The sequence below is a fragment of the Phalangium opilio genome, unplaced genomic scaffold (genome assembly GCF_054372755.1).
Source record: "Phalangium opilio isolate 3A_F unplaced genomic scaffold, DU_Popi_V2 ptg000217l_1, whole genome shotgun sequence".
Classification (NCBI taxonomy): domain Eukaryota; kingdom Metazoa; phylum Arthropoda; class Arachnida; order Opiliones; family Phalangiidae; genus Phalangium; species Phalangium opilio.
The window spans coordinates 438,607-561,888 of NW_028324218.1; the positions used below are offsets into that span (position 1 = coordinate 438,607).

Consider the following 123,282-nt stretch of genomic DNA (forward strand, 5'->3'; position numbering starts at 1 on the left):
GATCTCTGGGATGCCGTGTCTTGAAAAATTTCTTTCGTGATATTAATTACCGTCTTCGTGGTTTGATCCTTCATTTGGGCAACTTCGATATATTTCGAATAACCGTCGATTATGACCAAGTAGTATTTTCCCGAATGATGCAACATGTCCATAGCGATGATCTGCCATGGACGGTCTGGCAGACTTGATGGCATTAATGGTTCGTGCCGGTTGATGGATTCTTTGAGACAAGTCTCACAGCTTTTGATCTTGTCTTCAATCTTGCGGGCTATCCCTGGCCACCAAACAGACTGCTTTGCTCTTTCGCGGCATTTGGCTATTCCCATATGTCCGTCATGGATTCGATTCACCATTTCTTCACGCATAGCTGCTGGAATGATCAATCTGCTTCCTTTCATGAGCAAACCGTCCTGAATCGTGATTTCATTCCGGAAGGGGAAATAGTCCCTGATATTGTCCGGAACTCGCTTCTTGTCTGGCCATTCGTGATCAAGATATCTCCGCAACATCTGACAGGACTCGTCTTCATTTTGTGCCCGAAGAATTTCTGCTAGCTTTGCATCCGTGATTGGAAGGTTGCTCATTACCAATTGTATGTGAGCGAAAATCTCTTCTTGAAGTTCATTTTCGTCTATCTCATTCAATGGCGCTCTTGAGAGTGTGTCCGCTGGGATTAAGGATTTTCCTGGCGTGTAGATGACTTTGTAGGAATACCGCATCATTCGTAGGCGTAATCTCTGGAGTCTTGGCGACAGATCGTCTAGTTGTTTTGTCTGTAATATGGCTAACAGCGGCTGATGATCAGTCTCCAACGTGAAAGTTATGCCGGTGATAAAATCTTCGAAACGTTTACACGCCCAGGTTAGCGCGTAAGCTTCTTTTTCGATTTGCGCGTATCTCATTTCAGTTGGTGATAAGGTCTTAGACGCAAAGGCAATGACTTTCTGAGTTCCATCTGGTAATTCTTGTCTCAATAACGCTCCAATTCCGTAGCTTGATGCGTCAGCAGACACTGTTGTCGGTCTCTTGGGGTCGTAGATACCCAGAACTGGTTTGTTGGTTAACGTAGTTTTGATGAATTCAAACGCTTTATCTTGGCTAGGTCCCCAGACCCACGCGTTCTTCGTGCTTAAGAGGCTGTTAAGCGGTTGTAGTTTCTCGGCCATTCGTGGAACGAACTTTCCCAGGAAGTTAATCATCCCAAGTAGACGTCGTAGTTCTGAAACATCCTTTGGCGGTTTCATCTCCGTGATTGCTCGAACTTTGTCCTCATCTGGTCTAATGCCCGTATCTTCTATGATATGGCCTAGAAATTTTATACTGCTTACTCCAAATTGGCACTTCCTTTTGTTGAGTGTAATTCCGTTTTTGGCAAGTCTTTCAAGTACGGTCTTTAGATGTTTGTCATGCTCGAGGGGGAAACCACTAAGAAAATTTTGTACACCTGATTTCAGATTTCAAATGACTTCAATTGAACTATCAAAGACTTCATTCGACTTCAAAGACTTCACTAACTGTATTTGATTTCAGATGACTTCAATAAAATTTATAAAGACTTCAAGGGACTTCAATATAATTTATAAAGAATTCAAGTGACTTCAATACAATTTATGAAGACTTCAAGTGACTTCAATATAATTTAGAGACTTCAAGTGACTTCATTACATTTTATAGACTTCAAGTGACTTCATTACATTTTATAGACTTCAAGTGACTTCAATAGAATTTGTAAAGACTTCAAGTGACTTCAACATAATTTAAAGACTTCTAGTGACTTCAACATAATTTAAAGACTTCAAGTGACTTCAATAGAATTTATAGACTAAAGCCGATTTCTATTTTTTTCTCAAGACTTCATTAAATTGTAATAATTAAAAAATATCTATGTACTTCGCTATTAAGTACTAAGGTTCAGAGCAACCGAAAGCAATTATCTATGCAGAATTATGTCAAGAATTAATTTACTATAAGAATGCCTAAGTCACTAGATTTTACGCTTCTACTCTTACGCCGGTGTTAGTGGACAAGTAAGCCCCACCCCTTTCATGTCCCTCATTGCTCTGCGCTTTCCTATTGGATCCCGCGGGGATAGGTCATACAGACGCGATTGACGTATTCCGAATAGAGAAAGAAAACGTCTAGCAAAGTAAGCAGAAAATGGAGGCTGCCAGCGGTGCTGAAACGGTTAGGGAATGGTTTTTAATTGCCATTAACAAGTTAGTTAAAGGTTTTGAACCTAACTTAATGGATTTTGAATACTTGTCTCTACGTGAAAATCGTTCGTTCTATAATTGTTTCTAAATCGAATCAAGTGTACTATACTTATGATTTCGTGAGTTCCAAAAACCAAACCAAGGCTTAACGAGAAGGTAAAAGAGATAGATGGTGGAAAACATAGAGTAAGATAAAATATTAAGTCCCGCCTTCTTTTCCAGCCTCCCCCCACCCATGAGGGGGGATTGTCGACTATCACGCGCTTACCGGACGCCTTTTTAGGCCTTCTTATAGTAAATTCCTTCTTGATTATATGGCGCAGATACAATGAGGGACATGAAAGGGGTGGGGCTTACTTGTCCACTAACACCGGCGTAAGAGTAGAAGCGTAAAATCTAGTGACTTAGGCATTCTTATAGTAAATTAATTCTTGCCCGGATAGTATACTGATCCATTTGATCGTCGCTTATGTCTCAAGAATTCTGCGACGTTTCACGCGGGAAAATATGATCACGTGATCGGCCGCTATTTACGGAAAGAAGTTTTTGTCGTGGCATAGCTAACTCAATCACGCCAGTGAGCGCTTGGGCAGTAGTTTTTGCAAGGGGTCGGTCATTCATGAAATCCCGTACGCTACCCGCGAAATCCAACTTAAAAAATCTCAAAAAAAAAATCCGAAATCAATAAAGAAATAACAAAACAGTAAAGAAATCACAAAATCAGTAGAGAAATCACAAAATCAGTAAAGATACCACAAAATCAACAAAGAAATCACAAAATCAGTAACGAAATCGCGAAATCCATTACAAAATTCACGAAATCCAAACTCAAAAGAAATCACAAAATCCAACGAAATCAATTGAAATATCCCAAAATCTGCCGAAATCATGGAAAAAATCCGAGGAAATCACGGGAAAAATTGCAAAATCCGTTGGATTTTATCGAATTTTGAAATCAAAAAAATCCGACGAAATCAAACGAAATCCGAAGAAATCAAATTGGATTTCGAAATCCCGTACACTTTTTCCAAAACGTCCGACCCCTCGGGTTTTTGAAACTGATTATCGTCTGATTCATTCTCGAATTCATAGTTCAGAGAACTAGAAGACACAATTTTTAAATTGGCTGCTTGTATGCTTTATTTCGAAGGTTCCCAATTTAGTTAAATAGTAGTTTAAATTAAGCCAATTAAACTTCGCCACAAACAAAAATATATCGTTTTTACGAATATTCTTTGAAAACGGAATGATTAGCAGCCGACATTAAGTCCAAAAAGGAAAAAATTCTGGGGAAGAGTGTCTGGCACAAGAGTCTGGTAGCATTGCACCTACGAAAACGGCCGAAAATTGAGGGATCAAGACCAACCCCCCCCCCCCTGTTTGACTGGAAAATTTATAGGACATTGTCCACTGTAAAGTGCAGAAATAGTATCACATCTCCAAGGTCAGGCTATCAAAACTTCCAAAATTTTATTGGTCAAACTGTCCAGTGACTTCAAGAGATTTCCAAGAGACTTCAAGAGATTTCCAAGAGACTTCAAGAGATTTCCAAGAGACTTCAAGAGATTTCCAAGAGACTTCAAGAGATTTCCAAGAGACTTCAAGAGATTTCCAAGAGACTTCAAGAGATTTCCAAGAGACTTCAAGAGATTTCCAAGAGACTTCAAGAGATTTCCAAGAGACTTCAAGAGATTTCCAAGAGACTTCAAGAGATTTCCAAGAGACTTCAAGAGATTTCCAAGAGACTTCAAGAGATTTCCAAGAGACTTCAAGAGATTTCCAAGAGACTTCAAGAGATTTCCAAGAGACTTCAAGAGATTTCCAAGAGACTTCAAGAGATTTCCAAGAGACTTCAAGAGATTTCCAAGAGACTTCAAGAGATTTCCAAGAGACTTCAAGAGATTTCCAAGAGACTTCAAGAGATTTCCAAGAGACTTCAAGAGATTTCCAAGAGACTTCAAGAGATTTCCAAGAGACTTCAAGAGATTTCCAAGAGACTTCAAGAGATTTCCAAGAGACTTCAAGAGATTTCCAAGAGACTTCAAGAGATTTCCAAGAGACTTCAAGAGATTTCCAAGAGACTTCAAGAGATTTCCAAGAGACTTCAAGAGATTTCCAAGAGACTTCAAGAGATTTCCAAGAGACTTCAAGAGATTTCCAAGAGACTTCAAGAGATTTCCAAGAGACTTCAAGAGATTTCCAAGAGACTTCAAGAGATTTCCAAGAGACTTCAAGAGATTTCCAAGAGACTTCAAGAGATTTCCAAGAGACTTCAAGAGATTTCCAAGAGACTTCAAGAGATTTCCAAGAGACTTCAAGAGATTTCCAAGAGACTTCAAGAGATTTCCAAGAGACTTCAAGAGATTTCCAAGAGACTTCAAGAGATTTCCAAGAGACTTCAAGAGATTTCCAAGAGACTTCAAGAGATTTCCAAGAGACTTCAAGAGATTTCCAAGAGACTTCAAGAGATTTCCAAGAGACTTCAAGAGATTTCCAAGAGACTTCAAGAGATTTCCAAGAGACTTCAAGAGATTTCCAAGAGACTTCAAGAGATTTCCAAGAGACTTCAAGAGATTTCCAAGAGACTTCAAGAGATTTCCAAGAGACTTCAAGAGATTTCCAAGAGACTTCAAGAGATTTCCAAGAGACTTCAAGAGATTTCCAAGAGACTTCAAGAGATTTCCAAGAGACTTCAAGAGATTTCCAAGAGACTTCAAGAGATTTCCAAGAGACTTCAAGAGATTTCCAAGAGACTTCAAGAGATTTCCAAGAGACTTCAAGAGATTTCCAAGAGACTTCAAGAGATTTCCAAGAGACTTCAAGAGATTTCCAAGAGACTTCAAGAGATTTCCAAGAGACTTCAAGAGATTTCCAAGAGACTTCAAGAGATTTCCAAGAGACTTCAAGAGATTTCCAAGAGACTTCAAGAGATTTCCAAGAGACTTCAAGAGATTTCCAAGAGACTTCAAGAGATTTCCAAGAGACTTCAAGAGATTTCCAAGAGACTTCAAGAGATTTCCAAGAGACTTCAAGAGATTTCCAAGAGACTTCAAGAGATTTCCAAGAGACTTCAAGAGATTTCCAAGAGACTTCAAGAGATTTCCAAGAGACTTCAAGAGATTTCCAAGAGACTTCAAGAGATTTCCAAGAGACTTCAAGAGATTTCCAAGAGACTTCAAGAGATTTCCAAGAGACTTCAAGAGATTTCCAAGAGACTTCAAGAGATTTCCAAGAGACTTCAAGAGATTTCCAAGAGACTTCAAGAGATTTCCAAGAGACTTCAAGAGATTTCCAAGAGACTTCAAGAGATTTCCAAGAGACTTCAAGAGATTTCCAAGAGACTTCAAGAGATTTCCAAGAGACTTCAAGAGATTTCCAAGAGACTTCAAGAGATTTCCAAGAGACTTCAAGAGATTTCCAAGAGACTTCAAGAGATTTCCAAGAGACTTCAAGAGATTTCCAAGAGACTTCAAGAGATTTCCAAGAGACTTCAAGAGATTTCCAAGAGACTTCAAGAGATTTCCAAGAGACTTCAAGAGATTTCCAAGAGACTTCAAGAGATTTCCAAGAGACTTCCAAGAGATTTCCAAGAGACTTCCAAGAGATTTCCAAGAGACTTCCAAGAGATTTCCAAGAGACTTCCAAGAGACTTCAAGAGATTTCCAAGAGACTTCAAGAGATTTCCAAGAGACTTCAAGAGATTTCCAAGAGACTTCAAGAGATTTCCAAGAGACTTCAAGAGATTTCCAAGAGACTTCAAGAGATTTCCAAGAGACTTCAAGAGATTTCCAAGAGACTTCAAGAGATTTCCAAGAGACTTCAAGAGATTTCCAAGAGACTTCAAGAGATTTCCAAGAGACTTCAAGAGATTTCCAAGAGACTTCAAGAGATTTCCAAGAGACTTCAAGAGATTTCCAAGAGACTTCAAGAGATTTCCAAGAGACTTCCAAGAGATTTCCAAGAGACTTCCAAGAGACTTCAAGAGACTTCCAAGAGACTTCCAAGAGACTTCAAGAGACTTCCAAGAGACTTCAAGAGATTTCCAAGAGACTTCAAGAGATTTCCAAGAGACTTCAAGAGATTTCCAAGAGACTTCAAGAGATTTCCAAGAGACTTCAAGAGATTTCCAAGAGACTTCAAGAGATTTCCAAGAGACTTCAAGAGATTTCCAAGAGACTTCAAGAGATTTCCAAGAGACTTCAAGAGATTTCCAAGAGACTTCAAGAGATTTCCAAGAGACTTCAAGAGATTTCCAAGAGACTTCAAGAGATTTCCAAGAGACTTCAAGAGATTTCCAAGAGACTTCAAGAGATTTCCAAGAGACTTCAAGAGATTTCCAAGAGACTTCAAGAGATTTCCAAGAGACTTCAAGAGATTTCCAAGAGACTTCAAGAGATTTCCAAGAGACTTCAAGAGATTTCCAAGAGACTTCAAGAGATTTCCAAGAGACTTCAAGAGATTTCCAAGAGACTTCAAGAGATTTCCAAGAGACTTCAAGAGATTTCCAAGAGACTTCAAGAGATTTCCAAGAGACTTCAAGAGATTTCCAAGAGACTTCAAGAGATTTCCAAGAGACTTCAAGAGATTTCCAAGAGACTTCAAGAGATTTCCAAGAGACTTCAAGAGATTTCCAAGAGACTTCAAGAGATTTCCAAGAGACTTCAAGAGATTTCCAAGAGACTTCAAGAGATTTCCAAGAGACTTCAAGAGATTTCCAAGAGACTTCAAGAGATTTCCAAGAGACTTCAAGAGATTTCCAAGAGACTTCAAGAGATTTCCAAGAGACTTCAAGAGATTTCCAAGAGACTTCAAGAGATTTCCAAGAGACTTCAAGAGATTTCCAAGAGACTTCAAGAGATTTCCAAGAGACTTCAAGAGATTTCCAAGAGACTTCAAGAGATTTCCAAGAGACTTCAAGAGATTTCCAAGAGACTTCAAGAGATTTCCAAGAGACTTCAAGAGATTTCCAAGAGACTTCAAGAGATTTCCAAGAGACTTCAAGAGATTTCCAAGAGACTTCAAGAGATTTCCAAGAGACTTCAAGAGATTTCCAAGAGACTTCAAGAGATTTCCAAGAGACTTCAAGAGATTTCCAAGAGACTTCAAGAGATTTCCAAGAGACTTCAAGAGATTTCCAAGAGACTTCAAGAGATTTCCAAGAGACTTCAAGAGATTTCCAAGAGACTTCAAGAGATTTCCAAGAGACTTCAAGAGATTTCCAAGAGACTTCAAGAGATTTCCAAGAGACTTCAAGAGATTTCCAAGAGACTTCAAGAGATTTCCAAGAGACTTCAAGAGATTTCCAAGAGACTTCAAGAGATTTCCAAGAGACTTCAAGAGATTTCCAAGAGACTTCAAGAGATTTCCAAGAGACTTCAAGAGATTTCCAAGAGACTTCAAGAGATTTCCAAGAGACTTCAAGAGATTTCCAAGAGACTTCAAGAGATTTCCAAGAGACTTCAAGAGATTTCCAAGAGACTTCAAGAGATTTCCAAGAGACTTCAAGAGATTTCCAAGAGACTTCAAGAGATTTCCAAGAGACTTCAAGAGATTTCCAAGAGACTTCAAGAGATTTCCAAGAGACTTCAAGAGATTTCCAAGAGACTTCAAGAGATTTCCAAGAGACTTCAAGAGATTTCCAAGAGACTTCAAGAGATTTCCAAGAGACTTCAAGAGATTTCCAAGAGACTTCAAGAGATTTCCAAGAGACTTCAAGAGATTTCCAAGAGACTTCAAGAGATTTCCAAGAGACTTCAAGAGATTTCCAAGAGACTTCAAGAGATTTCCAAGAGACTTCCAAGAGACTTCAAGAGATTTCCAAGAGACTTCAAGAGATTTCCAAGAGACTTCAAGAGATTTCCAAGAGACTTCAAGAGATTTCCAAGAGACTTCAAGAGATTTCCAAGAGACTTCAAGAGATTTCCAAGAGACTTCCAAGAGACTTCAAGAGATTTCCAAGAGACTTCAAGAGATTTCCAAGAGACTTCAAGAGATTTCCAAGAGACTTCAAGAGATTTCCAAGAGACTTCAAGAGATTTCCAAGAGACTTCAAGAGATTTCCAAGAGACTTCCAAGAGATTTCCAAGAGACTTCCAAGAGATTTCCAAGAGACTTCAAGAGATTTCCAAGAGACTTCAAGAGATTTCCAAGAGACTTCAAGAGATTTCCAAGAGACTTCAAGAGATTTCCAAGAGACTTCAAGAGATTTCCAAGAGACTTCAAGAGATTTCCAAGAGACTTCAAGAGATTTCCAAGAGACTTCAAGAGATTTCCAAGAGACTTCAAGAGATTTCCAAGAGACTTCAAGAGATTTCCAAGAGACTTCAAGAGATTTCCAAGAGACTTCAAGAGATTTCCAAGAGACTTCAAGAGATTTCCAAGAGACTTCAAGAGATTTCCAAGAGACTTCAAGAGATTTCCAAGAGACTTCAAGAGATTTCCAAGAGACTTCAAGAGATTTCCAAGAGACTTCAAGAGATTTCCAAGAGACTTCAAGAGATTTCCAAGAGACTTCAAGAGATTTCCAAGAGACTTCAAGAGATTTCCAAGAGACTTCAAGAGATTTCCAAGAGACTTCAAGAGATTTCCAAGAGACTTCAAGAGATTTCCAAGAGACTTCAAGAGATTTCCAAGAGACTTCAAGAGATTTCCAAGAGACTTCAAGAGATTTCCAAGAGACTTCAAGAGATTTCCAAGAGACTTCAAGAGATTTCCAAGAGACTTCAAGAGATTTCCAAGAGACTTCAAGAGATTTCCAAGAGACTTCAAGAGATTTCCAAGAGACTTCAAGAGATTTCCAAGAGACTTCAAGAGATTTCCAAGAGACTTCAAGAGATTTCCAAGAGACTTCAAGAGATTTCCAAGAGACTTCAAGAGATTTCCAAGAGACTTCAAGAGATTTCCAAGAGACTTCAAGAGATTTCCAAGAGACTTCAAGAGATTTCCAAGAGACTTCAAGAGATTTCCAAGAGACTTCAAGAGATTTCCAAGAGACTTCAAGAGATTTCCAAGAGACTTCAAGAGATTTCCAAGAGACTTCAAGAGATTTCCAAGAGACTTCAAGAGATTTCCAAGAGACTTCAAGAGATTTCCAAGAGACTTCAAGAGATTTCCAAGAGACTTCAAGAGATTTCCAAGAGACTTCAAGAGATTTCCAAGAGACTTCCAAGAGATTTCCAAGAGACTTCAAGAGATTTCCAAGAGACTTCAAGAGATTTCCAAGAGACTTCAAGAGATTTCCAAGAGACTTCAAGAGATTTCCAAGAGACTTCAAGAAGTGAAAAATTTCGCATTTCAGGCAAATATTATTTTATAATAGATTAATACAAATAAAGACCAGGGTGAGAAATAAAGAAATTTTTTAAGCTGGTCATTTGACCAGTAGAGCCCAAGGGTTTCAATTAAAAAACTGGTCAATGACCACTTAATATTTCTACATACTGTATGAGCTGCACTGAAATGGATTAATTTCTATAACCCACTACTGGGAATTTATTTTTTTTCCTAAAGAAGGGGAATTTAAAAAGTGGTCACGGTGACCACTAGACCCCCAGGCATTTAATAAATAAACTGGTCAAAGCAATTTTTAAACTGGTCATTTGCCCAGTGCCACCGCCTTATTTCTCACCCTGATAAAGACTGAAGGAACAGATATTATATAAAAATGGACAACAACAATTCCATTTTCGTAAAATTTTATCATGAAAAATCTGAGATAAGTAATATTTAATTTCAATTAATTTATAGGAAAAAAATCCATTACCAGTAAAATCAGGGGATTGAATTAAATTCTAAAGAGTAGTAAAATACAGATTGTCTTTAAGATTATATAGAAAAATAAAATATCCGCGCTTCAGTCAACTGGAAAAAACTCTTATCGTTTTGTTTTTTAGGCTTGGGCACACCGAGTCCATTTTTATATAATTAATTAAAAGAATTTTTATATATATAATTAATTAAAAGAATTTTTATATATATAATTAATTAAAAGAATTGACGTGTTTTTATTTAAAGAAAAAGTTCAGGTAACATAACATTATAGCTTGAAAGAAAAAATAAATAAATAAATAAAAGATAATGTTGTGGTACCTGAATTTTACCTTTAGTTCAAATTGAACTCTTTTTGATATAGAAGGAACAAGAAGCGGCCCAAATGCAATTGGAGCAGATGAAAAAGCGTCAAGAAAGGATTTTAGAGGAACAGTATAATAATGCGGCTCAACAGGATTTTGTTCGGTATAATGGCGACTCAAACTTTGATTATGGCAGTGATGTTCCAAGAGGTAATATTGTTTTAACTTTTTCTTTATTTTAACGTGTGTTTTACATTGATAAGGTGGTAGTAGTACTCTTGTAATGTATTTTGGTACAGTTTTAGTGGTAGTTAGCTTTTAATACACATTTTTGGATAAGGCAATAGTTATAATATATTGATTAAACTATTAATAAATGGAGGGGGTTTGGTTAAACATTTTTATATAGTGATAGTTATATATTGGTGGTTACGTGTATTCATTTTGATACTGTCATAGTTAAAAATATTGGTTAAATGTATTGGGAGAAATAGTTAATTATAAATGGTTAAATGTATTAATTTTTATACAGTAGTAGTTAAAAATATTGGTTAAATGTATTGGGATAAATAGTTAATTATAAATGGTTAAATGTATTAATTTTTATACAGTAGTAGTTAAAAATATTGGTTAAATGTATTGGGAGAAATAGTTAATTATAAATGGTTAAATGTATTAATTTTTATACAGTAGTAGTTAAAAATATTGGTTAAATGTATTGGGATAAATAGTTAATTATAAATGGTTAAATGTATTAATTTTTATACAGTAGTAGTTAAAAATATTGGTTAAATGTATTGGGAGAAATAGTTAATTATAAATGGTTAAATGTATTAATTTTTATACAGTAGTAGTTAAAAATAGTGGTTAAATGTATTCATCTTGATACAAAAATAGGTGAAAGAAATGTTTACATTTTGGTACAGAAATAGTTAAAAATAATAGATAAATGTATTAATTTTGATACAGGAATATTTAGAAAAAATGGTTATATATCGACTTAAAGATTAAGTCGAATTCTTGTTAACTTTAAACGGCAGTGTAAAGCGATCTGAAATTAGAAGAAAAAATCCTTTAAATGGGCGTAAAAATATTTAATAATTAAAATTAAACCGGGAAAAGTGTTTTAATTTTAAAGTTCGAAAAGTTTAAAAAAAACCAAAGATATTTTCTAATTAGGGGTGTGCGGGTAGTGATTTTTCAATTTCGAATCAGGTTCGGGTAATCAAAAATACTGTTATCGGGCACCGGGGCGGGTACCCGAATTTTTGTGGTTGTAGGGTAGTAGTCAGGTATTAAAAGTTAGACGAATAGTTAGTTATCGGTGTGGGTACCCAAAATTATTTGCCTGGTATTCGGGTAATTACTAATTAGGCTTAAATAAATTGATATTTCCTTCAAAAATTCCCTTAGTACACTATTCTATACTGGGTGGTCTATGAGTCGGACTGAGGTAAAAACTAACCGCCGTTCTCCATTCCTACTTCTAAAGTTAAATCTATTCCTGCATGAACACTTTAACTTAAACACGTCGAGTTAGGGAAGAAATTTTGGATAAGGACGAGAATTTTCTGAGGAGTTGGGTTGAAATGGGGTTTGAAAAACACTGCCGGAACCTCCGCCTTTAATAGATACGTACTTAATTTAATTAAAATTAAATCTAAATTAGATAAACCCCAAAACCTTTAAGTGGACTACCTCTTTGAGTTTGGGAGGAATTTCGACCAAATTGTACTCTATTTTGTGGGCTTCTTTGGGGTGGTTCCGGTGTTGTGGTTATTATTACTCGAAGATGTACGAATAAGACGCATTGGTCCAACGAATGGTGGAGTTTCTAAGGTGAGTCGCACTAAACAGCCATTGCTTCCCGGAGTTAATCTAAATTTAAAATTTAAGTTTAATCTATTAAGTTAAACACGTTAATTAATTTGGGGGAAAACATAATTGCCTAAAGTTGTTGTCAAAGTTGTTAGGAGTTTCGGCGATTGAGCCGCTAGGTGATGGACGATCCATACTAGTTTGAGAACCGTTTCCGTTGCAGTTGCTCAGAATGGCAATTCTCTGTTGCTTTATTTGATTTTTCAGGAGCTCGTTTTGTTTGCGAGTTTGCTCATATTCCTGACAAATTGTTTCGTAGTTGCGTTTAAGTTGGTTGTCCTCTTGTCTTTGACGCTCCAATGTACTTTAAATTACGTTAAAATTAGTTTTAATAACGCAATGTTGTTGCTGTTGTTCAAGGCAACTGTATAATTACCGTTTTAGATCCCTATTTTCATTGTAGATTTTTTTGTATTCATCCAAGAGGTGCATAGTTTTATCTGTCATTCGTTGTTTGTGGGATAGTAGTCTAGCCATTTGGCTATTTTGAAAGTCTACAACCTAGCGTTTTAAGATGATTTAATTAACCTAATTTTAGCCTAATTATTATATAAGGGAGTTCAGTACGTTTTTCATGTCTTTCACCATCTTATTGGCTAGATCCATCGGATTGCTAAGGTACATTGCTACCTCTGGTTTTAACTGGGGGAGAATTAATTATATTTAGTTAGAAATGATTAAATTAAAGTGTTAGATAAAATCAAATTTAACCTCCGATGCTATGGGAATGGCAACGCAGTCTGTCTCGCAAATGAAACATTTTCTGTTGTCTAATTAAAGAAAATTATATCGTTTATAACCAAGGTTCGTTTAAATTTGGTTTAGTTCAATTCTCTAACTTTTGTTTAAACAAGTTTCGCAGTATAAATGCCTACAGTTGGTCAAATTAAAGCTTTTGTCAACGCTAGGTTTGCAATAGCAATTGTTACAATGAATCCACTCGGTCATTTTAGAAAGTTGAAATCACTGAAATCAGATTTAAAAAGAATTTGGGCCTCGTTTGAAAATTAGGCTTAGCGATCCAGGTTCAATTTCGTTGAATTAGGGCTAGTGATATAGAGCTATTTCAGTGGGGGAAAAATTTCGTCTGCTACGAAAATTGGGCCTGCCTTTGAAAGTGTAGGGCGGCCATTTTGTGAGGGTTTTCTCTATGGGCAAATAGCATTGTTGACGTAGCCATTACCCCCTCTGAAATAGCTCTATAGGCTAGATTCAATTTCAAACTTTAAATAACAATGGTGCTTTTTGGGTTTTAAACTATTAAAAACTTGAGATAAATTAAAATCTACTTTAATTACCGTTAAATTACCGATAAAATCTGTTTCGAAACTCGAGACTAATTGGTTTTCAAAAATTTCGGTGCTTACGTAAAGCGAATTTGAAGTTACCCCTAAATGCAACTATTTCGAATCGGGAGATATTTTGGCGGGCGGCGCGCAGAGAGAGGACTCAGGACCAGGCTAGGAAATAAGACAGGTTTACAGGTCAAAAACCAGTTGGACCACTTTTTTTATTCACAACGTGAGGGTCACTGGTCCCAATGACTAGTTTATTAATTCCTAGTTTTATTAAAAATTGATATGGGGACCTATTTAATTATTTTCATTTTAACATTTTTTTTTTTTTTTTTTTTTTTTGCTCTGGGTCCGGGTCAAGGCTAGGGCTTGGTGCCATATAGCCAGTTTTTTTGTAGTTAGATCAGGTGGAGTCGGAGCTTCCGTTTAAAGATCGCCAGCGATGGAGCGGAAGCGATCTCTTGGGGCAGTTTGTTCCAGGGAGTGATGACACGACGAAAGAATGAGAATTTGACAGAGTTACGTTTTGAGTGGGGGAGATGTAGTTTCAGGGTATTCCCACGCGTGATGGTTGATTTCATTGAGGCGAAATAAGATTGGTCTGGTTGTTGCAATATTTTGTATAAGACCACAAGGTCGAGGTATAATCTGCGAGTTTGTAAATTGGGCCACTGTAAAGCCGATAGGCGGTCAGACCGTTGTAAATCGCGAAGTTGAAACGGGAGTTTGGACGCTCTCGCTTGAACATTGTCAAGGAGAGTGATATCTTGGATGAGGTACGGGTTCCATATATTGGAGGCGGACTCCAGTATGGGGCGGATGAATTTCGACTCCAGGAGTCCAGTTGTGTATAAGCCGAGAGAGATTTTTTTAGAAGAGAGAACGATCACAAGTCCTGGGACCAGTAGAAAAATAAATTGGGGAAGGGTCACTGGTCCCGGGACCAGTTTCATATTTAAGACATCAGGGGTCACTGGTCCGGAGGACTAGTTCAGAAATAAACCTTATTTCCAAGCCTGCTGTAGACTCGAAAATCAGCCCTGGAACAGGGTGAGAAATAAAGAAATTTTTTAAGCTGGTCATTTGACCAGTAGAGCCCAAGGGTTTCAATTAAAAAACTGGTCAATGACCACTTAATATTTCTACATACTGTATGAGCTGCACTGAAATGGATTAATTTCTATAACCCACTACTGGGAATTTATTTTTTTTCCTAAAGAAGGGGAATTTAAAAAGTGGTCACGGTGACCACTAGACCCCCAGGCATTTAATAAATAAACTGGTCAAAGCAATTTTTAAACTGGTCATTTGCCCAGTGCCACCGCCTTATTTCTCACCCTGCCCTGGAAATAAACCATAATCGTCTGCTTACTAAGTTACTACCTAACGCACAGTCAGTGAATTAGGCTTAGCATTTTTAGCGTAAACACAAGGTTATTTTGTAATTTGACGTTAATTTCCGGTTAGAAATGATTAAATACGTAACAATTAATGCATTTTAAACAATAATTTTACAAATTTTAGATCGGAAAGATGTCAGATTCGAACGAGGTATCCGAAATCGCCCTAAATGAAAATGACCCATCACAACAAGAAACTGCCTATCTTTTCTCCAAAAAGGTTAAAACCGTCAAAATTATGTCAGCTTTACGCGATAACAGCTTAAAAGGTCTTAAAAAATGCGCGACTGAGAAATACGGACTAGTTTCTGATGACATTAGACGAAAAGTTTGGCCTAAATTGATAAAAGCCGACATATTTGCCACATCACCCAAACCATCGCAATCTGAAATTGAAAGCCATCCTTATTACACGCAAGTTGTACTCGACGTAAATCGTAGTTTAAAACGTTTCCCTCCCAGCATCCAAGAACAGCAAAGATTAGCAATGCAAGACCAATTAGTAGCCTTAATTATGAGAATACTAATTAAACATCCAAAGCTACATTATTACCAAGGTATGATTGATCGATAAAACCTTTAAAATTAAGTTCGTTAAAACCTAATTAATTAATGAGTTATTTTAGGTTACCACGATATTTGCGTGACGTTTTTACTGGTTTTAGGTGAAGAAATAGGCTTTAATATAATAGAAAAGCTTTCGACAAATCATTTAAGCGTTTTCATGGAAGAAACGATGGAAAACACGTCAAAAATGATCGAACACATATATCCTTTAATCGGTAGAGTTAGCGACGCCTTACAGGATTTCTTAGAAAAATCCGAAGTTGGTGTTATGTTCTGTTTAAGTTGGGTTATCACGTGGTTTGGTCACGTCTTAGTAAAATACGATGATGTTGTTAGACTCTTTGATTTCTTCTTGTCCAGTGACCCCTGGATGTCCTTATACCTTTCAGCAGCCATTGTTTTACACTTCGAAGATGAAATAATGGATCTAGATTGCGAAATGCCTTGCGTTCACAGTTTCCTTACAAAATTACCCGATCGCGATTTGCCTTTCGATAAATTGTTAATCGAAGCTCAGGATTTGTTAAAGAAATATTCCCCCCGAGATCTGAAAGATGAAATGAAACAATGGGAAGTTTCTCGAGTTCGTTATAACCCAAGTTTAAATAAAATAACGCGTAGAATAACCATTTCTAGATTTCTCCCAATTTGGACTATTCCTTTGGTTAAAGTAGCGGCACTTGTCGTAACTTTCGCTGTTTTGTATCAAATTTACACTTGCAGTAAACGCCTATAAATATTTTATGTTCAATTAGCCTTATTTATTGCTGATCAGCGCCACCTACCCATAGCGGCGACTTTGAGAACTACTGTAATCAGCAAGCCAATCAGAAGTCGCTAAAATCTGGTGACGTCACTGACTGGCACTCTCGGGTCTTACCAAAAATGACGTCACCAGATTGTAATCGCGCGCTCGCGTTGATACCCGAAATCACACGACTACGTAGTAGGCCTGTGCGAGTACCCGGTACCCGAAAATTACCCGGTCGGGTATCGGGTCGGGTACCCGACCCGATACCCGAAAACTTAATTTCTTAATACCCGAAATTATTCGAATATTTAAATTTTCCCGCTCATTACCCGTGACAAGGCTTAGGACAATCGGGTATTGGTTTGGCACTCCGGTGGAGCGGACGGCTTGGGAAGGTGCGCCTAAAACCACCAGTGAGGGCGCTAGGCGCCTGGCTTTCTTCCTTCTTCAAACTCAAACTAAAACCAAAACTTGAAGTGAACAAAGCCATGAGTCTAGAGAAAAACGAAGTGATGAAAAACAAGTGATTACAGCTAGATAGAAATTCAAGGTAGAAATTTTTGCGTTAAATTTTGGGAGTTAAATTTTATTCCCAACGCTACGAAATTGCAAGTTATTATCAATGAGTAAACGTAAAGGGAATATGGATGTATATGATGAACTTTCTGAAGATGATTCTGAAGACATGGAATTGGAAGAGAGTTCGGAGGCAGATGAGGGTGAAAGTAGCGTTTCAAAACCCAAAAGACATAAGAGTAAAATTTGGCAACACTTTCATCAATCCGGTGACGATTGCATCTGCAATATTTGCGATGTGAAACTTAAAATCAAGGCTGGAAACACGTCTAGCATGTGGAATCACATTCGGGCAAAGCATGAAGACTCTTACAAGAAACTTCAATTGGAAGTGGAGAAGTTTAAGGCCGCAACCAAGCAACCAACGTTAGAGGAGGCGTTTAAGAGAACCACCATATTTTCAAAATCACACCCAAGGGCTATAGAAATAACTAATGCTATTGGCCGAATGATTGCCATGGATTTTCAACCATATTCAATTGTTGAAGACAAAGGTTTTTCCAATCTTCTTCACATTTTAGAACCAAGGTTCCATATACCTTCGCGCACAACATTTTCCCGTTCAGTCATTCCTCAGCTTTATGAGAAGATGCTGAAAGAATTGAAAACAGAAGTTGACGAAATCTTCAAGCCTGAGGCTGTGGAAAGCATTTCATTTACGACGGATTTCTGGAAATCGCGATCAAACCATAATTTTCTGAGCCTAACGACGCACTTCGTGACCAAAGACTTTGACCCCGTCATTCGTACTTTCGCTTGCATGCCTTACGAGGAGGACCACACTTCAGCTAACATAAGACTTGCTCTGAAGAACCTAATTGCAAAATTCATTCCTGACAGCCACCTTTCAGGAGAGATTCCAATATACATTGCAACAGACAATGCTGCAAACATGGTGAAGGCCATAAGAGATGAACCGACATGGAACCATGTTTCCTGTTTTTGTCACACGCTACAACTCTGCGTTGAAGATGGAATAAATAACTTTAAAGTCAACAAACTACAATTAAGTGCTATTTTGGCCAAATGCAGGGGAATTGTAGGCCATTTCAAAAGAAGTGGTCCCTCTACTATATTGCTTAATAAAGCGCAAGAAGAAGGTGGATCCAAAGTCAAGAACCTAATTCAAGATGTCTCAACTAGATGGAACTCCACTTACTATATGATACAAAGAATGTGGGAATTAAGAAATTTCGTTACACGACTTTCCTTTGATATGGACAATATAGAAATTATATCCCCTTCTGAATGGAAAGTCCTTAAAGGCCTTATGGATGTCTTAGAGCCATTCGAAGTTGCAACAGCAGATCTATCAGCTGATGACTATCCAACAATGTCAATGGTATTCCCAGCCTTACACTACATCTCACAAGAAATGATTAAACTTGCAACTAATCGAAAATATGAATGCCAAGACATAGCAAATTTATACCTGAAGAATTTAAAAGCACGTTTTCCTGACTACATAAGCAACAAGCTTTACTTAATCGCTATGGTTGTGGATCCCCGTTTTAAAGATGTGCTCCTTTTCAAAGAAGTAAAAAAAACGAGTCAAAGGACTTTTAAAAACCAAAATTAGCAAATTTCAAATCGACCATAGCATAGAAACCGCGAATGACAAAGCAGAGCCTGTAGCAGAATTAACAGGGCTATGGAAACATGTCAACAAAAAAAGTGCTGAAGCTAGGAAGGATAAAGCAAGTCTAACTGATGAAGTTGATGTGTACTTGACCGAGGAGACCATTTCAAATAAATCCAATGCATACGAATATTGGAAGCTTCACAAGCCTAACTTTCCAAACATAGCTAAATTGGCTCAACGTTATTTGGGGATTCCCGCGTCTTCTGCGTCTAGCGAGAGGGAGTTTTCAACTAGTCAAAACATCATGACAGAACGAAGAGAAAGTATCTTGCCAGATCATTTGGAACATTTAACCCTATTGCACGACAATCTAAATAGGAAGAGGTCGAAAAAATAAAAAATATAAAAGATGACAAGTTAAGAACAGCCAAGTGTGGGAAACAACAATTTCATTTCAACCAGGCAAAGTTTCTTGAACTTAGAAGAACTTAAGTTTGAGTAGACTTTTCCACAATTCTCAGTATTATCATAAGTTTATAACGGTATTATTCATTATTTCAATCCTCGCTAAAAGCTATAGCGTCTTATTTTTGTACTTTTCGCCATAATGGTATCCAAGTCTTTCATAATAAAAGTATTTCAACCCGATAAGTACCCGATATGATTTTTTTGCTACCCGAAAAGCACCCGACTAATGGTAATTTAGCTAGGCCTAATTATTCGAGTACCCGTTAGAAATCCGGGTACCCGACCCGATACCCGATTGGAAGTTTTTTCAACTACCCGTACCCGACCCGAAACCCAAAAATCACTACCCGCACAGGCCTACTACGTAGTTAAATTCATTAAATATATTTATTATGACGTTAATATGGTTAATTTATATGTACAATCCGTTAGTAAATAAAGTTAATTTAATATAACAGAATTATTAACTGACATCTGATTGGCTTGCCGATTACAGTAGTTCTCAAAATCGCCGCTATGGGTAGGTGGCGCTGATCAGGAATAAGGCTAATTAAATTAAAGTTAAAAGTAGAGGTGTGCGAGTCCTCATTTTTAGGTTTCGAGTCCGAGTCCATCGAGTCCTTAAAACATGGTTTCGAGTGACTTCGAGTCCATTTCCGAGTCCAAAAAACATGGTTTCGAGTCCAAAATTCTTAATCCGAGCCCAAAATTCTTAATCCGAGCCCAAAAATCGTCAAATTTACTCTTAAAACATTGTTTTTTTTTCTAACTGTTTCAAAACTAAATATTAATAGTAATTTTAACTTTTTTAAATATGAAAACATTTTTATCAGTAGCTGATAAAGTTGGCTATTAAGTTGGTAAAGAAAAATGGACTCGACAAGCCCTAAACGGGTAATTTTAGGCCTTGGTCAAGGACCCGGGTACCCGTTCGAGTCCTAGGAAAACCAGTTTCGAGTCCGAGTCCGAGTACTCGGACTCGAATTCAAGTACCCGTCATTTTCGAGTACACGCACAGCCCTAGTTAAAAGTATACCCTTTGTGATAAATAATATTTGATTTGATTTCTAATTATTTCAATGTATAGCTCAATTAAAAGTTAAAATGTTACAATTAAAAATTAAATATTCCCATTGAGCTATTTTCATACTTTTGCAAGCAAACTGGAAATTAAAATTAATTGTCATGGAATTGAATTGAATTAAATTAAATGATAATACATTGTTGCTAGGCTTGTTAGCTTTATTAATTAATTAATATCTTAATTACTTTTAATTTTAAATTAATTGTGTTGAAAAAATAATAATTCAATTTGTATTTCACAAAAGAAAAGAAAATAAAATGCACTGAAATTATCTTTATATGAATGAATAAATAAATAAAAGTGGCATTATTGTTAAAAAAAATTGTTGTGATTATTTATTTATTTATTTTTAAATATTAATTGGAGTATTGGCAGTGATGTGTATTGAGCTATGGGAGAATATAATGGACTGCCATTAGTCTATAAATATAAATTATAGTAGTGGCAGTGATGTGTATTGAGCTATGGGAGAATATAATGGGCTGCCATTAGTCTATAAATATAAATTATAGTAATGGCAGTGATGTGTATTGAGCTATGGGAGAATATAATGGACTGCCATTAGTCTATAAATATAAATTATAGTAGTGGCAGTGATGTGTATTGAGCTATGGGAGAATATAATGGGCTGCCATTAGTCTATAAATATAAATTATAGTAATGGCAGTGATGTGTATTGAGCTATGGGAGAATATAATGGACTGCCATTAGTCTATAAATATAAATTATAATAGTGGCAGTGATGTGTATTGAGCTATGGGAGAATATAATGGGCTGCCATTAGTCTATAAATATAAATTATAGTAGTGGCAGTGATGTGTATTGAGCTATGGAAGAATATAATGGGCTGCCATTAGTCTATAAATATAAATTATAGTAGTGGCAGTGATGTGTATTGAGCTATGGAAGAATATAATGGACTGCCATTAGTCTATAAATATAAATTATAATAGTGGCAGTGATGTGTATTGAGCTATGGGAGAATATAATGGACTGCCATTAGTCTATAAATATAAATTATAGTAATGGCAGTGATGTGTATTGAGCTATGGGAGAATATAATGGGCTGCCATTAGTCTATAAATATTAATTGGAGTAGTGGCAGTGATGTGTATTGAGCTATGGGAGAATATAATGGACTGCCATTAGTCTATAAATATAAATTATAATAGTGGCAGTGATGTGTATTGAGCTATGGGAGAATATAATGGACTGCCATTAGTCTATAAAAATAAATTATAGTAATGGCAGTGATGTGTATTGAGCTATGGGAGAATATAATGGGCTGCCATTAGTCTATAAATATTAATTGGAGTAGTGGCAGTGATGTGTATTGAGCTATGGGAGAATATAATGGGCTGCCATTAGTCTATAAATATTAATTGGAGTAGTGGCAGTGATGTGTATTGAGCTATGGAAGAATATAATGGACTGCCATTAGTCTATAAATATAAATTATAGTAATGGCAGTGATGTGTATTGAGCTATGGGAGAATATAATGGACTGCCATTAGTCTATAAATATAAATTATAGTAGTGGCAGTGATGTGTATTGAGCTATGGGAGAATATAATGGGCTGCCATTAGTCTATAAATATAAATTATAGTAATGGCAGTGATGTGTATTGAGCTATGGGAGAATATAATGGACTGCCATTAGTCTATAAATATAAATTATAATAGTGGCAGTGATGTGTATTGAGCTATGGGAGAATATAATGGGCTGCCATTAGTCTATAAATATAAATTATAGTAGTGGCAGTGATGTGTATTGAGCTATGGAAGAATATAATGGGCTGCCATTAGTCTATAAATATAAATTATAGTAGTGGCAGTGATGTGTATTGAGCTATGGAAGAATATAATGGACTGCCATTAGTCTATAAATATAAATTATAATAGTGGCAGTGATGTGTATTGAGCTATGGGAGAATATAATGGACTGCCATTAGTCTATAAATATAAATTATAGTAATGGCAGTGATGTGTATTGAGCTATGGGAGAATATAATGGGCTGCCATTAGTCTATAAATATTAATTGGAGTAGTGGCAGTGATGTGTATTGAGCTATGGGAGAATATAATGGACTGCCATTAGTCTATAAATATAAATTATAATAGTGGCAGTGATGTGTATTGAGCTATGGGAGAATATAATGGACTGCCATTAGTCTATAAAAATAAATTATAGTAATGGCAGTGATGTGTATTGAGCTATGGGAGAATATAATGGGCTGCCATTAGTCTATAAATATTAATTGGAGTAGTGGCAGTGATGTGTATTGAGCTATGGGAGAATATAATGGGCTGCCATTAGTCTATAAATATTAATTGGAGTAGTGGCAGTGATGTGTATTGAGCTATGGGAGAATATAATGGGCTGCCATTAGTCTATAAATATTAATTGGAGTAGTGGCAGTGATGTGTATTGAGCTATGGAAGAATATAATGGACTGCCATTAGTCTATAAATATAAATTATAGTAATGGCAGTGATGTGTATTGAGCTATGGGAGAATATAATGGACTGCCATTAGTCTATAAATATAAATTATAATAGTGGCAGTGATGTGTATTGAGCTATGGGAGAATATAATGGGCTGCCATTAGTCTATAAATATAAATTATAGTAGTGGCAGTGATGTGTATTGAGCTATGGAAGAATATAATGGGCTGCCATTAGTCTATAAATATAAATTATAGTAGTGGCAGTGATGTGTATTGAGCTATGGGAGAATATAATGGACTGCCATTAGTCTATAAATATAAATTATAATAGTGGCAGTGATGTGTATTGAGCTATGGGAGAATATAATGGACTGCCATTAGTCTATAAATATAAATTATAGTAATGGCAGTGATGTGTATTGAGCTATGGGAGAATATAATGGGCTGCCATTAGTCTATAAATATTAATTGGAGTAGTGGCAGTGATGTGTATTGAGCTATGGGAGAATATAATGGACTGCCATTAGTCTATAAATATAAATTATAATAGTGGCAGTGATGTGTATTGAGCTATGGGAGAATATAATGGACTGCCATTAGTCTATAAAAATAAATTATAGTAATGGCAGTGATGTGTATTGAGCTATGGGAGAATATAATGGGCTGCCATTAGTCTATAAATATAAATTATAGTAGTGGCAGTGATGTGTATTGAGCTATGGGAGAATATAATGGACTGCCATTAGTCTATAAAAATAAATTATAGTAATGGCAGTGATGTGTATTGAGCTATGGGAGAATATAATGGGCTGCCATTAGTCTATAAATATAAATTATAGTAGTGGCAGTGATGTGTATTGAGCTATGGGAGAATATAATGGACTGCCATTAGTCTATAAATATAAATTATAGTAATGGCAGTGATGTGTATTGAGCTATGGGAGAATATAATGGACTGCCATTAGCCTATAAATAATTAATTATTAAACCCAGTTGTTATTATAACATTGCCCATTTTTATTAAGATTTTTAAATAACACATTCATTTAAATACAATTTATTTATTCTTTCCTCTATATATAAAAATAGGCTTGTCTTATTCATGAACTCATGATGAGTTCACGAATCAGCACTACCAGACCCTGTTTGGCTTAAATGTTTGACAATATCAACCCAATTCCATCCTCTAATCATTTCACCTTTGGAATCAGTTTTATCAGCTAATTTTCTTTTTTGACGTTTTGTTAATTTTGGTTGTTTTAATTTTACACTTGATTGAGGTTGATCCTAAGTTAATTAATTAATTTCAAGGGAAAGGATAAGAATTAATTAAAAAAATATTTAGTAATTAATAAAATACCTCTTTTTCAGTTTCAGTTATTTCAGTTTTCAAAGTTTCAAGATTAATTTCGGGTTCTGATATTTCATTGGTTAATGTTTCTAAATGTTCCTTTGCAAATTCAATTATTGTGTATGTCATGGACATTCCTATGAGTTGATTAGCCTTAAATTTAAATTAATTTTGATTTCAATTTAAGTCAGAATTAATTAAAATTAAAATTGTATTAATTACCTCCTCTAATATTTTTTCCTTAACTTGATTCTTAACAGATACTCCACTAAAATTATATAATATAAAGGATTTAATTTGAAATTCCCTAATTAAAGTTTAATTTAAATTTAATCTTACATGTGTTTATTGTAAAATGCATCCATAATAATTGTTGGAACTACATTAGGATATTCCTGTCCCCATGAAATTTCGAGTAAAAATGATTTTGCAGCACCTTTATCACCAATCTAAAGATTTAAATGTTACTTAAATTTAATGCAGAATGAGCTATTTATTTCTCAAAAACCTAAATTATACCAAATATTGCACAGAAGTTGGTGATAATTCCTTAAATTTTTCATCCCCGTCATAAATTGACCTTAAAACTTCAATTTCTTCCTAATTATTTTAATTAAAAGCGATAATTAAACGGTATTTTAGATTTTTAGTTCAAAAACCACAACCAAGGCTTACCAAATTATTAGGTTTAATCTTAAATTCTCACCTCTTGCAACTCCGTGCAGCTCATACCGGTTAATTTTATTATTAATTTATATAATATTTAATGTTAAAACTAAGACTAGCTCTAATTTTAATTAAAATAAGCTAATTATAACAAAAATAATTAAAGATAAAGTATTCTCAACGTGTAGTTGACCGCCATTTTTAAACCCGTACCGTAGTAGCAGACAGCTACGGGTCATAGGTCACTTAGTATTTTGGCGGGAAAGATTGTCAAAAGTAGTGTGTGAAATCGGGCTCCGACTTAAACGCAAATTAATTAACTTTCAAAACAAATTATTGGATATATATTATTTCTACGATCAACTAAAAGGTAAGACTGTATTTTTAAATCATAATTAGCATTCTACAATTAAAATTAACGCGATTATCAACCTTAAATCACTTAATTTAACCTTTATTGACTACCATTATTATTTAACTTGTATTTAAAGTTAAACTTGACGCTAAGTAAATTAAAATAATTCCCACAATTAAATTTAAATATATTTAAAGTAAACAATCCCAAAGATAAACCCCAAAATACGTAAGATGGCGCCATAACTTTAGCGGGAACTAATATGGCGCGAAATTCAAACTCAAAATACGCACGTGGCTAAATTTAGCCTTTCCTCAAATTTCATTTAAAATTTTAGTTTTCCCAAGATGGTTATGGAATCTATCTCTAAATCAAGCCCCAATTTACCATGGTCAGTGTTTTATACATAATATTTAAACTTAGGCTTAGCAAATTTAAGCCTAACATTAAAATACTAATTAGGGTTGAAAAATATCGGCCTTCTAAACTAGAGGACCTAATAGCGCATGAAGATATCATTAATACAAGTAGGAAATACGCACTTTTTTATTTTTAACCCTTGGCCAAAGATAAATTTTATCACAATTGTTATTGTAGTCGGTAGATTTATGAAAGAGGACCAATTACCTCATTTGCTTTTTTATGGACCTCCGGGTACGGGGAAAACCTCAACGATTTTAGCTTGCGCCAGACAAATTTACTCCCCTAAAGAATTTAGCTCTATGGTTTTAGAAGTAAGTTAAGCCTTGGCGTAATTTTTAACTTTACCTAAGCCTTTGTTTTACTTTATTTAATAAAGTTAAACGCGTCAGACGATCGTGGTATTGGAATAGTTCGAGGTCAAATATTAAGTTTCGCGAGTACCAGAACGATATTTAAGTACGTTTAATTAAAATCAATTAATTAAAATCAACCCCAATTAATCTAAAAAAATTAAATATTTTCGTTAAGATCTGGGTTTAAACTGGTCATTTTAGACGAAGCAGACGCGATGACCAATGACGCGCAAAATGCCCTTAGACGAGGTCAGTTAATTATAATTTTAACCCCCTTCTACTTAATCCAATTAATTATTAAAATTAACTATTACTAATAGTTATTGAAAAATTCACGGAAAATACCCGATTCTGTTTAATTTGCAATTATTTATCGAAAATAATTCCCGCGTTGCAATCGAGATGTACTCGATTTCGTTTCGGGCCTTTAAGCCTCGGCCAAATGATGCCGAGATTGGAACACGTCATAAAGGAAGAAAGGTAGGTCCTTCCTTTCCCATGATCCTTCACGGCAATTAATACCCTTAAATTAATTAATTAATTAATTAAATAATTAATTTGAAGCATTAACGCGACCCAAGATGGCAAAGACGCCATTGTTGAGTTAGCCCAAGGAGATATGAGAAAGACGTTAAATATTTTACAGGTATATACTTCGATACGCGTTATATTGTACTTCTCATCTGTTGTGAGGGGAATTTCTTTTAATTACTTTTTAATTTTAATTGGGATTAGAGTACTTCTATGGCGTTTGGGGAAGTTAATGAAATTAACGTGTATACTTGCGTGGGACACCCGCTAAAATCGGACATTAGAAATATAGTTAATTACTTGTTAAATGAAGGTTTTACCGAAGCTTATAATCGTATCCTTTTGTACTAATTTGTCAATTAGAAGTCTATAATTATACTTCACTTCTAGAACTATTAGAAGTCTATAATAATTTCCTTCTAAAAGTATTAGAAGTATATAATAATTTCCTTCTAGAAGTAATAGAAGTAAATAATAATTTGCTTCTAGAAGTAAATAATAATTTGCTTCTAGAAGTAATAGAAGTAAATAATAATTTGCTTCTAGAAGTAATAGAAGTAAATAATAATTTGCTTCTAGAAGTATTAGAAGTAAATAATAATTTCCTTCTAGAAGTATTAGAAGTAAATAATGAATTCCTTCTAGAAGTACTAGAAGTGTATAATAATTTCCTTTTAGAAGTACTAGACGTAAATAATAATTTCCTTTTAGAAGTACTAGAAGTGTATAATAATTTCCTTATAGAAGTAAAAGAGCTTTAACTTAAAAACTTACTCAGATATCAATAATCTGAAGACTTTAAAAGGCTTAGCTTTACAAGACGTCTTATCACAAGTTCATAACTTCATTCATAAAAGTACGTCGCGTTTTCCATGATTCCCCGTAACTTACTTACTACGCGTAATTACAGTTGAATTACCATCTAACGTCAAAATGGAGTTACTCAGCAAAATGGCCGACATTGAGTAAGTTTAACTTAAATTTCGATTTTAATTAACTAATAGCGGCAGTGTATGTTAATTCCACATTAATTTAATATAGCTCAAAACGTTTCGCTGTCATTACGATAATTACGCAAATTACTAAATAGGTTAATGACTCTTCTCTGTTAGATTTCGTTTAGCTTCGGGAACGAGTGAAAAAATTCAGCTTTCATCTTTAATTGCCGCTTTTCAAATTGCCAGGGAATCCGTGACGTCATCAGAAGACGATTAAATTCATGACGTCATGAAATATTTCTTAAATTTATTTCCTTTACTTTTGTATTTTCGTGAAATTTTCAAGAAAAAATAAAACAAAATAAAATTTCAATTTCAATAAATAAATATTGGCGCCATGTTTTCTGGGTTAATACACGATATTTGGTGGTGCAATTACTGCATGCAAGACACTCATTATATTTCCTATGAAACAGTAATAACCTCTCCTTTAAATTCATCATTTTAAAAATTTAAACCTACTTAACATCTTTGAAAGTCATTTACATTTTGTTACGTTAATTTTATAGAATTAAACTAATTCTAGTTAAATCTGGTTCTGGGTTGGAGGCCGGGTTGGGGGGGGGGGGTCACGCCCCCTTAAATCAAAAACGGATGTCTAATTCATTAACAGAAGTTCCATCGAACTACGCACAAACTTCCGACGGAGACCATTTTTTATTTAGTTTTTTTGATATATCCCGTGATTTATCTTACTTCCGTTATCTCACTTCCGCATTTGTAAAATCGTTTGAACTTTTTGTTTTGCAAATCCGGAGAAACATTGTTGTACCCACCCCTTACAACATAATATACTGTACACAAAAAACAACAATAGAAATTAGCATGAATACATACATCTACTAGGAATAATTGTGTACCCATTTTTTCTCATCGCATCTAAGCCCAAATTTGACAGCAGCGCCACCTCACTCACTGCAGGCCTTCCTCGCTTTACCTCCTCGAATCAATGACCTCACTCACTCACTCACTTCAAATTCATTACAAGCCTTTCAGTTTGTCATGACCAGATATTAATTAAACAAACTTATGGAAGGAACATACATATCTTATAAACTTATGTTTGTACTAATTAGTTCGATTAAAAAAACATTTCTATATAGGCGCTCGTTGCCATACCCATTTGCTTATCGGTTCTTCTGTTGAATCTGATAATAAAACGCAACATCCTCTTTTCCTTTCACCGGTAATTTCAAGTTTTATCCGCACCTTTATATAGAGAAAATAACCCGTTATTATTTTGTCCATTGCGAATTCAGTCGCGCCTCTCTTTGGTAAATGTAATAAAAGTTGGCAAATCAACAACATTTTTTAAAACGAATCAAGCTTGAGTTCCAGGAGCTAGTCCGTTTGTTTCTTACACGCGTTTTTACCGTGAAGTCTGGAGCAACGAATGTTTTATATATACGTGATTAGACGGAGCTAGCGAGAAACTTTCATTATTGGATTAACTTCTCAAGGAGAAGGACAGGACCTCCTCTAAAGCTAAATAAAATTTAAATTAATTAATATAGATTATAGATTATTTTAATCCATAGAAGTTTAAAATTTATTAGTAGTTTTTTTAAAGTTTAAAAATTTCAAAAGCGCGTGCGAATATTTAAAGTTTAAAATAAATATTAGTAGTTTGAAAATATCAAAAGCACGTGTGAATATTTAAAGCTTAAAATTATCAAAAACACGTGAATTTTTAGAAATTTAAAATTATCAAAAACACGTGAATTTTTAGAAATTTAAAATTATCAAAAACACGTGAATTTTTAGAAGTTTAAAATTTAATCAAAAACACGTGCGAATTTTTAAAGTTTAAAATATTAAAAGCACGTGCGAATTTTTAAAGTTTAAAATATTAAAAGCACGTGCGAATTTTTAAAGTTTAAAATATTAAAAGCACGTGGATTTTTAGAAGTTTAAAAATATCAGAAGCACGTGCGATTTTTTATTCAGCTTTTTAACTTTCACGTGCTGTCAAAAAAAATTAAATAAAATAAAAGCACGTGCAATCAATAAAAATTCAAAAGAAGTATATTAGCATTGTAAAAGTGAAGTGTTTCAACTTTCAAGTATAAGCGCGCCCTCAAGTACTCAATTTGTGAACTACAGTCGTAGGGGATGAAGGCGGCTGTTGGATTTTATAACAAATATCAGCAGCGGGAGAAGAGTGTAGTCTGCAAGTGCAAGGACGAGGTTGAATCCAAGGATTTTCTTCATACTAGTAGTAATAGTAGCAGTAGCACTAGACAGAGCGCGTTTGACTGTCGCGCCGGACGGAAGATCGCGGCGGCTTTTAGCCGCTTTGCAAGCCGTCCAAGACGGCGGCAAGAAGAGGACATGGCAGACACACCATGTCCATGTCCGCTTCAGGACGCGTGCAGCGGGTTATTGTCAACGCCGAGACAATTAGTCCCCCTTAGAAATTACAGTTCTAAAGACATCAGTTATTGTACAATGAATCAACAAAGATTAAACCGGACATTACGGTTGTTGTTGTTATTGTTTATGTGCGTGATAATTAGCGGACAATGGTCAAGCGTTTCGGCCTTACCGGTAAATAATGGTGGTGGTAATACTTTAACCAAAAGAGCGTCTGATTCGACAATCACACAAACAGTGGTAAGTAAATTATTATGTTTATTATTATTGGTAAAATTGAACTTATATAGTATCATAAACTTATGATAAATATAACGTAACGTGGGGTCGAACAATTCGCCAAGAAAAAATTAAAGTGCAAAATTGGTTCTTGAACACTAAAATCGTTCTTTCAAATCTGATTTATTTGTTGCGGGTAAAATTGAACTTATATATTGTATCATAAACTTATGATACAATATAACTTAACGTGGGGTCGAACAATTCGCCAAAAAATCCAATGTGAAAATTGGTACTTGAAGAATACTAAATCTATAATGTGTTTCTTTCAAATCTGATTTATTTGTTGCTCTGTTTTATTTTGGGGGGCAAGTGTTCGACCCCCCAGATATGTGTTTATTACATGGGAGTTTATCTATATTGAGGGGTCAATGGATTAGATACGCTTTTATCTGCGCAGTCTCATGGTCTTCTTGATAATGTGTGAAAACATATAAGCTACAAGTGGGTGGTGCCAAAAATACTTGGTTTTGTAATTTGCTGCCAAACGAAGAAGCACGTCTAAAATTAATATTATTAACTTTCGGTATCTTCTATTTTAATTGCCGATGGCGGTTGAATTGAATTGAATTGAATTGCACTATTCAAATGACTGGCAACACTTACAAGTATTTGTTGAACAAGTACAATTTATTTCCTTATCAGTTCAAATAAAATCAATTCTTTATATTTTGCAAAAAAAGCTTTGAAATAATAAATAAAATACGGTTTTGCCACAAATGCAACTGAAAAATTTTGGGAATCTCCAATCGAATATTTACTTTTGTATTTTGGCAACCAACAAAAAGAAATCAATAAAACTTGAGGACAAACAATAATAACACTGAGATAATCAAAGCAATTCGATAAAGGCATTCTCTATCTGCAACAATGGCAATCTTAAAAGGAACTGAAATTACCATTGAAATAACGCTAAATTTCAATGGAAAAAATGTACTTTCAAGATAGGAAAGTGCATCAAATTTTATATACATCTACCTATTGTATTCAAGAACTTTAGAAATAGTCCTAAATTGCTATAAAAATGTTACAATTTTCAATAGAAATGAAAATAAAAACACCCATTTTAAGTTTGAAATTTTATCTCGATTCGAGTAACTATTGCATCCTTGAAATGGTTTAATATGACAATAGACTAAGGTACATTTCAATAAGCGTATATTGTTCTTTCTAAGGATGCAAATAAACAGGGAAAAGTTTGATAGTGTTTTAGGTGTATAGAGATGGTTACTTTCAGTTTCAACAAAACGTAGACCCTCTGGCGGACGGCGTTTTTATTCCTTTTGTCCAATCCTTTTTTATCATCACCACTTTAATATCGATTTTGGGGATATTACAGTGTCACTGGCACTTTGCACTGCTATTACGCCTGAAGGGTTTCCCGTTATCCGCCTTCTCTTACTGTCAATTCCCATTGGTAACCAGTATGGATAGTATGGGGAAGATATAGAGAGGAGGGGTTGCTAGGCAACGGGAGCAGGAGATTCTGGATTCTGAAACTTCGCGCCATTTTGAGGATAAATTAAAATCAATTAGGATGTAACTTGTCCGGGGAGGGGGGGATATTAGATTAATTAATATAAATTAATTTATATAGTTAATATTGATTGAGTAAGGGATATATTATTGGTTTAAGCTGAATTTGGGCTTCAAAATGAGCTAAATTCGGCGCAAATCAGGCAATAAATAAGAAAGTTATAAGACCCGAAAAACACGCTTACACACAATCTTAAACACATTAAAATTATACTCTTCTTATAGAACAGAATCTGGCCTACAAAATGAGCCAAATTAGGTCAAAATCGCTCCATAATTAAAAAAGTTACAAGCATTAATTCAACCCCATCCCGATGAGCACCAACATTTTTTTACCCAATTGCAGTTACAACCTATTTGCTCTAAATTCCGGGTACACAATCTTAAGAACCTTAAAAATATACCCTTCTTATAGAGCAGAATCCGGCCTATAAAATGAGCCAAATTAGGTCAAAATCGGTCCACAATTAAAAACGTTACAAGCATTAATTCTACCCCATCCCGATGAAAACCAACGTTTTTTTTTACCCTATTGCAGTTACAACCTATTTGCTCAAAAATCCGGTGACAGTAGAAGTTTGCAGCGCGTACTGTAGCTTTTGATTAATAAGAAATAAAGATCTCGAGATCAAAAAGCGCGCGAACGAATATGGCGGGAAATATATATATAAAAGGCGGGACTTGAGCACGTGGCTCAAGCTACAAATAACATAAAAACAAGTCGGGAAAACCAAAATATTACCTCTCCGTGTCGAGAAGATTATATAACCTTAAGTATCCAATGAAAACGTCGACCTTTTGCCCTCATCCTTTCCCGCGCTTTGCGCTTCCGCATTTCATCCTTACTCTCAACATTATCTTCCTCCATTTTACATATAAAAATCAAATACTCACAAAAAGAAGTGGCAAAAACCTGCTGGCTCTTTACAACCACTTAATTTGACTTAATATCCAATTTCCAACAACAATAATATACCGGTAGTTTAATTGACAACCTACTAGCATCGAAATTCTCATAAGGAATGGCTCCGGCGGATAAAAAACGGCAATTTTCAACTAGGTGGGCGTTATCTCATAAGATTTGAAAAATATCATTTGTCTTTTTTACCAATGCCTAACCGTTTGGATTTTTTAAAGCAGTCTTAGCACCAAAAAATATTTTTGAATGAGGATAAAAAAGGTCTGTCCTCTCGTAATTTTTTAAGCTTTTATCATGATTACTCTATACAACAGTAACAAGGAGTATAAACGCATTAGTGGAAGCAGTATTTTTTTCCCAAAACAATCTCGCTTATGTTTATGCAATGAATGAAATATATCACAATGCACGGGCCTTGATAGATATAGGAGGCAATGAAGGAAATATATCGCATGCATGGGCCTTGGTAGATATAGGAGGCGATGATAATCTCTCTCTTTGCACGAGAGGTTTATCCTTAATATTTAAATAAATATAATTATTTTTAATTATTTTAATCTTCAATAATTAATATTAATAATAGTTAAATCGTTTAAAATAACGTTATACCTAATATCATCTCAAACTTTGCTAATATTGACGTTTAAAGTGAAGGGTACCCCTCTTCCCGCTTTCTTCAAATTTTGGGGTATATATACGATTCGTTTCCATTATAATAGTAAGGAAAAACCGCAAATGCGAAAACCTTTGGTAGCGATCCTACCTTAGGGAGGCTAGACGTTTCTCGTAACCCTAGCTGATCGCCGCGTATATCCTAAAACCAAACGATGATAATGGAGTAGAAGCCAATGATACAGATTGGTGTCTATGTGGAATAGACGGAAGACCAGTGGATGGTGGTGTTAGAAGGCAGTGTAAGTGCAGACGGGTGTCAATGTGGGATTCACAAAGAACAGAAGATGGTGGTGATTAGAAGCCAGTATGTACAGACTGGTGTCCACGTGGAATGGACAAAGACCAGAAGATGGTGGTGATTAGCAGCCAGTAAGAACAGACTAGTGTCCGTGTGGTATGGACAAAGACCAGAAGATTGGTGGTGTGAGAACTCAAGTAGAGGAGCCATTTCCGTGACTGTGAAAGCAGTTCGGAAATGGCGAACACGTTTGCTCCGATACGCAAACTGCGAACGCGGTCACGTGGGTGTAACAACGGACAGACAGACACACACACAGACAGACAGACACACAGACAGACACGGCCGTTACAGAACCTCTCCTGGACTACGTCACACGGAGAGGTAAAAATAAATATAAAGAAACAGTAATACAGATTATTATAGAAAGAGAGCGTTGCAGAGATTATAGCATAGCGAGTGCTACACCTCTTTGACAACTTGATAGGGGGCGCCCTGTAGTAAGAATGTCATTGACCCAAACTTTAACAGCCCTGTTGCTTGCTTGCTTTGCTCCCTTCCTTCCTTACTTACTTTTGGAAGAAACTATATATATTTATGACAATCTCAGTTGTCATTGGGTTCAAAGGGGTTTCATTTTAACTTTGGAATTACTGAAAAGATGGTACAGTCGCTGGCTTTTAGGTGATGATACGAGATGTCGGATACTTAACACCATAACAGTTTCCGGGTGGTTATGGAGATTTTTATTTTAATACTTTGCAATTATGCTCAAAATACTATCTAGAAGAATAGTAAAATAATAATAATATTATTTTAACACGTGAATATTATTTTTAAAAGTGGTAAAGTGGCCCACACCTCGGACTACCCTTGTGTGATTAAACCCAGATTGTTACTACTCGATGCGCCGCACGTTATACGTAATGGGCTATTTTTAATTTGGTTAAAAGGAACCAAGGATTTGGTATTTTTATTTTATTTTAGTGTTTAGTATATATTAAAATTATTTTAAATTTAAATTTTTAATTAAATTTAATTAGAAATAAATTTATGGGAGGGTTTTATTTTAATTCGTATTATCATGAAATTTGGTGCTGTTACTCTACGGAATACGTTCTTTCTTATGGTACTTCTAAATTTTATTGACATTTCGATTAGAACGAGTTATTGGTGATCAATTTCACAAATTAAATAGCTTAAGGGATAAATTAATTCGAACTAAGTTAACCCATTTATTTAATAGCTATCACCTAATATACGTTTTGTAAATATTAAAAAGTGCATATTTTAAAGCCGTATTTTCACACCACCGTTTAATCAATTGGGGGATTTACAGGAATAGATGCAGCTAATATATCTCCAATGTTAATACTTTGAGTGAAAATGGCACGTACGCAATCATTCCTAGTAGCTCTTTATGCATTCCTTTTATCTTTAATATAGCAATGAAAACCCGACTTTAATTATTATTTTGTTGTGTTAATCACGGAATTAATTCAGTTTAATTTTTAAGTTAAAAGCGATTTATTTTAACATGTCTAGACAAGTTTGATTTTCTCCTTAACGCAAGAAAAAAATAATAACCCCCTCTAATTAATGTTATAATTAACAAGAAATGTTGTTAATTTTTCATAAAATTAAAATTAAAAAGAAAAAAAACAATTAAGTAATAGTGGAAAATTACATCATAATGAAAGCGCCTGTTAGTCTATCAAATAATATAATAATTAAGCTCTTATAATTTATAAAGAGGCCCAAATAGGGGTCCGGGGGGCCCCACAACGAAAAATATAAAATGAATTAAATAAAACACAAGTTTTTCATAATAAAGAAGAACTGTACTTTCTTATTCTTTAAAACTATGTAACGTCACGTCTCCTTTTTCTGAAAGTGGGCGTGTTTTTTATGTTATAAGTTTTCAAGGTTAATAAACCAAGCGACCCCAAAATGTAAAACTTAAAAACCTCCGGGAGTCCGGGTTGACAAGAAATAATGACTTTTAAATCTTTTAACAATTGTAATAAGAACGTATGTACTATGTACATCTTTTACAAATGGGCGCCCTCCCTTCTCAAGAAGTAATTAATTAGAACGTAATTAACAATTAAACTTAGTTAATACGGGAATATTTTTAAACCTCAAAAGAATTTATTTTTCTTTGTAACCTAAAATTAACTATATAGTTGTGTCACATTCCCTTTAATTTTGAGTGCCGTACTTTATTTTTATTATTAATTTAAAGAACTTAAGTTCCTTTGTTAAAAGAAAGAGACGGCCAAGTCCCAAGTAAATATTTTTGAACCAAACTGGATTAAAATTTAAAAATAAAAATTATACGACTTTAATGGGATTACTTTTGTTTATTTGCAATCTTAGAAAGGATATAAAAGTACCTTTCTTAAAGGGGGGAATATAAAGTCTCCAAATAACGTTGCAACCAACTATACCTCAAACTTAAATGAACTCTTCAAAGGAAAACCAGTGAGTCGTCAATAAACACACTTAAGTTTAACAAAGTAAAATTAATATTTTATTATTTCGTTAAAAATTTAAGGGGGATCCTCTTTATCTTTATCTCGCTGACAAAAGAGGCTCATTTATTTTTAATAGAAAATTTAATTAGCGAATTTATTTTAAAATGAGATTTAATGCCTTAAAAGATCAAGTGAAATTAAACATTAATGAAAATTAAAGTTTTAAAATTACTTTCTAAAATTCTAAAATTTATTTCAAGTGTATATGGAATCAATTTTTAAGTGACAAGTGACTCTCCCCTCTTATTTCAATCACGTGTGCAGACGGGAATCACGTGCTGCAGTATATTTTACATATCAAGGACACACGTTATTATTTTTAATATATTTTTCTTTACATTTACAAATAATTACATAACAAAAACAAAATACACAAATAATAAAAGACAAACTAACGGCAGTTAAGTACCTTTAACCGAACTAAATACATAGGAAATATAATTACCGATGCCATGTCCCCAATTTACTTTGAATAGTGAAGCCTTGAATAATGTATTCTTTATTGGTATTTGAAAGGCACAGCGGTGATTATGAAGTGGATTAGCGAAGTATAGCTAAGATTGTCGTCGTGTACAACCTTCTATGGTTTTACAGCTTAGGTCTTTGATACGGGGGACAATTTGGATGTGTGCCAGCCAGTTTGTTACAAGTACTTGTACGCTTGTAAGAAATTGTGTGTGTGTTGAACACACCTCCCAGATAGATTACTAAAAACCGCTACATACGTAACTGACTTAAGACTCGTTAGACTGTATGGTATTTTTAATCCCTCCCAAGTAGCTAAGCTAATGGTGGTTAAAAGTGACGTCACGCTCTTGTTTTATACGATACAGGGAAATCCCTCAAGGGTGTCATAGCCCTAATTGTCCTCTATCCATCAGTACCAAGTACTTTGGTCTATCTCAATCAGAGCCCGAGAAAATTAACTTTTAGTAAAATACAAAATGTTTATTTTTTTACGACAGCCAATGAACCTTGAACTTTGTGACGTCATAACTTTGGTTTAACAATACTTAAAGGGAAATACATTGAGGGTGCTATAGTCCTAATTGTCCTCTATCTAATGGTACTAATTACTCTGCCCTAGCTCAATCAGGGCCCGAGAAAATTAAATTTTAGTAAAATAAAAAATGATTATTTTTTTCACCACAGCCAATGAACCTTGAACTTTGTGACGTCATAACTTTGGTTTAACAATACTTATAGTGAAATCCATTGAGGGTGTCATAGCCCTAGTTGTCCTCAATCAAATGGTACTAATTACTTAGCTCTAGCTCAATTAGGGCCCGAGATATAAATGTTTGAACAAATTGACCAAGTGTGAAAATAATTGTAAATTACAATATTCAAGTTTGATAAACTTTGCTTTGTGAGCTTCGGTAAACTCTATAACAGGGCTAATAAAACGTAACTTTTATTTTCGTTCGCCGCGCCTTATGCGCACAATTTACAACTCTCTCGTGCTCCCGTCTCTCGATTTCGCGTCGGTTATTTGGCGTCCGGCTCAAGAGGGCCCCAGGGTCCGTCTAAACAAAGCCCACAACAGGTTCACGAAGATCACTCAAGGTTGTGGGGCTCTCACCCCCACCGCGCGCGACGCGAAACTGGGTTTGGTGACTCCTGCGGTGCGTCATCGCGCTAACGATCTAGTTTGTCTTCACGATCTTCACTACGGTCGCGTTTCTTCCCCGCTCATGGACTATTTCAGTCCCGCCCCTTTGGGCCGTACCCGGGGTCACTCCCTCAAACTAAGGAAGCCGAAGGTGCGAACGAGTGCCAAACAGAACCATTTCACAACACGGGTTATCAACGACTGGAATTCTCTGCCTGCGGACTTAGTTTCAGTACCCGATCGCAAGCCATTCCGTCACGCGGTCATGAACTGGCTGACAACACCAGCAACCCGGCCTTGACTGCTCCTACTTTCGTGACTGTTTGTGCCCCCATGTTGTTTAGGTTCCCTGAACTTTCGCTTTGTCATTGTTATTCTTAGCACTTTCTGGTTTTTTCTGTTTGATTTTATTTATTATTCTTATTATTATTATTACTATTATTATTATTATCATTATTATTATTATTATTATTATAATTAACTTTTTTATGCTTTGTATTTCTCTGCCGTGTATCGCTGTATTATTATTGTTATTCTCATTATTGTGTTTTTTTAGAGGGCGGTCACACAGGGGCCTTACTGGCTCAGTGACCACGCACCACCTCGCCAATTGCTAAATAAATAAATAAATAAATAAATACAAGCTTATGAGTAGATATTAGGCTTAAGTTTTGGGGCCCAAAAATATTAAAAAGAAAAATAGTAAACTGCAGAAAACAGTGGCGCGCGCAAAAAGTAAAGAAAGGAAAAAAAAATTATTTGGCGCGTTTTTTTACCCGCCTTTTTGATGGGAAACACGTGGTGTCAAAATCCACTATTGAAAGCGGATGTACATACACTGTTTTTGTGGGCAATATGGGGGCCACCTGGAACTCTAAAACATTGTGGTTTACCCTAAACACTTGAAGGAAAATAATACACCATTTTTAAGGGTAATCCTAACGTTACTTGCCCCTGAATTACTAACTTTGACATATTGTAGTTCAGGCTCATTGCAAGTGTCAAGTGACACGGTGAGATCATAATTACTACTCCCTCTATTGTTATAAAGCAATTAAAAAAATATAAAAGTCTAACAACTTCTAAGGTATAAACTTCTAACATAAGTTTATAAGATATGTTCACCATAAGTTTGTTTTATTAATATCTGGTCATGACAAACTGAAAGGCTTGTAATTTTGAAGTGAGTTAGTGAGTGAGGTAGTTCATAGATTCGAGGAGGTAAAGCGAGGGAGGCCTGGTGAGTGAGTGGGGCGCTGCTGTCAAATTTGGGCTTAGTAATGCAGACTAAATAGGAGTGCCTAGATGGAATAGGTCCTAGCTGCAAAATTAATTAACCACCACCGAGTGTACTTAGGACATCAATTCAATTCGCTCCCCCTCGTTCTCCTTCTCGAACTAGTTATCTCGAGCTTCTGTAAGTCTCTCAGTAGCATTACGAATCGTATAGGTAGTGCAAATCATACTTATGGATGGAATATATCACTTATAAACTTATGCTTCTACCTTACTTAATATTCTATTTAGAAAAATATAATATAATGCAAAGTTCTTGCAAATGATTATAGTTATTCATTTGTATTCAAAGCGTTTCTTTCATTATAAAATGAATTGGAGTATGGCCATAAAAAGGAGAGATACGGGTTTATGCCCGTAAAAGTATTAGCATATGAAAACGAGACAATACGTTGGTGAAAGGAGTTCCTTTGTTACCTGTTTAACCTAATTTCCAGAAATAAACCTCCGCCGCGACTAAGGAATGCCCCAAACACTCAAAATGGAAAGTTTAGTAGTTAAAGGAACCATAATTTCTCTTCCGACTGGAGCTGCAGTGCCAGATAACCCTCCTTCTAAACTTACTCGATGAATTAATTTTATTTCTCCCACGAATAATTAACAGTGAAATTGATTTCAAAGTGGAATTATAAGAATTTAGGCGATTTCTGTTTGAATTTCCCAAATATTAGTTTTAATTTAATTAATTTTACTAATTTCCTTCAAGTCTAAATTAATTTTACTAATTTTCTGCGTTTTTAAATTAAATTTTATTAATTTTCTGCGTTTTTAAATTAATTTTATCAATTTTCTTCATAGTATAAATAAAGTTTTTAACTTTCTTCAAGTATAAATAAAATTTATTAATTTTCTTCATAGCATAAATAAAATTTATTAATTTTCTTCAAGTATAAATTAAATTTCTTCATGTTAGTATTAGTATTAGTTTTAGTAAGCACCGCTCCTTAAGGTGATTAAATAAACTATACAGAACTATTTCATTTATAAACACAACAGAGGGGTCGGATACTAACCTAATACCCAATAAGAAATCTATAAGATTAGACAGTGCAGTTGTTCCTATTAAGGGGGGAGAAAAGAAATAGGCCTCAAATAAGTTCAGCAGCATTCGCGAATACTGCAGAAGTCGAGCGCCCCTTGACGTCTGCTATTAATAGAAAATATTTGGAGAGGGAAGTTATAAGTACACACTGTCTCCTACGCTAGAAAGGCAAAGGCCCCCCGTACCACACTAAGATTATAAGCAGACGACGTTAATAGATATATTTCCTAAACCTAACTTACTCAATTACATTCGCCTCTTTTTTCACTTGAAAGATTAACATGGTGTATCCATACGCGAATTGAACTTGAATTAGTGTAGATTTTTGTACAAGTAGATCTTTGTGAAATGTAGGCCTAACTTTTACACCCTTAATTGTTTGGTATAATTCAAGTTCTTGAGTGGTCGCCAGAAATTAAAACCTCTTAAGGTTAAGATTTCGTCGGGGACTTCAAAAAAACACTAAGAAAAGTAACATTTTGTTTAGGCCTAGAATTTTTCTTTTCTGAAATTAATTTCCTGGAATTTTAAAATTTTAACATAGTTTAAATATAATATTTTAAAATTTTATATCGTATAGGGTAACCGAAGGTCAGACCAATTCCAGCATATAGCAATTAAATTAACATAGTGTTAAATATGATATAATAACGATGTAAAATTTCTTCTTTACTATAATTAAACATACTAATTAATAAAGCCTTAAAGAAATAAAACCTCAGTTCAAAATAATAAAAAAAATATATAATTATTATTCAAATAAAATTTTTTAATTCATTAGCATTACCGGTCCGGTATTGTACTTCTAGAATTGCTAAGGCAACCGTAGCGCCAAGGTGGATCCCTATAAATATATTTAGGAACTCATTACGATAGATCAATTAACACTAATTATAGCCACCATCCCCCTAAGAAAAATTGTAATTAACATTTTGTTTAATTTAAAAAATTTCGCACCTAGTTATAAAAGAATTTCGTTGGTTTTAGGGACAAAAAAATCTGTAGTATTTTGGTGGTTTGGAAGTGACTTAAAATGTAATTGAATAATGATTATCTATTTCTTATAATAGCTTCTAAGCCCCTTAGATAGTATATAATATAACTCGTGTATATTTTACTTGGGGCGGGTTTTCTTAAGTTCTAAACGTAATTATCGACTCTTTATGGAAATCATTACTTGGAAAGTGGTGGTTGGCTTTTTGATCCAACAACGTTTATTTGGTTTGATTCCAAAGCGGATCTAGTTAGCGTACACCTTTGGTGTTATATTATTTAACACCTCCGGGTGTTAATTTTGTCGCCTTACTGATTGGAAATGGAAAAAGAATAATTTTTGGGTGTGAAATAAATCGATATTGAAGCGGTTTCTTCAAAATAATATTAAATTGATTTGACCTAACTAAGTATATAAATTTATTTACGTGAGGTTAGTACTAAATTAACCATTCGTAGCTTTGGTAATATTGCAAAGTAATAATTGAAAATTGTACTTAAATATCACTGTTAATTCAACGTAAGTTTATACTAAAATAATACCCATTTAAACCTAATTCTTTAGTGCAAAGAGACATTGTAATTTTTATATACATAAAGAAAGTAAATTCACGTGAAAATTTTTTCTTTACATGTGGCACGAGATTATGGTTAAAATTTAGCACGTGAATTCATTTTCATTTAGTATCAATTTCAATTGAAAATTTAATGTTTTTCTTAGGTAAATTCCAGTTTAAATTGCTATTGAAGACAAGGCTTGAAATGGTATCGTGGGATTTTAACCCTTGGTCAATATTATACTGTATTATTCCACTACACGATGTTTTAAAATATCTCTCTAGTTCTCGTAGAGTCGCTATGCGATGCCGCTTGCATACGTGATATTTTTTTAAAAGGAATTGAAAATATGGTATAATTCAAAGATATTATACAACGTAAAGACTCAGAGAGAGCTAGAGAAAAAAAGGTGAATTTAAAAAATACCCCTTCAAGTTCTTTTGAGAAACTGTTGAAAAATGTATGACTTGATTCAAATTTAGTATAGCTATCCTGGAGTTGTATTTTTGAAAAGGGTTAATGCACGTTAACCTTTAGTAATATTATTATTATTTAAATAAATAATTAAAGGATACAATGTATAAGAATTATTTAAATACACAAGCTTAGTCTAATTTAAATTAAATTAAATTAAATTAATTATAGATCAAATATAAACCTTTAACCTTAATGAGATATTTTAATTAGTTTTTTTTTGGCTTAGAAATGTTCATTAATAAATTTTGCCAGAAATTAAATGCTACTCTAAATTAAATTAATTATAAACTAAATATAGACCTAACCTTAATGACATTAATATTTTTAAAAAAATATTTAGGCTTAAGAATTATGTGTTTTTAGACTCCATAAATAAATTTTAGCGCATTCTGTAACAAAAAAAAACCCATAAAAACCCGAAACCAACTTTTAAAGGCCTCTAACTCGGCATTGAAGAAAATAAAACAATTAATAATGTAGAGGAACAAAAGAACCATACATTAAAAACAATAGTCCTTTTATGCCTAATTATACCACCGTGGGAAATGAGGCCATGTTGGATTAAAAGTGTCCAAATAACGTCAACTTAACTTGCTATATTCAAAATAGCTCTAAAATTTCGTACCCGCGAACTTAAGAAGTTACAAACCATTTATGTCTGGTATGACTCAACTCTACAGTATTGTAGCCTTTAGTTACTAGTTTTTCTCGAGCGTTTTGCACGTGCGGGAATAATCGATTTAAAGGGGTAGTGTCATGTGAAGTTACGTGAAATTGGATGATGGTCATTTAAAGCTATTTGGCTTAATTACTAGGGCCCTAATTGTTGTAACCCCTAAGTATTAGGTATCGTTGGAAAGCTAAGAAATAGGGCTATAACATACTCAAAGGACATCCCCGTATCTCTAGTAGAACCAGAGTTAAAAGGTGTTTTGTGAATAAGTCCATGTTAAGGCTATGGAGAGGACGTTAATTAACATTTTGTTTAATTACTCGGGCCCTAATTATTGTAATCCCCAAGTATTACGTATCGTTGGAAAGCTAAGAAATAGGGCTATAACATACTTAAAGGACATCCCCGTATCTCTTATAGAACTAGAGTTATAACGTCACAAAGTAGTCTCAAAATTAATTCATTTTCATCACCTTATGGAGAGAATTCTACTTGGACAATAATTTAATTAGAACTATATTAGTAATTGCGATAATTTGCATATTAATTACGTGAGTAAATTGGTGCAATCCGGAAGCATTGCAGTCTGAAATTCTTATTATTTCTCTCATCTGACTGTTTACAGTTGCAAAGAATATTGCGGTTGCGGTTAATTTTGGGTACCTCGTGTATATCTTAGAAAATAAATTTCAAACGCAACTTATAATACATAAGAAGCCCAGTCGGACTAACACACAATGTTAAATCGCGTACGAAAGAAAGTAGTTTGAATCAAGTTAGGTTGAACGATAAATATTTGGCTGGTATTCAAATTTGTTTTTATGTTTTTAGAAAAAAACCTCACGAGGATTTCAACAGAAAATTTCGTCCAAGTTGAGAAACTAAATTTCTTTTTTCTTTGTGTGAAGTTCCAAGGCTAAAATATAACAAAAGCTAAAATTGTAAGGTTTATTATAAAATGTATTCTTAAGGTATCTTCTAAGTCACTGAAACGCTATATAAATCGCGATTTAAAGTGAAGAAAAACTAAAAAATTAATTGTAATAATTTAATATTAAATTAAATCAAATCAACAAGCCTAATTAATTATTAAAATTTCAAACCGTGAAATATTAAATTTTTTAACAGAATTATATTTACGATGGCGACAAGTTTCTTCAAATGACTAATTTGCATATCTAACGGGGGTTTTGTCGAGGCTTAGTGGTAAAGACCCCCTAGTTTCGAATAAACCTCTTATATGAGTCATCATAATGTCGCTCGGTTCAAGACGGGCGACATAATTTTTTTATCTACCGCAGAACTATAATTAATTTATAAAAAAAAAAGGTTACAGAAGTTAAAGAAGCGTTAGTTAGATTATCAAGTGTCGGAGGTCTGTCAAATTCCCCGCCTTATTAATAATAGGCGGGAAATAATTGCTCAATAATTTTTTTTAATTTGCATAAACTAAGATAGGGGAGAATGGGGGTCAAGTATAAAGTTTAATTTTAAAGATGTATTTCCTGCGCTAGTAAATTGATATGTATGAATGACCCATTTTTTTAACCACGTGCGTATAGGTAGGCTATATATATCTCGTGCGTTTAAATTCACGCGCTAATTTTAAAATAGAAAAATATTTAAAAGATGGCACCACGTACGATTTACGCGCCAATTTTGAAATAGAAAATATATTTAAAAGAGGGCTCCACGCGCGATTTACGCGCCAATTTTGAATCAGAAAAAAAAAGCATTTCGCGTGAAATACTGTTTTTAAATCAAATAGAAACATCATTCTCATTGCGCAGGCGTCAAACTTAGGAAGTTAGGCGCTAGACACAATATATTCAAATTTAAGAATATTACCGAGATATTTGTTTCCTTTAACCGCGACTTCCTGCACATTCTTGTTAAAAAGTTAGGCTTAAGACATTCCGGTGTATAATTTTGTTGCCTGTATTCTGTCGATTGAGATTAGAGGGTATTGGCGCCCTTGGTGGCCCTCTGACGGGAAGGAAACCACCACCACCATGAGAGGTTAAAGTACGCGTACGCCCCCTACCGATTGACGAAAAAAAGCACATAAAATTAAGCGATAAACAAGTTGGGAAAACCAAAATATTACCTCTCCGTGTCAAGAAGTCAATGCGCTCCATAACAAGAATAAAACTTCAAAGCTATTCGCAATCGCCACTACATGACCCGCCACCACGCGGTAGTGAGGGGAACTGTCGAAAAGGGGGTTGTTGATTTTGGGCCTTGGACTATAAAGATTGTTAGTTGTTAATGATAGTAGAACTGTTGAATATAATTAAACCATTTGAGTTAATTATGCCGAAAATAAGTTAAAAATTTTAATTACAGAAATAAAATACTAATTACAATCAGTAAATCAATTTATTTATTTTTAGCTTTTGCCAAAAAGGTCATTTTAACTAAGCGAGGGAGTAAATGCGTAAAATATACAAATTTTAGTTTTTCAATTAAATTTGAGATAAATTTAAGATCTGCATGTACAACAATATTTAAAAAATAATTACTTTTTTTGCTGTAAACAACAAAATGAGTCTGATTTAAGTTTAAAACTGCCATTCCTAATTGAACTTGGCCATAATATTTGTGATTTTTTTTTAAATCGTAGCCTTTCTCAGTTTTTACTAGAAAACTAATTTTTTTCATTTCTACCAGTTCTGCGGATGAAACATTTTCTGCTTCAACAGGGCATTTTACTTCAAGCAAGATTGAAGGTTTTTGATTTTCAAAAATTACACCGTCAGGGCTAAAAGCTAACCAGGGAGCGATTGCATTTATCACTGTTCCGAATGATTTCAAATCATGCCCATAAACTTCTTTATACCGCTTGGTAGCCAGTTTTTCAGTTTTCTTACCATATTCTGTGTTTTTATTTCCCTTAAAATTATATGATTTTAAATGCTTTTCTATTTTCATTTTCCAAGCACCTTCAGTTCTCTCTACGTAAGTGAATAGAGCATAGCATACTGATCCTGTTATTCGTCTTTTACGTTCCCAAAGCCAGGTCTTACTTTCTTCGTCATCACCTTGAAGTGCCGTTTCTTTACAAAGCTCTATGGCTCGCTCTTTAGTTACTCTAACGTGAGCATTAAACCAATCTCTACACTTCTCATCCAATCTAGCTAGTTCTAAGTTCCATAGTTGCGATGTTAAATATTGGTTTTCAGTCGTTGAATGAGCAATCAAGACATCTTCACTCTGTGAAACATTTAAAACTCTATTCAGAGCTTCAGCTTGGTTTGTATTTTTAGTTAAAATGTCGGAACAAGGGAAGTCCAAGGAAAGGTTTGAAATATTCCGAGCTCTACCTTTTTTGTGGAGAGCGAGAGCAGACTTTGGGGCGCTGGCCAACAGTTTCTTTTGTATAAGAGTGTTTATCTCCTCCGTAGGTTTCTTATGCACTGCTTCTATCTTTTTAAAATGGCAAAAATGTTCAACTGGTATGGGCTTATACATATTCTTGCCAGAGTCTTTTAGTTTTCCCCATTGTTGTTTCATATCTGTACAACTGAGATCCTCAAGCGAAGAAACTCCTTCTCGGTTCAATAGTATGAGTAACGCAATGCAATGTTTACATTTAGAACTTAAACCAGCCTTACATGTACAGGATATTTCAAAGTTTGAATCTTCCTTTAATTTGCAAGATAACTGATGTGGCTGAGCACACTGTAAATCACTAGACTTCAAACATAGACCCACTATACTTAAGCCTTTGTCGTCTCGACTCTGAATACCACAGCATATGATATGTTTATTTTTAAACACTTCTTCTCCTTCTACTAAACAGCGTTTGTGGTCTCCATTTTTGAATTCGACATAGGATAAAATTGAAAAAAGCGATACATAATACTTATCCAAACTTAAAACCTGTTCGCTCGTATCCATTTCGGTATCACTAACCCCCTTTTCAGCCGCCATTTTGTGGAGTCGACGCGCCCCCTATATTCGGTGGCGATTGCGAATAACCCGATTACAATTAGCCCTTTCTTTGTGATCTAATTTCTACCACGATGGTTTCTTCTATTATAAAATTTAAACCTTATTATTTAAACGTGTATTTAACTTTCGGCTCACTCTGAACCGTTAATGTCCTTCATTACAGACACGAACATCAAAACCCAAAGTTTACTACACCTCAGGTCTCAATTATTTACTCTTTGGTTCACTACGCCTATAGCGGATAATACTTGATTTACCCGACAGAGTTCAGACCTTAGCCTTCTTCACGAAATCATTAGATCAAGGATTATTCTATATACAGATGTAGTATAGCTCAAGTAATATATAAACAGCCATTTCAAATAATAATATTAAAAACTATCCTTGGAATATCTAAATGAAACAGAGCTTTAAAGCTACAAAACTACAAAATGCATCATAATTACGAAAAACTAGACGTACTAGAACCTGTACATTCAACCTTAGCTTTTTTCTGAGCTGCTAAAACTCTTCTCCTTTCATTTTCTCTCTTCTTAAACTCAGGGTCTGATCTTTTTGCCCTCATCCTTTCCCGCGCTTTGCGCTTCCGCATTTCATCTTTACTCTCAACATTATCTTCCTCCATTTTACATACAAAAATCAAATACTCACAAAAAGAAGCGGCAAATACCTGCTGGCTCTTTAAAACCACTTAATTTGACTTGATATCCAATTTCCAACAACAATAATATACCGGTAGTTTAATTGACAACCTACTAGCATCGAAATTCTCATTAAGAATGCTCCCGCGGATAAAAAAGGGCAATTTTCAACTAGGTGGGCGTTATCTCATTAGATTTGAAAAATATCATTTGTCTTTTTTACCAATTTGGATTTTTTTAAAGCAATCTTAGCACCAAAAAATATTTTTTGATACAAAATAAATGTTTTATATTCTTATTAAGAATAAATAAAGAGGATAAAAAAGGTCTGTCCTCTCGTAATTTTTTAAGCTTTTTTCATGATTTCTCTATACAACAGTGACAAGGAGTATAAACCCTTTAATGGAAGCAGTATTTTTTTTCGAAACAATCTCCTCTAGACTTCGCTAAAAACGTATTACTCCTACGTAAAATATTAATAGACAGGCAAGGATTGATACCATCAAATGTGGATGAGAGGGAAAGTATGACAATGGCCATAGAGCCTGTGTTAAAAAAAGCGGACATCAAAGTTTCGCCAATAACTATTTAGCCCACTAGTGACTGATGGACTTGCAAACTCGCGACTGAAAGTAGTTCAGACATTTATGCTCCTTGGTTTAACCATAGCCCACTTGATCACGCGCATCACGACGCAAGCTGCTCGCGCTATAGCTAAATTACCGAGATTTGTTTTTTTGGGCTTCACTAACCTTACTAAAATACATATTATACCTTCAAATACCTTTTAAAATATTACCAGCTACTCTGTCCTGACTACTAACACAAATCGAGGAAGTTCTAGCATTCACAGTAGCAGACGGCAGTAACCGCGTAACCGCGAATTAACACAAGACCTATTTTAAGGGAGTGAACAGGCCCAGTATAGCTACGCCAATGAAACGGTCAACTAAGGCGAAACTCAGACGACTCGCGACTTTTGTCCATTTTCATACTTTTCCCCTCATCCACTTTTATACCATTAAAGAAGGAGCGCAATATTATCCATATTTTCATTTCATATACAGTGAAAAGAAATTATTATATTTCTGAGAGGAGCTTCCCATTTTGGTTGTTGTTTTGAAAAATATATCGCAATGCACGGGCCTTGATAGATATTGGAGGCAATGAATGAAATATATCACAATGCACGGGCCTTGATAGATATAGGAGGCAATGAAGGAAATATATCGCATGCACGGGCCTTGGTAGATATAGGAGGCAATGAAGGAAATATATCGCATGCACGGGCCTTGGTAGATATAGGAGGCGATGATAATCTCTCTCTTTGCACGAGAGGTTTATCTTTAATATTTAAATAAATATAATTATTTTTAATTATTTTAATCTTCAATAATTAACATTAATAATAGTTAAATCGTTTAAAATAAAGTTATACCGATTACCATCTCAAACTTTGCTAATATTGACGTTTAAAGTCAAGGGTACCCCTCTTCCCGCTTTCTTCAAATTTTGGGGTATATATACGGTTCGTTTCCATTATAATAGTAAGGAAAAAGCGCAATTGCGAAAACCTTTGGTGGCGATCCCACCTTAGGGAGGCTAGACGTTTCTCGTAACCCTAGCTGATCGCCGCGTATATCCTAAAACCAAACGATGATAATGGAGTAGAAGCCAATGATACAAATTGGTGTCTATGTGGAATAGACGGAAGACCAGTGGATGGTGGTGTTAGAAGCCAGTGTAAGTGCAGACTGGTGTCAATGTGGGATTGACAAAGAACAGAAGATGGTGGTGTTGGAAGCCAGTATGTACGGACTGGTGTCCAAGTGGAATGGACGAAGACCAGAAGATGGTGGTGATTAGAAGCCAGTAAGAACAGACTGGTGTCCGTGTGGGATGGACAAAGACTAGAAGATGGTGGTGTGAGAACTCAAGTAGAGGAGCCACTTCCGTGACTGTGAAAGCAGTTCGGAAATGGCGAACACGTTTGCTCCGATACGCAAACTGCGAACGCGGTCACGTGGGTGTAACAACGGACAGACAGGCAGACACACAGACAGACACACAGACAGACACGGCCGTTACAGAACCTCTCCTGGACTACGTCACACGGAGAGGTAAAAACACCATACTGTTAAGTATTCATTCATGGGCCAACAGCGAGGGAGGGTTTCCTTTAGTCTTTAGTTTAATGTATCGAGTCTTGTGTATTATATCAATAACGGATTTCCAGTTGATATTATCGACTTTACTCTCTCTCAGAGAGGATGTTAAAAAATATATATTAATATTAAGTATATATTACAATGGTTCATTCATAAGTTTAATACATTTTCAGCTTTGCAAGGATATAACGTTAGTTTAAAATTATTTCCAGGGAAATCCCTTGAGTGTATCATAGTCCAAATGTTTGTCTATTCAATGGTACTAAACACGTGGGTCTAGCTCGATTTCAGCTCGAGATATTAAAGTTTGAATAAAATGAGTTATTTTCAAATTTAAAAACGACATAACTCTAGTTTAATTAAATTTCCATGAAAATCCCTTGAGTATGTGATAGCCCTAAATGTCTTCTATCCAACGGTATAAAAAACTTTGACTTGCAACAACTAGAACTCGAGATATTCGGGTTTCAATGAAAGCTATTTTCTCTCAAACTAATTCAACTTTGTGACGTCATAACTCTAGTTTAACTAAACTTCCAAGAAAATCCCTTGAGTATCTGATACACCTAATGGTCCTCTGTCTAATGGCAGTAAATATTTGGGCTCGAAGTCAACAAGGATCCGAAATAAATTCAATTATACCTCTAAACTGAATAATCGTGATGCAAACATTAACCTGAAATAATTTCTCAATTACGAATTCCCACAGTATTAACAAAACCCTTAGGACTTAAAATTTGTAAAATACAGTATAATAGGTATAATTTCAATAAACACTATTAAAAACATAATTATTTATTTCCAAGGGGAGGGTCAGTAAACATTAATTTTCTTTTGTTTACTTAAACAAATTTTAAGCCCATAGAAGGAATTATAATAAAGTTAATTATTTAGCGTAAATACGTCACTGTATTTATGTAAATAATATAACCGTGCTAAAGCTAATTTGCATAATTTATCTATAATTGTAGCTTTCGAATTTTTTAATTTTTCGATATTAATTTCCGTATTCATTTCTTTTAGCCATGAACCCTCTATATTGTTGTTAATGTATTGCCTAAGGCGAATTAACATTAAATATATTTTTAAATATCTAAGAATTCATTATTTCCTTAAAATCAGGGTGTCCATTTTTAATTGACCGCGCCTACGTAACAATGGAAAATTCCATAACAATATTAATGAATTTATTTAACAGAAATTTTAAGAAGAAAGTTTATTTCAACCCCTAAAATTATTAATTGTTATTAATTTTAAACAAAAGGTTTAAAAATCCATTGTTTTAAAGTTCTTTTAACCAATCAGCGACAGTGATCTTGAAAATTTTTAAAATTATTAATTTCAAGGGCAAACATTTTTTTTGAATTAATTCAAGTTCAGAATTTTCTCTATGGAAAATTGCTTTTAGCAGGAATACATACAGCTACTTGGAATAATTGTGTCCCGTGTTAATTTTTAAGCGGTTTTGTGGGTATATCGGGTTTGAGAACTTACTATCGCGTCTTGCCTCTTAATTCTGATGCCAACTTTCTAACTGTCATATCATTGGTTGCTTAGCAACGCGACTTTCAATTCGCTCAAGGTGCAATAGGCGCAGCGAGATAGAGTATTAATTCGCCAAGTAAAATTCGTCATACCTAAGCTCCTCCCACGTGACAAAATCCGCCTAGATACGTTGAGTGAAAATTGATACCTACGCAATGATTCCTAGTAGCTGTATGCATTCCCATCCACACTCAAAAGACGATACTAATATTCAGTTTTGTTATTTTCAAAAGAAACTACACAAAACACGTTTTAAATAAAGAATATATAAATACCATATAAGATGATTACAATTTTTTTAGTGGGTGAATTTTGGTGATTTCGTAACACAGTTAAAATTCAGGTTTATCTAGAACTTCAAAATTTCTACTCAACAATGATAGTATAGTATGTGTATTTTCCTTCATACAACTCGGTCCCGGTTGAAACCCACGTTAAATTAACAGTGGGAACAACATCCTACTACGTTATTTCATTAACAATCGCTTTATTGCCAAGTTAAGCTGTTTATTGAAGCAAAGAATTTCTTTCTATCTCGTGAATTGGTGCCCAAAAATATTTGAAGTCTAGAAGATAATGGGTCCCAGATGGAGGAGTTACCCTTATTGAATTGACCCCGCAAAGTTTGACCTATCTAAATATATGGTCAAACTTACGCTGGTACCCGTATCTATAGTGCTTTCAATCAACAGCAGGCTAAGCAATGAGGATTTTTTTTAAACTGGCCAGTAAAGTCCAAATAAATTCTTAAATATCTAGCAGACGACACTGCGCGAAAAAATCCTTTTGAATCAGTCTAGTCTATTACAAGTGACTCACCCCTCGAACCTTACCTTAAATGGGTAAAACACCTATTTACCAACAAAAAAGTGGACCAAAACCACCGAAATTAAGTGAAGATCCGGTAGACCAGAGGTGAGGTTGGGGTAACCATCCAACCACCCAAGTTCAAATACAAATTGGGGTTGTTTTCCTGCCATCAAAGGTGACTCATGCACTGTTACACAAAACGTACAGTACGGCATAATTAGAACCCGGGGATATGTAATGGTAATTCTTATTCCATTCTGTAGTTCCGTTGTAGTAGAGAGGGATAGGTTCTAAACCAATGTAAACAAGGCGTCAAAAAACACGTCATGTGACGAGCATCAGGGGGTTTTTCAACACGACCGTCGGTCTTACCCCTGAGCCTAACCTTTAACCCCGTTTTCCCGCGTGTTAAATCATGGGGAGGTTACTACTATGAGTCTGAGGCATCAACTGTTTTTTCAAACATCTGTCGATGGATATGGATGATTTTTTTCCTTAGTATTTTAGCGGCTTAGAGTCTATCCTTCATTTCATAGTCGTTAAGCGGCCCAATATTGGTTTAAAAAAATATATAGAGTAATGGCAGCCCTCTACTTTCGACTGTATTAAACTCTTATGGGAAATAACATGGGGTGCCATTTGTGTATTGAGTAATACAAAAATTTCAAGTTATGGAAAGTAAATACGTTTTGTTTTTCTGTTCAGGTTAAGTTGTGCAATAAAAAACAATTTTTTGTCGACTATATGGCGCCTAAACGACAACTTATCTTGCTTATACAATACGCCAAGGCTTAAGGAGTTATAGATTCCCACTCCCAGGGCCTGAGCAGACGAATTTTAGTTGCAAAAAGCTTTTTAAATAGTGTGCAAATACTTGTAAGTGTTGCCAGACATTTAATTCTTCTAGGCCCATTTTAGTGAACGCTGTCTATAGGTTTCTTCAAGGCAGTTTGAAAATGCTAATTTAACTAACAACATTAATGTACGGTTGTTGAACAATACCACTTAAATGATCCGTTGTTAAAAAAGCCCCCACGCCCAAGATTTTAAAATATAATTGAGGTTTAATTTCTATCTTCAACAGCCCAACCGGTAAACGTCTTTTGATGTAAGAAAGTTTTGACCATAAACGTATGTTAATTCGAGTTATTATCTCTGTTTAACATTGACCCCAAAAACTTCTTTCTTTCCATAACACCGTGACGAATTAATATTAAATCTTGTCGCGTCAAAACGTTGTCAGTCCTTATCTTAAACCGGGAATACATACATCTACTAGGAATAATTGTGTAGGGCTCCATTTTTTAATTAACTCAACGTTTCTAGACGGGCTTAATGGGAGGAGCTAGCTAAACTAATCATTACGTATGACGAAGTTTACCCTGGCGAATTAATAATCAATCTCGCTGTACCTTGAACCTTATTCTAGCGTCTAGGGCCTCGCCAATAAAAAAATAACAGTTAAAAAAGACCCCATTATAATTACGAGAGGCGTGACGGCGATAGTATGTTCTCAAGCCCCTCCCCACAAACCCCGCATAGAAATTAACATGGGACACAATTATTCCTAGTAGCTGTATGTATTCCCGGTTACATACATCAAATTATATACTTCCTAACTCGAAAAATAAAATATATTTTTTTAATTTTTATTTATTTTTGAGTCTCGGGTCGGATCTTGAAGAAGGAGACGATCATGAGTGTATAATAATCTTTAGACGTGTTTTTATAATCAGCTGTTGATATGAGTCACGGGAAACATCTTTTCCCCCGCCTTCCATTTTTTTATAATTAAATTCTTCATTCCTTTTTTCAAATTTCCTTAATGGATTTGAACTCAAAGGGGTGTCGTGTAAAGGACCCTATGTTGTTCATTTGACATTTATTTTTAAATTAAATTAAAAAAACTCTAGTTCGGAAGAAGCTCTTTGAAATTTGAGAATTCAAAATACTACTACTCAATTTAAACTTAACACTTAAGTCCCTCTTGCAAAAAAATAAATAAATAATTGCAATTAATTTTAATTATGAAGACAAAAAAGGGAGAAGAAAATGATTAAATATAGATACATTATATTATATTATATACTTCTAGATATATATATAGAGTAAATATCCTTGGGAGTTGAACCCGTTGACGAAAGGAGCGTGTTTCTTGATATAAAACAGAGACTCAGTTCACGCGCGCCCCCTATCGGCTCGATAAAGAAAAAACCCCATAGATTATATACAGTAGAGGACTTCCGGTTGCGCTAGCCTTTTTTTCAAAGCATAGTATATATATATATTTTTTTTCAAATGGTGTCGGACATTTGTAGCGTTATTTCTCTATTTCTTTTAGATTTAAAGTTAACTTAAGGATAGTGTCCTACCCCACGAATGTTGCCATTTTAGGTAGACCATGGGCGCAAAATATCTCATTAAAAACCATATTAAATTACAAGATACGACTTCAGTTTCTTGGTTATTTTTTTTTTTTTTCCAAGATGAAATAAGACTGTAGTTTAAGGCGGGGCCCCGTTTAATTTCTTATATTTAGCTTTGGGACCTGGTACAAATTCAACTTGAAATTTATTACAACACGAGTTGATTTGATAAATAAATTTAATTAAGGTAAAATATCGTATCTTTTTATTAGAATGTTAAAAGAGTTACGATATTTTTGCTTTTAATAATTATTTCAATTATAACTTAAGTACTATCAGAATCAGATAAGTGTGATTTATATATATACGTTATTTTGAAATTAAATTTAATAGTAATTAATTACGAATCATGATTGATGCATTTGTCAATCATGCATTTGTTCAGGATTACTTGTCCAGGTTTGGTTACTTACCGCAGTCCAGTTCGGTGTCCAGTAACTTAAGGACTGACGAGCAATTGAAGGCGGCCATCAAAATCATGCAGAAGTTCGGTGGAATTCCAGAAACGGGTGAAATCGATGCCGAAACGTTGAAATTGATGAAACGCAAACGTTGTGGAATGAAAGATCTCATTGGGAATAATGATAGAGTCAGAAGGTACGCCTTACAAGGACAGTATTGGACCAAGAATGCCCTCACCTGGAGTATAACGTAAGTACAATTATTTAACCATATGGTAAAAATGTTAAAAGTTTTCAAGAACAATACAGTGGGTTTTTTTATAGAAAACTCAATTTAAATAGCTTTGTTTTTCCCCCTAAACGTCACTGTTTTTCCTGTTAATTTAGTTTTCATTTATGTTGCTTTTACTATAAATCTACAATTTTTACAACCCACTCAAATCGTTCCCAAATTTGAAATCGAATTAAAAAAAATTAAGGAGATTAAAATTTATTTCTTTAAAATGGAGTCGCCATCTTCAAGTTAAAATACACCCTAGGATAAACTTTAAAACTTTATTACCGAATTCATAGACGGAGCCACGAAACCAATAAAGTAACTAAATCCTTTTTAAAAACCGAGAAGTTGAACACTAACCAAAATCTCCAATAAAATCCCTTACATTAGAAAGTTCAATAGAAGATAGTATCCAACCCCTCGAAATCCGAGTCGATTCACGTGAAGAAGAATAAAGGGGTTGGAAAGTGAGTGGGAGCTAAAAAATTTCCTTCCATAAAATCCCTTACTTTAAAAAGTTCAATTGAAGATATTATCCAACCCCTCGAAATCTGAGTCGATTCACGTGAAGAAAAAGAATAAAGGGGTGTGAAAGTGAGTGGGAGGTAAAAACCTCCTTCCTCCCATAAAATCCCTTCCATTAAAAAGTTCAATAGAAGATAGTATCCAATCCCTCGAAATCATAGTCGATTCACGTGAAGAAAGAAGATAAAAGGGGGGTGTGAAGGGAAAGGGGGAGGTAAATCACAAGCTAGCTAAAAAGCTCGTGAACCTTAGAAGAAAATAATCCTTTATGAGTGGTCCCCCGCCTTTCCTAAGGTTCCCACTAATCAAGTGGAAAACTCGTCGATTAATTAGAGAAGTCAGTTACAATGTTCTGAGAAACTGAGATAAAAAATGTTACTTCCGACGACGGTTAAGTCCGTCCGGTTTCGACCCTTGACCCCCTACTAGGGCAGGCAATTACGGGTTAACGACCCCATTTACAAAGAAAGGTTTTATTTTTCTCTTATATATTAAGAAAGTTTTGGACCTTTACCAATAACAAATAAAAATTTCAAGATTTATTTCGACTTGGTGACAGCGTTAATTTGATGCTCAAGAAATTGTTTCAAGGTTAATTACTAATGAGACTAATTAGCAACATTAATAGTTAATGCCGTTACTGTTTCAAATCATTTACATTTCCTGCGTCGCCGTGGAAAAATTCTCTTATCTCGAAAAATGCACGAAACATATTTTGACGGGAAATGAATTATATTTATCTTAAGACTTGGTCGCTAGATTAGGCTTAATAATTAGAGGAAACTAAGTAATTAAAAGCGGGAACCACGTTGACCAAGAAATAAAAAATATCCTGTTATATTTTAATTTTTAAGTCAACTATTCTATAATACTTTCAAATATCGAAATAGACGAAATTTGATAGAATTTTGTGTCTCTGTTTTTCTTTTTCTTCTTTTATTTTTAAATTTATCGAAATATCGGGTTCGCAAAATGGCGTCATCAGTTTTTCTTTTTTTTTTGGTTTTTTTTGGACTCAGAGGTCGATCTTTTAAAAAAACATAAACCTATAAGAGGTCGGATGCTTTCACGTTATCTCGTGAATCTCAGGCCCGTATTGGTGTAGAGCCATGAATTTAGTACCGTTAGATAGAGGACAGTTTGGGCTATCACGCACTCAAAGGATTTTCCTGGAAAAATTCCTTGAAATAGAGTTGTAACCTTTCAAAGTTGGGATTAACTCAGATCGTATTTTATTGTTTAATTCAAAGTTGATTTTCTCAGCCCCTGATTGGTGTAGGGCCATGAATTTAGTACCATTCGATAGAGTGAAGTTAGGGCTATCACAAACTCAAGGGATTTTCCTTGATTAACGTTTAAACTCGAGTTAAAGCGTTTCAAAGTTGGTTAGAATAGAGATTTTAAATAAAATAAAAAAGGACACGTCAACTATCCCACCCCTTCATTTTCTCTCGAATCTAATAGTGGATTTAGATTGACGTTTTTTGACAGTTGAAATCCTCCCTCTAAAAATGACCCTCGGAAAGAGAACACTCCCCCATCTGACTGTCTTATATAACAAACAAGAACTTATTCATTTCTCAAGCACTTCCAAAGAATGTCATGTCAACTCAATCGATGTGACCAAGCATAAGCGCATGTCCACCACCTCATTTCTAATATAGAGTTTTCATTTGACATCCTAATCTATCCGTTGACATTAAAAGTACGCTAAATTGAAGTATAATGCCATAAGTTTATAAGTGATCTGTTCCATCCACAAGTATGATTTGCACTATACCTATACTATTCGTAATGCAACTGAGAGACTTAGAGCAGCTCGAGATAACTAGTTCGAGAAGGAGAACGAGGGGGAGCGAGTCAATTGAAGTCCTTAATTTTGCAGCTAGGTCCTATTCCATCTAGGCACTCCTATTTAGTCTGCATTACTAAGCCCAAATTTGACAGCAGCGCCTAACTCACCAACCAGGCCTCCCTCGCTTTACCTCCTCGAATCTATGACCTCACTCACTCACTCACTCACTCACTCACTTCAAAATTACAAGCCTTTCAGTTTGTCATGACCAGATATTAATAAAACAAACTTATGGTAGGAACATATCACTTATGAACTTATGATACAATACAGAATTAATAAACAAATTTTAAAATTTATTAATTCATTAATTCATTTTGGTCGGAATTTTTAGTTCTAAAGTACTCTGGGCCTCTGGCATTATATAATTCGATATCTGCGCGACTTAAGCCTATTTAATCCGAGCCAAGGCTTATATGCAATATGAGATTCCAATAGGAGGAGGTAACCATACCACCAATCAGGTGGTTTCACTCGACTAACGAAAAATAAAAAAATAATTCTAACATAAAGCAAACGTAATTGGATACGTCAGATCAAGGATTCCATTTTATGTTAAACTCCCTTCAATGGTGGACTTATGGATTAGGCACTGAGAACACGAGTGGGCTACAACAGGGATAGATTTAATTTTAGAAGTAGGAATGGAGTCTAACGGTTTGTATTTACTTCAGTTATTCCGACTCATAGCCCACCCAGAATAGAGCCCCTCCCTCCAACCAACACGTAACGAAAAGTTTAAATTATATCTTATTGGCTGCTCACTTAAACCCTACTATACAATTTGATGACGTTGCTGACGGGGACGGCGAAAAATAGTGACGTAATTCCTTTTTACCTCTGTCGCTATGACCCCCCGCCTCTTCTTTCATACCCCCCCCCGTCCCGTTAAAAGGGGGTCAGGGACTTTGACGCGCGCCCAGATATTACTCTGTTCTCCATTCCTACTTCTAAAATTAAATCTATCCATGACGAAACCCATGAAATTCTCAGGGCTACTCCATCACTTGTCCCTAGTTTGAATTAATTAAAAAGCCTAATTAAGCCTTTATACCACAGTCAAGTAACCCTGGTTAAAAAGAAACCTCCAGTATCACTTGACACTAAATTAAGTTAAAATTAAACTATAAAATACCTTTAAATTCAGTGTTAAGTTGAAATAGGGGCTTTTTAAAAAGTGTTATGTATGAACATAAGTCGTGGAATGGAATTTAAACCACCAACCAGAGTTTTTGATTACGTCGTTTTTAAAACATCCATAGACCTAATGCAAAAAAAAAAAAAAAAACGGGGGGAATGGCATTATTTTTTTCCCACCAACTAAAAGGAGGCTAGGTTACGTTACATATTTGATTCTATAACGAGGAAGGATTTATTTCAAACTGAGCTTAAATTATAAAGAGGCGATTCAAGTGCCACTCACTTTCATTTAAACTCATAAACTCCGATGGAATGGAACAGTTTCAAAAATTGTCCCTCTCCTCTGCCTTCATCTTAATTTTTTAGTTTTAAATATTTTAAATTTAACTTTATATACTAAACACAACAGCTATGGAGGTGAGCTAACTTTAATATTAAATTAATAATAAAATTATTTATCTAAAAAAAAAAGTTCACGTGCTCACGTGAAAAGAATTTTTATTTAATAAAATATCAGCACGAGACTCACGTGCTCACGTGAAAAGAATTTTTATTTAATAAAATATCAGCACGAGACTTTGTGAAATTTTATTTTTCAAAATTTAGAAATCTCGAGCTTGCACGTGAATTAAATTAAATTTTTTTTTTTTCAATTTTTCACCAATCGCCATGAGATTCCTAAACGCGTAAGATAACGCTCTGATTGGTCCACTGAATTGGTCTACGAAAAATTCTTTCGGTTTAGAATATTCCCTTGTTAATTTGAAATTCGCAAAAGAATGTATTGCGCTAAAAATAATTTCTCAAGGCAGACAGTTTTTTTCTTATTGTGGCCACGTCTCTATTTTTAAATCTAGAACCCTTTGCCAAAATATTAACAATGTCTTTATGCAAATTCTCAACCGAGTTCATTAATTGAATTACGGCGTTACTAATTTAAAAATTTAAGTATAAGTTATATTTGCCAGAAATTAATAATAAGAGTAATTTAATCAGCATTAAATTTGTAGTTACAATGTATTTACTTTTTTTTTAAAAATCGCCAAATAGTATAACAATATTTGCAATAAAAAAAGTTCTAAAATTAACGTACAAAGCTTGGGTGTTTTTTTTTTGAACTTTGAAAACAATATTCTGTTATTATTAACCATATGGACTTTGTCTAGAACTTAAGAAGTCTCGTGCAAAGTTCTTAACCTTTTACCGCTATTTTACTCTAAACCCCCTTTCCACAATACAGTCAACTACCCCTGTCAATTATAATTACGATCCATACAAAATGCCACTGTTAAAAGACAGCCAATACCAAAACCACGCACGCGCTCGGACCTCACTTTGAAGTTAAATTAAATCCATTTGAAAGCACGCGCTAACATTGGGTAATGGTATCATTTAAGTCTGAAAATTCAGGAGATAATTAAGGGTTTTTATAGAGTTAAGTTGATACTGAGGTAGAAACTTTGTTTTGTTGTCTGGGGGGCCTCTACAGCTGTTGTTTTGACGCGAATTTTCTGAAACTAAACAGAACCGATATTGCCCTTGGTAACTGTACTACTACAGTTACCATATATAGATGTATTTTAAATTAAAATTAGTTATTAATTTCAAAGCTTGTTACATATTTATATAAACTCAGTTATAATTTTCGCATAATTAAAATTCAACTTAACGAAGAAAAAACAAGAATTATAGTCAACTTTAAATGACTTGGATGGATTTTCAAGCCAGTATCCGATGGATTGAAGACAGAAGGAGAAGTCAGCGTTATTAATGGTGGCCTTCCCTTACTCTGTCTGGTTGTGGTGACAAATATTTCGACATCCATCACAACCTCCTAGAGTGAGTGAAGGAACTTCTAATTATGAACTTCGAATCAATCAACCAATCAAGTCTGCGCATGTCCGCAAATTAACCATTGAAGAAGTCCATTATAGATAGTGTGCAAATGCAAGTGTTGCCATGCAGTAAATTAATTTCTCTATATAAACGTGCATAACATCTTGAGGAAATAAATAAATAAAAAAAATCTACTTCCGTTTTAGTTAACGCCCCCTTTTTTATCTCAATTATACTTCCGAATGTTAATTAATTAGTTCCAATCTGTAGAAGGTCAAGGGGTACCCCGTTTTCCCGCCATTTTATTAATAAGGCGCGAAAAAAAATGACTCAAACACTCTTCAACCTTACTTGGTAGAATGGGCAAACGTTAACGCGGATGTATATTTAATATTAAACGTTATAGGAGAGGAAATAGTGCGTTTGAATTAATGTGGAGTTTTGTTCAATTTAATACGGTGCTCCCTCTATCGTACGAGAGAGGGAAATAGAGAATGAATGTTCCAGGAGGTCCCTGGAAATTTGGGGAATTTTTGGGGCTAAAAGATGCTAATTTCAATTAATTATAAAGGTTCACAGAGAGGCAAATCAAAGAAATGAAATTGGTGGGACCCAGCTGTGCCCTTGAGCCAGCAGCATTCATTCATACGTTTCTGGGAACACTGGGGAATACAGATTTCAAAAAGAGTGTTTATGCAATTCATTTAAGTTTTGCCAGACCGTTTCTAAGCCAATAAAATAATTGTATTATATTTTAAGGAATTATTTTCAATTTTAAAACGTCATAACTAACTCTATTTAAACAAAATTTCCTGGAAAATTCCTTAAGTTTATGATAGCCCTAATTGTCCTCTATACAACGATACTAATTAATAGGGTCTAACTTAATTAGGTATCGAGATAATCAACTTTTAATGAATAAAAAAATTAAATAAAAAACATCAATATAATAATAACAAAAAGAACAGACACACATTACGGACGATTCTGACACTTTTCATTATGCTTCGTGACGTGGCACGAGCTTAGTTGTAGTCATAGTTGAAGCGTATAAATTTGACAAGTTGAAAACTTACGGGCAATTACGCTTTAAGTATCGCTCCCTTCTTGGCAAATCCCCCTTCCCCCTCCAGGTCTGGTCTTGCCTTTAATGCAATTTCACATTTACTCTGGGTAGCTTCTTGACTTAAGGGGGAGCGTCTATTAAAGTCGTTCATCACTTTAAATTACAACACCTACAGCTACATATAGCTCGAGTTCCCCGGGTTTTCTTACTATGTCGATTTAGGAAAAATTTATCCCAGACCCCATGAAAGAAAAAAAAAACGCATTTACATTTATTAAATTACCCATAAGAAAGTTATTTCTTTATTAGAAGTGACGTCATTTTATATTTTGTGTCGTAAATCCTTATACGTCAGTCCGATATCAAAATCGAAGGTGGCAATATATTCGTCTCGAGTCTAGCTTTAAAATGAGTACAAACAAGACGTATTTCACATCTGTTATAGGACTAAAGCTGACCTAAACCTTTTATGGGACGAAAGTTGACCCTAAAGGTCAATATTAATATTTGTAGTTGGTATTCTCTTACACCTTATGACACTAGAATGAATGTTTAAATAAAAGAGGTTTGGGTAAAATTATCGAAAATACTGGGGTCACTTTTATGGTCAATTGTGGTCAGTTTGACCTTCAAATGGTTCGAACCCCGTCTTGTAAGTACTCAAATGAAAGGTCTCGAGTTTCCCTACACTAATACGACCATACAGTAGCGATATAACCATCGTGTTTCGAACAATTTTCTAAAAAGCGTATTTTTTCAAATTTCTCTTCACAGGGAGCAAACGTACGCTTACATCGAGAAGAACATGGCTCGCCGTACGATCACGCGCGCATTAAAAGTATGGAGCGACGCGGCAAATTTGACTTTTACGGAAGTTGGAAGACCGGACGCGGATATCGTGGTCAGTTTCAGAAAAAGATACCACGAAGACGGATATCCCTTCGATGGGCCCGGTTCCGTCTTGGCCCACGCATTTTTTCCGGGTGAAGGAATCGGAGGGGACGCCCACTTCGACGCCGATGAGAAATGGGTCGCGTCCGATCGCGAATTAAAAGACGACGGTGAGTTAATATACTTCGTTGAAATTAACGAACTTCTGGTATCGGCAACAGCATAAAAATCACGTCTAAAACTAAACCGCACTTTCTGCAATACGGCTTCATTTTTGGGCAGGATTAAAACTGAATTTTTAAGGCTTCTACTATGGATGATGTAGTTGCTAAATTGAATAATTTATAGCCTAGTCTTTGAGCGAGTTAGACAGAATTCTCAGAGAAAAAAGGAATTGAATTGTTATGATTTTTACAATTATCTTTATCTAATTACTTAATCATGAATTAACCAGGATTAAAAGAAATCTCTCAGATCAGTGAACCCATTGCTACAAATGTCAATTAGACAATATAGAATATTACACGCTACTTAGTGTTAAGGTTCAAACTAAACCCAATTATAAAACAATTAATTAAGTCAACCCTTTGCAACGGTTATTAGTCACAATTCGAATTATTCTATTATGCTAATTTCAAGAAATAATTACCGGAATTAAATTAATTTAAATTAACGTGTCCGGTGAGTGTTAGTTCAATTATAAAATTAATATTTAATTTGTTCTTGAAATTTAATTATTATAGTTAAATATAAGAAGTTGGGTTTGAGCTGGTTTCCAAAAATAGTATACGCCAGGGGTACTGTTGAGCTACGTTTAAAAAGGTCCCTGAATGTCTCTAAGTAAATATATCTAAGATGGGTGTGTTGTTACAGGACACGAGAGTCAACAGCTATCAGTTTGAGCTGAGACATCACCACCGGAAGTGAGTTTTTACGACTTCCGGATTGGGAGAGGCGGGAAAACAACTCACGGTGGTGATGGCGAGCCTCTATTTTATGTCTCTAGACAGTTAAGAAGATTTAGCCCAAATCTGCCCAATAGTTTTAGCTTAACTACTCTATTTACGAGTTTAAATTTAAAATATTTTAAGTTGCACTTTGGAACGTCGTAACTCTGGTTCTATAAGAGATACGGGGATGTCCTTTGAGTATGTTATAGTCCTATTTCTTAGCTATTCAACGATACATAATACTTAGGAGTTACAACAATCAGGGTACGAGTAATTAAAGAAAACGTTCATAAACATAGTCCCAAAAATAAAATTTGAGGATTTAAAATTTCAAATATTTTAAGTTATACTTTGTGACGTCATAACTCTGGTTCTATAAGAGATACGGGGATGTCCTTTGAGTATGTTAAAGCCCTATTTCTTAGCTATCCAAAGATACTTGGGGGTTACATCGATCAGGGTCCGAATAATTAAGCAAAATGTCAATTAACATAGTCCCAAAAATAATATGAAATAATCAATTTGCAACTAATGTCAGTTACGTTAATTTGGCACCAAATAAGATAGGGCGGAGTGTTATTTGGTGTAGAGGTCCATCGGGAGTAAACAGTTGTAATACACAAAGACGGACATCTGTGATGTTTTCCAAACTAATGACTTCACTATCTACTAAATGAATCCAAGGAGATAGTTAGGGCGTGTCCAACCAAAGTTAGTTTTAGAGCCGCCACTAACACCAGGGGTCAGACGGGGTCAAACCGTCAAGAGATCAGATGAGATCATGACAGATTATGCCATCCTTTGGGAGATTCGTTACAGTTTTTGTTACAACGCCTTTATGTTAACCTAACAGTCATTTCAAATCATCTTTGGTTGGGGGGCCGTCCATAAATTAAGGCATGTCGGCTCAAATCTTTATTAATGCCCCCCCCCCTTGTTTCAATGTACTCTAGTACTATTTTTTTATGTAAATACTACATTAGTTGTGAGTACTCTAATGAAAGCTCGCGACGAATTACGCTAGAATAAAGCTGTAAAATGAGTGTAAATTTATGTTGGGCCAGGAATCTGATTGGTTTAGATTTTTTATGACGTCATTGATTTGTTTAAGGGTGTAAATATAGGTTGTGAGTACTCTAATGAAAGCTCGCGACGAATTACGCTAGAATAAAGCTGTAAAATGAGTGTAAAATTATGTTGGGCCAGGATTCTGATTGGTTTAGCGATTTAGTGACGTCATTGATTTGTTTAAGGTTGTTGTAGATATAGGTTGTGAGTACTCTAATGAAAGCTCGCGACGAGCTCGATTTAATTAAGTAGTTTATTATTAATTTCAATTAACCCAATTAATTAAAAATCAATATTAAAGTTTCAATCGGTTACGTAAACTGAATCTACTTAATTATTCGGGGTTTATTTTGCTCGGAAGTAATAAATATTGACTCAAATTCGAAATGCAGTTCGTGCATTATTTAGATAGAGGGGATTTTCAGTAAATACTAAATTTACAATGATGCGAAATTCGAAAGTCAAATACCAAAATCTCATAACATAATAAATAAATAAATTATGAATAAGGGAATATTCGCTATAAATTCCGTTGAAAGTCAAAGGAGTAACAGCGCACCATATTAATCCCTTATTCATTTAATATAATAAACTATATTATCTGCCATTAATATCTCAATTTCTACGTGAAAATCCTTTTGTTTTTTTAAAAAAGATGACTTCTAACGTAAGTTCAAAGGTCAAAGCGAGAGAGCTCCTAATAAGTACTTTAGGGAATTGCCCGAGAAATGTCTTTTTTGATTAAGTTCAAGATTTCAACTTTTCCCAGTAGTTTTAAAGGGAGCTTAGAATTCCGAAATTTGCTAAGCCTTGGCAAGCCCGAACTACTAAATACTTCAAAAATAAATTATGATCTTCAGTTAGCTAGCTGTCTGAGATCAAAGTTATAATTATAGAGGAACTCGGAGACAATTAATTTTGACAACTTTAGTCCTTTAAGTTTGGAGAAATCTCGAACATAAATCTTAACGCCGACGCAGTGTTTGTTTCACTTTAAGTTTGGGAAAATTCAAGGGGATTAGTGGCTTTAAAGTACTAGACCCACATCTTGAGTTAAATAATAGTTTTAAAGTGATAATAAATAAATAAATATATATAAATAAATTCGATTAAGGTTAGTTTATGAGATATTGCAATTGACGTTAGATATTTTGATTTAATTATGGATTATTTTTGTGGAATTTTAATTTTTATCACGGATTAATATTAGTTTAAGGATTATAAATTTATTTATTAGTTAATTATAGTTAATCTAAATTAGTATGGGCCTAATTTCAAACGAAGGTCAAGCGCGTGTCGTTCTAATTCGACCCCGGTCTGAGTTCAATAGTTATAGCAAAATGGCTGCTAACAGCCCAATATTAAAATGCCAAGGCTTAAGAAAGCTTAAGATTTCGCATTATAGGTTGATAAATACGATATTTACACGTTTAAAAACTATTGTAATTAATAGAAATATCATTTACCTTTAATTTGAATCCGTTGATAATCCATTAACGGCGACTTGAAACACATTATACGCTGATTTTCAATCCATTAGTCAAATCGGGGGTTCTTACACCAAGTCACATAAATCCATGTAATCCACAACGTTATCGAACGAATTAAGCCGATAATTTTACATATTTATATTAAATACGTTATACTTAACTATAATCAATCATTATTTTGACCGAGTAATTAAAAATATACCCACAATCTAATTAAAACTTTACTATTATGTTACCGTATCTGCCATTACTTAAAAATGAAGCAGAATAGCAGACAACAAGTCATGGGGTCAAACATGGGTCAAAGCCAAAGGTGCTGAACTGCAGAAGGTTTTTTTTTAAGAGATTCAGAGTTGACAACTGTTGAGTATGAAACACTACCCCTAAAGCGCGGGAAACTAAGAATTAGGCTCGGGAATTTAAATTTTAAACAAGTAAATCTTATAATTGATAGATTTTAATATTTATTTTTCAGCTATAAACCTATTTTCCGTGGCTGCCCATGAATTTGGTCACTCTTTGGGTCTATCTCACTCGTCTATTCAGGGGTCATTGATGTTTCCATATTATCAACACATTAGTGACAACTTTAAACTGCCCTACGATGACACTGTAGGAATTCAACAACTATACGGTAAGAAATAACTACTCGATCCGCGCTCGCAGCTTGCATCGTGATGCGCCGTGATCGAGTGGGCTATGTAATCAGTGCACTTTTTTGAACTTAAAGAGCAGACGACAGAAAGAAATTAGGCTTAAAATTTAAAAATTGTACCGAGGCTTAGGAATACAAATTGGTGGGGCAGTAATAGGCTTAAACGAGTAGAAAAATTTGAAGATAACGAACTAAGGGTTAACGATACAGTTTCAAATGGAATTTGACTATCAAGAATTTGAAGATCTTGAATAAATTAAAAAGGGAAAAGATCAGAAAGAAAATATCAGCATTAAAAATCTAATCGATCTAAGATGAAAGTTGGGTATTTAAATATTTAAAAGGCACCGAGTTTTCGAATAATTTGTCTTTGATCTTTTCAAATATTTATCCATACACAAAGTGAATTAAGGTAGCCTATGAATAAAATATGATGTTGTTATGGCAGCCTTTAGGATGCGAGGCTTAAAACCAACCGAGGCTTAGAGTAGTACCCGGCAAAGTTAAGCGGCGCCAAGAGCAAAAAAAAAAAAAAAGACATTCGCGTATTTTGCATACCTGAAGAGACACAGTTTGTAATGCATAGAGATAAATGCTTGGAGAAAAGAGGTGAAATGGAGTAGTAAAGTAATCTGCATACTTATAACGTAGCCTCTATAAGTCCTCCCAGCATCCTCAGTGGAGGGACTTTAGGAAGGTCGTACGTGGTAAAAATACGTGGAAAATGCCCCCTGTCTTAAAATAGAAGCCAATTCGTGAGCTCTTAACAATCCCCTATATACCAAAGGTAGGGGCGTGCACGACATGGCCCACTAACGTCACTACTCCATTTCACTATTCTCCTCCAAGGATGAATTACCTAAATGCAAACTGATGTATATATAGCCTCTTTGAAGATGAAAGGGCACGTCTATAAATAATTAAATGCCAAGGCAATATACATCGAGTACCCTAAGGGGTTTTCCATAAAGTTTAAAAAAAATTATATTTTTTGTAAATGGTTTACAGGTCCTAAAAACCGTGTTAAATGGGCTTCAATGCCACCTATGGCCCCTACGAGACCACCAAAGACTGAGAAACCAAAAACGAGACCCACAGTGCAAGGTGGTAACCCTAATTCCAACCCCGATTCGCCCGATGAAGCTGAACCCCCACAAACATGCGATACAAGTCTGGATGCTATTGCCACAATTAGAAATGAAATTTTTATATTCAAAGATTGGGTAAGAATTATTTTTAAATTAATATATTTGATTTTCAATTAAATTTAATTATTATGATTATTAGTATTTTTGGCGACGGGATGACCGTGGTTTAAAAACGAAACACCCTGTGGCAATTGATATCTTCTGGTATGGTGTACCATCGGACGTTGGCAAATTTGACGCGGTTTATGAGAGACGAAGCGATTCCAAAATTGTCTTCTTTTCAGGTACGTTTTAATTAATATCTCTTAAACTAATTAATTTGCAAAGAAATAATTAACACCATCGTATTAGGTATAGTTTGGGTTATAACTGCTCAAATTTTGGTGCAAATTCATTCAACCAGTTTCGAGAAATAATAATTTTTGCAAACCTATCTCGCCCCATAGACTTAACATTGACGAAACATGATTTTAAATTAATTTTTATCTTTCAAACTAATTACTCGATTAACTAGTAATGAATACCACCGCATTGGGTATAAAGTGGGCTACAATCGAGCAAATTTTGGTGCAAATTCATTCAACCAGTTATGAGAAATAATAATTTTTCCAAACTTATCTCGCCCTATAGACTTAACATTGGCGAAACATAATTTTAAATAAATTTTTATCTTTCAAACTAATTACTCGATTAACTTATAATGAATACCATTGTATTCAGTATAAAGTGGGCTACAATTGTGCAAATTTTGGTGCAAATTAATTAAACCAGTTTCGAGAAATATTAATTTTTGCTGACCTATCTCGCCCCATAAACTTAACATTGACGAAACATGATTTTAAATTAATTTTTATCTTTCAAACTAATTACTCGATTAACTAATAATTAATACCATCGTATTGGGTATAAAGTGGGCTACAATTGAGCAAATTTTGGTTAAAATACCCCGAGCCATATTTAAGAAAAATCATAAATTAATTTTTGAAATCGCTAATGTTAAAATTAATTAATTCATTTCAGGCCAAAAATACTGGATATTTCACGCGAATAACCCTGAACAGGGTTACCCTAGGAACATAACTGAACTGGGATTACCCCCAAACTTACGTAAACTCGATTCCGCCATGGTCTGGGGTCATAATGGCAAAACATATTTCTTCAGTGGTAACCAATACTGGAGATTTGACGAAAATAGGGGCAAAGTTGACCCCGATTACCCTAGAAATATGGCCCTATGGAAGGGCGTACCGACCAATATGGACGCTGCCTTCCAACATAAAGGTACAGTAATTAATTTAATTTTATATCAGGAATACATAAAGCTAATTGGAATAATTGCGCCCCAAATATATCATATGTTAATTTCTATGCATTAAAATATTTTTAGGCATCACGTATTTCTTCAAAGGTAAACATTACTGGAAATTCGACGATAAAATAATGAGGACCACTCCAGATTCACCTAAATTAATATCTGAAACGTGGTTTAATTGCCCATCCAATGGGATGCCAGTGCCCTTACCACCGATAGAGGGCGCCTCTAGATCAGCCAATTCCGCGGCAAATTTAAATTCAAGGACGCATATTAGTTTATTTAATTCGGTTATGATGTCGGTGACGTCACTACTATACGTATTTTTAAAGACCGCGGCGTGACCTAAACCTTAATTAAAACAACCCTAATGGTAATTAAAAAAATTTCAGCCAAGGCTTAAGGTGGAAAAAAAAATCGAGCAAATTTAAGTTAAGAGATTACGCCCTAAACAATGCAATATTTTTGGAAGAGTATATACCTCGTTGCAGTCTTGATATGGTACCAATTACCAGTGAAATTAATACAAAAACGGGGACTTTTTAAGATTGCAAATATTTTAAGGAGAATTAACTACTACTTTTGAATCTCGTAGAAGAACGAATAAACGCGTCTGACGTCTGCGCATGCGCGAAATTGGTCACGTTTTTGATGATCAATTTATGGTGATATATTATTAAGAAAAAAAAATACCTTCGTGTCAAAATAATTCAAAATTGAATTATTTCAAATTTCAAATTTGAAAATATTTTGAACATAGTGTTTGGTGCAACTTGTTTTTTATCCTATGTTTTTAATTAAAAAAGAAAAGAAACCGAAGGTGCTCATTTTATATTTTTTTTTCTAAGAATAATGTTAATTAGGGTTAAATTAATTTTTAATTAATCCTTAATTAACATTAATTATTATTCATTATTTTATATACAAGCTAGTCCCTCATTTTTTTAAAAAAAAATTCCAGTTTTTTTTTTTAATATAAGTGTAAAAAAAATTAATTAATTAAAAACCTAGATTTGTTAAGTTAAATTAAAAATTGCCCTTAATTTAGCAATTAACTAATTTTTGCATTAACTTTATAATTAAAGTTAACTAAAAGGTGAAGGGTTTAAAAAATAATAATTCGTTCTTATTAATTTATTGCTTATTAATAAATTAATCAAGGTTAATTTTTCCGCTCTCTAAATTAATTTAAATGTACTAATTAAAATATTAATTAAATAATTAAGACACCCGACTTTTTTTCATCTATGCTTATAATAACCCGCTTAATTCTAATTAATTAAATTACCTTAAATATTTATTTAAATATAAACCACACAATCATGTGCTATTCATCAATTTAATTATCTATAAAATTAAACTAGAAAATTAATGTATAATTATTATTTAAAAATAAAAATTAATTTTAATTTTTTTTTAATTTGGGCGCAATTTTTTTTTGTTGAAAAGCACGTGGTGTATTCCCGCCCAAAATAAAGCCACGTGGTGTGCCCTAAACTAAACTATCTGAATTAAAAAAAAATTAATAAATAAATAAATAAAAATTTAATTTCCATGATTCATTATGAAATATATACTACGATGTCAATGAATAAACAGTATTTAATGAAAATGTGTTTGGAGTCCTTGAATTTTAATGTAAAATTTAATTTAAATTAAATAGAACAGGGTTGCCACGGAATTTTCAGCCTATTTTTAACCTATTTCTATTAAACCAAATTTTTTATTTAGATTTTTTTTTCATCGTAGACCGTCTTTATTTTTTAGACATTTTCGCGGTCCCGATTGGCCTACTGCGCACGCCCTCCTACACCTTATCCCGATAAAAAATCGCGCCATAGTTGATCAATTTAATTTATAAATGGCAAACCCGTTAAGCGTAACGCGAGTGCACTTCTTGAATCGTAACGCTGCCTCTCAATCTTTAACTCCTGTCGGCGTTGGACTCAATTTTACCCGTGTCGCGCTTTTGGTGGACCCCGTCGCCGCGCTTTTGGTGGACCCCGTCGGCCCTTTTTGGTGGACCTCATCGAGTCAACAGCTGAAACTGGTATTGTGCGTAGGGTTTTACCATGCAAGCATTTTAAGTTATACTTTGGTTTTAATGACATATCCGCTAAATACACAAGGCATGTCCATGAGATGCCGCTTTAGATTTGCCATTTATATCAGGTTATACCGTTATTCGTGTTTTAACGGTTACGGGTTGAGTTTATTCTTGTCTATTAGTTGAGTCGGGCTAGTGATGTGTCCGCGATGCGCGTCTTAATCCCATTGTTGCCGCCTAGCTAGGATTGTCTCCTCGCTTGTGTTCTATATATTAACTTTGTCGCTAAGCGGGGTAGTGACGAGGATCGGTGGCAGCGTGTTAGGCCGTTCTTTTAAGGGATGTGTCCCGAATTTTTCATATAATTTAGAGTTGTTTTCAAGTATATAAGGGGTTATTATGGAAATCGGGTATTTCTGCTAATCTCCAAGCATTGGAAGGACTAAGTTCCAGCCAATGCGCTTGAAAGTAATAATATTCGGGTAGAAATTTAGAGAAATGCTCGAGTCGCGAAGAAAAGGCAAACTAGATTCGGCTTTGAATGATACATTTTTGTCGTTTTTTCCACTTACATCCTTCTAAGTGTTCATTTTACTTTCCCTTTAATTTCAGAAAAAAAAATGGCAACCAACCAAAACGGTAAGTAAAATTCGTTTTCTTGTTAGGCGATTCATTTACAATTCAAAACCAATTTTTTATTTCGAAAAACAGAGGATCTCAAAAAGCCTTTGGATCTTGGTAAGAACTTAAACTAATCTAACCTAACTTTTTAACGTTAACTAAACGCTGGGATTTAATCGAAATTTCTAATAATTGTTCTTATTATTATTTATAATGAACTTGGAGATGAAGCTATGAATAATTATAATCCGGATAAAATTGAACAAGAATTACGTAGTATTAAATTTGCCAATTGTTTCAATTATTTATTGACGCGAGACAATGGAGAATCACTCAAACAATTGAAGAAATATAACGAAGAAAAACTTAAACAGCAAAATGACGTGGGTCAAATGCAGTTAGTCAAAAATACGAGAGGTCAGCGATCTTCCGTTGAACAGGATGACGCATTGGATCCGTTAGCGATGGAATTTGACCAATTTGAACGTCGCATTCAAATTCTCAAGCCCAAGGTTCAAGATAAAATCACATTACTAGAAAGTCAATTGGCAAACAAAGTTAAACGGCAAAATGACGTGGGTCAAATCCAGTTAGTCAAAGATACGAGAGGTCAGCGATCTTCCGTTGAACAGGATGACGATTTGGATCAGTTATTGACGGAACTTGACCAACTTGAACGTCTCATTCAAATTCTCAAGCCTAAGATTCACGATAGAATCACATTACTAGAAAGTGAATTGGCAAAGTTCACATTACTAGAAAGTGAATTGGCAAAGTTCACATTACTAGAAAGTGAATTGGCAAAGTTCACATTACTAGAAAGTGAATTGGCAAAGTTCACATTACTAGAAAGTGAATTGGCAAAGTTCACATTACTAGAAAGTCAATTGGCAAAGTCAATTGGCAAAATTAAGAGTATTTTAAAGTAATTCATGGAGATGAAGACTGAAGTTTTAATTTAATTTTAAACTAATCTATCTCTAATATCCATTATGATTATGTACAGATGGTTATAAAAATAAGGATTTTTCATTAGTGTAACTTATATAATATCTCTTCCCCCCTACATACTTTTTAAGCCTTTCTGCATGTTTTACTTATTTTCTTTAAAAAAACTTAATATCGTGATTAAATAAAGTATCTTGTGTCAAACCAATCTCTCATAATCTTTAACCAAGGCTTAAATGCCCATTTTAGGTTCGTTCTTAAGGTAACGTAGCGTTAATACAATAGATCTATTTCAATTGTGATCGTGTCAGTGCCTAGGTTTAACAGGGTTGCCACGGATTTTTCATTTCAAAATTCCCCTGATTTTTCCAGGTTTTCCCCTAACATACTAAAACCAATTTTCAAACTTCCACTAACGGAAAAGTAAGAATGCGGCCTTTTAAAAGTTCCTTATTTATCATCAGCTTTGAACTTACAATTATGCTAATTCAATCACCGTTTTTGAAACTACTATTTAGTAGTTATTAAAACTTTATTAGGTACTATCGGAAACAGTTAATGTAGGCCTATAGAACGATATTGAGCTGGTGCGCCTAGTGGGCCGTCGCTACACATTTTCAAGTCAGTATGCAATGGAAATTCCCTGACTTTTACGACAATTTTCAAATTCCCTGACTTTTCCAGGTACTGTGGCAACCCTGTAGAAATTTCCCAAACCTTTAAAATTTAAATCAAATCCCCATTTAATTCCGTGATTTTATTGCCAATTTAAAATTAATTAATAAAATAATAATAATTTTCAAACCTTACTGAAGCAATGTTCCTTGACGTTTCAAGGAAACCCTATAAGAATTCCGTGAAAACCTGGATCTCCCGCCCATAAAATCACTTTGTTTAAAAAAAATCTCGTATTTATTTAAATATTAAAAATTCCAAACTTTATTATTATTATTAAAAAAATATTAAAATTATAAATAGGTTCGTATAAATACTCATATAATCACCATGAATTCATTGCGACAATATTCATGATAAAAATATGCCTTAAATATTTTGTTGGTTTTAGTGATTATGAAAGAAATAAAATTAAAATTAAAAGAAAAGCTCAATTACTAAAATAGTATCTCATCAAAAACAAACGAAAAACTCATTTAATTACTCAATTAGTTAGTTAATTAGAGACATTTGTATATTTGGCTACAATATTCTCGACCTTCTCAAAACAACTTATAAAACTTTGGTCCTCTAAACCATGTTTGGCATAATGGTGTAAATAAGCCCTCGAATGGTACATGGTCCAAGCCTTGTCAACAACACCGTCCAGCTGTGGTAAAAAACTTTGGCTATTTGTGGCCAAAGTGGATGACCGGTTCAAACGGAATAATGGTAAAGGATGGTACAATGTATTTAAACGATGTTCTTCGGGCATCCAACTGGCGTATCGCAGTGATTTAAGTAAAGACACGTCAACGTTCTTGGACTCGGAACCACGTAGTACCAGTAAATTTGCCAAATGAATGTTGTGTTCTATTTTCAGATATTTTTACCAATTTTTTTTTACTAATTATGACTTGTTTCAAGTTACCGTAACTTGTTTATTTATTTGAGCCTCGATTTAAAAATTAATGGTACCATTTGAAAGCCGACATTCAATAGAGTAATAGCACCAAGTTTCATTAATTTTAGGCCTCAAATAAGGAAGATATCTTCAAATGAATAATAGTAAAAATAAAACTCGGTTTCATCTGAATCTAATGTAACTATTAAGTTCTAAAACTGACGATAACTTTTTAATTAAACTCTCAATTTAAAAATAAATGGTAGCATTCGAAAGCCTATATTCGATAGAGTAATAGCACCGAGTTTAATAAATAATAGGCCTCAAATAAGGAAGATATCTTCACATGAACTATAATAATAAAATTAATTTGCTTCATCTGAATCTCATATAACTATCAAGTCCTAAAACTGACCATAACTTTTTAATTAAACCCTCAATTTAAAAATCAATGGTAGCATTCGAAAGCCGATATTCGATAGAGTAATCGCACCGAAACTCATAAATAATAGGCCTCAAATAAGGTAGATATCTTCAAATGAATTATAATATTAATAAAAAAAACTTCGGTTTCATCTCAATCTCATATAACTATTAAGTCCTAAAACTGACCATAACTTTTTATTATGACCCTCAATTTAAAAATGAATGGTACTATTAAAGCCTAAATTCCGTAGAGTAATAACACCAAATTTCAAATCTCCCCCCCCCCCCCAAAAAAAATACCAAAAATTAAATAAATAAATAAAACACAATAAAACTAAAGTAACTTTGAAAACACAAAGAGATAGATCAGATAAAAGGGATTTCCATAAAGTACGTTCGAGCTGACCTTATTTGGAAGTAAATATACACTTTTAAAGTATATAACAAGGTCTAACTTGGGTGGTTTACTATCTTTATGATCTTAGCGTGAGCAAATAGGGGGGCGTTTAAAAAGTAAGAAAGAAACCCGTTTTAAAGAAGAAGGAGGTGTTGTTGGTTTTGGTTTTCTTACCTTTGGCAGTTTGTTGAGCGAGGCTTCTATGAAGTGATTTAATGAGAGACGGCCAACTGTAGGAACTAAAGGGGGCCGAACGGTCCGTCTCTTGAGGCACCGATAAAAGACGAACTAATTTAAAACTCGGATGAGATCCCAATTTGCATAGAATATCAGCTGGCATGAAAATATACAATAAATAAAAAGAACCCTTTGAATTTAACGTTTAAAATTTGAATTTCACACGTCACAAACGACTAGCAACACTCGACCCCCCACGGGCCCACACTATACATATAAGCAGAAGAAAATAGGGGAAGTACGTATTCTTAGCTATTTCGCGAGACGTCACTTTATCGGTTTTTTCGCGCCACTGAATATCCGCTTTTTTTGGCGGGAAACCGCGGATGAATACAAGAAACTATTTTCTTCGAAGGTTCGTCTGCTATCCAGCTGAATGCTGATTTTGTTATGGTACCTGACTTCTTGAGTTTACTATGGCCGAGGCTTAACGAGTCACTCGAATTTGGCGAAAATTCTACTTGAATACCTTTAGTTTTGCCTTTAAAACTTGTCTGGCTTTTCTTGTCACTAGTTTCACGATATACTAAATTACACTGGACAGAACTATCCATTTTTAACTCTTAATTGAACGATAACTTTCAATGTCAATATACCCGGGCGAAAGAAGGACGGAAATCGTCGTCTATACTCTGTAGTTCGGTTTCTCACGGTATGGTGGCGCACCTTCAAAAATTTCTATCGGTTCTCTGCCTATCTCTGATTGGCCAATTTAAAGCGATAGCTTGTTTCTGGGAGAGAAGGACGACTTGCACTAGCTAAAGGTACGAATACGTACTTCCCCTATTTTCTTCTGATATAAGCATAAGTTTTGCTTCGCAGTCCTTAAAAAACTGCATTTATACACAATGCTTGGTGACACTTTTTCAAAACCCACAAAGGGGGGCCAGAAATTTTTAGAAATTATTATATGTATTGCAGTTTGGAATTAAGTTTAATCCGGACGGGCTAAGTAGATATAGATTTAAGGTGGAACTCGTAAACGCAACGCAATTTAGTACAGGCAAAGGCAGGGCGTTGCGCGCGCAATATAATAATAAATTTCGTTTATGAATTCCACCATTACGATACAATTTTATTATTTTTATTAAAAGAAAAAAATGAATTCTGTTATTTTCAAAATTCCCGTTAAACTTGTCTCTAAGGCGAAGGCCTAAATCATCAACTTCTTATAGGGTTTTACGGTCAACTAACAATATTTCCAAATATATACTCCCCGGTATTAGGAAGGGAAGGCGCGCGGCGGCACCTTTGAGCTGGCCGCAAGCGCGGTGGGGTTTCCCCAGCTGCGAGGCTCTCGGCTAAACTTCAAGGATGCCGCTTTAACAGTGCAGATACTACATACCAACGGGTTGAGGAGGGGTTTCCCCAAGAATGTAGCATTCCCCAGACAGGCACAATAGAAGCCGACATTTTGGGAATGCGGAACCGGAAACAGACGCGATAGAATGCGGAAAGACTACGTAACCCTTTCTTTTTAGCTCCATCCACAATTGTATCGTCATGACTGAGTTATAATTTAACGCCCAGACCGAACCGCTTTACTTAGGAAGTTGAAATTTCGCAGGGACGTTATTCTTAACTAGTAGATGATCATTAAGAAATATTTTTGTAATCCGCCGCCATCTTGAAAAATGGAAGCCATCTCTACTCTAGTTGCTATTTACGTTAATCGCGTAGTACTTATTAACTTATTAAGTATATGATTGTAACTAACCTTTAGCCCAATAGACGCGCGACAATTCTGACCAGAAATTTTTAGAAACGCCGCATTTATACCGTTTTTGTTGTAAAATTTTTAATCATAACAAATGTTTGAACTACGCGATTAAAACCAAATTAAACTTAATTTCAAACTGCAATACGTATAATAATTTCTAATTTCTGCCCCCCCCCCCTTTGTGGGTTTGAAAAAGTGCCACCAAGCATTGTGTATAAATGCAGTTGCATAAGTTTATAATTGATACGTTCCATAAGTTTATAAGTGATATGTTCCATAAGTTTATAAGTGATATGTTCCATAAGTTTATAAGTGATATGTTCCATAAGTTTATAAGTGATATAAGCTTATAAGTGATATGTTCCATAAGTTTATTAAGTGATATGTTCCATAAGTTTATAAGTGATATATTCCATAAGTATGACAGTTCAAAATGACGTATTAATAGGCGTAACTTAATTACCATTCGATTTTGACCAAATTCGGTTCAAATTGTAACCCATCCATTTAAAAAAAACAAACCCTAATCTACTGAACTGAACTTAAATCACTTACCGAAATTGGCCTCCCGTTTTTCTTGGTAACTACTGAGATACAAGCTAGCCATTTGACGGGCACCTATGACGTTCAAATTTTTGAGATCAACGTCCTTCATGGCCAAGGATTGGGAACAGCAACGATGTAATTGGTCATTCTCTAACAAACAAATTGAATCCGACACGTCTTGCAAATGACCCAGGGTCAAGAGCGTATTGTAATTTTGAACAGTCACTTCGCCATTACTGAAAGGCCATACAACCTAAGAACAAAACGAAACCACGGGGGGGGGGGAGAAATATGGGGAGGGGGAATAAAGCAGGTGCAAATATAAATAATTATCTACCGCCATAAATAATTTAAACCTATTAAACTGTAAATGGATTCTTTTGGGAAAATATTTACAAATTTGCAATAAATTTCCATGGTTTTAAAGGGCCAGTGACACTATCTAACATTCCATACTGTTCTATCTCTTAGCTCAGTGTCATCCCCCCTTTGAACGGGCGCGTACAGTATCCCCTCTCATAAGAACGCGCCTAGAGGGAGGTAACACAGTCTACACCCTCTCTCTAACGACACTAGACGACCTACGACGGTGGCCCCGCCCCTTTGCGTAGGTTTCTTTGCAAGGATTAATGGGAGTAGAATGTTTTTAACTTTCAGTGTATTTATTTTTTTTGACCTCTGTGAACTCTGAACCCCAGCCGTTTTTAAATTAGTACCGACGAGCGCGCAATTAGGGCCATCATATAACCCCCCCCCCCAAAAAGGCTTTCTTCGAACCATTACAGTATCCCTTTGAAAGTTCAAGTTGAAATAAAAATCTACCCACACAAACTTTAACTAATTTACATAAATATAAATATAAGTAAGTTAATTACAAAAATTGTAAATGAAATTTCAAAAAAAAAAAATACATTTACATTACTAAATTAAAAATATACTCAAAAAACCCCACACACCTGCATGCTAATTATAATGTATTTTTTTAACGAACGGAACAATTAAAACTTACTTGATTAATTAGGGGAGTTTGAGGATAATTTTCTCTGAGTGCCTCTGATATAAACGTCCCTAATCCACTCCCCGTTCCTCCAGCGCAAGACATGACAACCAAGAAACCACCCAAATATTCGCATTGTTCAACTTCTTTTTGTATTAAATTAAGAATATCTTCTTTTGAGGGGCTACCATGCCCGTAATAACCATACGCCCAATTATTCCCAGCCCCTTGTTTCTTAAAAAACGCGTTTTGTGGCGCGTACTTCCATTTTCCAGTTTGTTGAGAAGAGTATTGTATTTGTTTAATGACCTAAAATAACCCTCGAAAATTAATTGAAACCGAATTAGGCCTAAGAAACTGTATAATAAATCTTACTTTCGGTTCAGTATCGACTAATATTGCTCTAGGAATGTGAGTTTTTTCGTTTTCAGAGTATTTAAAAAACCTATTTCCGAGAAAAACGTGGGTATTTTTGATGTAAACATATTTTGACAGACCAAGGCTTAGCAAAATCAAATTTATATTTTAGTTTTGGCGCAATGTGATAAGGCGTTCATGGAAACTCAACAGATAAACCGGTTTTGGAAAAAAGTCGCGTATGGCTTATTTTTAAAGTATTAATATAATTTTTGAGACTTAGGCTTAATGACTACGCCAACTTTAATTATTATTAATTATTAAAACTGTAAGCTTACCGATCACCAAGCTCTTGACGGTAAGCAACATTTCCCACGACATTAGCGGCAGCGGATGTCAAAGCGCCGTGCCCATTTTTGCCCCGATGGCTATTCTCCGACGTTACATTTTGTATTTGTCCGCTGATTTCGTTGAAAAAATCGAATCCTAATTGATTCCCACACTGCCCTACTTGCACCACTATGATAGTCATCCATTAGACTTAAATTAAACGCTTTAAAATAATGTTAATTAAACCATTAAAGCGCGCGACCGTCTGATTGTCAACCTTCCGCCGTGGATAACACGCGGGAAATGAATAAAAAAAAATATTTTGGTTACGGTGAATCTGGCAGCACTGCCAAGCTGCAGGAACTAGGCTTAGCGGTGAAAATAAACATGGCGGATTAGGTTATGGTTACGATAACCTTTCATAAACATGATTTCAACGCGTAAAATCTTAACTCCTTTAATTAAGAGGGTTATTTTGGTAATTTATTTAAGTTTTACGATTAAATTTGACTTGAAATGGTGTATTATATTAGGGATAACGTTTTTTTTATTCCAGGTTGAATCCTCAAAAGCAAGTTTATCAGTAAGTTCTACTTGCCTGACTAAATCTCGGAGAATCAAAAAGCACCTTCCAGGTGAACTTCCCGTAGAGGTTTTAAATAAACGACACGCGGGAATCGGTTCATTTCAAGCGATAATTGATAAAGGATTTAATCAAGGAACTAAAGCCTATAACCCTCCTAATGATGTGTCAGGGATTATAATTAAAATTTGTCAAGAAATACCCAATCTAAAGTCAGTCCAGAATGTTAATGATTTATCATTGAATGATCCCTTGATCAAATACAAGGTATGTGGCGTGTTTTGGTAGTGATTTTATACCATTATCTAGTGGTTTTAACCCCATTATATTGCCCAAATTACAACCTATAGGTTCTAACCAAATGTATCAAAGAGTTTGATCATGATATCCCGAACTCTATTCTACACTGCATCACAAATGGCAAAGAATTAACTAAATATTACTCTACACCAATTCAGGGTTTGGTCAGTTATGATCAGATGGTGAGGGATCAAGATAAACTGCCCAAGAATTTACACGTTATCCCTAATCCTGTAAGATTTGACCCTGAAACTGATACCTTCTTTGGAGGTATCAATGCCTTTCCCAATAACCCGTGTGTTGTTGCCAGTTTAAGGCATAAAAAGAAATATAAGGGTCATAGTGAAACGTATAAATGGCCTGATGTTTAAATTGTATTATTGAAGTTAAATAAAATTGATTTAGTTGGTATTTTTGTGCTTTTCATACTATTTAGTAGGTTTCCTACTAACAGTAGGTGTTTATGGTGGTTTTCGTACTATTTTAGTAACTTACTGCCTTATTTCGTAGATTTTCTGGACGTTTTCATACTATTTAGTAGATTTTCTAGACGTTTTCATACTATTTAGTAGATTTTCTAGAGGTTTTCATACTATTTAGTAGATTTCCTACTAAACAGTAGGTATTTATGGTAGGTTTCATACTCTTTTTAGTAACTTACTGCTATATTTAGTAGATTTTCTGGGGGGTTTCATACTATTCAGTGTAAAGTAGTTATTACGATTAGAGTATAAATAAATTTATTTTAAAGATACAAAAGAGGAGTCTTATTTATATTATATAGTAATAATTAATACGTATTATTTTTAAATTAATCTAGATTAATATTAGGGGAAAAATAGAGTAATATAGTCTAGCAGCACAGAGATTATAGTTTTTAATCTCTTTTGTACACTTTACTGAAAATTCCTTTTTTGGAGGATTTTTCTGGCCCACCCTGATCAGCATTTATAAATAATTAAAATATAGAATTCATTGTTCATAAAATATTTAAAATTAAAAACGTACCAGTAATTTGGATCCCAGAAGTAACCTAGCTTTATCTTCTTCCTGAGGTTGACTGCTTTCTTCTGTCGCTGGCTGTCTGGATTTAATTTGTAGTTTCTGTTTGATTGCCTATCAAAACACTAAACAAATTTTATAAGCCTACTTTGACCTATTTCCGAGAAATTCGCTAAGCCTACTTTGACCTATTCCCAATAAAGTCGTTAAGCCTACTTTGACCTATTCCCAATAAAGCCGTTAAGTTAAGCCTACTTTGACCTATTCCCAATAAAGTCGTTAAGTTAAGCCTACTTTGACCTATTCCCAATAAAGCCGTTAAGCCTACTTTAACCCATTCCCAATAAAGCCGTTAAGTTAAGCCTACTTTGACCTATTCCCAATAAAGTCGTTAAGCCTACTTTGACCTATTCCCAATAAAGTCGTTAAGTTAAGCCTACTTTGACCTATTCCCAATAAAGCCGTTAAGTTAAGCCTACTTTGACCTATTTCCAAGCCTACTTTGACGTACCTGTTGAAGTAAAACCTTCTGAGAGTCATTCTTCATTTCCATTAAGAGATCCAACCACGTCCATGTCCTGTTATGGTACTCCAAGGTGTGCAAGTTCAAGGCGATATCATTCAAGTCCTCAATGTTCTTCTCCTTGCCTCCTTTGTAACTGACTCTTAGAGGAACTTCGGGGATTTTTATGTACAAGAACGTTTGATTCTTTTCAGCCCTTTCTTTCATCTTCGAGATATCGTCCTGGTTCTGATAGGCCAGCGTCGCGGATCGCTGTTGACTCGAACTCGATTTCTTACTGAACTTCGATGTCCTGCTTTGTTGCTCGTCATACTGGTGTTCGCTGTTGTCTAAAAGGAAGTAAAGATCAAGACGGTTTATGAAGCCCCCCAAAAGAACTATAAGTACGATGAATGACCTTGACGATATTTTCAAGGGCATGATGACCTTATGGAAAAAACTTTAAAGTAATTAAACGTGGACTTACCCGCGTATCGTCCAGGAAAAAAGAACCTCATCATATGCGTAAAGAAATTATGAGTTAAACCAATTGTAATTGGGATAACATTGACCTCGAAGTGTTCTTTAACGGATATTCCACCAACTGGAGGTCTTTCCCGACAGTAAATTCTCAAAGCGCGTTGTCTGTCCAAGGGAATGTTGGGTTGAAGTTCAGTCGGTTTCAATACGTCCTTGTAAACTTGATTTGGTAATAGATTAGTAGCCGTGACGTAACCAAGTTCTAATAAGTGTTCCACCGAATCGTCACTCTTGGTGTTTTTGGAATAACTATGGTACAAAACATATCCTGGTTGTCTAGAGTCACCGCGTCAAGTTGGGGGTCCCCTAACCTAAATTTGACCCATTTTTAAGTTTCCCGATTAAAATTTACTTACAGAAAATTGGACATGACGAAATCGGCCAATCCAAGTTGTCCATCGGCGTCGGTCAACCTCCACTGAGCGTATTTGAAACAAACCTCACTACGTCTGGCCAAGGTAACCTTCTGGTTATGAACGGACGCGCGTTGTCTCGTCTTAAAAGCGCTTAATTGAGTCTCGTGGTAACAATTGATCATCATGTTCAATTCCTCGTGGCGTTCATCATCTGTTCCTTGCACGCCTCAACCTTCAACTCCAAATTTCTCATCTGTTCCAAAAGTTCCTGATCCTCGGGGTCTTCGCCCAAGGCCTTGTGGACCAAGTAGGTTTCCTTCTCTAGTCGGCGTAAGTTGAGGACCATGTCCCGTACCTGATTTTGGAACTCCAGGATCGGTCCTTTTTGGTCCTCCATCGTGCTGAGTTGAAGTTTGAATCGCATACCTTGTAACTTCTCAAACGCTTCTTTTTTGCGAGGTTCAACGTAAAGCAGGACATTGTTTAGGATGTCCAGGATCATGGCGTATTGTAATGAATTCGTACAGATTGAAAGGTCATGATGGGTTAAAGTGAAGGTGTCAACGGCAGTTTGTTGTTCCCATGGGTCGTTATTGTCTTCGGGCTGTTGTCCGAAAAAGGTTTTGATCAACCCCGCGTTGTAAGTAAGATAACAATGATCAACACGGTTCCCCAATATTATAAACACCCGATCAACCGTTATTATATACAAACACCCGATCAACCGATATTATATACAAACACCCGATCAACCGATATTATTTACAAACACTCGATCAACCGATATTATTTACAAACACCCGATCAACCGATATTATTTACAAACACCCGATCAACCGATATTGTAAACAAACACCCGATCAACCGATATTGTAAACAAACACCCGATCAACCGATATTGTAAACAAACACCCGATCAACCGATATTGTAAACAAACACCCGATCAACCGATATTATAAACAAACACCCGATCAACCGATATTATAAACAAACACCCGATCAACCGATATTGTAAACAAACACCCGATCAACCGATATTGTAAACAAACACCCGATCAACCGATATTATTTACAAACACCCGATCAACCGATATTATTTACAAACACCCGATCAACCGATATTATTTACAAACACCCGATCAACCGATATTATAAACAAACACCCGATCAACCGATATTATAAACAAACACCCGATCAACCGATATTATAAGCAAACACCCGATCAACCGATATTATAAACAAACACCCGATCAACCGATATTATAAACAAACACCCGATCAACCGATATTATAAACAAACACCCGATCAACCGATATTATTTACAAACACCCGATCAACCGATATTATAAACAATCACCCGATCAACCGATATTATTTACAAACACCCGATCAACCGATATTATTTACAAACACCCGATCAACCGATATTATTTACAAACACCCGATCAACCGATATTATTTACAAACACCCGATCAACCGATATTATTTACAAACACCCGATCAACCGATATTGTAAACAAACACCCGATCAACCGATATTGTAAACAAACACCCGATCAACCGATATTGTAAACAAACACCCGATCAACCGATATTGTAAACAAACACCCGATCAACCGATATTGTAAACAAACACCCGATCAACCGATATTATAAACAAACACCCGATCAACCGATATTATAAACAAACACCCGATCAACCGATATTGTAAACAAACACCCGATCAACCGATATTGTAAACAAACACCCGATCAACCGATATTATTTACAAACACCCGATCAACCGATATTATTTACAAACACCCGATCAACCGATATTATTTACAAACACCCGATCAACCGATATTATAAACAAACACCCGATCAACCGATATTATAAACAAACACCCGATCAACCGATATTATAAGCAAACACCCGATCAACCGATATTATAAACAAACACCCGATCAACCGATATTATAAACAAACACCCGATCAACCGATATTATAAACAAACACCCGATCAACCGATATTATTTACAAACACCCGATCAACCGATATTATAAACAATCACCCGATCAACCGATATTATTTACAAACACCCGATCAACCGATATTATTTACAAACACCCGATCAACCGATATTATTTACAAACACCCGATCAACCGATATTATTTACAAACACCCGATCAACCGATATTATTTACAAACACCCGATCAACCGATATTGTAAACAAACACCCGATCAACCGATATTGTAAACAAACACCCGATCAACCGATATTGTAAACAAACACCCGATCAACCGATATTGTAAACAAACACCCGATCAACCGATATTGTAAACAAACACCCGATCAACCGATATTGTAAACAAACACCCGATCAACCGATATTGTAAACAAACACCCGATCAACCGATATTGTAAACAAACACCCGATCAACCGATATTGTAAACAAACACCCGATCAACCGATATTGTAAACAAACACCCGATCAACCGATATTATTTACAAACACCCGATCAACCGATATTGTAAACAAACACCCGATCAACCGATATTGTAAACAAACACCCGATCAACCGATATTGTAAACAAACACCCGATCAACCGATATTGTAAACAAACACCCGATCAACCGATATTGTAAACAAACACCCGATCAACCGATATTATAAACAAACACCCGATCAACCGATATTGTAAACAAACACCCGATCAACCGATATTGTAAACAAACACCCGATCAACCGATATTGTAAACAAACACCCGATCAACCGATATTATTTACAAACACCCGATCAACCGATATTATTTACAAACACCCGATCAACCGATATTATTTACAAACACCCGATCAACCGATATTATAAACAAACACCCGATCAACCGATATTATAAACAAACACCCGATCAACCGATATTATAAGCAAACACCCGATCAACCGATATTATAAAAAAAAACACCCGATCAACCGATATTGTAAACAAACACCCGATCAACCGATATTGTAAACAAACACCCGATCAACCGATATTATTTACAAACACCCGATCAACCGATATTATTTACAAACACCCGATCAACCGATATTATTTACAAACACCCGATCAACCGATATTATAAACAAACACCCGATCAACCGATATTATAAACAAACACCCGATCAACCGATATTATAAGCAAACACCCGATCAACCGATATTATAAACAAACACCCGATCAACCGATATTATAAACAAACACCCGATCAACCGATATTATAAACAAACACCCGATCAACCGATATTATTTACAAACACCCGATCAACCGATATTATAAACAATCACCCGATCAACCGATATTATTTACAAACACCCGATCAACCGATATTATTTACAAACACCCGATTAACCGATATTATAAACAAACACCCGATCAACCGATATTATTTACAAACACCCGATCAACCGATATTATTTACAAACACCCGATCAAGGGGCGTACCGACCAATATGGACGCTGCCTTCCAACATAAAGGTACAGTAATTAATTTAATTTTATATCAGGAATACATAAAGCTAATTGGAATAATTGCGCCCCAAATATATCATATATTAATTTCTATGCATTAAAATATTTTTAGGCATCACGAATTTCTAGATAGATTTTAATATTTATTTTTCAGCTATAAACCTATTTTCCGTGGCTGCCCATGAATTTGGTCACTCTTTGGGTTTGTCTCACTCGTCTATTCAGGGGTCATTGATGTTTCCATATTATCAACACATTAGCGACAACTTCAAACTGCCCTACTATGATACTGTAGGAATTCAACAACTATACGGTAAGAATAACTACGCGATCCGCGCTCGCAGCTTGCATCGTGATGCTCGTGATCGAGTGGGCTATGTAATCAGTGCACTTTTTTGAACTTAAAGAGCAGACGACAGAAAGAAATTAGGCTTAAAATTTAAAAATTGTACCGAGGCTTAAGAATACAAATTGGTGGGGCAGTAATAGGCTTAAATGAGTAGAAAAATTGGGGAATAACGAACTAAGGGTTAACGATACAGTTTCAAATGGAATTTGACTATCAAGAATTTGAAGATCTTGAATAAATTAAAAAGGGAAAAGATCAGAAAGAAAATATCAGCATTAAAAATCTAATCGATCTAAGATGAAAGTTGGGTATTTAAATATTTAAAAGGCACCGAGTTTTCGAATAATTTGTCTTTGATCTTTTCAATTATTTATCCATACACAAAGTGAATTAAGGTAGCCTATGAATAAAATATGATGTTGTTAAGGCAGCCTTTCGGATGCGAGGCTTAAAATCAACCGAGGCTTAGAGTAGTACCCGGTAAAGTTAAGCGGCGCCAAGAGCAAAAAAAGACATTCGCGTATTTTGCATACCTGAAGAGACACAGTTTGCATTGCATAGAGATAAATGCTTGGAGAAAAGAGGTGGAATGGAGTAGTAAAGTAATCTGCATACTTATAACGTGGCCTCTATAAGTCCTCCCAGCATCCTCAGTGGAGGGAGTTTAGGAAGGGTCATACGGTGCAAATACGTTGACAATGCCCCCTGTGTCTTAAAAATAGAACTACCTTCAGCTCTTAACAATCCCTTATATACCAAAGGTAGGGGCGTGTACGACATGGCCCACCAACATACTACTCCATCCCACCTCTCCTCCAAGGATGAATTACCTAAATGCAAACTGATGTATATATAGCCTCTTTGAAGATGAAAGGGCACGTCTATAAATAATTAAATGCCAAGGCAATATACATCGAGTACCCTAAGGGGTTTTCCATAAAGTTTAAAAAAAATTATATTTTTTGTAAATGGTTTACAGGTCCTAAAAACCGTGTTAAATGGGCTTCAATGCCACCTATGGCCCCTACGAGACCACCAAAGACTGAGAAACCAAAAACGAGACCCACAGTGCAAGGTGGTAACCCTAATTCCAACCCCGATTCGCCCGATGAAGCTGAACCCCCACAAACATGCGATACAAGTCTGGATGCTATTGCCACAATTAGAAATGAAATTTTTATATTCAAAGATTGGGTAAGAATTATTTTTAAATTAATATATTTGATTTTCAATTAAATTTAATTATTATGATTATTAGTATTTTTGGCGACGGGATGACCGTGGTTTAAAAACGAAACACCCTGTGGCAATTGATATCTTCTGGTATGGTGTACCATCGGACGTTGGCAAATTTGACGCGGTTTATGAGAGACGAAGCGATTCCAAAATTGTCTTCTTTTCAGGTACGTTTTAATTAATATCTCTTAAACTAATTAATTTGCAAAGAAATAATTAACACCATCGTATTAGGTATAGTTTGGGTTATAACTGCTCAAATTTTGGTGCAAATTCATTCAACCAGTTTCGAGAAATAATAATTTTTGCAAACCTATCTCGCCCCATAGACTTAACATTGACGAAACATGATTTTAAATTAATTTTTATCTTTCAAACTAATTACTCGATTAACTAATAATGAATACCACCGCATTGGGTATAAAGTGGGCTACAATCGAGCAAATTTTGGTGCAAATTCATTCAACCAGTTATGAGAAATAATAATTTTTCCAAACTTATCTCGCCCTATAGACTTAACATTGGCGAAACATAATTTTAAATAAATTTTTATCTTTCAAACTAATTACTCGATTAACTTATAATGAATACCATTGTATTCAGTATAAAGTGGGCTACAATTGTGCAAATTTTGGTGCAAATTAATTAAACCAGTTTCGAGAAATATTAATTTTTGCTGACCTATCTCGCCCCATAAACTTAACATTGACGAAACATGATTTTAAATTAATTTTTATCTTTCAAACTAATTACTCGATTAACTAATAATTAATACCATCGTATTGGGTATAAAGTGGGCTACAATTGAGCAAATTTTGATTAAAATACCCCGAGCCATATTTAAGAAAAATCATAAATTAATTTTTGAAATCGCTAATGTTAAAATTAATTAATTCATTTCAGGCCAAAAATACTGGATATTTCACGCGAATAACCCTGAACAGGGTTACCCTAGGAACATAACTGAACTGGGATTACCCCCAAACTTACGTAAACTCGATTCCGCCATGGTCTGGGGTCATAATGGCAAAACATATTTCTTCAGTGGTAACCAATACTGGAGATTTGACGAAAATAGGGGCAAAGTTGACCCCGATTACCCTAGAAATATGGCCCTATGGAAGGGCGTACCGACCAATATGGACGCTGCCTTCCAACATAAAGGTACAGTAATTAATTTAATTTTATATCAGGAATACATAAAGCTAATTGGAATAATTGCGCCCCAAATATATCATATATTAATTTCTATGCATTAAAATATTTTTAGGCATCACGAATTTCTAATTAATTTACTATACTTCTAATAAGGAATACATACAGTTAATTGGAATAATTGTGACCCCAAATATATCATATATTAATTTCTATGCATTAAAAAATTCCAGGCATCACGTATTTCTTCAACGGTAAACATTACTGGAAATTCGACGATAAAATAATGAGGACCACTCCAGATTCACCTAAATTAATATCTGAAACGTGGTTTAATTGCCCATCCAATGGGATGCCAGTGCCCTTACCACCGATAGAGGGCGCCTCTAGATCAGCCAATTCCGCGGCAAATTTAAATTCAAGGACGCATATTAGTTTATTTAATTCGGTTATGATGTCGGTGACGTCACTACTATACGTATTTTTAAAGACCGCGGCGTGACCTAAACCTTAATTAAAACAACCCTAATGGTAATTAAAAAATTTCAGCCAAGGCTTAAGGTGGAAAAAAAATAAAAATGGAGCAAATTTAAGTTAAGAGATTACGCCCTAAGCAATGCAATATTTTTGGAAGAGTATATACCTCGTTGCAGTCTTGATATGGTACCAATTCCCAGTGAAATTAATACAAAAACGGGGACTTTTTAAGATTGCAAATCTTTTTAGGAGAATTAACTACTACTTTTGAATCTCGTAGAAGAACGAATAAACGCGTCTGACGTCTGCGCATGCGCGAAATTGGTCACGTTTTTGATGATCAGTTTATGGTGATATATTATTAAGAAAAAAATATACCTTCATGTCAAAATAATTCAAAATTGAATTATTTCAATTTCAAATTTGAAAACATTTTGAACATAGTGTTTGGTGCAACTTGTTTTTTATCATGTTTTTAATTAAAAAAAGAAAGAAATAAACCCGAAGGTGCTCATTTTATAATTTTTTTTCTAAGAATAATGTTAATTAGGGTTAAATTAATTTTTAATTAATCCTTAATTAACATTAATTATTATTCATTATTTTATATACAAGCTAGTCCCTCATTTTTTTAAAAAAAATTCCAGTTTTTTTAATATAAGTGTAAAAAAAATGATTAATTAAAAACCTAGATTTGTTAAGTTAAATTAAAAATTGCCCTTAATTTAGTAATTAACTAATTTTTGCATTAACTTTATAATATAATTAAAGTTAACTAAAAGTTGAAGGGTTTAAAAAAAATAATAATTCGTTCTTATTAATTTATTGCTTATTAATAAATTAATCAAGTTAATTTTTCCGCTCTCTAAATTAATTTAATTGTACTAATTAAAATAATAATTAATTAAAAGACCCGACTTTTTCATCTCTGCTTAATCCTAATTAAATTACCTTAAATATTTATTTAAATATAATTACACAATCATGTGCTATTCATCAATTTTTTAATTATCTATAAAATTAAACTAGAAAATTAATGTATAATTATTATTTAAAAATAATAAATAATTTTAACTTTTTTTATTTGGGTGCAAATTTTTCTTTTGAAAAGCACGTGGTCTATTCCCGCCCAAAATAAAGCCACGTGGTGTGCCCTAAACTAAACTATCTGAATTAAAAAAAATTTAATAAATAAATAAATAAAAATTTAATTTCCATGATTCATTATGAAATATATACTACGATGTCAATGAATAAACTGTTGTAACGGCTCATGGAGAGAGAGAGAGCGCAAGAGGTAACAACAAAACAACTTTATTAAGATAAGACCGCCATCGGACCGAATGCCCTTTTTCATTGTTAAACTTTGGTATATATGTACAACTTAAAAAACATGTGACAAGTTAAAAAACGATAACATATTAGTAGGTTATTTTTTTTCCATTATTGGAGGAGTTCCAACATAAACAGTATTTAATGAAAATGTGTTTGGAGTCCTTTAATTTTAATGTAAAATTTAATTTAAATAGAACAGGGTTGTCACGGAATTTTCAGAACCTAAGTTTTTACCTCTCCGAGTGACGTATGTCACGGAGAGGTTCTAATTTCGACGTGTCTGTGTGTGTGTGGGTGTGTTTGTGTGTGTGTGTGTGTGTCTGTCTGTTGTTATTGACTTACACCCCAGGGGACCGTGTTCGCAGTTTCCGAATTGAAGCAAATGTATTCGCTATTTCCGGACCGTATTCACAGTTCCCGGAAATTTCAAAACTTGAATCTATCCACAAATCAACTGGCCACTATTACTTCATCCGACTAGTCAATTGTCTATTCTACATGAATACCAATCTGTACTTATTGGCTTCAAACACCACCATTTTGTGGTCTTTGTCCATTCCACATAGACACCAGTCTGTACTTACTGGCTTCTATCACCATCATTTTCTGGTCTTTGTTTTTGTCCATCCCACATGAACACCAGTTTGTACACCTGGCATCTAACACCACCATCTTCTGGTCTTTGTTTTTGTCCATCCCACATGGACACCAGTCTGTACACCTGGCTTCTAACACCACCATCTTCTGGTCTTTGTTTTTGTCCATCCCACATGGACACCAGTCTGTACACCTGGCTTCTAACACCACCATCTTCTGGTCTTTGTTTTTGTCCATCCCACATGGACACCAGTCTGTACACCTGGCTTCTACTCCTTAAGGTTAAGACATACGCGGCGATCGGCCAGGGTTACGAGAAACGTCCGGCCTCCCAATGGTGGGGCTTCCACCAAAGGTTCACGCAATTGCGCTGTTCTTATCCATAGCTGCGATTCGACACCCTTATATACTACCTATTTGATGAAGGCGAAGCAACCGGCGTATGCTTCATTTCAAACGCCAATATTAGTCAAGTCTCTCAAGAATGTTTAATTGTTCTTTTTCAAAACGATGTAACGCTCAATAAGGCGAACAACTATCGAAGAAAATATTTAATATTAATTATATTTATTTTAATATTTAAGATAATCATGTCTCTCAACTCAAAATTAATACGGAAAGGGTAAAACAGCAGTCTATGTGTTTGTCTATATGTGTCCGTCCGTTGTAACACTAGTGCGCTGCGTTAGAAGTTCGTTTTGTTTTGATGTGTAAAGAAATCCTTCAGAACCTTAATATTCCCGTTTTCCATAATATAAAATGAATATGTGGAAATATTTTTCGTAATTATGATGCATTTAGTACTTTTGTAGCTTTAAAGCTCCGTTTCATTTTGATATTCCAAAGATTTTGTTTAATATTATTATTTAAAATGGATGTTTATATATTACTTAAGCTATACTACATCTGTTTATAGCATAATCCTTTCTAAAGTCACAGTGACTGAATACAAGCACAACGCTGCTATGTTGGTCAAATGAACTTTATTTGTCAATAGGCCTAGTGAACCAAAAAGTAAACGTTTGGGTTTGGTTTTCGTTTCTGTATGCAGAGACATTAACGGTTCGGAGTGAGCCGAAAGTTAAATACACTTTTAAATAAGTAGGCTTAGATTTTATAATCATGGTGGAAATCTGGGCCGCGTTCAGCAGAGCCCAGCGCTGCTAGCAGTATCCGACATAACGGGATTTTGCTTTTGAATTTTGACGTCACGGTGCTTAGCGCTGAGCTAGCGCGGTCTTCAAAGAAAATAGTCGGCTTTTCGGATAACGTGACGTAAAACGCGTAGTTCTCAGCTTGGCGAAAAAACCATGGAGGAATTAATACAAATAACTTTATGGGACTATAGCTAGATAATTGGCGTGAAACCAGTTGATCACCCGAGAATTTTAAGAGATATGTTATTTTCTAATTTTAATTATAAAAGTTGTTATCTATCTCTATAAATATGTTATCCTATAATTTTTGTTAAGCCTTGGTACCTTGCACGCTTTATTGCGCTAGCGTCATTTATAAAACGCCGATGACCGGAGAAAAGCTATGACGACAGAGCTCACCGGTAAACATTTCCAAAATCCGCTGTCTTTTTTGGTGAGCTCTGCCGAACGCAGCCCAGACCAGTGAAAGGTCTGATCGTAATCGGATAATAGCTTCGTGTTTTCATGCTTTTTATGGTACGCATTTACTTTCAGTGTGTGTAGCCACAAATAAGCTTTGGTGTTATGTAACGTTAACAGTCATGTTGTTAAACTAAGAAAATCGTTGAGGTGAAACGAGAGGATAGTGTTTACATGCCAACCCTGTTGTGAATATGGCTTTGAACATAGAGGGCATACAGTTGAGGAGTAGAAAATTGGGCCTTTACAAACACGTAAAGGTAATATCCCTCCAAAGTTTTATCTCTTCATTTCCCGTTTTTCCCCCATCGGATGATTTTAATGTGTACAAGTATATCATTATTGGATGTAAAATGTCGTCTGATTTACAGTAAATTTGCTATGCTTTGTATACTGCTTTAATATTTCATAAATTTTAACTTAAGAAACATTTCCATATCTGGCTAAATAAGTTTGTAAGTAGTCGTCTTGACTCGGAGAGGTAATATTTTGGTTTTCCCAACTTGTTCAGGTTTACCCTGACTTTTTACTGAGATTTTCCCTGACCTTTTTGTCCGAAAGTGTAAATGTTTACAGCACGTTTTAAGTGCTTATAATTAAATAAACAAGAAGTACTAATCTAATGTATACTGGATTGTATTTCCAGTTTAATCGGCAGAAGCTATTATGCCTATTTTTAACCTATTTCTATTAAACCAAATTTTTTATTTAGATTTTTTTCATCGTAGACGTCTTTATTTTTTAGACATTTTCGCGGTCCCGATTGGCCTACTTCGCACGCCCTCCTACACCTTATCCCGATAAAAAATAGCGCCATAGTTGATCAATTTATAAATGGCAAACCCGTTAAACGTAACGCGAGTTCACTTCTTGAATCGTAACGCTGCCTCTCAATCTTGAACTCTTGAAATCTTGTCGGCGTTGGACTCCGTTTTACCCGTGTTCGGCCTGAACATCGCCCTTTTGGTGGACCTCGTCGCGCTATTGGTGGACCTCATCGAGTCATCAGCTGAAACTGGTATTGTGCGTAGGGTTTTACTATGCAAGCATTTTAAAGTTTATCCGGACATATCCATGAGATGCCGCTAGAATTGCCATTTATATCAGGTTATTCGTGTTTTAACGGTTACGGGTTGAGTTTATTCTTGTCTATTAGTTGAGTCGGGCTAGTGATGTGTCCGCGATGCGCGTCTTAATCCCATTGTTGCCGCCTAGCTAGGATTGTCTCCTCGCTTGTGTTCTATATATTAACTTTGTCGCTAAGCGGGGTAGTGACGAGGATCGGTGGCAGCGTGTTAGGCCGTTCTTTTAAGGGATGTGTCCCGAATTTTTCATATAATTTAGAGTTGTTTTCAAGTATATAAGGGGTTATTATGGAAATCGGGTATTTCTGCTAATCTCCAAGCATTGGAAGGACTAAGTTCCAGCCAATGCGCTTGAAAGTAATAATATTCGGGTAGAAATTTAGAGAAATGCTCGAGTCGCGAAGAAAAGGCAAACTAGATTCGGCTTTGAATGATACATTTTTGTCGTTTTTTCCACTTACATCCTTCTAAGTGTTCATTTTACTTTCCCTTTAATTTCAGAAAAAAAAATGGCAACCAACCAAAACGGTAAGTAAAATTCGTTTTCTTGTTAGGCGATTCATTTACAATTCAAAACCAATTTTTTATTTCGAAAAACAGAGGATCTCAAAAAGCCTTTGGATCTTGGTAAGAACTTAAACTAATCTAACCTAACTTTTTAACGTTAACTAAACGCTGGGATTTAATCGAAATTTCTAATAATTGTTCTTATTATTATTTATAATGAACTTGGAGATGAAGCTATGAATAATTATAATCCGGATAAAATTGAACAAGAATTACGTAGTATTAAATTTGCCAATTGTTTCAATTATTTATTGACGCGAGACAATGGAGAATCACTCAAACAATTGAAGAAATATAACGAAGAAAAACTTAAACAGCAAAATGACGTGGGTCAAATGCAGTTAGTCAAAAATACGAGAGGTCAGCGATCTTCCGTTGAACAGGATGACGCATTGGATCCGTTAGCGATTTAATTTTAAACTAGACTTTTTAATTTAATTTTAAACTAGACTTTTTAATTTAATTTTAAACTAGACTTTTTAATTTAATTTTAAACTAGACTTTTTAATTTAATTTTAAACTAGACTTTTTAATTTAATTTTAAACTAGACTTTTTAATTTAATTTTAAACTAGACTTTTTAATTTAATTTTAAACTAGACTTTTTAATTTAATTTTAAACTAGACTTTTTAATTTAATTTTAAACTAGACTTTTTAATTTAATTTTAAACTAGACTTTTTAATTTAATTTTAAACTAGACTTTTTAATTTAATTTTAAACTAGACTTTTTAATTTAATTTTAAACTAGACTTTTTAATTTAATTTTAAACTAGACTTTTTAATTTAATTTTAAACTAGACTTTTTAATTTAATTTTAAACTAGACTTTTTAATTTAATTTTAAACTAGACTTTTTAATTTAATACTTATTTTCTTTAAAAAAAACTTAATATCATGTTTAAATAAAGTATTCTGTGTCAAATCAATCGCTCATATTCATAAACCAAGGCTTAAATGCTCATTTTAGATTCGTGCTTAAGGTAACGTAACGTAGCGTTAATACAATAGATCTATTTCAATTGTGATCGTGTCAGTGCATAGGTTTAAAAGGGTTGCCACAGATTTTTCATTTCAAAATTCCTCTGATTTTTCCAGGTTTTTCCCTGACATACTAAAACCTGTTGATGAGGAATTATTAGTGTCATTGTTTATGAATATTTTTAATCGCCTTCAAGAAAAAACTGTTATCTATTATTAATCATTTTTCTTTTCTATTTTGGATTTTTTTACTTCACTTTGTGAATAGTCCCTCTTTATCCTCGCTGAGCCCCCAAAAAACCCTTTCAATAGATCTAAACTCTAGAATTCAATAGGTTAATTTCCGTAGCTAAAAAATAAGCGCACGTGCAAGAGAGTTCATCGGACCTCACCTCGAGATGGAAATTTACCGCAACCCCACGCGAGAGGAATCTTTTTGGGTAAACAACTGGGAGGCTCCGCTGAGTAAACAAGATGACCCAGTCATATAGTTTTTACCGCCTTCTAGTGACAAGAATTAGTATTACTATATGCATTATAAGATGACCCCAGCTAATTTAGCATTTCGGGTTTTTTTTTCATTGTTTGTAAAATAGCATTCCTATTATGAATAAAATCAATCTAGTAATAAACTACAGTAACTTACTTATTAGGTTCATTTTAAACTTAACCTACAGAACTTTATCTTAATTAAATTACAGAATAATATTTTTTAAACTAGGGTCGGTACTGGTAAATGTGAACGATTCTATTTTTTCTTTAACATTTTGTAGCTAATTTTTGGGCGGCTTAAATTCCTTTTAAAGGGCTCTATTTGTAGATTGAATATTGAGGATTACGATAAAAATGGTATGGACATTGTAGGAATACGTGGATGAAAGATACGAACCTATATACACACCAACTCGGACTAATCAACTTAAGTTGATGCCAATTTTAGGTGTTGCTTAATACAATACCATCGGGGAATAAGCTCTAGGAAGAGTTAAAATAATCCCACGATAACAAACCTTTAATCGTTAGATAGATCACGTTTTTCACTATAAAATTGATATTAATATCTGTGGTTTCGATTCGGAATTCGATTTTAGAGTTGGAAAAAACCAGGTAAAAATTCAATTGTTTCAAGGTTAATTAGAATCCTTTTTAAGCTATTTTACTAAAAAATAAAAGTAAAAGTTATAATATTAACTTTAAAATACATCATTGACCCAAAAAAGACTCAAATTTCGCGCCATTAGTAAGTTTATCAATTTAGCGGTAAGAGGGCGGTAGCTACGACTACTTATTGGGCGGGAAAGCGAGAAAACGAGACAGCTGTTATGCGAGGTATCGAAATAAATAGGACTTCTCAACAAATTATTGAACATTTTGACTCGGGTATTGATTTAACTATATTATCCTATTATCACTTATCACATCTGCGTAAACTTTAATCTAGGTGCATGGATTTAGGCCCTACGTAATGGTAGCTCCTTCAGGGTTGCCACGGAATTTTCAGAACCAAATTCCCTGACTTTTCCAGGTTTTCCCTGACCTTTTTCTCAGATTTTCCCTGACCTTTTAGGCCGAAAAAGTGAATGTTTACTGCACGTTTTAAGTGGTTATAATTAAATAAACTCTCAACATTAAATTTTCCCATGTATTTGTTGCACCAATACAAATAAGAAACATTTTAACTATAAATAACAGTCTAAAAGAGCATTTACTTTACTAAAACAATTCTAGACATTTTTAAGGATTAATCTAGAGTTTTCTTTGTTGAGAGAGCATGAGGAGAAACTTTCATTACTCTTTCAATAAAGACTTATTCCCAGAAGTTTTACCCACTAAATCAAATTCCCTGACTTTTCCCTGACCTTTTCGGCCCATTTTTAAATTCCCTGACTTTCCCAGATTTTCCAGGATTTCCAGGTACTGTGGCAACCCTGTCCTTTCCTAGGGCCTTTTTTATTCCTCCCATTTGATTATCATTGTTGTTCACATTTGGGTCCAGTGTTCAGTCACTACCTCCTTCAGTATTTAGGGTCAGGGTGTTTACATTTACCAGTGATTGTTCACAATTGGGGTCCTCCGAGGGGATTGGGAAATAGGATATTGTGCAAAATTTAAGAGAGTTAAAAAGCTGAAAACATAGCGAATTGTGTATAAAGAATCATATTTCATATCCTGAAAGTTTCTGGTGTCTAACGTTAGCTCCACGGAAGTTATTCAAATATTTGCAAAAAGTGTCCATAATTACTAAGCATGGGCGAATACTCGAGTAACACGAATAACTCGATCGAATATCGAGACGAATAACCGTCTCGATATTCGATAAGCCCCATTTCGGGTATTCGAACGAATATCGAATAGTGAATTTTACTATTCGGGCCTACTATTCGTTAAATATTCGACTAACTATTCGTTAAATATTCGATTAACTATTCGTTAAATATTCGATCAACTATTCGAGAAAACAAAAATATTAACCCTAAAAATGTTTTAAAGACTATCGGATTCGTGCTACTTAAAACTAAAGGATTAATCAGGTGCGTGCCGTGCTACTTAAATACTTAAACCTCAAAGATTAATCGGGATTAATCGGATGCCGGCTACTACTAACTACGGATTAATCGGATGCGGGCTACTACTAACTACGGATTAATCGGGCTTGTGAAACTTTTAACTACGGACTAACCGGAGAATTGGAACTATGGCGGACGACCAACTAAAACGCGCTGCAAGGGCACTCAAAGCGCTACGTACATCTGTGAGTACAGTGATTAACTCGGTCGAACTTGAGATACAAAAGGAGCAACCTAAACTTGAAGCTTTTGAGCAAGCAATCGCGCTACTGGACTCAAAAGAAACTGAACTTAAACATCTGGATGATCGGTACCAGACACTACTAGATGGAGCGAGTAATTAAAGAAAATGTTCATAAACATAGTCCTAAAAATAAAATTTGAGAATTTAAATTTCAAATATTTTAAGTTGAACTTTGGGATGTTGTAACTCTGGTTCTATGCGAGATACGGGGATGTCCTTGGAGTATGTTATAGCCCTAATTCTTAGCTTTCCAACGATACCTAATACTTGGGGTCTACATCACGAGTAATTAAAGAAAATGCTAATTAACATAGTCCCAAAAATAATATGAAATAATCAATTTGCAACTGATGTCAGTTACGTTAATTTGGCACTGAATAAGATAGGGCGGAGTGTTATTTGGTGTAGAGGTCCATCGGGAGTAAACAGTTGTAATACACAAAGACGGACATCTGTGATGTTTTCCAAACTAATGACTTCACTATCTACTAAATGAATCCAAGGAGATAGTTAGGGCGTGTCCAACCAAAGTTAGTTTTAGAGCCGCCACCAACACCAGGGGTCAGACGGGGTCAAACCGTCAAGAGATCAGATGAGATCATGACAGATTATGCCATCCTTTGGGAGATTCGTTACAGTTTTTGTTACAACGCCTTTATGTTAACCTAACAGTCATTTCAAAATCAAATCATTTTTGGTTGGGGGCCGTCCATAAATTAAGGCACGTCTTTCAAATCTTTATTAATGCCCCCCTTGTTTCAATGTACTCTACTACTATTTTTTTTATGTAAATACTACTTTCTTCTAATGAAATTTAACATCGTTGTATTCTTCCGCCCCAGCTTAACCTAAATAAGCATTTGATATATTTATGGAGAACCCGACCAACGACTATAAAACTCGAAAGTAGATTGAGCCGTTAACGAAAGACATACGAGAAAAGATACTGTATTGTAGTAGCACCCCATGTTTTTACTCCATAGAGCTTGATACAGTCAAAGATGCTGAGCTGTCAGTAGTCTATAAACGCTCTGAGCTCCAGACGGATTTTTTTTTACACGGTAGACCCCTTGATCCCGTTATATTTCCATTGGCGCCGCTAGGGGCCTACTCACTCTTCCACTATAGATTATATTATATACTTCCGCTTCTAAAATATCTACTTTTCAAATGGGTGGCATTGTCAGTTCACTATATTGTAATAAAATATGAATTGCGGGTAATTTAATGGGGTATACTATACTAATGAATTCCGCTAGTCTAAAGCTGTAAAATGAGTATAAACTCATAGGTTAGGACTGAATTCTGATTGGTTTAGAGATTTAGTGACGTCATTCATTTATTTAAGGGTGTAGATATAGGTTGTGAGTACTCTAATGAAAGCTCGCGACGAATTACGCTAGACTAAAGCTGTAAAATTAGTGTAAATTTATGTTAGGCCAGGATTCTGATTGGTTTAGATTTTTTATGACGTCATTGATTTGTTTAAGGTTGTACACATAGGTTGTGAGTACTCTAATGAAAGCTCGCGACGAGCTCGATTTAATTAAGTAGTTTATTATTAATTTCAATTAACCCAATTAATTAAAAATCAATATTAAAGTTTCAATCGGTTACGTAAACTGAATCTACTTAATTATTCGGGGTTTATTTTGCTCGGAAGTAATAAATATTGACTCAAATTCGAAATGCAGTTCGTGCATTATTTAGATAGAGGGGATTTTCAGTAAATACTAAATTTACAATGATGCGAAATTCGAAAGTCAAATACCAAAATCTCATAACATAATAAATAAATAAATTATGAATAAGGGAATATTCGCTATAAATTCCGTTGAAAGTCAAAGGAGTAACAGCGCACCATATTAATCCCTTATTCATTTAATATAATAAACTATATTATCTGCCATTAATATCTCAATTTCTACGTGAAAATCCTTTTGTTTTTTTAAAAAAGATGACTTCTAACGTAAGTTCAAAGGTCAAAGCGAGAGAGCTCCTAATAAGTACTTTAGGGAATTGCCCGAGAAATGTCTTTTTTGATTAAGTTCAAGATTTCAACTTTTCCCAGTAGTTTTAAAGGGAGCTTAGAATTCCGAAATTTGCTAAGCCTTGGCAAGCCCGAACTACTAAATACTTCAAAAATAAATTATGATCTTCAGTTAGCTAGCTGTCTGAGATCAAAGTTATAATTATAGAGGAACTCGGAGACAATTAATTTTGACAACTTTAGTCCTTTAAGTTTGGAGAAATCTCGAACATAAATCTTAACGCCGACGCAGTGTTTGTTTCACTTTAAGTTTGGGAAAATTCAAGGGGATTAGTGGCTTTAAAGTACTAGACCCACATCTTGAGTTAAATAATAGTTTTAAAGTGATAATAAATAAATAAATATATATAAATAAATTCGATTAAGGTTAGTTTATGAGATATTGCAATTGACGTTAGATATTTTGATTTAATTATGGATTATTTTTGTGGAATTTTAATTTTTATCACGGATTAATATTAGTTTAAGGATTATAAATTTATTTATTAGTTAATTATAGTTAATCTAAATTAGTATGGGCCTAATTTCAAACGAAGGTCAAGCGCGTGTCGTTCTAATTCGACCCCGGTCTGAGTTCAATAGTTATAGCAAAATGGCTGCTAACAGCCCAATATTAAAATGCCAAGGCTTAAGAAAGCTTAAGATTTCGCATTATAGGTTGATAAATACGATATTTACACGTTTAAAAACTATTGTAATTAATAGAAATATCATTTACCTTTAATTTGAATCCGTTGATAATCCATTAACGGCGACTTGAAACACATTATACGCTGATTTTCAATCCATTAGTCAAATCGGGGGTTCTTACACCAAGTCACATAAATCCATGTAATCCACAACGTTATCGAACGAATTAAGCCGATAATTTTACATATTTATATTAAATACGTTATACTTAACTATAATCAATCATTATTTTGACCGAGTAATTAAAAATATACCCACAATCTAATTAAAACTTTACTATTATGTTACCGTATCTGCCATTACTTAAAAATGAAGCAGAATAGCAGACAACAAGTCATGGGGTCAAACATGGGTCAAAGCCAAAGGTGCTGAACTGCAGAAGGTTTTTTTTAAGAGATTCAGAGTTGACAACTGTTGAGTATGAAATACTACCCCTAAAGCGCGGGAAACTAAGAACTAGGCTCGGGAATTTAAATTTTAAACAAGTAAATGTTATAATTGATGGATTTTAATATTTATTTTTCAGCTATAAACCTATTTTCCGTGGCTGCCCATGAATTTGGTCACTCTCTGGGTCTATCTCACTCGTCTATTCAGGGGTCATTGATGTTTCCATATTATCAACACATTAGTGACAACTTCAAACTGCCCTACGATGACACTGTAGGAATTCAACAACTATACGGTAAGAAATAACTACTCGATCCGCGCTCGCAGCTTGCATCGTGATGCGCCGTGATCGAGTGGGCTATGTAATCAGTGCACTTTTTTGAACTTAAAGAGCAGACGACAGAAAGAAATTAGGCTTAAAATTTAAAAATTGTACCGAGGCTTAGGAATACAAATTGGTGGGGCAGTAATAGGCTTAAACGAGTAGAAAAATTTGAAGATAACGAACTAAGGGTTAACGATACAGTTTCAAATGGAATTTGACTATCAAGAATTTGAAGATCTTGAATAAATTAAAAAGGGAAAAGATCAGAAAGAAAATATCAGCATTAAAAATCTAATCGATCTAAGATGAAAGTTGGGTATTTAAATATTTAAAAGGCACCGAGTTTTCGAATAATTTGTCTTTGATCTTTTCAAATATTTATCCATACACAAAGTGAATTAAGGTAGCCTATGAATAAAATATGATGTTGTTATGGCAGCCTTTAGGATGCGAGGCTTAAAACCAACCGAGGCTTAGAGTAGTACCCGGCAAAGTTAAGCGGCGCCAAGAGCAAAAAAAAAAAAAAAGACATTCGCGTATTTTGCATACCTGAAGAGACACAGTTTGTAATGCATAGAGATAAATGCTTGGAGAAAAGAGGTGAAATGGAGTAGTAAAGTAATCTGCATACTTATAACGTAGCCTCTATAAGTCCTCCCAGCATCCTCAGTGGAGGGACTTTAGGAAGGTCGTACGTGGTAAAAATACGTGGAAAATGCCCCCTGTCTTAAAATAGAAGCCAATTCGTGAGCTCTTAACAATCCCCTATATACCAAAGGTAGGGGCGTGCACGACATGGCCCACTAACGTCACTACTCCATCCCACCTCTCCTCCAAGGATGAATTACCTCAATGAAAACTGATGTATATATAGCCTCTTTGAAGATGAAAGGGCACGTCTATAAATAATTAAATGCCAAGGCAATATACATCGAGTACCCTAAGGGGTTTTCCATAAAGTTTAAAAAAAATTATATTTTTTGTAAATGGTTTACAGGTCCTAAAAACCGTGTTAAATGGGCTTCAATGCCACCTATGGCCCCTACGAGACCACCAAAGACTGAGAAACCAAAAACGAGACCCACAGTGCAAGGTGGTAACCCTAATTCCAACCCCGATTCGCCCGATGAAGCTGAACCCCCACAAACATGCGATACAAGTCTGGATGCTATTGCCACAATTAGAAATGAAATTTTTATATTCAAAGATTGGGTAAGAATTATTTTTAAATTAATATATTTGATTTTCAATTAAATTTAATTATTATGATTATTAGTATTTTTGGCGACGGGATGACCGTGGTTTAAAAACGAAACACCCTGTGGCAATTGATATCTTCTGGTATGGTGTACCATCGGACGTTGGCAAATTTGACGCGGTTTATGAGAGACGAAGCGATTCCAAAATTGTCTTCTTTTCAGGTACGTTTTAATTAATATCTCTTAAACTAATTAATTTGCAAAGAAATAATTAACACCATCGTATTAGGTATAGTTTGGGTTATAACTGCTCAAATTTTGGTGCAAATTCATTCAACCAGTTTCGAGAAATAATAATTTTTGCAAACCTATCTCGCCCCATAGACTTAACATTGACGAAACATGATTTTAAATTAATTTTTATCTTTCAAACTAATTACTCGATTAACTAATAATGAATACCACCGCATTGGGTATAAAGTGGGCTACAATCGAGCAAATTTTGGTGCAAATTCATTCAACCAGTTATGAGAAATAATAATTTTTCCAAACTTATCTCGCCCTATAGACTTAACATTGGCGAAACATAATTTTAAATAAATTTTTATCTTTCAAACTAATTACTCGATTAACTTATAATGAATACCATTGTATTCAGTATAAAGTGGGCTACAATTGTGCAAATTTTGGTGCAAATTAATTAAACCAGTTTCGAGAAATATTAATTTTTGCTGACCTATCTCGCCCCATAAACTTAACATTGACGAAACATGATTTTAAATTAATTTTTATCTTTCAAACTAATTACTCGATTAACTAATAATTAATACCATCGTATTGGGTATAAAGTGGGCTACAATTGAGCAAATTTTGGTTAAAATACCCCGAGCCATATTTAAGAAAAATCATAAATTAATTTTTGAAATCGCTAATGTTAAAATTAATTAATTCATTTCAGGCCAAAAATACTGGATATTTCACGCAAATAACCCTGAACAGGGTTACCCTAGGAACATAACTGAACTGGGATTACCCCCAAACTTACGTAAACTCGATTCCGCCATGGTCTGGGGTCATAATGGCAAAACATATTAATCAAAAATGTCTTGATTAGAATCAAGACCTAAAAAGTATCGATAAGACTGAGGTTATCACTTGTCTGAAGGATCAGATATTAATTTTTCTTTTTAATTGAAACTTAAATGCATGCTTAAGAAAAAACAACGTTCCATTACCGTTTTCCGTTGAAATAAATTATTTTACTGCTAATCAATTTCAAAAATTTACTTATCTCGGCTTTTCGACCACAATTCCATTCCCCGAAAACATTTTATCATTACATTAATTACATTTGGGAGAGTACGTGTATGGTTTAGCGTTCCTAAAGACGTTACATCCCCATTCGAGACCGGCACGCTTCGCAGTGGAACATTTTAATTATTCTAAAACCAATGGCGCCAAATTCAATAGGGGCAGTAAGATTTTTACTCGCGGTTTTTGCAAAATGATGTAATATCAAGTGTACTTTAGTCAACCGTCGTATTGTTCTCTCTCATAGTTCAGGGCATGATCAGTGTTACTGCCCAATTTCTCTCTCTAGTTTCTAACAATGGTTAGAGACTATTTGACATGGCACGGCACAACGTTATATACATTTGTAAATTCAAAGTAGCACAAAAGGAAAAAGAATCCATTTTTTAATATTTTTGTTTGAAATAAATAAACTCATTAGTTATAACTAATATAAAGTCAAGGGAATGGCACCGGTAATGAGCAGCAAAAAGAGAGGAAAGTTTGCTTCCAGTTAGCAGAGGGACATGGTAGTGAAAATAGTTATCTAGAATTTTGTTCGTTCAAACCTTAATATATCATGAAAAATTCAAGTGAGGAGGCAACACTACCTAGAAAGATTGATTTTGGCAGCACATACAGCGAAAAAATTATGTTCTGCACACACTGGGACTATGGGGGAGTTTCAGGGCCACAGGTCGCACATGATGAAATTTCAACTCCAGTTTACATCAATTCTCCCTGGTCGTACTAGTAGCAGGTTAAGCTATAGTTTGCTCAGGTCCTGTTAGTCTAGAAAGGGTTATATAGTACTTGTAACTTTTAAAAGGTTGTTTTCATGGCTAAACAGACCGCTATTACAGTTTTTTATTGTTTTATAGGTTATTTGAACACGTTATCTCCCAAAAGTAATTAATGTAATGATAAAATGTTTTCGGGGAATGGAATTGTGGTCGAAAAGCCGAGATAAGTAAATTTTTGAAATTGATTAGCAGTAAAATAATTTATTTCAACGGAAAACGGTAATGGAACGTTGTTTTTTCTTAAGCATGCATTTAAGTTTCAATTAAAAAGAAAAATTAATATCTGATCCTTCAGACAAGTGATAACCTCAGTCTTATCGATACTTTTTACCTCTCCGAGTGACGTATGTCACGTGAGAGGTATTACACCGGCCGTGTCTGTCTGTGTGTGTGTCTGTGTGTCTGTCTGTCTGTCTGTCAGACCCCACGTGACCGCGTTCGCAGTTTCCAAATCGGAGCAAACAAATACCCTATTTCCGGAACGCGTTCGCGGTTCACGGAAATTTGGTCATTCATCTACCAACACCAGTCTTTACTAACTGGCTTCTAAGGACCACAATCTGCCAGTCTTTGTCCATCCCACATGGACACTAGTCTGTACTTGCTTGCTTCCAAGCACCACCAACTTCTGTTCTTCGTCAATTTCACCTTGACTCCAGCTTCAATGCACCACCATCATCTGTTCTTTGTCCATCCCACATGGACACTAGTCTGTACTCGCTGGCTTCCTAGCACCACCATCTTCTGTTTTTCGTCAATTCCACATTGACACCAGCTTCTATGCACCACCATCTTCTGTTCTTCGTCAATTCCACATTGACACCAGCTTCAATGCACCACCATCTTCAGGTCTTTTGTCCATTCCACATGGACGCCGTTCAGTACATTCTGGCTCCTTTTCCACCGTCATCGTTTGGTTTCAAGATATACGCGGCGAGCGGCTAGGGTTACGAGAAACGTCTAGCCTCCCAATGGCAGGGCTTCCACCATCGGTTCACGCGAATGCGTTTTTATCTATTATTTGGTTTTAAGATATACGCGGCGATCAGCTAGGGTTACGAGAAACGTCTAGCCTCCCAATGGCAGGGCTTCCACCAAAGGTTCACGCGAATGCGTTTTTATCTATTATTATAATGGAATCGAAACGTATATATACCCCAAAATTTGAAGAAAGCGGGCAAGAAGGGTACCCTTCACTTTAAACGTCAATATTAGCAAAGTTTCGAAAGATATTATGAAAAACTTTATTTTAAACGATTTAACTATTTTTAAAGTTATTTACTGGCGATTAAAATAATTAAAAATAATTATATTTATTTAAATATTAAAGATAAACCCAAGTACCGAAGTCGTTAAATCATTGCCTCCTATATCTATCAAGGCCCGTGCATTGCGTTATGTTTCCTACATTGCCTCCTCTATCTATCAAGGCCCGTGCATTGCGTTATATTTCCTACATTGCCTCCTGTATCCATAATAATTTATTTTCTTTGTTATATGAAATGAAAATATGGATAATATTTTCGGCAATTCGATTTGAATGGCTCTTTCTGATGTATCATTCTCTCAGCACTGTTCATAATGGACAGGAACGTAGAGATTCGAGACACTTGGAATTACGATAGTGTTTCAAATCCTCTGTAATGAGGGCTTAACGACTTGGAGTGACTGGAAAGATAGATACACATCCTATTTTTTAGTTGTACCATGCGTACCACAATGTTGCCAGGCGTTTATTGAAGGATGCTTGGGTACTTGGTACAGACTGTTACGTCTATCAAGTTTCCTAGCATCCAAGAATATATAGGATTCATAGAAGCCAGTGTTATGGGCATGTCATGGGTCAAGTCGTTAAATATATCGACGCAGTTAAATAGCTGATGGCATTATTTTATCCACTTTCTCATTGCGTTTCGAGTGGAAGTTCAACTTTGGCACGGACGACAGATGGCGCTCTTAACCTTCTATCCCCAAAAATCGCTGTTGTCTGCTCGTTTTCCCCTTCCGCGTTTTTTCGTTATAAACTTATGATTTAACGAACTGTTAAGATAAAATTTCATATTTCCTAAGACAGATAAGCTTCTACTCCTTTCATCTTACTCCCAGTTAGATTTAACCTTGTTAAAACATAATCAGATGAATTTGAGTTATAATGTCGTAAAATCCTGTGCATACAGTTACCTAGGAGTGATAGAGACATTTTTACCGATGTCTAGAGATGTTAAGCTTAAGCGAAATTGTTTTACGTTTGAATAAAAATACCGCTTCCAGTAGTGGGTTTATAGTACTCCTTGTTTGTGTAAGATTAGTGTAGCTGTAGAGCGTTGTTGCTGTTTAGTTTATACGCCCCCTAGGCCTATTTGTGAAAGACCTTTTTTACGCACTTTTATCATTTTTTATTTGAAAAAAGTGTTGGCAATGTATATTTTTTAAATATGACGGAATTGCTGTTGGTATGATAGCGCCCTATTCGCGAAAAAAACCTTTTTTTAAACAGTTGATTCATTCTTTGATAGAATTTCGAAGGAAGAAGTTAAGTGTTAAATTTGCTCGATTAATTTTGTTCGGCAAATAATATAATTAAGCCTTACGTATTACTGAAGGAGATTGATTTTGCCAACCTGTGTGAGTATTTAAGGAGATTGATTTTGCCAACCTTTGTGAGTATTTAACTGATTAATAAGTAAATGGAGGAAGATAATAATTTAAGTAAAGAGGAAATCAGAAAACGAAAGGCAAGGGAAAGAATGAGGGCAAAAAGGTCAGATCCTGAATTTAGGAAACGAGAAAATGAAAGGAGAAGGCTGTTTCTGGAACAGGTTCTAGCACGCAAAATGTTGGTCCTACCACTAGGCCAGTTGGCCATGATCGTACGAAAGATAATGCATTAAATAAATGTTCTATTGAAAGTACTGTAGGCGTAGGCATATCTATTAATAAGGAACCCAATAATGTACAAAATGCTAATGCTAATATTAGTGAAATCATCGAAAGCGATGAACAAGTACGAGCCTAGCTTATGTGTGATTGGGTTGTGGCTTCCATGTTTTGGGGACATTTGCTTTTTGTGTGGCGATGTATGATTCAGCTTTGATATGGACAAATGTTACAAATCATACTGGTAGACTAAGAATACGGTTGAGGTATAGCAAGAGAGTAGAGTTTCCCCAGCAATTGAGAGATATTGAAAAGGCTTGAACAATTGACTATTTTAAAATTGAATTCCTGCACTTGCAAAGAATTAAAAAAAGCGATAGATGCATATATTTAGGTTGTTTAAGGGGTAGTGATAGTCATCTCCACTCGGAGAGGTAATATTTTGGCTTTCCCAACTTGTTACCTCTCCGAGTGACGTATGTCACGGAGAGGTATTACACCGGCCGTGTCTGTCTGTGTGTGTGTGTGTGTGTCTGTGTGTCTGTGTGTCTGTCTGTCAGACCCCACGTGACCGCGTTCGCAGTTTGCGTATCGGAGCAAACGTGTTCCCAATTTCCGGACTGAATTGACAGTTCACGGAAATTTGGGTTTGTCTCCTCTGGCTATTCTACTTGAGTTCCAACACCACCAGCTTTGGTTTTCGTCCACTCCACATGGACACTAGTCTGTACGTGCTTGCTTCCAAGCACCACCAACTTCTGTTCTTCGTCAATTCCACCTTGACACCAGCTTCTATGCACTACCATCTTCTGTTCTTCGTCAATTCCACATTGACACCAGCTTCTATGCACCACTATCTTCTGTTCTTCGTCAATTCCACATTGACACCAGCTTCTATGCACCACCATCTTCAGGTCTTTGTCCATTCCACATGGACGCCAGTCAGTCCATTCTGGCTTCTCTTCCTTCGTCATCGTTTGGTTTCAAGATATACGCGGCGAGCGGCTAGGGTTACGAGAAACGTCTAGCCTCCCAATGGCAGGGCTTCCACCATCGGTTCACGCGAATGCGTTTTTATCTATTATTTGGTTTTAAGATATACGCGGCGATCAGCTAGGGTTACGAGAAACGTCTAGCCTCCCAATGGCAGGGCTTCCACCAAAGGTTCACGCGAATGCGTTTTTATCTATTATTATAATGGAAACGGATCGTATATATACCCCAAAATTTGAAGAAAGCGGGCAAGAAGGGTACCCTTCACTTTAAACGTCAATATTAGCAAAGTTTCGAAAGATATTATGAACAACTTTATTTTAAACGATTTAACTATTTTTAAAGTTATTTGCTGGCGATTAAAATAATTAAAAATAATTATATTTATTTAAATATTAAAGATAAACCCAAGTACCGAAGTCGTTAAATCATTGCCTCCTATATCTATCAAGGCCCGTGCATTGCGTTATGTTTCCTACATTGCCTCCTATATCTATCAAGGCCCGTGCATTGCGTTATGTTTCCTACATTGCCTCCTCTATCTATCAAGGCCCGTGCATTGCGATATATTTTATTCATTGCCTGCTATATGTATCTAGGCCCGTGCATTGCGTTATATTTTAAACAACAACCAAAATGAGAAGCTCCTCTCAAAACCATAATAATTTCTTTTTCTCTGTATAGAGCTATTTCAGAGGGGGTAATGGCTACGTCACCAATGCTATTTGCCCATAGAGAAAACCCTCACAAAATGTCCGCCCTACACTCAAAGGCAGGCCCAATTTTCGTAGCAGACGAAATTCCCCCCCTCCCACTGAAATAGCTCTATTAAAATGAAAATACGGATAATATTTTCGGCAATAGATAGAGGGAGCGCCCTTTACAATTTTGTCCAGTACGACCCTACCTAACCGCTGAGGATGCTGGGAGGACTACGGTGCCGTAGGTGAGGGTACACAGGCAACGCTATAGGTATGGGGGTAATGGCTACGTCACCAATGCTATTTGCCCATAGAGAAAACCCTCACAAAATGTCCGCCCTACACTCAAAGGCAGGCCCAATTTTCGTAGCAGACGAAATTTTTCTCCCACTGAAATAGCTCTATTAAAATGAAAATACGGATAATATTTTCGGCAATGGATAGAGGGAGCGCCCTTTACAATTTTGTCCAGTACGACCCTACCTAACCGCTGAGAATGCTGGGAGGACTACGGTGCCGTAGGTGGGGGTACATAGGCAACGCTATAGGTATGGGGGTTTCCACTCCATTCCTCTCTCCTTCAAGATGGAAAACCCATACGCCGATTCGCGGGACAAGTGACAGTGTTGCCAAGCTATGCATTTTCAAAACCACAAAATAGTGAAACGTTGCTTGTCCACTAAAGGTAAATACAATTAGTCTTTGTCAACTGTTACCGTTTAAGATAAATACACATCCTATTTTTTAGTTGTACCATGCGTACCACAATGTTGCCAGGCGTTTATTGAAGGATGCTTGGGTACTTGGTACAGACTGTTACGTCTACCAAGTTTCCTAGCATCCAAGAATAAATAGGATTCATAGAAGCCAGTGTTAAGGGCATGTCATGGGTCAAGTCGTTAAATATATCGACGCAGTCAAATAGCTGATGGCATTATTTTATCCACTTTCCCATTGCCTTCGAGTGGAAGTTCAACTTTGGCACGGACGACAGATGGCGCTCTTAACCTTCTACCCCCAAAAATCGTTGTTGTCTGCTCGTTTTCCCCTTCCGCGTTTTTTCGTTATAAACTTATGATTTAACGAACTGTTAAGATAAAATTTCATATTTCCTAAGACAGATAAGCTTCTACTCCTTTCATATTACTCCCAGTTAGATTTAATGCTTAAAAAATATATTTTCAATAAAAACACCGCTTCCACTAGTGGATTTATACTCCTTGTTAGATTAGTGTAGGTGTAGAGAGTAATCATTACAAACGCTAAAAAATATATTTTCAAAAATGAAGAACATAGAACATTTATTCTATATCAAAAAATATTTTGGTGGTAAGATTGCTTTAGAAAAATCCAAACGGCTAGATATTGGTAAAAAAAGACATGTGTAAGCTATTTGTAGATGAGATAATTGTTTTACATGTTTTAAATGAGACTAAAACTTCCACTATTGTGTCTAAAAAAGTGTTGGCCATGTATATTTTTTAAATATGACGGAATTGCGGTTGATATGATAGCGCCCTATTTGCGAAAAAAACCTTTTTTTAAACAGTTGAATCATTCTTTGATAGAATTTCGAAGGAAGAAGTTAAGTGTTAAATTTGCTCGATTAATTTTGTTCGGCAAATAATATAATTAAGCCTTACGTATTACTGAAGGAGATTGATTTTGCCAACCTGTGTGAGTATTTAAGGAGATTGATTTTGCCAACCTTTGTGAGTATTTAACTGATTAATAAGTAAATGGAGGAAGATAATAATTTAAGTAAAGAGGAAATCAGAAAACGAAAGGCAAGGGAAAGAATGAGGTCAAAAAGGTCAGATCCCGAATTTAGGAAACGCGAAAATGAAAGGAGAAGAGCTTTAGCCGCGGAAAAAAAGTCTCTTTCGGGAGCAGGTTCTAGCACACAAAATGTTGGTCCTACCACGAGGCCAGTTGGCCATGATCGTACGAAAGATAATGCATTAAATAAATGTTCTATTGAAAGTACTCTAGGCGTAGGCATATCTATTAATAAGGAACCCAATAATGTACAAAATGTTAATGCTAATATTAGTGAAATCATCGAAAGCGATGAACAAGTACCTTGTACGTCCCATGGTAATGTCTATCCGTTGGAAAGATTAAGAATCTTGAGACAAAATGAAGAATGCAGTAAGAGGGAGTCGCTAGGTAAGGGGAAAAAGCGAGAGAATGAGTCAAATTGTGAAATTGAAAATCAGGGTGGAATATTTACCAAGAAAGTAAAAAGGGTTGATGAATGGTATAGATCAAGCGAACGTGTAAGAAATCAGTTAAGTAAGGCTACTGAACGCCAAGATCCAAAGTATAGGGAAAGTGAACGTGATAGAAACCAAGCGGCTAAGGCGGCTAAACGCCAAGATCCCGAATTCAGAGATAAAGAACGTGATAGAGACCAAGCGGCTAAGGCGGCTAAACGCCAAGATCCCGAATTTAGAGATAAAGAACGTGATAGAAACCAGGCGGGTATGGCGGCTAAACGCCAAGATCCCGAGTATAGAGACACTGAACGTGATAGAAACCAGGCGGCTAAGGCGGCTAAACGCCAAGATCCCGAATTTAGAGATAAAGAACGTGATAGAAACCAGGCGGGTATGGCGGCTAAACGCCAAGATCCCGAGTATAGAGACACTGAACGTGATAGAAACCAGGCGGCTAAGGCGGCTAAACGCCAAGATCCCGAGTATAGAGACACTGAACGTGATAGAAACCAGGCGGCTAAGGCGGCTAAACGCCAAGATCCCGAGTATAGAGACACTGAACGTGATAGAAACCAAGCAGGTATGGCGGCTAGACGCCAAGATCCCGAGTATAGAGACACTGAACGTGATAGAAACCAAGCAGGTATGGCGGCTAGACGCCAAGATCCCGAGTATAGAGACACTGAACGTGATAGAAACCAAGCAGGTATGGCGGCTAGACGCCAAGATCCCGAGTATAGAGACACTGAACGTGATAGAAACCAGACGGCTAAGGCTGCCAGGCGTGAAGATATAGGTTTTAGAACGTCTGAACGTTCTAGAAATAGATCTTCAGCCGCAGATAGGCGAGCAAACCCCTCGGTTATAGAGCAGACCTATTTTGATAGCATTAAAGACGGCCCAACGTGGCCGTGTGAAGGATGTTCAAATCTTTTTTTTAAGTCATCTGGCACCATTGTAAAGTCCATAGATTTTTTGTCAGTCCCTGGTATTGAACAAAGAGAGTTGAATGATGAAATATTTTTGTGTAGTACTTGTAATAAAAGCGTTAAGAGAAAGCAAATTCCAAAATTTTCAAGGGAAAATGGATTTGTGTTTCCTGAAATACCTGCGCAATTAAGAAACATAAGTAATTTAGAAGAAAGAATGATATCACCACGAATACCATTCATGCAAATACGAAGGTTAGGGTGTGACCAACAACGTGGTATTAAAGGAAATGTGGTTAACGTCCCTATAAATGTAGAGTCCACCGCCTCGGTTTTACCCAGGTTACCTCGAAACACGGATACTATTCAAATTGAGTTTATGAGAAGAATGCAGTATAACACACCCTATTTGTACGAAACTGTGAGACCCAAAGTCATTTTAGAGGCCCTTAACGTTCTGGTAAAAACGCCTTTGTATGTTAAACATGGAATTACCGTTAAGAGTGACATATTAGACCCCATTCCTGAAGAACTTGAATTTATTGTTGACGAAAATGACCGTCAGGTAAATCAAGTTGATGTTTCAGGAGATAATCCAGTAGCGCCAATAAACGCAGAGAATGATAGCGATGATATGTGGAATGAACCTAACGAAAGTAGTTCGTTAACAGTTGGGAATCAAGATACATTATTAGTTTCTTTAAGTAATTTTTTGCCAAGTAATACCATGCATGTTAAGTTTGCTCCCGGTGAAGGTCAAACCCCAATGTCTTTACTCTTTGACGAGGATGCGGAAGAATTGTCATTCCCGAGCATTTACGTAGGTCAAAAAATGAACCTTAAGGTTAAGGGAAGTTTTGGTGATATTTTTAAATGGGAGCTTCGTAATATTGATAGGCGCTGTGCTAAAAATCCTTCGAAATTGTTTTACTCTTTTGTCAAATTAGAAACCTTGAAAGTTAGTCAATCTATACAGGTTTGCATGAGGAAAACTAAAAGAACAGATGAGTCGAATTATACTGCTGGACTTTTAGCTTCTGCAGGTTCTCTTGATGCTTTAATTAAGCAGGATGATGGTTTTAGGGTTTTAGAAAGACTACAGAGCTCGCCTTCTTATTGGCAACACAGACAAAAGGAATTGATGGGTATGATTAGACAGCTTGGTACGGCTACCTTTTTCATAACGTTTTCGGCTGCCGAAAGTAAATGGCCTGAGCTACTGAATATTTTGAGACTAACCTCTGGGCAGGAGAGTTTACCTAACGATGATATTAGCAATTTAAGTTTTTCTGAAAGGGCAAAACTGATTCAGGATGATCCTGTTACTTGCGCTAGATATTTTGACCACCGTTTTCGGGCTTTGCTTAAGGCTCTACAGAAATTAGGTCCTCTTGGCGTTATAGAAGACTATTATTTTAGAGTTGAAATACAGCAAAGAGGTTCGCCCCACCAACATGGTTTGATTTGGATAAAAGATGCTCCAAAACTTAAAACTGATCTCTCAAATGTTAAGGAAGTAGAGGAATTTATTGATAATGTTATTTCTTGTGCTGCTGAGCACAATGACGAACATTTAGATTTGTTAACACGATTACAAATTCACAAACACACAACGACTTGTAGAAAGAAGGTCGATAATAATTCCGTTTGTCGTTTTGGAATCCCGTTTCCACCTATGCCCAGAACCATAATTTTCGACCCTGGTTTAAGAGAGCCTGGTAGCGTACAGGAAGAACTCAGATGTAAGGAAAGGTCAAAGAAATTGTATGAGATGTTGCAATCGAAAGAAAAAGAGTTTTGGGTAGATAGTTTTGAGGAGTTGCTAGCTAAGTTGCGTATAACTGAAGACGAGTATATTTCTGCCGTTACTTATGACCTCAAAAGGAAAACAGTTTTGTTGAAAAGACACCCCAAAGATACTAGAGTTAATCCTTACAATCCGTGCGCTTTGCGTCTTTGGCAGGCGAATATGGACATTCAATTCGTTCTTGATGCTTACGCACTGGTTATGTATATTGTTTCATATATAGGAAAGTCTCAAAGAGGGATGTCTTTGCTTCTGCGCGAAGCTTCTAAACAGGCAAAAAATGATAAATGTACAGTAAAACAGAAGTTAAAACTAATTGCTAATCAGTTCTTGAATGCCCACGAGGTAAGCGCTCAGGAAGCGGCTTACTGTGGTTTACAAATTCCTGTGTCCAGGTGCAGTCGCGCCTGTGTTTTTATAAACACCAATGCCCCTGAAAATCGTGTACACATTCTTAAGAGTCAATCTGAACTTGAAGAACTACCAGCAGACAGTAATGACGTTTTTGCCTCTGGGATGCTAGAACATTATGTTCAAAGGCCAGAGGAACTAGAGGCAATAACGTTAGCTCAATTTGGTGCCTGGTACGAATATTCCAAAGCCCGTAGAGTGACTAAAGCCGCCCACGATCATGTTGATGAGGGAGAGAGCAATGAAGTTGAAGCTTGTGGTAAATGGCTGAAACTTAAAGATGAATCAGGGTTTATTAGGAAACGTGGCCGTGCTAAAATTATTAGGTACAGAAGATTCAATTTAGAAAAAGATCCCGATAACTTTTATCGTGAACAATTAATGTTATTTAAGCCTTGGCGCGATGAAAGTAATGATATTTTGACAAAGGATATGAAATCAGAATATGAGCTTTGTCGCGAAACTATTAATGAAGGTAGGAAAGAATTTCACAGTGAAATTGACGAAGCAGCCGTGGAACAGGCTGTAGCAGATTTTGAAAATGGAGAAATTCAAGTGGATGTTACTAATATCCAGCCTGAATTAGAACATAGAAATGAAGTTGATAGATCTTTAGCTATGGATGATTCCGATTTTTTAATTAATACGGTTCAAGAACCTGTAGGAAATATTAATAGAGAAATTATTGATGGCAATGCCGAAAATACTGTTGTTCCGTCAATTACCTTAATTAATGACTCTGAGTACAACGCCCTTCTTAGAAAATTGAATTCAAAACAAAGAGAGATATATTACCATGTTTTGTATCATGTAAAAAGCAAAGAAACTCCGTTGCGCCTCTTTGTTACAGGGGGCGCTGGTGTGGGGAAAAGTCTTTTGATTAGTGCTATATTTGAATCTGTGTCAAGGTTTTACAACAAACAACCTGGGAGTAATCCATCGGAAGCGAAAGTAATCCGTTGCGCACCTACTGGCAAGGCTGCCTTTAACATAGGTGGGGCAACTTTGCACAGTACTTTTAGTTTACCCGTTAGCCAATTTGGTGGAAATATATCGAGATTGGAAAGTGAAACACTTCATAAATGCAGGTTACTCTATGGTCAAGTAAAACTAGTAATAATTGACGAAATTTCAATGGTTGGAGCGAAAGTGTTTAATCGGGTAAACGCTAGGTTACAAGAGATTATGGGTTGTCCTGATTATTTTGGTGGTGTGTCTGTCGTTCTAGTTGGAGACTTTAACCAATTGAGACCAGTTTGCGATTATTTCGCATTTCAAGGTCAAAGTGAGAAAGATAATCCTTACGCGTCGTTAATTGGTAACCCAATATGGGAGCAATTTGAATTTGCCGAACTTGAGGAAATTATGAGACAGAGGGATGATAAAATATTTGCTGAAGCTTTAAATAGAATGGCTGTGGGAAGTATGACTCAAAATGATATTGATTTCTTTAGTAGTCTGGAGGTAACGCCTGAGCGTGTACCCCCAAAAGAAGCGATACATCTTTTCGCCACTAACGCGGAAGTAAACCAATTCAATCAAAATAAGCTTTTAAACATGAATACGGAAAAGGCTGTTTCGGTTTCAGTAGATGTTGTCAATGGTGATCTTAGTAGTGAAGTTAAAAATAACATACTTTCCCAAGTTGAAAAGTTAGCAACGTCTGATACGTATGGTCTGCCCAAACAATTGACTCTTGCGTGTGGCGCGAGATATATGATGACCAACAATGTTGACACCTCTGACGGACTAACTAATGGCGCGACAGGTTGGTTAAGAAAGATAGAGTACGGCACAAATAGGGTCGGGGATAAAATCCCGTTCAGGGTATGGATGGAGTTTGACGATCCCAAAGTTGGGAAAATGTTGAGGCAAAAATGTCATGGTTTATATTTGAATAGTGATATTAACGCTTCGTGGACGCCTGTTGAAAAGGTCATCAAGTCGTTTAATAGAAAATGGAGACAAAATAATGCCTCAGTTTCTAGGAAACAATTGCCTTTGGTTGTTTCTGAGGCCATTACGATACATAAAAGTCAGGGTGATACTTACTCCTCGGTAGTGGTTCATTGTAAGGCTACAAAAAAAAATTGAAAGAGCGCATTTATATGTGGCTTGTAGTAGAGCGAAAACCGCTTCCGGTTTATATATTGATGGAAAATTTAAAGTTCCTAATTCACCCAAAAACAACCTAGTAGAATTGGAACTTAAGAGGTTGCGAGACACAAAAAGCATCGAACTACCTTTCTTGCATGATCCCCTTTACATTTATGTACATAACGTGCAGTCTTTAAATGCTCATTTAGAAGATGTTTTAGCAGACAATGTAATTATGAAAAGTCAAATGTTATGTTTTGTTGAAACGTGGAAAAAAGAGACGGACGATTTTAGAGTTCCATCTTTTAAGGAAGTAGGTGGTATTTACTTGCCAAGTACGGCACGCAGAGTTGCTTTTGGTTCGTCCATATATTTAAGAGACACGCCTGAAAACGAAGTTAAAGAGATAGATACTAGAGTTTTACGAAGCGACATTCCTGTTAGAAATTCTCACGTGGAACGTTGCTGGTTAGATGTTTACATAGAAGGAGAACTTATATCTGTGGTGTTGTTGTACAAATCTCCCTTAGGAAGTTTGAGAACTGTGTTTGAGGACTTTAACCCTTTGTTTGACATGAAATATGATTCGTCTATTCCAACAGTTGTGGTTGGAGATTTCAATATTAACTTTTTAAAGAGCCAAACGGCACTGAGAATGTTCTTTGATTCACATGGAATATCTCTTTTGCCGGGTCTAGAACAAAAGTATTCGACTGACTATCATTGTCAATTAGATTTGGCATTTGGTAACCAACTTTTTCGAGACCGATACGATGCATGTTATAGAGAGTCTTATTATTCTTACCACAAGGGTATTTGCATTTTTAAAAGAACATAGTTCGAAATGGAAAAATTTATTTAAAGCAAGGTGGAGCTCCAGTGCGCCCCTTATTGACGACCTTTCTATTGTACATTGGTTTTAGCTTGTTAGGATAATTTTCAGATCCTCCCTAATGCATTAAGTCTCATTGTTACCTACCTACGGCAAGGTAAAATTATTATGTATATACAAGGTTAGGCATCATGGTAGGGGCGCCAATGGAGCCGCATGTTGCTTTAAGGGTCTAAGCTACGAGAAATAGGCTTGGGATCCTTGGCTAAGAAACCCACATATGGCTTGGGATCCTGTACTAAGAAACCTAAAATTAGGCTTGGGATCCTGTACTAAGAAACCTAAAATTAGGCTTGGGATCCTGTACTAAGAAACCTAAAATTAGGCTTGGGATCCTGTACTAAGAGACCCACTTAAGGCTTGGGATCCTTGACTAAGAGACCCACACAAGGCTTGGGATCCTTGACTAAAGAACCCACATCTGACTTCAAGATTTGAAAAAAAAATGGTAAGTATCATTATTGTAATTGACGGTCATATAAGTTTGGTATTAATCCATTTAAAAATATGGTATATTTTATTAGTAACCTGGAGGATTGGCGTAGTTCATGAGTAGCCTAGAGGATTTGTGTAGTTAATGAATACCCTAGAGGACATGCGTAGTTCATGAATGCCCTACAGCATTGGTTTAGTTCATGGGTAACCATGGAGGACAAGGTCAACGAAATTGTAAACAAGGTATGTGATAGTGATAATTAGTTAATGGGGATAATCGTTGAGGTGATTTATTGTGGTTCTTCAGAAAATACGTCGGCAAATATATCTCAAGGCTTATCCTTAGGCTTAATAAAGGTGAAATACAACTCTGAAAACGTTAAAATGGTTGCGTCAGATGACTGAGATCTGGAGCGGCAACTGTGGGTTCATGTAAAGGCGGACCACTGAACAAAGTGTAAGTGTTGCACCAAGTTTCATAGGTTTTGTGAAGAATGGAGCAATTTTGTATAGCGTACTTTAAAAATGTTTTAGGTATGGCGAAGCGGAAATGACTGAATAATCGGCGACAATTCAACAGTCCTAGTCGAAAATCCCCTTTTTTCGGCAAAACGCGGCCGAGGTGATTTTGAAAATGTTCCTGGCGGCGTTATCTGCCGTTGGTAACACTGCAGCGTCCTCAAAAGTTGGCCAACGCTCAAAGCGGAAGTTGGACTGCGCCGCAATTTATCGACTAGAACTATAGTTCTAGCACGTTCAATGTTATGGGAGCAGCAAGTAGAGCAATACAAGGGCGGGCTGCATAGCGGTCTAGCAGTGGAAATACAGAAAGGAGAAAAACTTAACGCCAAGAGGCAGAGTTTTCCTATTTTGTGGAACTGGAGTCGTCTTGGTCTTTGTTATCAGAAACGTACAGCGCCAATACACTTATGTAATAGTTTCGAAAAAACGAAACTTTATGAACTACGCCTCATCTACTAGGTTATTGCTTTCTTTCGGACGCTATCCACCAAACATTCATCCTTAAACAGTCTGAAGAAGTTTTTAATATTAATAGTCCTAATTTGATTGTGGTTTTTTCCCAAATGGGTTTTCCCAGAGCCTTTTTTCCCACATGCGCTGTGGGTTTTTATGGCTCGAATTAGCTTGTATTATGACATGAATATTTGACATCCATTGCATCGTTCGATAATGCTATTAATAAATTTATTCGTGGATAGCTTAGACGTCAGAGTGAAAAATCAACTCACAATATAAAAATAAGTGTTTTAATATTAATAATTCAACTGTGATTATGGTTTTTTCCCAAATGGGTTTTCCCAGAGCCTTTTTTCCCACATGCGCTGTGGGTTTTTATGGCTCGGATTAGCTTGTATTATGACATGAATATTTGACATCCATTGCATCGTTTGTTAATGCTATTAATCAATTTATTCGTGGATAGCTCAGACGTCAGAGTGGAAAATCAATAATTTAAAAATAAGTGTTTTAATATTAATAATTCAATTGTGATTATGGTTTTTTCCCAAATGGGTTTTCCCAGAACCTTTTTCCCATATGCGCTGTGGGTTTTTATGGTTCGAATTAGCTTGTATTATGACATGAATATTTGACATCCATTGCATCGTTTGTTAATGCTATTAATCAATTTATTCGTGGATAGCTCAGACGTCAGAGTGGAAAATCAATAATTTAAAAATAAGTGTTTTAATATTAATAATTCAACTGTGATTATGGTTTTTTCCCCAAATGGGTTTTCCCAGAGCCTTTTTTCCCACATGCGCTGTGGGTTTTTATGGTTCGAATTAGCTTGTATTATGACATGAATATTTGACATCCATTGCATCGTTTGTTAATGCTATTAATCAATTTATTCGTGGATAGCTCAGACTTCAGAGTGGAAAATCAATAATTTAAAAATAAGTGTTTCAATATTAATAATCCCAAATGGGTTTTCCCAGAACCTTTTTTCCCATATGCGCTGTGGGTTTTTATGGTTCGAATTTGCTTAATGTTAAATTATACTGAAGGTTCCAATATATAATGTTAAATAACTATTCAATGTTGTATATAGATAGAAACGTTGAAGTATTATAAATACTGTTCTGTTAATGGTTTTTCAAGAACCTTTTGTTCCCATATGTATTGTGGGTTTTATGGTTTTAATTAGGTTATATTTAACTTTTACTGTACAGTTTAATGTATTATGTTATTTATTTCTTTGTATATATTGAAGTATTGTTGAAGTGTTATAAATACTGTCTTCTGAGCCTAATGTAATATTATAAATACTGTCTTCTTAGCCTAATGTACTTTCAGAATGTTATGGTCTTGAATTAAATGAAAAGTAAATAAAGTGAACGTTAAAATATATGACATCGTCCCTATATTATGTAAGATGAACCTCGTTCGGCCGTCGAAGGTAATTTAAGACAAGTAATGATGATAATATACATGTATGAAGTCGATAAGTTTTATAATATAAGGGGGGTAGAGTTTCCACAGCAAGTGAGAGATATTGAAAAGGCTTGAACAATTGACTATTTTAAAATTGAATTCCTGCACTTGCAAAGAATTAAAAAAAAGCGATAGATGCATATATTTAGGTTGTTTAAGGGGTAGTGATAGTCATCTCCACTCGGAGAGGTAATATTTTGGCTTTCCCAACTTGTTAGGTCTTGATTCTAATCAAGACATTTTTGATTAATATCTGTTCCTTCAGTCTTCATTTTAATTAAGAATGTTAAGAAACTGTTTTACATTTTCAAAATCTGCACTTAGCAGAAACATGTATAAAGGGGACCATAACTTTAGCTCAATCAGACATTTATTTATAATGATACTTCAAAAAAAAAAACGTATAGCATTAAAAGTTTGTATTCTTATTGTAATTAACATAGTACAATTTTTTACAATCATTTATTGAAACGCGAGGCGCCCCCCTAAAAATTCCAGAAATAGGACCAAATTGACAATTTTTAAAAAATTTTAAAAATGCTGATTTATGTCCGTTTAACATTCGCTCAAAATTGTCATAAGCCCAATATGAAATTCGGATATCCTTAAAATTTCACAAAGACGATCCGAGATTGTCAATTTCAAACTTTTTTTGTAGCATAAACTTTTTGATATTAAGCTTAAAACCTTAAACAAAATATAGCCAGGGCTACCCTAAAAGTTCACAAAGATGATCCAAGAATGTTAATACGCCTAAAAAGTGCCATCTTCAAAATATGTAGCCGGGGAAAAGAGAGCGCGATCGAGTGGGCTATGCTAGTGGTTGGAAATCGCTGGGGTTGGGACAGGGATAAGGGAGTTGAGATGGATTGGAAATGATGATGGGCGACCTGCAGAACTGTATCTCTCCCAATGTACCTCGCGCACGCCCCTACCCTTGGTAGGCGATTGCTAAGTGCTGCCGCGTAGCGCCATTTTATTTGTATGAGAACTAGCTTCTATTTTGAAGATAGAGGGAGCGCCCTTTACAATTTCGTCCAGTACGACCCTACCTAACCGCTGAGGATGCTGGGAGGACTATGGTGCCGTAGGTGTATATGGAGTATCCTATGGAGCAAATGTTTACGAAGGAGAGAAGGGGCAAATAGTACTATTACATAATCAAAGGATATGCCCGTATATCTAATATAACCAGAGTTACGAGCTTCCAAAACTTAGTGTAATGTTAATCCTATGGAGGAGGCAAAGTACCTACAAGTACCTACAAGCACCCACAAGTACCTAAAAGCACCCACAAGCACCCACAATTACCCACAAGTACCTACAAGCACCCACAAGCACCCACAATTACCCACAAGTACCTACAAGCACCCACAAGCACCCACAATTACCCACAATTACCCACAAGTACCTACAAGCACCCACAAGTACCCACAAGTACCTACAAGTACCCACAAGTACCTACAAGTACCCACAAGTACCTACAAGTACCCAGAAGTACCTACAAGTACCCACAAGTACCTACAAGTACCCACAAGTACCTACAAGCACCCACAAGCACCCACAAGTACCTACAAGTACCCACAAGCACCCACAAGCACCCACAAGTACCCACAAGTACCTACAAGTACCTACAAGTACCCACAAGTACCCACAAGCACCCACAAGTACCCACAAGTAATCACAATTACCCACAAGTACCCACAAGTACCTACAAGTACCCACAAGTACCTTCAAGCACCCACAAGCACCCACAAGTACCCACAAGTAATCACAAGTACCCACAAGTACCCACAAGTACCTACAAGTACCCACAAGTACCTACAAGCACCCACAAGTACCTACAAGCACCCACAAGTAATCACAAGTACCCACAAGTACCCACAAGTAATCACAAGTACCCACAAGTACCCACAAGTACCCACAAGCACCCACAATTACCTACAAGCACCCACAATTACCTACAAGCACCCACAATTACCTACAAGTAATCACAAGTACCTACAAGTACCCACAAGTACCCACAAGCACCCACAATTACCCACAAGTACCTACAAGCACCCACAAGCACCCACAATTACCCACAAGTACCTACAAGCACCCACAAGCACCCACAATTACCCACAATTACCCACAAGTACCTACAAGCACCCACAAGTACCCACAAGTACCTACAAGTACCCACAAGTACCTACAAGTACCCACAAGTACCTACAAGTACCCAGAAGTACCTACAAGTACCCACAAGTACCTACAAGTACCCACAAGTACCTACAAGCACCCACAAGCACCCACAAGTACCTACAAGTACCCACAAGCACCCACAAGCACCCACAAGTACCCACAAGTACCTACAAGTACCTACAAGTACCCACAAGTACCCACAAGCACCCACAAGTACCCACAAGTAATCACAATTACCCACAAGTACCCACAAGTACCTACAAGTACCCACAAGTACCTTCAAGCACCCACAAGCACCCACAAGTACCCACAAGTAATCACAAGTACCCACAAGTACCCACAAGTACCTACAAGTACCCACAAGTACCTACAAGCACCCACAAGTACCTACAAGCACCCACAAGTAATCACAAGTACCCACAAGTACCCACAAGTAATCACAAGTACCCACAAGTACCCACAAGTACCCACAAGTACCCACAAGCACCCACAATTACCTACAAGCACCCACAATTACCTACAAGCACCCACAATTACCTACAAGTAATCACAAGTACCTACAAGTACCCACAAGTACCCACAAGCACCCACAAGCACCCACAAGCACCCACAAGTACCCAGAAGTACCCACAAATACCTACAAGTACCCACAAGTACCCACAAGTACCCACAAGTACCTACAAGTACCTACAAGTACCCACAAGTACCCACAAGTACCTACAAGTACCTACAAGTACCTACAAGTACCCACAAGTACCCACAAGTACCTACAAGTACCCACAAGTACCTACAAGTATCCACAAGTACCTACAAGTACCCACAAGTACCTACAAGAACCCACAAGTACCTACAAGTACCCACAAGTACCTACAAGTACCCACAAGTACCTACAAGTACCCACAAGTACCTACTAGCACCCACAAGTACCCACAATTACCCACAAGTACCCACAATTACCCACAAGTACCCACAACTACC

The 123,282-nt window shown here is 35.4% G+C and overlaps 12 protein-coding genes and 1 long non-coding RNA gene across 18 annotated transcripts; 9 read left to right on the plus strand and 4 right to left on the minus strand.

Annotated features, from left to right (window-relative positions):
* The first annotated feature begins 1,934 nt into the window (after positions 1–1,934).
* Positions 1,935–3,578, plus strand: LOC149615368 (uncharacterized). Its single transcript, XR_016375896.1, has 2 exons — positions 1,935–2,369; positions 2,436–3,578. It is a non-coding gene; the product is annotated as an uncharacterized LOC149615368 (long non-coding RNA).
* Positions 3,579–10,496: 6,918 nt separating this feature from the next.
* Positions 10,497–13,756, minus strand: LOC149615369 (zip homologous protein 4-like). Of its 2 annotated transcripts, none has more exons than XM_089856712.1 (8): positions 13,473–13,756; positions 13,003–13,129; positions 12,875–12,933; positions 12,731–12,805; positions 12,540–12,664; positions 12,234–12,467; positions 11,984–12,163; positions 10,497–11,336 (listed from the first exon to the last, which is right to left on the minus strand). In XM_089856712.1, exons 2-7 carry the CDS (start codon positions 13,109–13,111, stop codon positions 12,022–12,024), a joined length of 744 nt encoding a protein of 247 aa, XP_089712838.1. In that variant the 5' UTR covers positions 13,112–13,129; positions 13,473–13,756; the 3' UTR covers positions 10,497–11,336; positions 11,984–12,021. The 2 variants fall into 2 exon arrangements, with proteins under 2 accessions (XP_089712838.1, XP_089712837.1); XM_089856711.1 differs by having other exon boundaries at positions 13,462–13,755.
* Positions 13,757–14,501: 745 nt separating this feature from the next.
* On the plus strand, positions 14,502–16,541 carry LOC149615370 (TBC1 domain family member 20-like). Of its 2 annotated transcripts, none has more exons than XM_089856708.1 (3): positions 14,502–14,920; positions 14,983–15,415; positions 15,485–16,537. In XM_089856708.1, the coding sequence occupies exons 2-3, from the start codon at positions 14,992–14,994 to the stop codon at positions 16,159–16,161; spliced, it is 1,101 nt and encodes a 366-aa protein (XP_089712834.1). In that variant the 5' UTR covers positions 14,502–14,920; positions 14,983–14,991; the 3' UTR covers positions 16,162–16,537. The 2 variants fall into 2 exon arrangements, with proteins under 2 accessions (XP_089712834.1, XP_089712835.1); XM_089856709.1 differs by having other exon boundaries at positions 14,799–14,891; positions 15,485–16,541.
* A 257-nt stretch (positions 16,542–16,798) lies between these two features.
* On the plus strand, positions 16,799–18,331 carry LOC149615371 (zinc finger BED domain-containing protein 4-like). Its single transcript, XM_089857125.1, has one exon. It carries the CDS (start codon positions 16,799–16,801, stop codon positions 18,329–18,331), a length of 1,533 nt encoding a protein of 510 aa, XP_089713251.1.
* A 4,995-nt stretch (positions 18,332–23,326) lies between these two features.
* LOC149615372 (RWD domain-containing protein 4-like) lies at positions 23,327–24,568 on the minus strand. The gene is made up of 6 exons (XM_089856357.1): positions 24,391–24,568; positions 24,204–24,284; positions 24,024–24,133; positions 23,907–23,952; positions 23,694–23,837; positions 23,327–23,620 (listed from the first exon to the last, which is right to left on the minus strand). The coding sequence occupies exons 1-6, from the start codon at positions 24,412–24,414 to the stop codon at positions 23,453–23,455; spliced, it is 573 nt and encodes a 190-aa protein (XP_089712483.1). The 5' UTR covers positions 24,415–24,568; the 3' UTR covers positions 23,327–23,452.
* A 34-nt stretch (positions 24,569–24,602) lies between these two features.
* Positions 24,603–27,337, plus strand: LOC149615373 (replication factor C subunit 5-like). The gene is made up of 12 exons (XM_089856356.1): positions 24,603–24,720; positions 25,043–25,096; positions 25,168–25,232; positions 25,303–25,439; positions 25,505–25,584; positions 25,657–25,730; positions 25,802–25,961; positions 26,046–26,127; positions 26,217–26,346; positions 26,791–26,868; positions 26,923–26,977; positions 27,125–27,337. The coding sequence occupies exons 2-12, from the start codon at positions 25,053–25,055 to the stop codon at positions 27,225–27,227; spliced, it is 1,008 nt and encodes a 335-aa protein (XP_089712482.1). The 5' UTR covers positions 24,603–24,720; positions 25,043–25,052; the 3' UTR covers positions 27,228–27,337.
* Positions 27,338–29,122: 1,785 nt separating this feature from the next.
* On the plus strand, positions 29,123–69,988 carry LOC149615374 (stromelysin-1-like). The gene is made up of 8 exons (XM_089857126.1): positions 29,123–29,623; positions 54,148–54,413; positions 61,637–61,923; positions 65,737–65,895; positions 66,925–67,139; positions 67,204–67,348; positions 68,085–68,345; positions 68,452–69,988. Exons 1-8 carry the CDS (start codon positions 29,123–29,125, stop codon positions 68,718–68,720), a joined length of 2,103 nt encoding a protein of 700 aa, XP_089713252.1. The 3' UTR covers positions 68,721–69,988.
* A 1,448-nt stretch (positions 69,989–71,436) lies between these two features.
* On the minus strand, positions 71,437–78,874 carry LOC149615375 (tubulin delta chain-like). 3 transcript variants are annotated; one of them, XM_089856706.1, is made up of 6 exons: positions 78,569–78,874; positions 78,249–78,318; positions 77,886–78,182; positions 76,886–77,129; positions 74,548–74,706; positions 71,437–71,577 (listed from the first exon to the last, which is right to left on the minus strand). In XM_089856706.1, exons 1-6 carry the CDS (start codon positions 78,760–78,762, stop codon positions 71,570–71,572), a joined length of 972 nt encoding a protein of 323 aa, XP_089712832.1. In that variant the 5' UTR covers positions 78,763–78,874; the 3' UTR covers positions 71,437–71,569. The 3 variants fall into 3 exon arrangements, with proteins under 3 accessions (XP_089712832.1, XP_089712831.1, XP_089712830.1); XM_089856705.1 differs by having other exon boundaries at positions 71,452–71,743; XM_089856704.1 differs by lacking the exon at positions 71,437–71,577 and adding an exon at positions 72,904–73,519.
* Positions 78,875–78,898: 24 nt separating this feature from the next.
* LOC149615376 (uncharacterized) lies at positions 78,899–79,854 on the plus strand. Its single transcript, XM_089856713.1, has 3 exons — positions 78,899–79,038; positions 79,117–79,410; positions 79,494–79,854. The coding sequence occupies exons 1-3, from the start codon at positions 78,988–78,990 to the stop codon at positions 79,812–79,814; spliced, it is 666 nt and encodes a 221-aa protein (XP_089712839.1). The 5' UTR covers positions 78,899–78,987; the 3' UTR covers positions 79,815–79,854.
* A 312-nt stretch (positions 79,855–80,166) lies between these two features.
* On the minus strand, positions 80,167–82,030 carry LOC149615377 (protein hobbit-like). Its single transcript, XM_089856710.1, has 5 exons — positions 81,844–82,030; positions 81,435–81,736; positions 80,957–81,297; positions 80,452–80,559; positions 80,167–80,380 (listed from the first exon to the last, which is right to left on the minus strand). Exons 1-5 carry the CDS (start codon positions 82,026–82,028, stop codon positions 80,321–80,323), a joined length of 996 nt encoding a protein of 331 aa, XP_089712836.1. The 5' UTR covers positions 82,029–82,030; the 3' UTR covers positions 80,167–80,320.
* A 3,300-nt stretch (positions 82,031–85,330) lies between these two features.
* LOC149615378 (matrix metalloproteinase-14-like) lies at positions 85,331–89,013 on the plus strand. Its single transcript, XM_089857127.1, has 6 exons — positions 85,331–85,355; positions 85,504–85,662; positions 86,678–86,892; positions 86,957–87,101; positions 87,838–88,098; positions 88,323–89,013. Exons 1-6 carry the CDS (start codon positions 85,331–85,333, stop codon positions 88,589–88,591), a joined length of 1,074 nt encoding a protein of 357 aa, XP_089713253.1. The 3' UTR covers positions 88,592–89,013.
* An 8,426-nt stretch (positions 89,014–97,439) lies between these two features.
* On the plus strand, positions 97,440–103,304 carry LOC149615379 (matrix metalloproteinase-17-like). The gene is made up of 5 exons (XM_089857129.1): positions 97,440–97,647; positions 100,822–100,980; positions 102,008–102,222; positions 102,287–102,431; positions 103,168–103,304. Exons 1-5 carry the CDS (start codon positions 97,440–97,442, stop codon positions 103,302–103,304), a joined length of 864 nt encoding a protein of 287 aa, XP_089713255.1.
* An 11,648-nt stretch (positions 103,305–114,952) lies between these two features.
* On the plus strand, positions 114,953–120,036 carry LOC149615380 (uncharacterized). 2 transcript variants are annotated; one of them, XM_089857394.1, is made up of 4 exons: positions 114,953–117,676; positions 117,753–117,906; positions 117,971–118,120; positions 118,198–120,036. In XM_089857394.1, the coding sequence occupies exon 1, from the start codon at positions 115,374–115,376 to the stop codon at positions 116,331–116,333; it is 960 nt and encodes a 319-aa protein (XP_089713520.1). In that variant the 5' UTR covers positions 114,953–115,373; the 3' UTR covers positions 116,334–117,676; positions 117,753–117,906; positions 117,971–118,120; positions 118,198–120,036. The 2 variants fall into 2 exon arrangements, with proteins under 2 accessions (XP_089713520.1, XP_089713521.1); XM_089857395.1 differs by having other exon boundaries at positions 118,010–118,120.
* Positions 120,037–123,282: the final 3,246 nt, after the last annotated feature.

Excerpts from the sequence above, each read along its gene's own strand:
- LOC149615369 (XM_089856712.1), bottom strand. The coding sequence starts at position 13,111 with ATGACCGAGTGGATTCATTGTAACAATTGCTATTGCAAACCTAGCGTT. Across the intron at positions 12,934-13,002 it reads CGAAACTTGTTTAAACAAAA|ACAACAGAAAATGTTTCATT; the intron begins GTTAGAGAATTG and ends TTCTTTAATTAG. Across the intron at positions 12,665-12,730 it reads TGGTGAAAGACATGAAAAAC|GTTGTAGACTTTCAAAATAG; the intron begins GTACTGAACTCC and ends TTAAAACGCTAG.
- LOC149615370 (XM_089856708.1), top strand. The coding sequence starts at position 14,992 with ATGTCAGATTCGAACGAGGTATCCGAAATCGCCCTAAATGAAAATGAC. Across the intron at positions 15,416-15,484 it reads AAAGCTACATTATTACCAAG|GTTACCACGATATTTGCGTG; the intron begins GTATGATTGATC and ends GAGTTATTTTAG.
- LOC149615371 (XM_089857125.1), top strand. The coding sequence starts at position 16,799 with ATGAGTAAACGTAAAGGGAATATGGATGTATATGATGAACTTTCTGAA.
- LOC149615372 (XM_089856357.1), bottom strand. The coding sequence starts at position 24,414 with ATGAGCTGCACGGAGTTGCAAGAG. Across the intron at positions 24,134-24,203 it reads CAACTTCTGTGCAATATTTG|ATTGGTGATAAAGGTGCTGC; the intron begins GTATAATTTAGG and ends TTAAATCTTTAG. Across the intron at positions 23,621-23,693 it reads TAACTGAAACTGAAAAAGAG|GATCAACCTCAATCAAGTGT; the intron begins GTATTTTATTAA and ends TAATTAACTTAG.
- LOC149615373 (XM_089856356.1), top strand. The coding sequence starts at position 25,053 with ATGGTTATGGAATCTATCTCTAAATCAAGCCCCAATTTACCATG. Across the intron at positions 26,347-26,790 it reads TTTTACCGAAGCTTATAATC|ATATCAATAATCTGAAGACT; the intron begins GTATCCTTTTGT and ends AAACTTACTCAG. Across the intron at positions 26,869-26,922 it reads TCATAACTTCATTCATAAAA|TTGAATTACCATCTAACGTC; the intron begins GTACGTCGCGTT and ends GCGTAATTACAG.
- LOC149615374 (XM_089857126.1), top strand. The coding sequence starts at position 29,123 with ATGAAGGCGGCTGTTGGATTTTATAACAAATATCAGCAGCGGGAGAAG. Across the intron at positions 61,924-65,736 it reads TCGCGAATTAAAAGACGACG|CTATAAACCTATTTTCCGTG; the intron begins GTGAGTTAATAT and ends TTTATTTTTCAG. Across the intron at positions 65,896-66,924 it reads AGGAATTCAACAACTATACG|GTCCTAAAAACCGTGTTAAA; the intron begins GTAAGAAATAAC and ends AATGGTTTACAG.
- LOC149615375 (XM_089856704.1), bottom strand. The coding sequence starts at position 78,762 with ATGACTATCATAGTGGTGCAAGTAGGGCAGTGTGGGAATCAATTAGGA. Across the intron at positions 78,319-78,568 it reads CGTCAAGAGCTTGGTGATCG|GTTTTTTAAATACTCTGAAA; the intron begins GTAAGCTTACAG and ends TCTCGGAAATAG. Across the intron at positions 73,520-74,547 it reads CGCTCAACAAACTGCCAAAG|AACACAACATTCATTTGGCA; the intron begins GTAAGAAAACCA and ends ATCTGAAAATAG.
- LOC149615376 (XM_089856713.1), top strand. The coding sequence starts at position 78,988 with ATGATTTCAACGCGTAAAATCTTAACTCCTTTAATTAAGAGGGTTATT. Across the intron at positions 79,039-79,116 it reads TAATTAAGAGGGTTATTTTG|GTTGAATCCTCAAAAGCAAG; the intron begins GTAATTTATTTA and ends TTTTTATTCCAG. Across the intron at positions 79,411-79,493 it reads ATCCCTTGATCAAATACAAG|GTTCTAACCAAATGTATCAA; the intron begins GTATGTGGCGTG and ends TACAACCTATAG.
- LOC149615377 (XM_089856710.1), bottom strand. The coding sequence starts at position 82,028 with ATGATGATCAATTGTTACCACGAGACTCAATTAAGCGCTTTTAAGACG. Across the intron at positions 81,737-81,843 it reads TTCGTCATGTCCAATTTTCT|TTATTCCAAAAACACCAAGA; the intron begins GTAAGTAAATTT and ends TTTGTACCATAG. Across the intron at positions 81,298-81,434 it reads TTTTCCTGGACGATACGCGG|ACAACAGCGAACACCAGTAT; the intron begins GTAAGTCCACGT and ends ACTTCCTTTTAG.
- LOC149615378 (XM_089857127.1), top strand. The coding sequence starts at position 85,331 with ATGGACGCTGCCTTCCAACATAAAG. Across the intron at positions 85,663-86,677 it reads AGGAATTCAACAACTATACG|GTCCTAAAAACCGTGTTAAA; the intron begins GTAAGAATAACT and ends AATGGTTTACAG. Across the intron at positions 87,102-87,837 it reads CAAAATTGTCTTCTTTTCAG|GCCAAAAATACTGGATATTT; the intron begins GTACGTTTTAAT and ends AATTCATTTCAG.
- LOC149615379 (XM_089857129.1), top strand. The coding sequence starts at position 97,440 with ATGGCGGACGACCAACTAAAACGCGCTGCAAGGGCACTCAAAGCGCTA. Across the intron at positions 97,648-100,821 it reads GACACTACTAGATGGAGCGA|CTATAAACCTATTTTCCGTG; the intron begins GTAATTAAAGAA and ends TTTATTTTTCAG. Across the intron at positions 102,432-103,167 it reads CAAAATTGTCTTCTTTTCAG|GCCAAAAATACTGGATATTT; the intron begins GTACGTTTTAAT and ends AATTCATTTCAG.
- LOC149615380 (XM_089857394.1), top strand. The coding sequence starts at position 115,374 with ATGGTTGGAGCGAAAGTGTTTAATCGGGTAAACGCTAGGTTACAAGAG.